Genomic DNA, 144179 nt, shown 5'->3' with positions numbered 1-144179 from the left:
CATCAGGGAATTGGAAAAAAAACTCTGCCCCTGCTTTTACCTGTACACAATAACAATTTTGTATTTTACCCTCTGTACAAGTAGTCCATGAAATAAATAAAAATTTAACGATAAAATATGTTTTATGATGCTCTAATCCGATATGGCATACTTGCATGTCCAGCGTACCGAGGATATATTGATGGTGTGTATGATCAAAATTTACTCGCGTTAAATATTTATATCAAACTATACTAAATTATCACGGCTAAGTGATAAATTATATATAGTACTGGTCTTGGTGGAATGCCCCATTTTTTACGATTTTAGCGAAATATCCCCATTTTTTTTACTTGAATACGATATTTCTTCAATATTTAAAATTTGAAGTTCTTGTTTGGCGGTAGAAAGTAGAAGGTTAATGATCCCTTTTTGTTAAAATCATTTGAATGTTGGTAATTTATGCTTAAATTTTTAGTTCTAACACTGATTTAGTGATTTACGATAAAAAGCTCAATACTCCATTGGACCTAAGAAAGTGTTAAAGAAGACAACATGAACCCTTTTGAATTGATGTTATTTGACTAAATTGATGATTGAGTATGGTTTGTGTTGGTATTTGGAAGCTTGTTTCAAATTCAAGATCATTTGGAGCAAATTTGGAGTTGTTTTAATCGAAATTGAAGTTGCAAATTCGAAGAACACCTTGTTAAAATACTATCGAAAAATTATGTCAATCGAGGAGACTTTAGTGAACAACTTAATAGATAGGTAGAGTAAATATAACATAAACTCTACCAATCCAGTAGAAAAATTTATGAAGAGCAAAATCACGAAACCTAGTAAACTTGATGAACAACTTAACATATAATAAATATAGCATAAACTCTACCAATCAAGCAAGGAAATGTCAAAAAGCAATAACTATATGCGGGCGGGAGCCATTTTTTAAATACCGCCAATTTTGGAGATATTCGACTAAGACCAACCCCTTTTGAGACCATTCCTGTCAGTCATTTGGGGATCTTTATACAATTAACCGGCCGAATTCACTATTTACTTTTTTAGCTAATATACATAAATTATATATAGATTATATACATAATATACATCTACTAATTATATTTAGTTTAAACGGTTGGGTGGACGACTATATAGGTTACTTCTTCAAAAGAATTAACCCAAATAGCCGCCCATCAAATCCCTTAAACTAAAAATAACCAGCAGATGTATAATATATATATAATAAATGTATAATCTGTACATACCAGCTAAAAGAGTAAACTCTAAACTGGGCTTTTTCGCAGAGTCATGACTACAAACTTTAGAGTTTGAGAAACTGAGGTCCATAACATACTTGCTGATTAAAAGTTGAGACCATAAACTATGCCCCCCTAGAATACTTGCTGATAAAAACCCAACTCCACGTTAGTCCAGCTTGTCCATTTATCCTTGTCACTTTTCGAGGTTCGATAGAAAGGAGAATTTATAAACTTTGCTTCTAGATATTAGGCTTTAATATGAAAAAGTATAGATATCTTCGTATTTTGAAACTAGCTGTTAATAATATCGTTAATTAATCATAAATCTTGGTTAGGACAAACAACAACAAAAGAACTGATACATCACAATTGACTTTCAATACTACGAGAGAGAGGATGTAGATCATACTCATTACTCATTAAATAATTCTATGTTAATTTTTGCAGTTCAACGATTTTAAAGCATTTGACAAGTGACGGGTACTATAGAGAGCTATCTATTAGCGGAGTGATTCCTCTATGTATTAGGCATATTCTGCCTTCACCTACGACACAAATGACTCACATTTATGACAGAACATTAATTCTTTAAAAGCATGTCTATTTACTGCGATTGTTTTCTTTGCAAACGACTTCAAAAGCTCGTCCAATTTAAAAGGAACTTTTCAATTTTAAAATTTTCACATAGTTCATAGGAAGTAAAGAATGCTTAACCAAACAGCACCGCCTAAGATATTAGTAAGCTTGGATATGTAATCCTATGCAATCTTTTCAAATAACAGAGAATACAAATACCACTACTAGAAAATGTCAAATTTACGATCAATAAATCAGTCGGAAATCACTTATTTCCGACAGAAATGAATTGGTTGAAACATAGATGGTCGCAATAAAAATTCGATCAAAACGGTCGGAAATTTGCGACCAAAACAGTCGCAAAGAGGAAAAATCTGGGTGACCGACTAAAATTATCTTTTGCGACTAAAATGGTCGGTAATTTTGCGACCAAAACAGTCGCATATTTAAAATTAATAATTATTTATTTTGTACGAGTTCCGACTGTTTTGGTCGGTGATGTTAATAATTAATTTAAATTAAATTCAAAATTTCCGACCAAATCGGTCTTGGAAAAAATTAAAATTAAATTAAAAAATAATTAATTTTTCAAACCACTTCAGTCGTAATCTGGAAATTCCCAGTTAAGTTTTCCGACCAAAGTAGTCGGAAATCAGTTGGAAATTCTAAATTTTTTCAATATAATTCTGCTACATTTTAAGCTACGTCACTTGCAATTCAAAACTAACCATTCAACCTAATATGTGTCACAATTACTCAAACAATTGAACACAACCCATCAAATATCAAACTACCAATCTATACAACACTTTCAAACAAGTCTAAACACATTTATTATAACACACTACAGTATAAAAACTTCAACCAAATGACATTCAAGTCTAAAACACATAATCCAAGTGTAAACCCAACCAAGCCGAAACTAATAAAGTCTAAATTCATATTACATTCAAAATTACTGCAGATCATCGTCGGTTTCAGTCTCCTCATTGATAGATTCTTCCATCCTAGGTTGTTTTCCATGATTTGCCATGAATGTCCGCATCATATTTATTGTTTCTCGGGCATTACCCCATTATTGAGACAATTTATTAATTTGCGTCCGCATTGTCTCAATTTCTCCGGGTGAAGCAGAAGCACCACTAAACAATGCAGCTGGACGACAGCTTCACTCCAAAGCCCGTAGACTCTACCTTTATTTATTTTCATGAGAAATAAAAATAATATATTTAAATGAGCAAGAGAAGAAACATACAACTTGTGCAAAATAATATTAAAACGAAGTCATATCTAAAAAATTACTAAAATATTTTTTACCTTTATTTACTTCATCGACTGCATGTGTCTATATCGAAGTCATATCTTCGGCCGTCGGCTGAGAATCGGGCTGCATTTGTTGCCACTCCTCCATTATTTTGTGATACCCTTCCTGAAATGTTGTTGACAAACATTATATAAATGAATTAATCTTAACCAAGAATAAAGGTAGTATTGTTAGAATCTTACATATGTCTCCGATGTACGCGGTTTGACCCATACTTCTCTTGTACCATCATTATTCTTTTTCTTCTTATGTGTCTCCTCAAAGACGGTAGCACGAGATGTTTCCCTCATGTACCTTTTCCTTTCAAAATAAAAAATATGAGTTTACTACTTGAATCTCATATAAGTAAATCTAAGTAAAATTTTATAAATAACTTATCAATCTCAATTGACGGGCCGCAAGACTGATTGAACCTCCGATGGGCAACGAGCCACCCTTATTGGAGGCTCTATTTGCCTTCGCCTTTTCACTCATATGCTTCCATTCTTCGGTATTCCACTTCGCCAATAGTTGATTCCATATATCTTGACGCAACCACAAAGGCCCGCTCTCACCTTTCCGAGCAATAACGTAGTATCTTTAATCTTGTTCTGAGCTCTCTTCTCGAAATTTTCATTCACAAAATTTTCATATTGAGTCTGCCATACACACTTAGTCTGCAATTAAAATAAATATTATTTAAATTATATTTATTTGTACCTTAAATTGAAACCACATATTCAATCTGATTTGGTATGGAATCTCTCTCCAGGAATTCCACGGCTCATGAAAAAATGGCTTCATATCTTTCACAACCATATGTGTGGCCTAAAAAGATGGCAAAACATACACTATATGTAAAATAAATATTCGTTAAATATATGTAGGTCTCTATTATAATAATTAAAATTCAAAGAATTACTTACCCATCCTCATGGGGTACGATAATCAATCGATGCATATGATCGTACTGTACAGTCCCACCAGTATACTGTCTCAGTGGAAATGAAAACAATGCTTAGTCTAATGTAAGGAAAGGAGACAATGCCTAGTCTCATGCAAGAAAATGAGACAATGCTTAGTCTCTAGCAAGGAAAGGCAATTCTTAGCCTTATACAATGTGAGGGTAGTGCCTAGCCCTATGCAAGGAGTGAAGACAATGCTTAGCCTCTGGCAGGAAAAGGAGACCGCACTTAGCCTCTGGCAAAGAAGGCGGTGCTTAGCCTTATGCAAGGCGAGGGCAGTGCATAGCCCTATGCAAGGAGTGGAGACAATGCTTAGTCTCATGCAATGAAAGGCAACAGTTAGCCTTATGCATTGGCGAGGGCAGTGTTTAGCCCTATACAAAGAGTGGAGACAATGCTTGGTCTAATGTAAGGAAAGGAGACAATGCCTAGTCTCATGCAAGAAAATGAGGCAATGCCTAGTATCTGACAAGGAAAGGCAATGCTTAGCCTTATACAAGGTGAGGGAGGTGCATAGCCCTATGCAAAGAGTGAAGACAATGCTTAGTCTCATGCAGGAAAAGGATACAACGCTTATCCTCTGGCAAAGAAGGTAGTGCTTAGCCTTACGCAAGGTGAGGGCAGTGCCTAACCCTATGTAAGGAATGGAGACAATGCTTATTCTCATGCAAAGAAAGGCAACGTTTAGCTTTATGCAATGGTGAGGGCAGTGTTTAGCCCTATGCAAAAAGTGGAGACAACGCTTAGTCTCATGCAAGGAAAGGAGACAATGTTTAGTCTCATGCAAAGAAATGAGACAATACTTAGTCTCTAGCAAGGAAAGGCAATGCTTAGCCTTATACAAGGTGAGGGCGGTGCCTAGCCCAATGCAAAGAGTGCAAACAATACTTAGTCTCATGCAGGGAAAAGAGACAGTGCTTAGCCTCTGGCAAAGAAGGCAATGCTTAGCCTTATGCAAGGTGAGGTAGTGCATAGCCCTATGCAAGGAGTGGAGACAATGCTTAGTCTCATGCAAAGAAAGGCAACGTTTAGCCTTATGCAATGGTGATGGTAGTGTTTAGCCTTATGCAAAGAGTGGAGACAATGCTTGGTCTAATGTAAGGAAAGGAGACAATGCCTAGTCTCGTGCAAGGAAAGGAGACAATGCTTAGTCTCTGGCAAGGAAAGACAATGCTTAGCCTTATACAAGGTGAGGGTGGTGCTGTGATGACCCAAAATGAGCAGCACTAGTAGATGGGGATGCAGCCGCCTGAGATCCCCCAATATCAAGTCTAGAAATACTAGAAGTAGATGATGATGAAGGCACAAAAGATGGACCATCATGCCCGCCCTAGGATGAAATCAATGGCGAGCCATCATGCTGACTAGCAAGGAAACGAGGAATCAAAGGTGGAAAATTAGGCGTGGGCATAAATTTTATAGTAGTGGAGGCCAAGGCTGAACCACCCTCGATTTGCATGAAATAATACTATAATGTGCTAGCCGGGGGGGGTCTGAAAAACTCAGGTGGCAATACATTTGTTGACTGAGAAGGGCAAGGAAAACTAGGAGGATGACTCATTCTAGGCATGTGTGGAGGAATGTGATCACTCGTGGATGGCAAAGTATTTTTCTTCTGATTTAATCAACTTTAATTTTACAATCATTTACTTCACTATTGTTAAAATCATACTAGCTACATCACATTTCATAAGTTTACTCACGAGCTTCATTGTTATCAAACAAAAGAAATAGTCGTAATTAACAGTTATTTAAACTATTTCAGCATATAAAAATTAAAGAATTCAAATAGAATATAAAGATTAAGGCATTTAATTTAAAGAGCATAATTGTTTAATATAATCTAAAAGAAATTCAAATATTTGAGATCTACAATAACAATTATACAAAAAAAACTTTGACTAATCTACAACAACAATTTAATAATTTAATGGATGAAAATGATAATAGATTTCAATTAAGCTTAATTCCATGAAAGTCAAAAGATAACTAAAAAGTTAGAAGCAGGACATATTGTCAAAAGTAGTCAACTAGCACTAAGAGTTTTAATAAATTCTTCATAGTTTCTCCTCTTAAACTTAGTACCCTCCCCGAATAATCAAATGAGATTAATTGCTATATATGTAACAACTCTAAAAATTAGTTAGCAAGATTATTTAGTAAAATTATCCCTAACTTGGTAATGTTATCCCCAAATTAGTAGGTAATATATCAACATATAACTTTAATTTAGCAACATATAACTCTAAATTACCAACATATAAGTTTAACATATAACCCTAAATTACCAACATATAACTCTAAATTACCAACACATAACTTTAATTTAGCTACTAACAATAGTTATAGATTTACTTTAGCTAATACCAATCAATTTTTACAACCAAACAAGGAGCAATTAAACAAAATTAGTGTATTTAAAAAAAAATAACAAAGGAGGGTGAGGGAAACCTACCTAGCAGCGGAGGGTTATCGACGGAGTTTTAGCGGGGGCGACGTCGCCGGTGATGGCAACGGAGGGATATAGGGGAGGTTTGAGTGTGTGAGAGAGAAGAGAGAAAAGAGGGAAAGAAAAAAGAAAGGGGTCGGGGGGGAGGTTAAAATTATATTCCGACCGAATCGGTTGGAAACAAGATCAAACAGTCAAACCGAATTGGTCGCTAATAGCTTCGCGTTATTTTCCACCAAATTTTGCTACGGACATGGACATAATATCTGTCGTAATTATTATTAAATATTGAAAAAATATATTTTATGCGATTTTCGACCAATTCCATCAGAAATTTTCGACTACTTTTTCTGGTCGAAATATTTCAGTCGGAAATTGGCCGTTTTTAGTAGTAATACAAAGAATTTAGTCACATATAACCAAGCAATTATATTCTTAATTGTTAAATATATAAGATAAGATATAATTAAATAATTATTACAATTTTAAAAAGAAGAAGACTGTTTTAACGTTATATAATTGACAAACTAAAGAATAAATTGTATAGCGTGAAGCATTCGTGAGAACTGGAATGTAAGAGACAAATAGTCATGCGAATAGAAGTGTACATTGGGAGAACGTCTCATCTATTGATATGTAAGCTATACAAGACTTCTATCACCTTATGATTGTTCTAAGAAGTGTAAAGGTTGTTCATTTTGAGGTTAATTTAAACGTCAAATGGCCAAATATACTCCTTTAATCGTTTGACACCTATTTGAGAGAATAGAACATTCACAAAGAGAATTGTATAAGTTTAGAATTGATATCACAAATTATTCAAATTAACAAGATAAAAACTAACTACTTCTAGTGTCTACAACAACAACAACAATCCAGTATAATCGTGGGATTAGGGGAGAGTAATATGTAAGAATACCTTACCCCTACTTTTAGGTAGAGAGACTATTTTCGATAGACCCTCGGCTCTCTCCCTTCAAGAACTCTCCAACTTGCTCTTTGGTGACTTGAACTCACAACCTCTTGGTTGGAAGTGGAGGCCAGCAGAGCAACCCGCTCTTGGGATTGATTATTAAATTGAGATATAATAACAATAACAACAACCCAGTATAATTCCACTAGTGAAGTCTGAGAAGGGTAGTGTGTACGCAGACCTTACCCCTATCTTGGGGTAGAGAGACTTTTTTCAGCACACCCTCGGCATCCTTATATATATATATTTTTATACCTTTAATTTAATGATAATAATATATACTATATTTATTGATATAAACATCAAAGTCGAATAACAATTAGCGAAAAAGGTGAGGAAAAAAATAAAGAAAAAGAAAGGAAGAGCGAGGGGGGTGGGTGTGAAGAGGGGCTATATTAGATCTTGTTGCCGCATTGTCTTCTCTGCGCCAGCCAAGACCTATAGTTCAGTATTATTTTTATTTTTCTTGTATTTTTTTCTTTTATATTTTCTTTCTAATTTTGCCCAATAATTCCGAGTTTTGATCTATCCTTAGGACCTTCTTTTTATATGAGTTAGTAGGGTTAGAAAAAGGTGTGGATCCATCCTAGAAACATCAAATCTCAAAAATTAGGGTTTCCCACCTTTGTTCATCGCGCCAGTTCCCCACCTATTATACATCTATACATACATATATTTCTCTATTTGTGATTTGTAGATCTTTTGATTTTTTGTTTTATCATTGTTTGATCCTTTTAATATCACAAATCGGTCAAGGCAATTGTGCGTAATTTTTTTGTAATCGGTCAATTGTCGGTTTGTTTAATTTGGGGACTTTTTGATCAATTTCGTTTTTATCATATTCGGCGCTGGGTTGGGTTTCTCCTTGATATTATAATATTGTTAGGGCTTTTATTTGATTTAATATGGATAAAAAGAAGGCAGTGGCACCGCTTGTATGCCATGGGCATTCTCGGCCCGTCGTTGATCTGTTCTACAGCCCAATCACTCCTGATGGATTCTTCCTAATCAGTGCCAGCAAGGGTAATTCTTTTGATAATTTTATGCCTTTTGGTAGTTGTGGTAACTGGTAACATATTGTAGCATTGAGTGAATTTGACATAAGTGCGTTACATTGTCTTGATCAAACATTTTCCGGACAATCATGAATGAGCCGTTTGATTCTAAAGTGTGGTTACATATACTAGTATATTATATAGTATGTTCGTTGCCTTTCGTGTGTGTGTGCGTGTATGTGGGGGTGTTTTGGACCTAATAGAGTAGTATCAAATTTAGGTGTTTTTGGTTAACTTTAATTCATGTGTTTGCTTAGAGATTAGGAGAAATACCAAGAAGCAGGAATCTAAGAAAAGCCTAAAAGAGATTATTATTCTATCTAAAGGAATTTCTATCGTCTTAGAATTCAGAAGGAAAATTTCGAAAATGTCTGTCTGTTATCAAGTCTAAGTGGTTGCTTTGAAATGCAAACTTGATTTACTTGCAGATGTTGTCAAACTCTCGAAATATAAACCTTAATGCTTTTATCGGCATTCAATTCTATAAAAAAATTACTCAGTGCGACGGTACTAAGGTAGGTGCGGGCATGGCATACATTATCATCTTAAGTATGTATGGCTAGTGTTTATACCAAATCTTCTAATTGTTGGTGAATCGAATGATGGGTATTCTGCAGCGCATGGTATTACATGTTGTCAATAGCCTTTGGATTTTATTCCTAGTAATTGTCAGTGATCAGGCAAACCATTTTGTGTATGCCTACTTTTTCCACTTTATTTGTGAGCAGAATGGTAGGTGAACCCGCATCTGATTTCTCAATAGCCTCAGATTTTTCACGACCAGTCTCAGGAGTTCAACCAAAAGAACCAAAAAAAAAATCAACTAAGATATTCTTGTTACAGTCTAACCGAAAAAGATTTTTTCCTGTTGCTCTTTTTCGTGATTTCGTCTAATATATGTTCATTCACTGCAATTATTATTCGTGCCGTGATTATTTGTTTTAACTTCTGAAATATTCCGGTCATGTAGATTCTACGCCAATGTTGAGAAATGGAGAAACTGGGGATTGGATTGGAACATTTGAAGGGCATAAAGGAGCTGTGTGGAGTTGTTGTCTGGATAAACATGCTCTCCGTGCTGCATCTGCATCTGCCGATTTCAGCGCGTATGTTATCTAGCGGCGTCATTTCATACTTTGGAATAACCATTTAAGCGACCATATTTATACGCTGACATCTGTCATTATAGAAGTGATGTAGAACAATAGAAGTGCTATTGTAGCATGTGTATTACTGGCCAACTTAGCATGTCATTAGTTAAAACAGGTTTAATAGCTAATCTAATAGCAGACACAGTAGAATCTTGCTCATCCTTTTTTAGAATTTTCCTTTGCTATATATATTATCCTTTTGTTTCTGTATGGTGTTTTATATTGGTTGTTTTCAGGAAATTGTGGGATGCATTGACTGGAGATGTTTTACATTCATTTGACCACAAGCACATAGTTCGAGCATGTGCCTTTTCAGAGGTACAATTACAATCATTTTTCCTTTATTGTATTATAGTTCCTTCAGGTTAGAGATTAGAACTTCACTTAAAGTCATAGTAACCAAGTTGTGACAATGGAAACTCTTCTTATTTATTAGTTTAGAATGTCTGTGTTTGGGAGGGAACTCACTGGCACTATGGGATTGCAGATGTAACGTCGCCTCAAAGGATTGAGCTATGAAGCCTGTGACTGTCTCCTGTATTAAGATATGGATTTTTAACAAAATACTGTGAATGTAACAGATATCCTTGTAGAAACCCAATTTTAGTTGAACGATTACATTAAATCCCATGTTCCAGTTGTAGTCCTATCCTTCTCAGGTTTTCTCATTTGTGGTAATGCTCGTAAACTCACAATTGACTCCAAAATCGTTGTTGATTGTTTCAACGAAAATAAAGAAGCCCCTAAAATTACCCGTACTAGATCAGCTTAGGGGTTTGATAGAACATCTCATTTTAAGATTAGTGTATGTGCTAACTTGCGCAGGGGCGGAGCTATGAAGCCTGTGACTGTCTCCTGTATTAAGATATGAATTTTTAACAAAATACTGTGAATGTAACAGATATCCTTATAGAAACCCAATTTTAGTTGAACAATTACATTAAATCCCATGTTCCAGTTGTAGTCCTATCCTTCTCAGTTTTTTTCATTTGTGGTAATTCTCGTAAACTCACAATTGACTCCAAAATCGTTGTTGATTGTTTCAACGAAAATAAAGAAGCCCCTAAAATTACCCGTACTAGATCAACTTGAGGGTTTGATAGAACATCTCATTTTAAAATTAGTGTCTGTTGTCACTGACCTATTAGTTTGGGAAGGGGTTTTGATTGATCAAAAGAAGAATCTACTTCAACCGATATGCCCTTAGGCACGGCCATACATAACATAGAAATCACACTTGGAAAGGGCGGAAACTGATTGCAAAAGAGGGGAAATCGGCCACATTAAAATTACCTTCTGGAGAGGTCCGTTTGATATCCAAAAACTGCTCAGCAACACTATTGTTTATTTTTCTTCTTCTCGAGCCGAGGGTCTTTCGAAAACAGCCTCTCTACCCCTCTGGGGTAGGGGTAAGGTCTGTGTACACTCTACCCTCCCCAGACCCCACTTGTGGATTATACTGTGTTGTTGTTGTTGTTGATGATGATGTTGTCTGTGCTAACTTGCGTAGGGGCGGATCTACCTTTCCCCAAGCAGTGTTACGTAACACCACTTGGTCGAATTATTTTTACTAAATAAGTATATATAATTAAAATCCAACAACGGACAATAGTATAATTTAATAAAGTGACACCACTTGACAAAAACAGTTGTGTAGCTCAACCGGTTAGGTGCTTCAATTTTCTTGAAGATGTCACTAGTTCGAATCCTGGTAGCTTCATTTTTGTTTTAAATTTTGTGTGCCTCATCTAGAGATAAAAAGTATGTCGAGGTTTAAACCATTGACCTTAAAGCATTAATATTACACTAAACCAATAGATCAAGAGTCACATTTGCATATTTTATGGAGCAATAATTATCTGACTTATATTATAAGTTGGGCTATTTTCCTCTTTCATCTTCTTTCTCAGCTTTGAAAAATTGATTAAGAACAATTTACAGAATCGAATGAATGGTAGGTTTTTGTGTGATTACTAATTACTTGGTGTTCTATATATAAAAAAGTATTTGGTATTATTTCTAATGAGGTTATGTTGGGTACATTCCAAAAAATAAAAATTCATATCTATTAATATAATTGAGTTGTGTTTAATAAAAATAATTTGAATTATATTTTTTAAGTATACTGTTATAGTGAATTATTATTTGTTTATTGTTTAAAATTGTGACGCAGTTTATGAAAAATCCTGCGTACGCCACTGAACTTGCGTGCACCTCGACTATTAAACCGGGAATATTTTACCTCCCACTAGTAATTCTTTCAACCAAGGCTTGGACATATTGCTAGAAATCACTTGTCATCTTTAGCCTCTGCTAGGATATAAATCTTGGTCTCCAATGGATTTCATTCCTCATTGATCGCTAGGCCACATCCTTGGGTGCTAATAGAAAACCTCCTTGTTTTAGCCTAAGAAAAATAAAAAGCAGTGAATGCCAAATTCAATTACTGTTGAGTCATGAGACGCTGCTTCCATTGGATTACAAAGTTTTTTTGCAGTGTTAAAAGAATATACATTGTCTAAGGTTCTGAGTATTCTTCTGTATTCAATCTCTTGTGTTTTGATAGTTTATTTGAACTACTATTGTGTCATGACTTTGTAGGATACACATCTGTTACTCACTGGTGGTTTTGAAAAAATTCTTCGGATATATGATCTAAACCGACTCGATGCACCTCCAAGGGAAATTGACAGCTCTCCTGGTTCAGTTAGGACAGTTGCTTGGTTACACAGTGATCAAACTTTATTGAGTTCCTCCGGTGATGCAGGTGGATTGAGGTAGACCTGCTGAGTTTGTTAACTCTGGTTGTACTGTTTTGTTCATTTCATTCTTCTTCTGGTTGTATTATTCACGTCGGTTACTTAAAGTTATCGAGTAACTCTTCATGCCTTGTTAAATCTAGCGTTGCATTGATCAAAGCTCAAATGCTTAATAGATTGGATGCCATTTTGTTAGCCTGTAGGTCTCTTGGATTTGTATCTTGGCTTATTGCAAAATTACCGGATAGCTATAAAGGCCCCACACATATGGTTCATATTTCTGTCATGAACTTTCTCTTTCCCTGTGTACGAGTCCCTGGGCTGCAAGGGAATGCTAATTTCTTTCCCAACTTTCCTGCATCACTCTGTTCGCTATCTTAATTTTGATTGAATTCATGTAACCTAGGTTATGGGATGTGAGGAGTGGCAAAGTTGTTCAAACCCTTGAAACCAAGTTTCCTGTAACGAGTGCTGAAGTAAGTCAGGATGGTCGATACATAACAACAGCTGATGGTTCCTCTGTCAAGTTTTGGGATGCTAACCAGTGAGTATTATCTTTCATTCTTACTGACAAAAAAAAAGATGTAAATACGGAATTTTTCCATGGCTTACATTGCTTTTTAATCTTTTTTTCTAAAACAGCTTTGGATTGGTGAAGAGCTATGACCTGCCCTGCAAAGTTGAATCTGCTTCATTGGAACCAAAGTTTGGTAATAGGTTCATTGCTGGAGGAGAAGATATGTGGGTTCATGTCTTTGATTTTCACACTGGAGAGGAAATTGGTAGGTGCTGTGGGTTCGTAAATGTTTAGAAATTTAGTTGCTTTGTAGTCCTGTTTATATATGCTCTGATCATTGTCTTTGTTTATGTGTTCCCTTTTACCAGTGATTTTTCCAGAATTTGCTTGTTCTTAACTTAACTAGGGTTTATGCTTTTTCTTATACGTAGTTGGTTCAAGCTTTAACCATATTCTATATCCTATTTTTCTACAACATAGGATGCAACAAGGGACACCATGGTCCTGTGCACTGTTTGCGGTTCTCTCCAGGAGGTGAATCCTATGCCTCAGGATCTGAAGATGGGACTATCAGAATATGGCAGCTTGGGCCACTTGGTCAGAATGAGGACAACTCCACAGCAAACGGGTCTATTGCAAATGCCAAGGATGACATGGGTGAGGTGACCCAAAAGATTGAGGAGTTGGATGTTTCAGAAACAAAGAAGACTGAAGAGACGCAGATTGATGGTGCGGTGGAGAAGGCTGCTGATGCCTGATTAGGAATTTAAGGGTTTTGTATGGTTTTGCCTCTTGGAAAGCTGTGACTGGCTTGACTTCTGAGGTTTTTGTTTATGAAATAAAATTAAGCTTTTAAAAAGTGCTACGTATTGTTTGCTTGGCTGTGTGTTCACCTATCATTGTTTATTATCTTTGGTGTGGTTCTCTCTGCAGTTCTCTTCTCAGGTTTCTGTCGTCCTTGGACTTGAAATTGCTTTTAGAAACGGGTAGGAGGTCCGAGCCAGAATATCCAGACCTAGTACATTAATAAGAAAAAGTAACACTGACAAGGCTATAACTCAAGGACACTATAAGCTTTAAATGCAGCGTTGTGCCTGTTTGTTTTAGTGAGCGACAGATTTGATACGTAATGATTTATCTTCGTGCATTGCTTGGATTTGAGATTCAACTATCTTTGGTAAAGAAACGTTCTCTGCTAAATAGTGTAATTATTATCTTACTGGCAACCCTCGTCTGTTTGTTTGGGGAAGAGTGGTTGGGAATCTGTAGTTTTGTAACCTAGGTTGGGGAGCTTTTAAGGGGGGTTGGTTTTTTCTAATGTCAATTGGGTTTGGTCAGGGTAATTTATTTGGGCAAAAATGATAATTTAGAAAATTAAGTGGAAGTTGAACGATTTTGTGGTTAGAAAAATAAGTTTGATCATTTTCCTCTAATTGTACTATAAGTTGAGCGATATTCTGTGTTGATGTAATTAACCCTGTTTAGGGGAATGAGGATAAACTTTCAAGTTTGATACACTGTCAAATAGTTAAAAATGTCTCTTTTACTTTAAAATGTCTAAATACAGTTATAAATATCTGCAATGCAGAATATGTCTAACTGTAGACGAAATCAAATTGCTAGAATGCACATCACAGAATAGTGCAAAGAGCTTCCTGCGAGATAAAAAAAGAAAGTATAAGCAATTTAGTAAAACATGAACAAGAAATAGAGATAGAGAGAAGGAAGATATTTTCTTTTTCAATTGTGTGTATTTTCCTAATGCCACTATATAGGTATGAAAAGTGAAGGAAAATATGTCATTGAATATGTCATTAAGCATTTAAGATGGAGATCATGGAAGAAGATAATGGAATAAGAGTAGACATCCACCATAATTTAATTTTCTTATAACACTCCCCCTTGGATGTCCATAGATAATGTACCTCGTTAAAACCTTATAAGGAAAAAACACTATGGGAAAAAAATCTCAGTGAAGGAAAAAAAGTACACATATTAAGAAATACGCATTTTGGTTGCCTCGTTAAAAACCTTGCAAGGAAAACCCTGTGGACAAAACCTTATAAGGGAAAAAGAGTACAACACGTATTAACTCCCCCTGATGAGAGCATCAATTCACATCCCTGAGCCTTCGCATCCCACACTTGTACACTAGTTTCTTGAAGGTTGACGGCGGTAGAGATTGGTGAACAAATAAGCCATATTATTATTTGAACGAATCTGTTGCACATTGATATCACCATTCTTTTGAAGATCATGTGTGAAAAATAACTTTGGTGAAATGTGCTTTGTCCTATCTCCTTTTATGAATCCTCTCTTCAATTGGGCTATGCATGCTGCATTGTCTTCATACAAAATTGTACGTAGTTTGTCATACTTCAAACCACATTTGTCTCTAATACGATGTATTATAGACCTCAATCATACACATTCTCGACTTGCTTCATGAATAACAATTATCTCAGCAATGATTAGATGAAGTAGCCATGATTGATTGCTTAGTCGATCGCCAAGATATGGCAGTGCCTCCACATATAAACATATAGCTTGTTTGAGATCAGCCTTGTGTGGATCAGATAAATACCCAGCATCGGCATAACCAACAAGATCGGGACTGCAATCATTGCCATAAAATAATCACATATCGGTAGTTTCTTTTACTGTCGTATGTGTTTGATTCCATTCCAATGTCTCCTTGTAGGAGCAAAGCTATATCTTGCTAAGACATTAACTGAAAAAGTTATGTCAGGCCTTGAAGTGTTAGCAAGATACATTAGTGCACCAATTGCACTAAGATATGGTACTTCAGGACCAAGAAACTCTTCATTATTTTCATAAGGTAGGAATGGATCTTATTTATATCGAGTGATCTCACAACCATCAGGGTACTCAATGGATGCGTTTTATCCATATAGAATCGCTTTAAAATCTTTTCAGTGTATGCTAATTGATGGACAAAAATTCCATTTTTCATATACTCAATTTGTAGACCAAGACAAAATTTTGTCTTTCCGAGATCTTTCATTTCAAATTCTTTCTTAAACAGTCTACTGCTTTAGGAAGCTCCCCAGGAGTTTCAATGATATTTAAATCATCAACATACACGACGATTATAACAAATTCAGATCCAGATTTTTTTTTATAAAGATATAAGGACAAATTGAATCATGCTTGTACCATTCTTTCAACAGGTACTCACTCAAGCGATTATACCACATGCGTCATGATTGTTTCAATCCGTATAAGGATTTTTGAAGCTTTATTTAATAAATTTCTTGGAAACCTTAATATGCTTCAGAGCAATTTAAATCCTTCAATGATTTCCATTATACGCATATCAAGTTTTTCATATATTGCCAGATTAAAACCTGAAATGACTACATCCACCACAAGAGAACATGTCTCTATATAATCAATGCCAGGATATTTATAAATCTTCTTGTGACACAAGTTGTCTTTATGTCCATCGACTTGATTTTTTTTTTTCCGTACAAGAACACATTTATACCTCCAATGGCTTTATACTTTCAGGTGTTGGGACTATCCATCCAACTTCACATTTTTCAGGTGAAGTTAATTTTCATTGCATATTTTTCATTTGGCCAATCATTTATCTGTCCAAATTTCATGACAGATTTGAGCTCAAGATCCTCATCAATATTAATAATATTAAGCGCTACATTATGTCACGACCCAAAATCCATTAAAGGTCGTGATGGCGCCGGACCCCGCTGTTAGGCAAGCCAAAAATAAATACTTAATTTGGTTCTCATTTTAATATTTTTAAAATCATATTTTCTTCAATTAAATAGTAAAAGATGAAATTTACAGTGTAAAAAAATAATATTTTTAACAATTTCAATACAGGATAACCCTTAATCACCCCAAAACCCGGTGTCACAAGTGCATGAGCATCAACTAGGAATGTAAAATAAAATATAACATCTATCCAGAATACAAATTGGACAGGAAAAAATATAAATACTCCGAAGGAGACTCTACTGGATGCGGATCATAGTATAGAGTGCAGCTCACCTAAGTCCCCGCTATAACCATGCCTCTGCGCCTACAAGGCCACTAGACATATATGTACCTGCACAACAATGTGCAGCAAGTGTAGTATGAGTACATAAATCAACGCGTACCCAGTGAGTATCCCGCCTAACGTCGAAAAAATAGTGACGAGGGGTCGGCTCAGACACTTACTATGGGCTATACATAAAATACCAATGATATAATTTAACATGGATTACGTAGAATGACTGTAAGCTCAATATCATGAAATATCTAAACAATTCTTTTGTTAATAAGAAATTTTTAAATTTACTTTTCATCGTTTATCATTTTGTATCTCGGGCCAATAAAGCAATATCAATTATCATAAGTTCCAAAGCAAACAATTCAATCATGCGCAAATCATGTCGAGGTCGTACGACCCGTTCCAACATAAATATTTAATTCCAACATAAATATTTAAACTGTGCATTGCCGAGGGTCGAACGACGGGAACCATAGATGCATCTATATGCTACCGAGGCGTTCGACCCGCTCCATAAAAAGAAAACACATTAAACAACCAATTCAAGATTTATTAAGGGGCGAATATTTAAAAAAAATTAATTTCCCATTTAATGGTCAAGTAAATGAAGTTTAACCTTTTTACAATTCCTTTATCGAGTTTCTAAATATTTTAAACAATTAATTTAACAAGTAGGGCACAACATCGCAAGTACAACATGATATGGATCCTAGACTACCCAGACATAAGCATAATAGTAGCTACGCACGGACTCTCATCACCTCGTGCATACGTAGCCCCCACAAATAGGAGCACATAATGATTTGATTCATCTATGGGGTTAATTCCCTCTTACAAGGTTAGAAAGGAGACTTACCTCACTGCGAAATTCCATAACTGTCTCCAAAGCCTCTCTAACAACTCAAACCGATGTCGTCGCTCCAAACTAGTCAATTAAGATGCAACCCAATCAATATGTACTCTAAAACTCATAATTAATCGATTTATAACAAATTTCCAAATTCGCTCGAAAAATCGATAAAGCAACCCTCAGGCCCATGTGCCCGGTTTTCGAAAAATTTCAAAGATAAACTTTAGCCATAACCTCACGAACTCAAATATATAATTTATTCTCAATTCAATCCCCAAATTCGCGGTCAAAATCCAAAAATACCAAATTCTAGGTTTTCTACCAAAACCCCAAATTTCTATAAATTTCCATGCTTGAATCTATGTATAAATCTTGTATTTAACTCACAATACGCGGGAATCATTTACCTTGATATAGATGATGAAATTCCCTCCTTGAAGCTCTCCAAAATCGCCCCAACCAAGTAAAAACGAGAGAAGAAGAGCCAAATCCCGCTCTTAAAACGATTCTGCCCATCGATTTTTCGCACCTGCGGAATAGTAGCCACACCTGCGGCGTCACTTCTGCGACCACGCCTCCGCTTTTGCGGAACTCACCCTAAACACAAGGCCTCGCACCTGCGGAAAGATCCCCCGCTTCTGCGACATCGCAGGTGCAAGCTTCATTCCGCTCATGCGCCTTCTTCCGCTTCTGCGCCCCACGCTTCGCTTCTGTACTTGCGCAGATGCGTCCAAAACTCCGCACCTGCGGTCCTTCCCATGGCTGGCTTGCTCTGCTTCTGCGAGCCCTAGTCCGCTTCTGCGGCCTCACACCTGCGGCTAAAACCTCGTAGGTGCGGTTACACCAAGTGACATTAGCTTCAGCATTTCATAAAGCCAAATTCGATCCGTTAACCTTCTAGAATCTACCCGAGGTCCCCGGGACCTTAACCAATTATACCAACACATTCCAAAATACATTACGAACTTAGTCGAGGCCTCAAATCATGCCAAACAACATTGAAAATACGAATCACTCTCCAATTCAAATCTAATGAACTTTGAAGCTTCAAACTTCTACCTTCGATGCCGAAACCTATCAAATCATGTCCGATTGACCTAAAATTATGCACACAAGTCATAATTGACATTACGGACCTACTCCAACTACTGGAATAGGATTCCGACCCTGATATCAAAAAGTCCACTCCCGGTCAAACTTCTCATAAACCTTCGTTTTGGGAGTTTTGTTCTGATAACCAATGTTTTAAGCTATAATTGGAGGCATACAATTTATGCTAAACCAACTTGGATTTAAACCAGTATTATCAAGATAAATTATCATAATTTATATTCTGGAACTATGCTCTAATTATTTGAGCAAGCAACCTTGCAAAAACCAAACTGCAAGTTGATAACAAATTCACATATGACCATAGAATTAATGCATCTATTAAAATCATATTATAGTAAGCGGTCCACATAGCAGGTGACTGAGCCCATATATTTATTACCTTTTATTCGTTCCAGAAATCAAGGGATTCAATCTCAACCTTATCTGGTATATCATGAGAATACACAACATAAGAGAATTCTTGAAGAATCTTCTATTTCATCAATATATGCCAAGTGAATTCTTAGTTAATCTTTTCATCATAATTGAACTGTGATGGCCAACCGGTCATGCCAACTAATATTTGTTTCAGTAAACCTCTAGTTTACTTGTGGCTTGTGATTGCATCATCATGCTTATATTTATGTAGTACAAATAGAAGAAAAGTCAGATAACCTTTCATATTTACCCGGTATGATTATAGTATATAAAGATATTCAATCTTCTTTTCATTTATAGTCTCAATATGCCAACAACTTTGGCTAATACATTTGAAACTCAAAATGTTTCTTTTGAGACTTACTACAATATCAATGTAGTACGAATTATACCAACACGTCCCAAAACACATTACGAACTTAGTCGAGGCCTCAAATCACGATAAACAATATCGAAACTACGAATCACCCTCCAATTTAAACCTAATGAACTTTGAAGCTTCAAACTTCTACCTTCGATGTCGAAACCTATCAAATCATATCCGATTGACCTCAAATTTTGCACACAAGTCATAATTGACATTACGGACCTACTACAACTTCCGGAATTAGATTCCGACCCCGATATCAAAAGATCCACTCCCGACCAAACTTCTCATAAACCTTTAGATTTCTAACTTCCGCCAACTGATCCCAAAATGACCTACGGACCTGCGAATCCACTTCCAGTCGCGCTCCCAATACTAGAATCACCATACATAGCTATTCCCAGACTCAGAATCCCAAATGGACATCAATAACGTTGAAATACACCTCAATCCAATTTTTATGAAGTTTCTTCCAAAATGCCAACTTCCACAATAGATGCTGAAATGCCCCCGGGTCATCCAAAACCCGATCCGAACATACGCCCAAAACCAAATCATCATACGAACATGTTGGAACTTCAAATCCAGATTCTGAGGTCGTTTACTCCAAAATCACGCTTTAGTCAATTCCTCCAACTTAAGGATTTGAAATGAGAGTTTTCTTTCCAAATTGACTCCGAACTTCCCGAAATTCAATTCCGGCCACACGTACAAGTCATAATACCTTAAGTGAAGCTACTCAAGGCCTCAAATCGTTGAACTATGCGCTAGGGCTCAAAATGATCGGTCGGGTCGTTACATTCTCTCCCACTTAAACATACGTTCGTCCTCGAACGTGCTAAGAACTGCTATGGAGTTGTCTGAAATCATTGTTTAACACCTCGTGTATCTACCCGTTCTACCACAACTCAGTTGAGCACATTAGATCGAGCAAATCTGAAGATCCTCCCCTTTAGGTAGGCAAATAAGCCTTAGAGCCAAATTCCAACATCCGAAATTCTCTACTAGGCCTCCTTCCAACATACGAACAACGTTTCAATCACTACATGATGTACCAATACATGATTGTATACTCTCACTGAATTCACACCATGCACCACATTATTCACATGACCATAATAACATCATCTGACAACAATAGCCGAAATATCACGAATCTGATGCTCACAACACACCTCATGACACATATAAGTCTTGTTCCAATTCTTGAAATGCCACGACCGAGAAGATGTGTAGGACTCATAGCCACCTGCCGAATTACAATTTATGGAGTCTCTCCTCCCGACAAGAACCATTACCTCATTCTAGACTGAATAACAATATTTACTCTTTAATATGCTTCATATAAACCTGATCGCACTGATCCCAGGTCCAATAATATCGTCTCACCCAGTACAAGGTGCTCAGGCAATAAGCCACCTCAGACACTACCAAAATTCTCATGTGATGCTAAAATGTGCCAACAAGCTACAACTCTGAATGTGATACATAAGGAAACGAACTCTGGAAAGAGCTACCCAACCCATGTAGCTAATTTAAACAACCGAAAAGATGTCATGAACCTTCCTAAAATAAATGAGAAGCAAAACACACAATAATATATATGGGAAACTGTACTCAATATCACGCAGTTGCGGCATGAAACCCGACCCGCACATGATACCGTTGCGACGTGCAACCCGATCCAAACAATATATCTGTGGTGGCGTGCCACCCGATCCAACCATATACCCGTGGCGGCGTGCCACCCGATCCACACATGACAATAAATAGGGAAGTACCAATCAAGCCAAAACGCTTATACCTACGAAATATCCAAAATGTCAACCACAAGCATGCCAAGTGCACAATACCATCCCTGGGGAGACAGATAGCTCCATAAGCTACAAAACTCAAGCACAACTAAGGTGCAATAAATGACCTGCATCTCGAGAACTATCCCGCTCATATAACATCACAAACTATGCGGGATCTCAATACGAGCGCGAATAATCAACCGCCTCACAACCCACATGGCACAATAGAGAGTACACGGAAGGGCCGACATCAGAAATGACATCCAAGGCCCGAAGAACCCTCCGAAAACAACGCTATGCTGAAATGAACATATCCGACCTGATATAGAGCCCACATTCACATTTAGAGCTATCCACGGACCTCAAGCCGATTCTGATCGTACCTCACTGGGATAATAACCTTTCAAGGATCCACAATAACCCCTTTCAATGTCCATGACACACAAGAACAACTGTCAAATCCGAAACAAACTTCCACAGTCCACAATCAAATGAACCAAGCGCCCTTCAAGCATAAATTTTCAAATTAGCGATAGTACCACAATCTCCATACTTGGTTTCAATCTTCAATCAAGCAAATGACTACATGTCACACTTATATAATCTTCACGTGGGACACGCTCCCACGACCTTCCGCACCAGACAACAAGTCTACACATCCATACCACCGTCCATACTAATATTGTAAAGCAAATCAAGAATCCGCAATCAGTATGCAAAGCCTCCTATATAGGACACCGATCTCAGGTGACGCTAAAGACAATACCAACTTACTCTAACCATCTAAATTCCTTTTCCTGTTCATCCAAGCTTGTGGCATTCTTGTCAATACCGAACCACAACCTTGATCCTCAACTTCCAATTCCCATGCTACTCACCACAATTAATTGTGCCAATACGCAATAGTACAAGAATTTCATCATAACTCCTGAACCACTAATAAAATATACACATCATCATATAGGAACCTCTCACTTAACTCATTTCAGGAGAACCATTGCAACACGCGACTGAATTCCCATGACCGCAGAAAATACAATCCTCAAGTAGTGGTCTAAACAACCATAACTATTCCGGGATCCATCTACACATAACATGCCATAATACTCGAATGCCTCCGAATAAAATCAATTACGACGATCGTCAAGCCTCTCACGTACCGCCACAAGTCACATGTATACTTAACACGATGAAGGAATTGATCATTGCCACCATCATACCGATTCAACCATTGCTAACTAATCCGACTTCTTATAATTTACCCTGGATTTGCCTTAGGAATAATAATAGCTCAATTTAAAACATAACGACCCCAAATTCGCACTCATCCTGAGTGACCTTGTTTCACGAAACCATGTTGTATCAAAATCCACGAACCATCACATACTTTCCTTCTGCGCATATTCGCATCTTCAACGGGTACACCCATTCTGAAAATTCTTTAATGAATCCGAAGTTATTTTCTCCCATTCCTCCAATGTCGCACTGCAGACCGAAGATAACGTAGAACACTCCAAGCCACTTTTCATAATCCACTGCAAAAGCTCGATACTTAACCAAACCACGAACTCGAAATCCTGAGGCACCACACTTTAACTTTTGAATCCACTAAGATCATTGTTGAGAGTCACCCACTCTCGCTTGGTCCCGAATATAATCAACTCCAAGGCCCTGCTAGCACATGAACACTCTCTCAAAGAAGCACCCGACTGGATCACTTTCCTTGTACTTCACATCTACATGAAGCATAAACTCTGAGTTTTACCCAAGCCTGAACATGAATCGATAAGGCCAATTACAGCACACATTCCTCAGATCCTTTGCTCAAATTACCATCGATGTTCTCTTTCTTTAGTCGTAATAACCCACCAATATGCTGATAACTAGATACCTCACAAGTAGATAACCATGCAATCAAATTATAGACGGTGGGGCTCTCCCACTTAGCTTGAAGCTACAATTACATGACCCTGGAACCTACCAAGATTCCTTCTTCCTTACTAACATGATCTCGCGCAATCGACCAGGCAAATTCCTCAAAATCCTTCTGTTAACACTTCATGAACATTTTGAAACACTAGCCATATTTACATATCCGACCTCTTGGCGGATAGCCAGTAGAAACCTTCGCAGAAGCTTTGTCAACACCACGCAACCGCTAACCTGCTCACAGGAGATAACCCACCTGTGGAAACTCCATGCCGACATCATCCAGTGCCGCTGCACTGGGTATAATTACTACGAAATCAGTAACCCATCCTGAGCCCGTGCTCACCCACTAGATGTACAAGTCTGTTCACTCCTCATAGACATCAATTAAAGGTGCAACAATACATCCCAATCCAAAGTCCTGTTGTATCCTTCTTCATATCAAGCAACTCATTTCTGTTGTATCCAATATTCCTCCGTATAGCAGCCAATATTCCAAATTAAGCTCGTAGACCGAGTCGCTGTCCACCATGAATCCCAAATCACTCTAAACTTTCTCAAGGCGTGTAGTCATCCTACCACATAACCCATATACTGCTCTGTCACTCTCCCACTTTGCTCAAACTCACTCCTTTAAGCAACTACTCTACTCATGTTTCTCACACTTGGCCTTCTAGAAGTTTATCCGCTGCCTGACACCTCCCTCATGTCCTTCCTCATCCTTCGCTGCCCAGTTGTTGCCTTAAGTCAAATTCATCTCTGCAGCACTTGAACCAATAGATCGCTATCAACTTTAAACAAATGTTTTAAAAGGCGTGGGCGTAAGGCGGGGCATTTTACATATGCCTCAGTGAGGGTAAGCCCCATAGGTATTTGATTTTTAATATTTTATAAAATAATATAATTACAGTAAATATTTATAAATAGGTAAAGTTGCATAAAATGAACAAATATATATATATATATATATATATATATATATATATATATATATATATATATATATATATATATATATAGAGAGAGAGAGAGAGAGAGAGAGATGTGTTTCATCCCCACAAAAAATTAGTTAAAACAATCTATTATACACTACTTAGAAGCTCAAGTAACTTAAGTCGAAAAAAATAAAATTTTCTACATGGAGGAACAAAAATGATGACTAACCTGTAATTTGAACTTTGAACTTGCTGCTATGAAGGAGAATGGAGTTCTCTTTTTATTTGTAAAATAAAAATTGATTATTTGTTGCTTTTGGGAGATATTAGCAGACTAACGGACAAGATAAAAAATTGGGAAAGATCATGAATTGGGGATTCAATCAATAAAAAAGGTCTTGACTTTTAAATTTAATACATTTCAGTTCCTTTTTAAAACTTTTGAGTAATTACCAAGCTGAATTTTGAAAATTTGGATATTAGATGAAGACTTATTCAACAAATTTTATTTTAATTTGAAAAAATCATTGGGGCTTACGCCTCACTAAAAAATCACGCCCCGAACGCCCGGGCGTACGCCTCTTGAGCCTTTTGCCCCACGACATCGCCCCACGGCCATTTTTGGTGTGCCTCCCCCCAGGGCTCGCCCCGAAAATACCTTTTAAAACACTGCTTTAAACCCCTCCGAAGATCATTTTCCTCGAGCCGTCAACATTATAAATACCCATTTAAATTCCAGAATTACTACACTCTGTTGTCTCTGACAACCGCTTCTCCGGCACCATCTCACACTACTCTGCCCCGAAGGAAAATTGATGAAGACCGTGACACCGGCGAACCTTAACGCGTTCAACAAGGACGATGACACCACATTATAGATGAAAATTCCACCACGCTCGAAAATACCAAGTCTCGTTACTCCATTGATCCAAACCTAAACATTTATAGTCTGATTGTCTTTCCTCCGCCTAAAATAATATACCGAATCTGTGAATCATGCACTGAGTAAACCTCCTTCCAAGTCATTCACTGCCTCGACGCATAGACAAGCATCCTACCATTACACAAACACTGTGCGATAGCAACGCAAGAATCGTCATAAACATCAATGCCAAATCTCACAAGGTAATACTGATACTGAGATGAAACGACAGAACGACATTCCACAAAGTGACGACAATAGCCCAAAGCAAATACGCTAGGAGAAACATCCTGCACCACATCTGTAGTATAATTTAAATTCCTCGATTCCCAATTTATAACAAGTGTTTCACGCCGTGTAAGATTGAATAGGAAGGAAATGAAGGCGCAAGCCTAACAGGAAATCAAATCACACGATGAGGAATCAAGAAGGGAAGTGCTCCTAACATCCCTGTAGCCTCTCGAAGATAAGTACAGACGTCTCCATACCGATGGCGCCGCAAGCCAAAATCCATTAAAGGTCGTGATGGCGCCGCAAGCCAAAAATAAATACTTAATTTGGTTCTTATTTTAATATTTTTGAAATCATATTTCCTTAAATTAAATAGTAAAAGGTGGAATTTACAGTGTAAAAAATAATATTTTTAACAATTTCAAAACAGGACAACCCCTAATCACCCCAAAACCCGGTGTCACAAGTGCATGAGCATCAACTAGGAATGTAAAATAAAATACAACATTTGTAGAACGGCTCTTAGGAGCACTTCCCTTCTTGATTTAGCATGGATTACGTAGAACGACTGTAAGCTCAATATCATGAAATAAGTAAACAATTCTTTTTTTAATAAGAAATTTCCAAATTTATTTTTCATCGTTTATCATTTTGTATCTCACACCAATGAAGCAATATTAATTGTCATAAATTCCAAAGCAAACAATTCAATCATGTGCAAATCCTGTTGAGGTCGTACGGCCTGTTCCAATATAAATATTTAAATTGTGCACTGTCGAGGGTCGAACGACGCGAACCATAGTTGCATCTATATGCTGCTGAGGCGTTCGACCCGCTCCACAAAGAGAAAACACATTAAACAACCAATTCAAGATTTATTAAGGGGAAAATATTCAAAAAATTTCAAATTCCCATTTAACGGTTAAGTAAATGAAGTTTAACGTTTTAACAATTCCTTTATCGAGTTTCTAAATGTTTTAAATAATTAAATTAATAAGTAGGGCACAACATCGCAAGTACAACATGATATGGGTCCTAGACTACCCGGACATAAGCATAATAGTAGCTACGCACGGACTCTCATCACCTCGTGCGTACGTAGCCCCCACAAATAGGAGCACATAATGATTTGATTCACCTTTGGGGTTAATTCTCTCTTACAAGGTTAGAAAGGAGACTTACCTCGCTGTGAAATTCCATAACCGGCTTCAAAGCCTCTCTAACAACTCAAACTGATGTCCGTCACTCTAAACTAGTCAATTAAGATGCAACCCAATCAATATGTACTCTAATACTCATAATTAATCAATTTATAACAAATTTCCAACTACGCTCGATTAATACGATAAAGCAACCCTCAGGCCCACGTGCCCGAATTTCGAAAATGTTCAAAGATAAACTTTACCCATAACCTCATGAACTCAAATATATAATTTATTCTCAATTCAATCCCCAAATTCGTGGTCAAAATCCAAAAATATCAAATTCTAGGTTTTATACCAAAACCCCAAATTTCTACAAATTTCCATGCTTGAATTTATGTATAAATCTTGTATTTAACTCACAATACGCGGGAATCACTTACCTTGACATAGATGATGAAAATCCCTCGTTGAAACTCTCCAAAATCGCCCCAACCAAGTGAAAAATGAGAGAAGAAGAGCCAAATCACGCGCTTAAAATGATTCTGCCCAGCGATTTTTCGCACCTGCGGAACAGTAGCCGCACCTGCGGCGTCACTTCTGTGACCACACTTCCGCTTCTGCGGAACTCACCCCAAACACAAGGCCTCGCACCTATGGAAAGATCCCCCATTTTTGCGACATCGAAGGTGCGAGCTTCCTAATGCTCTTGCACCTTCTTCCGCTTCTGCGCCCCATGCTTCGCTTCTGTACTTGCGCAGATGTGGCCAAAACTCCGCACCTGCGGTCCTTCCCATGGCTGACTTACTTCGCTTTTGCTACCCCTGGGCCACTTCAGCGTCCCCGCACCAGGGCCAAAGCCTCGCAGGTGCGGTTACACCAGGTGACAGCAGCTTCAGCATTTCATATGGCCAAATTTGATCAGTTAACCATCCGGAATCCACCCGAGGCCTCCTGGACCTTAATCAATTATACCAACACGTCCCAAAACACATTACGCAAAACAACATCTAAATTATGAATCACCCTCCAATTTAAAGCTAATGAACTTTGAAGTTTTAAACTTTTACCTTCGATGCTGAAACCTATCAAATCACGTTCGATTGACCTAAAATTTTGCACACAAGTCATAATTGACATTACAGACCTACTCCAACTCCCGGAATCGGATTCCGACCCCGATATCAAAAGGTCCACTCCCGGTCAAACTTCTCATAAACCTTTAGATTTCTAACTTCCTCCAAATGACTCCAAAATGACCTACGGACCTCCGAATCTACTCCCGGACGCGCTCCCAATACCTGAATCATCATATAGAGCTATTCCCAGACTTGGAATCCCAAACGGACATCGATAATGTTGAAATACTCCTCAACCCAATTTTTATGAAGTTTCTTCCAAAATGCCAACTTCCACAATTGGCGTCGAAATGCTCATGGGTCATCCAAAATCCGATCCGGATATACGCCCAAGTTCAAAATTATCATACGAACCTGTTGGAGCCTTCAAACCCTGATTCTGAGATCGTTTACTCCAAAATTATACTTTAGTCAATTCCTCCAACTTAAGGCTTTTGAAATGAGAATTGTCTTTCCAAATCGACTTTGAACATCTCGAAATTCAATTCCGACCACATATACAAGTCATAATATCTGAAGTGAAGCTACTCAAGGACTCAAACCACCGAACGACGTACTAGGGCTCAAAACGACCGGTCGGATCGTTACACATTATATTAACAACATCGTCGACAATCATTTTGCATTGGTTCCATTATCACTCAATAAAGACATAACTTACCGAGATCTCAATAGTTTCAGGTACCCGAGCCTCTCCCATGAGGTCTTATAAAGTGTTACACTGTGGTGCTCTTATAGAGCACTTGCCTCTTTAGTATGACCATCTTTATCATTTGCTCCTCTCCTTCTTCAAGGAGTTTTATCTTTGGACCGGTTGGTCTGTTATACTTCTTGCATGCCATAGACTCTGTCCCTCATGGACTTTATTCTATTTGGAGCATTAGTAGCTGAAATATAACATTTAGCTTTGGGTCAGCTAATGCGTCTCGCAATAATTTGCAAATGAATTATCACGTGAATTTCAAGTTCATATTTTCTTATACCAGGATCTATATGTATTCATAATAATTCATTCCACGTATCACTTTTTCAGCTGCCTATTTTCTCCCCCTAATGTTGGGATCACCAACACATATCTCCAACCTTCTTTGGAGACTCATCTTTGTATTGTGGTGGAACAATTAAATCAGATATCAAATTCATATTTCTAGATGGAAATTATTTGGTTCCTGACCCTGAACTAATTGTGATAGGGAGAACATATCATAACTTGGCTAGATGCGTACAAGTGTTGTTGTATATTAAATAATACATCGCATACCAAATTTCGTTTTGGGAGTTTTGTTCTGATAACCAATATTTTTAGCTATAATTGGAGGCATACAATTTCTGCTAAACGAACTTGGATTTAAACCAGCATTATCAAGATAAATTATCATAATTTATATTTTAGAACTGTGTTCTAATAATTTGAGCAAGCAACCTTGCATAAACCAAACTGCAAGTTGATAACAAATGCATATATGACCATAGAATAGATGCATCTATTAAAATCATATTATAGTAAACGGTCCACATGGCAGGTGACTGAGCCCATATATTTATCACCTTTTATTCGTTCCAGAAATCAAGGGATTCAATCTCAACCTTAACTGGTATATCATGAGAATACACAACACAAGAGAATTCTTGAAAAATCTTCTATTTCTTCAATATATGCCAAGTGAATTCTCAATTAATTTTCGCATCATAATTTAACCGTGGTGGTCAACCGGTCATGCCAACTAATATTTGTTTCAGCAAACCTCTAGTTTACTTGTGGCTTGTGGTTGCATCATCATGCTTATACTTGTGTAGTACAAATAAAAAAAAGTCAGGTAACCTTTCATATTTACCTGGTATGATTATAGTATATAAAGATATTCAATCTTATTTTCATTTATAGTCTCAATATGCCAACCATTTTGGCTAATACATTTGAAACTCAAAATATTTCTTTTGAGACTTACTACAATATCAATGTCATGAACAATTTCATTCATCCGGGTAGTAACAAATTAGTTCTTCCGGAGCTCTTAATTGATCTTCCACTGTAAGATCTTTTGTCACATCATCCATATAGTGAATGTCTCTTTCACGGATAAAATTATATAATAATAAATTCTCATGGTCAAAATCATCATAAGCAAAATTATTTCTTGCTTTAATTTTGCATTTAATAACTTTATAAGGCATGCCAAGATATTTTGGCGTATCACATGTACACGACCAATGACATATTCATGTAACCACACAATAATATTTATTCTCTTTATTTCACTCAAACCTTCCTTAGAGGTGAGTTGTGTGGTATTCATCCAATCATGCATTGAATGTCTTCATTCATTACTTTTATCACATATTGCCACATTCACCATTAGGAATGGGTCTGCATTCTCAATGCTAATCACAAGTCACATTTTCTTCATGGAATGGATCATAATCAGCGGCGTGCTTTATTATCTTTATACCAATTTGATGGTAAATATTACCTTCACACTTTGAAGGACTATTTTGAGAACCCTTATTGTTCACCTTTTTATAATCATAGTGATTGACTATTATTATTTTGATCTTTGAACGCCCACGTTAATTGGTCAACCACTTGTATTCATTTAGACTTATTATGCGCCGCTACCACATTCACTTCAAGAATGGAGCAAATCAAGTGGGACAATCTACGCGCCTTTTTCATGAAAAATATATTGTTTTTTATTTAATCATCATTACGTCATCAATATGTCATCAACTCTTACCCATATAAGGGTATGTTAGACCATAATGAGTTGGAGCTCAAACCCAACTCTTATAATCACGGTGCACCGGGACTCACACCCGACGCCTTACCCCCATGGTGCAATAAGACTTTAGCCCACCTTCTTATCCTTATATAACATTTATCACAAATTGTCTGATTCACTTCAGGGAATGTAACATAATTTTATATAGCTACAAATTCAAACTTTAGTAAGTTCAACATATTAAACACTATGATAAAAATAAGTGAATTAAAAATGATAAGGAATATTATCAACGATAATTTTGGTCTAGTAAATACTCTTGTACTAATATACTATATGTAAACTTATCAAAACATATTATTAAGATATAGTACTATATACCATAAAACAAGAAAGCTTAATCATTTTTACTAGCATATTCTGTACTTACACAAAATATGTCCCAATAGACCAGCTAGATATAAACCTTGGTGATATTACCTTATCTAAGTATTAGTTAATGCACACTGCATCTAGTAGTAGATTAAATAAATAATTTTTAAATTATTGGTTCATACATATGAAAAACAGTAATGACTATTGTAATCAATACATAGCATTTCGTGCAAATAAAAAGCCATAGAAACCAAATGACACATGGATATGACTAGTAATTTTGAACATAACTAAAAAGAATTAAAAATATCCAGCAAGCTAAGTCATCTCACTATTCTTGCAAAAGAGAAACCGTTCATATCTGGATTGGAAAGAAATTGACATACTCTTTTAGGAATGAGATAACACCTTATAGAAATATACAGCAGCACTTGTACGCATCTAGCCAAGTTATGAAAAATTTCTCTCTCACATTACCTTTTCAAAAGTCAGAATGGCGCATGATGGTCAAGCACATATTTTATAGGAAAACGTTCAGTTAAGGGAAACTTTACATAAGGTTCCTGCTTTCTGATAAACTAAGGAACCAAAGTTCCTCAAATGACTTTGCAAAAGTTGTAGTAGCTCCCCAATTTCATGTACTTCTTTTGATCTTTGGTTTAGTACGTAACTCTTGGCTGCATCATTATATACTTCTGATTCTTATAATAAGATCTATATAACCAGAATATGAGATGAAAGAGATCAGACCAAACTTACAACAAATATTAGAAACTCGTCAACAAAATAAAATAAGTAAAACATGGAGTAGTAATTAGTTTGCATTTAAGTATTTTCCTTTATAAAGTAAAGCACTTAAGAATATGAATGGATTTGTAAGAAGAAAAAACTTAGCATTGAAAACTTTCGTAACAAATAAAGAACATATGAGAAAAACGAATAAGAAAATGAATTAATTAAAAAGGATTAGAAAACATATCTTAGCATTAGCATTATATGCCTTATCACAGTGTACTAGTCTCCTCAACCTTATTGTTACTTCAGTTATGTTTGATACCATTCTTTGAAATTGCTAAATGAGAAAGAAAAGCTTATCTCTTCAAGAGGAATATTAGGTATGGCATGATCATGCCTTTTATGATGTAGGACAACTTTATAGATGTAAGTAACTCAATTGATTAGGGTATCGTGCTGATAACTGTTATGAAATAAAAGCAATTTAGTAAAACATGAACAAGAAATAGAAATAGAGAAAAGGAAAAGATTTTCTTCTTCAATTGTGTATATTTTTCTATCTATTACAAGGCATTTATATAGGCATGAAAAGTGAAGGAAAATATGTCATTAAGCATTTAAGATAGAGATCATGAAGGAAGATAACGGAGGAAGAGTAGGCATCCACCATAATTTAATTTTCTTATAACAACGCTCAATTAAGTTTTCATCTATATATCCCTATGGTCAACAGTGGAATAGTCCAATAATTAGTCAGATTCTCTTGAACAGTAGACCCTATATTCCGCACGCTGAGAGACTACAATACATTCCTTGTGAATGGAATTAAGAGAAATTATCCAACCAGAAAAACTTGACAAATACTCAAGGTTTCATCTTAAGAGACCAAGTACATGTACTACTTCTTGACACGTCTAATGATGGAACGCATGATCTGAAAACACCAAATGATCTTCCAGTTAATCATAGTTTCTCAGGAAAAAGAACACAAATGAGAAAGAGATGGAAAGAAATCCACCTTGGGGAAACTACTCTGCACGTTTCTGCTGAAAAGATGTACATAGAAAAGTTATCTCCACTCCTTATGTGAAGGATAACAGCAACTGGTAAAACAAGCTTAAGAATCTGTGAAACTAAAACTAAAAGCTCTAAAGCAGAGCTCCAAACTATCAGCAAGACTACCTAAAGATGAGCTACCTTTCAAGTAACTCTAAAAAGAAAAATACAAAATGATATAAATAAATATACAGGACGCCGCTTGACTTAACAGAGAGCACCCTATTGGTGTTGCAGTTGATCAACTAAAATTCTATTGATGAACGGTGACATAGCAGCTAACAATGCCTTTGGACACTCCTCATGCGGAAGATGACCACACCCCGATATTGCAACCAGTCTCTGTAAGTTAAATAGATTTTACAAGTTAATAGCCTGAGCATCTTAAAAAATTATGCTTTTATCTGAAGCAAGTTCACAAAATGTCGTTTCAATTTCATCCCCAGGAGGTATTAGTATCTTATTCGCTATACACATTCATTATGTGCATACAAGTCTACACCCAACGACACAGGATTTTCAACAAAATAAAGACATCATGCAACAATTAGCAGCCAGAAAAGAAAATTAATACTACGCAGTGATCTATATGTGCTTTCGTGCTGGGAGCTGAATTCTCTATTCTTGGGACATGATGGACTTTTTCAGTTTAACTTTTCTCTTTCTAAATCAATGTTCAGGAATTGTAGTGGCTAAATGGTAGCGGTAGTCCCATTTCTTCATTAGTTTCTTGTTGAATCAGATCCATTCAATTTAGTCACAAACACAGGAACTTCTAAAAATTTCTCTGTAAGAGGTATATTACAGATCGGTTCCCATGGGAGTAAAATCATACATGAGGCAAGAATAATCATACTAGGTGGTGTTTGGTTTTGATATGTTCCGGACTGTGTAAAGAAAACAACTAAGTTATTAACTAAGGGCATAATCACTTGCACTGATCTAGATCAAGTAATTCAGCTTCTATTATGAAAACCAATCCATATGACACAGAGTTAGATAATGACATACAATAGACTACAGCTGCAGAGATAGATATAGAGAACGCGATAACTCACAGAATTCACAAGTTTTGAAGCCATAGCTTGAACAGACTTTAAAGGTACAAGTGCATCTTCAGCTCCCCCAATCACCAAAACTGGCAAGCTTTCAACTGCTTTCAGCAGTGCTGCGGCTTTTTCTAGGGAGAGGACTGTCTCATATGACTGCTTCCCTATCTCATGGAGTGCTTCATCCCAACCTTCCACACATAACGGTGCCTGATTATATACACAAGCAGAAAGGCTTAAGATTGGAATCTGATATATATAAAGAATGTAAATATGTCGAAAGAAGGGACCTGAAAATTTCGCAAAAGAAGAAAACAGGGAAACTGATAAAGCCCATAATATCTAATCCAATTGTAGGCGTCTTGTAACTTATGAAGAAAACTATAGGCATCTTACATGCCCAGAAGTGGCAAGAACTGTTTAGGGAGCAGTCTTCTAAAACTTTTCCACAATGGTTTCAGTTCATTCATAGCACAAGTTGAACCCTCATAAACACTAGCTTTTCTGTGATATGAACCTATTAAGTTTTTCTTTCACATAAATAAACATGTACTGGAACCTCTCCAAACAGGTACTTCTACAGTTAATCAATCTTTTCTTTGATAATTTTTCATCCCCGGGTACATATTAAATGATCCAGTTCATTATATGTATTCATGCTAAAAGGAGCTTCTACAAGGTGTGATTATCTTCATTTTGCGTCTTATACTTGTGGCGATCCAAGGCACATTACAAGATTTTGCCCTCGGGCACCGGGCAGCTCACAACAATAGGGTTCTCGTACCATGGTCCAGACATCGGTTGCTTCACCGCCCATTCAGCCAGCTAGAGGTAGGGGTCAGGTAGCTAGAGGTGGAGGTCAGGCCATTAGAGGTGGAGTCCAGCCAGTTAGAGGCCGTCCCAGAGATATAGCTCCGAGTGGTGGGGCCCAACCCCGATTTTATGCTTTTCCAGCTAGGCGTGAGGCCGTGTCATCCGATGCCATGATCACAGGTATTGTTCCAGTTTGCCATAGAGATGTTTCAGTTCTATTTGATCCAGGATCTACTTATTTCTATGTGTCTTCCTATTGTGCTTCATATCTAGTTGTGCCTCGTGATTCACTGAGTGCTTCTATGTGTTTTTTTTCTTCCTAACTTCCACTCAAAAATTAATTATCATAAGTAGCACACTCAAAAGTCTACATTGAGGAGGACTATGGTATCATCCGTCCCAGAATACAGAAAAGCAGAACAAAATTTGCTTGAATTTGTAGACAGCAAAATTAGATGTTTATTGACAATTAAACAAAAAAAGTCTTTAGCACAATCAGCATTTCAATCACAAGCAAGCATACCTTGTATAAGCTCAAAACGTCAGTTGTCAACTTGGTTGAATCATACCATGCTCGTCTATTAACAACTTGAGTAATTTCCGCTCGCAAAAGAGGACGCACCAAGTGCTTTTTTCCGAGCGAAGTGCGTAATAATATTCTTGCTAAGGCAGGAACCAGTTCTCTTGACAGGCTAACACCCAATAATACAATTCCCTTGATCTTAACCTAATATAGAAGACAAAAGTAGTTAAACAGTCAAAGCATGAACAACTATGCAATAAATTGGAGTGCATAGGTTTAAAACTGAGGGTACACAAGATTCCACATCATCCTTTTCAACGAGGACACTAAATGTATGTTTGTAAGAAAAGATGTGGGCTACTGACATCTTTTCTCAAATTTGAATTGCAATTTTACCAGGTTTACAATTCATCCAAAGACGATAAGACTTATGCTAACTATACTTGTTAAAGCACACACCGTTATCACTCACATTAATAAAATTTGTGGATGACTGCATTCTTTGTGCAGCCTTTAGTGCAAGCAATCCACCATCGTCATGGCCAACAAGTACCACTGAAGTGAAACCCATCTCTGAGCAAAAAGACAGAAGCAGGTCAACCTGAAAAGTGAAAAATTAACTGTCAAAGAGAAAAGCGAAGAAATTTAAAAGGAAAACAACATCCCCGGTTGTCATCATTACTAGTATCTGTTTGAATGAAGGACAAATATATCCCAACAATCAGACTCTCCAAGACTAATTGAAAAGGATCTTTTCAGATGCCATCTCTTTTCAAAGTCAAAGAAACTCCCTACATGTATACAATACATCATATGCATACACATATATACATAATATCCTAGAAATCAGAGCCTTGAATACTCTGTTAGTCTGTATAACATTTGTGCTAAAGTTTACAGACTCACTTTTCTGGTACTGCACTTAAATTGATAACTCGCTGTTTATTTTCAATTCATTACTGTCACCTCTCTTGTTTGGTTTCGTGCTGAATTTAACTAAATGGTAATTGAAACATACGATTGAAAAGTGGGATATTACCTGAGCATCAAGTGTATAAGGATTAGGCAATTGATTCTCCTCCCAGTCTGGTCGGAAAGGCCTAGATGTCAATCCCCATCCTGGCCTGTCAAAAGCAGTGACTGCACAACCTACCTGCTGAGCTAGTACTCCCATCACATTTCTCCAAGAGAAGACACCGCCGCCAAAACCATGCACCAGAACAATTCCAAACTGATCATTACCTTCCAGATCTGGTATAGACAGAGGAGACCCCGACCCATGAACTGCATCTCCATCACCGACTTCATCAAGGTTGAGATTAGACATTTCTTCAGACAGGATGGAGGGGGTTTGAAAACCATTTAATAAAGGTGTGGATAGACAGTTCGCAAGAAATTGACTACTGTAGTTCCTCCGGATACAATAATCCGAATTTGATAAAAGATTTAATGGCCTGTCAACACGGGGTGTGGAGGACAAGGAACGGCAAGGTGATCCAGGCAACCTAAGTTTGTAATGAAGAGTAACCCCTAAGCAAGAGAAGAATAAGCTGTCAACATCAGCAAGCAGTTTGGCAGGAATTTCTCCTTCCTCACGAGCAGAGACAGCAAGTTTCCTCCTCATTTCACTATCACATTTTGATGCTTTCCCAGCGGAAGGAGTTGGAGACCGTGGAACCTTATGGTATGCAGAGAAGACAACTTTACAAGGAAGCACCTGTTATTTCAGATAAAAGAGCTGTTACAAACTTATAGGTTCCACTAAATTGCATCTTCTGAAGAGCAATGAGAAATCAAGAAAACCCAACAGCACCGATTACCTTCACAATTTAACATTATCATTGATAAATCACAAGAATTGCACTTAGACAGATAAACTTAGTCAGAAGTCAATCTATAAAAAAAAAAAGCTTGTTTATGTCAAAATATGCAATGAACCATTGGCACCGTGTTATCAATGAATTCAGGGGTGGAGCTAGGTAGGAATAAGGGGTTTCAATTGAATCCCCTCCATCAAAAAGTTATATTGCGTAAATAGAGAAAAGCGAGTTTTTTTTATTTGTTATATATGAACTGTTGAATCCCTCAATATAAGAAAAAATTCTAGTCTAGTGGCAAAGATGGCTTCAAAAATTTATTTTGGTGACAGTTTCAAATCCGAAGTGCGACATTTTAATGTCTTTTGTAATCCCCTCGTATAAATATCTGGCTCCGCCAGTGAATGAATTAAATGTATCCAAGATATTAAGGAAACCAGAAGGGGAAAAACATAACAACTTACAGCTTCGGGGTCAACTCGGTGAAACAAGAGCTTCCTCCTAGCTCGACAGCTTGTTCTATAGGCAACAACAGTATGTCCAATAGCAAACACTACAGATGATAGAAACAACACATGCATCCCCCATGACTTTTTCAAATGAAGCTTTTGCTTTGAGATAGCAGATGAAGCTTCAGCTTCAGCCTCGAGGTATGAATTGACAGAGAAAACACAAGCCTTTACGGAAAGAAGAACAATGGATATAAATGAACAGAATGTAACAGTCCCGAGATATGGTCCATGTGAGAGACCAGGTCCATCACACAGAGAATAAACACCTATCATCACAGAACAATAACAAGTTAGAACGAATTCCAATTTGAATCTCAACATCAAGACATTTGGAACTAATACTTAAAGACAGTAAAGAAAAATATTCCATCAATTGCTTATTATCAGTTTCGGCGCTTCTATTCAATTGCTGCTTATTTTATATAATCAGTTTCTTTCAGCAATTAAGTATCAACTACTTGCGCTCAGCTAACTCGGGCGGGCTCAAAAATTGAAAGGGAAGTAGTAACTAAGCACGTACATGTGATGATAAGAGATCTCAGAATGGAAACGAGAGGAATATCGGTCAAGGAAGATTTGAAGGCATATCGTTGCAAATGCTCCTTGAAACTGTAACACCTTACGCACGTGAAGCTTGAAATCAATATGCTCGGTACCAGTACATCCCCTAGTATCACCATCACCGGCGCCGATAGCATCAACAGCGACGCTAACATCGCCGCCATGAAATATATAGTCCTCAAACATCTCCTTACTTTCTCCAGCACCTTCCCCATTGAGGCCATCCGTAATTCCAATTACCAATGCTAATTACAAAACAAGTTCAGGTCCGATTTGGTGAATAATAGATTGTAGAGGAAATGAAAGTGTAGAGAATAAAACCGGAGGAGACGGCGTCTCAAGGGCCATCTCACGGCGGCGAATAAAGCCGTTTTCCGGCTAGGTTTTCAGTTAATGGAAGGTTAAGGAAAATGCAGTTTACTTTGCTTTCTATAAGAGCAGAATAATTTAAAAAGAGGCCGAGGCGGACTGGAGTTGTCGCCGGAGTTTTTGTGCTCTCTCACTCTCTTTCTTTTTTTCCTTTTGTCGAGTTTTATTTCTTTCTTATTTCCCCTTTACCCCCTTTTATTTAAGGGAAATGAAATAACGACATGCTTTATTTGTATCGGTTGCTTGTATTTTTCTTTTCTTTTACACCATTAACAGGGAAATTAGACAAATCTAATTAGACAATGGCAACCAAATGTCAAGGAATGTTAGAATTATTTGGGCAAAGATCGGGATAGAAACTATTTATATTCGGTAACCACAAAAATATATAAAATTCGTATATGTTTTTATTGTGTAACATACATAAGTATATATATAAAAAAAACATACAAAAAAATTATATATTTTTTACTTTTATTCTAAGAGCGTTTGTATAATATTATTTTTCTATTTTTTTTAATGGCGATTCAATCAGCTCGATGTGCACCTTTCTATCAATTTTTTTTTTATCTATAAACTACATATATAAAGTTAGTTTTGTTTGTGGCATCTCCATTATTGAAGGATTATACATTTACTTATATGGACTTCTTTGTTATTATTATACGCTTTTAATAATGGGGGAGCTTGTGGATAACGAAAGTAAGGAAGATGGAAGATAAAAAAAAGTTTATCTTAATTTAAAAAATCTTTTCATTGACAATGCTAGGTTGGAAAAACAAAAAATTAAAGAAAAAGTTGGCAGTGCTGGAATTCGTTAAAAGTGGGCCATTTACCTACCTGGCAGCTTTTTTCTATACACTGGCGTTGCCATTATCTCTCGTACTCGTATCTTTTGTGCATCCCAAAGATTGTGATTTGTGCGTGCATATTTTTTCCTTCACATCCTCCCCTTTTTTACTTTCTTCTTTCTTCGACCAGAATTTTTGAATTTTCTAGCAATTTAGTACTATGCATTTAATATCATGAATCGTGAAAAACATAAAAGAGGAACGTATCTTCGAGTGAAAATTGCTTGCATACTGTATAGTCGTATACCTACAACCGAGTAGAATTTTAACTTTAACATGATTCTGTCTAAATAAAAACAATAAAATAAAATACTAGAATGAGAAATAATAAAGATTGTACTATGTTACTCTCTCCGTTCTAATTTACGTGAACTTGTTTGACTGTACACGAAGTTTAAGAAAAAATGAAGACTTCTGAAATTTGTAATCCTAAACAAATCAAAAAGGCCCCAGAGTATTTGTGTGGTTATAAAAGTTTCTCATTAAGGATAGAATTGTAAGTTTAAGTAAAATTGTTTCTAAATTTAGAAAGGAATATTCTTTTTTTAACGAACAAAAAAGAAAATAGATTCACTAAAATCGAGAGATTACTATTTTTAGGGACAAAAAGAGAGCAAGAAAAGGATCGGCAACGTAACCCACTCCAAACACATATTGGAGTGTAACGTTTTGGTAATTAATTGGATGATCATAACATCCTACACGTTCCCACTGTATATCTGAAACTAAAAAGGGAAACGGTAAGGTGGCTTATACCATCCATAATCCAGAAAGGGAATTAAAACCTCTAAGATTTCAATATTGTTCTGTTTAGTTACAAATTTTTAGTAAGGGTTGAAAATGAAAGAAAAAAGAAAGAGAAGAAAAGTAAAAAATCGTATCAGCTACAATAGAGAAACGACAAAAGGGACACAGAAGCAATCCGTTCCTTACAACGAAATTCTAGCTGTTAAAGACCAAGCATCTTGTTAGGTGATGCATTTAATTATAATTAAAACATTAAGTCAAACTTCTTTTAGTATGTTAAAGTGTTTTTGTCTTTTATGAGTTTGAATTACGATATATTAGATGTTTCAATAACTTTGGAAGAGACACCAGTTGTTTGAGAACGATTAATACAAAAATGTTTGTTAGTGGGCAGAAACTATATCCTATGGTTTTCTAAAAGCGAAAATAGAGGATAAAATAGACTGCCTAGTTACGTGGGGCTTGGCATTTGCCATTCTCGCCTGGATAACATAACCAACGGTCTTTAGACTTTAGTTGGAAGAGGATAGAGGGAGTAGTAATAGAAAAATAGTTTATCTACAGTTATGTATGTAGATCAATTAGATTATATTTTGAAAGTAATAAATTGAGATATTGTAATGATTTGATCGATCGTTTTGAGCCCTAACGCATCGTTCGGCAATTTGAGGCCATGAATAGTTTCACTTCAGGTATTATGACTTGTACATGTGGTCGAAATTGAATTTTGGAAAGTCCAGAGTTGATTTAGAAAGAAAATTCTCATTTCGGAAGCTCTAAGTTGGAAGAATTTACTAAGATCTGATTTCGAGTAAACAACCTCAAAATCGGGATTTTAAGGTTCCAACAAATTCGTATGATGATTTTAGACTTGGGCGTACGTCCGGATCGGTTTTTGGATGACCCGGGAGCATTTCGGACGCCTATTGTGGAAAGTTGATATTTTGGAAGGATTTCATAAATTTGGGTTGAAATGCATTTCAATGTTATCGATATCCGTTTAGGATTTCGAGTCTGGAAATAGCCTCGTATGGTAATTCTGGACTTAGGGGCACGTTCAGAAGTGGTTTTGGAAGTCTGTAGGTCGCTTCGGGGTCATTTGGCGAAAAGAGAAATTTGAAGTTTTTGGAAAGTTTAATCGAGGGTGGACTTTTTGATATTGGGTTTGGATTCCGGTTCCAGAAGTTGGAGTAGGTCCGTAATATCATTTAAGACTTGCACGCAAACTTTGGCGTCATTCCGAGTTGATTTGATAGGAATCAGACGCACTGGAATATTTTCAGAAGTTTTTGAGTTCATGAGTTAATCCATGCGTTTTGGCGTCCGATTCGTGGGTTTTGATGTTATTTCAGTGTTTCGATCGCTCGAGAGAGTTCATATGATGTTGTTAGACTTGTGTGTGTGTTTGGTGTGGAATCCCGAGGGCTCGGGTAAGTTTCGGACGTTCGGGAGGATGAGAAAAACTTCAGTTTTTCTGGTGTTTCTTGGCAAATGTTGCAAGTCTCGCAAATATGAGAAATGTTCGCATTCGTGAAGAAGCCTGATCTAGGCATAACTCGCATTTGCGAGAAATCATTTGCATTTGTGACCTTTACAGGGTTGGCATTTGCGAGTCCTTGGTTGCATTTGTGACTTTGGCAGTGGGAGCCCAGTTCGCATTTTGCGACCTTCGCATTTGCGAATCAGGTGTCGCAAATGCAACATCTCAGACTTGTGCACAACTTTATTAAATGTGGGACTTAGGCCATTTAGCTCATTTCTTTCATCTCTTGGGCGATTTTTGGAAGTCTTGAAAAAGAGGTTTTACCTAACACTTAGAGGTAAGTAATTTCTACACAACATGAGTTAAATACATAAATTAAGGGTAGATTAACGTGTAAAAATTGGTGAAATCAAGGGTTTAGATGAAAAAACCTAGAGTTTTGATAAAAATGGGATTAACCAACGAAAATGATTATGGAATTAGATAAGAATCATATATTTGAGTCATGAGGTAATGGGTAACAATTTTCTTCAAAAAATTTCGAAATTCGGGCACGTGGACCCGGAGGTGAATTTTAGGAATTCTTCAATTTGGGTTGGAAAATCACTTTAATAGTTGGGATATGAACTCTTAAGCATGTAATGACTATTTTATATAATATTTGACTAGTTTCGGGTCGTTTGGCACCGAGTTGAGGATTTAAAGCACAATTTTGGACGAGAAAGTAAGCTTTGAGACGAGGTAAGTCTCATATCTAACTCTGTGAGGGCGAAACTACTCCTAGGTAATATATTTAATATGTGAAACTTGTTGTGGGGACTACGTACGCACGAGGTGACAAGAATCTGTACGTAGTTAGAATTATGTTATTGTCCGGGTAGATTTAGGTTCACACCATGCTATACTTGCACTAAAGTGATTATCTTTGCTCGTTTAATTCTTGTATCTCACATTATGACTTGAGACTAGACATGTGTACAGTGATAGACTCGTTATTGTAGAGACTTCACGAGTTTCGTGATTAGTCACGAAACAATTGTACTCCTCTTACGAAATTATGTCCGCGATATATATATATATATATATATATATATATATATATATATATGTATGTTTCATTGAAAGTCTTTTCGTTAAAGAAACTATAACTCACACGTTTATTCGTGAGTGGGGTCAAAGACCCGTTAAAGCTTCTTACTCTAATGGGATCAGGTCGTTCGCCTCGGCAGGATTTATGTACCACACTCTCATGGGAGCGGGTCGTTCACCTCGACAGGTTAATAGATACATTTATGGTTAGTGCAGTTTGACCCTCAGCAGTGCACATATTATGTTGGGATCGGGTCGTACGCCTCGGTATTTCTATAAAATATCCTCATAAAATCGTGCGTAACATTTGGCAAGAAGGCAGTGTATCTGTGAGTTCTTCCTGTTTTGAAGTATAACGACCCGTTTTGGTGAGGTCCAATATATATTTATATATATGCTCCGGTTGAGAAGGAAATGTGCTAATTTAGAGCTTGAGCCTACTGTAAAGAGGAGAATTTTACCACGTATTTATACTTGTTTATTTTATTTATTTACTTTGCCTCATATTTGTTCACCTCTTTATTGTATATGATATTATTGGACCACTAGTTAGTGTCGATGCCAACCCCTCGTCACTACTTTTTCGGGGTTAAGCTAGATACTTACTGGGTACATGTTGATTTAGGTACTCATATTACACTTGCTGCACATTTTTGTGCAAGTACTTTTATGTCTAGTGGTCCTTTGGCCACGGAGGCGCGCATGATGCGGGGACTTACCGTGAGCTGCATTTCATGTTACGATCTGCAGCCAACAGAGTCTCCTGCAGAGTTATTTGTATTTATCATGTCTAATTTGTATTCCGGACAGATGTTGAATTTTATTTTACTTCCTAGTTGATGCTCATGCAATTATATCCTCCGTTTTGTGTTTGGTACCTTGATGTTTAAAATTGGACCATTACTGCCCTAAAAACTAACGACTGTCACATGAGCTCATGTGAACAACAAAAGTATATCTACAACAGACGGTCCTCCATCTTGACAAAAGCCTCCACGGATAATATTTCCTTCTCCATTTTCATTTGTTTACACATCTAAGTGTTGCTCCTTCACTACTAGAAATTCGGTAAAAACCAACCAAAAATACCAACCAACGTTGGTCGGTAATGGCCAAAACGCGACCAAAACGCGACCATTTACGTGTGGACGGTATTTTTGTGGTCGGAAAGAAATACCGACCAAAGTTGGTCGGAAATTACCGACCAACTTTGGTCGGTCAATTAAATTCAAAAAAAAAAATTGCAAAAAAAACCGACCAAAGTTGGTCGGTATTTAATTATGTATTAAAAAAATTCACCATCTGGGAATCGAACCGGGGTCTGTACTGTGGCAGGATACTATTCTACCACTAGACCATTGGTACATTTTATTTTAAGATTGTCTTTTATTTGATTTATACTCTTTAATTGTATTTTCGCACGAAAATAACCGACCAAAGCTGGTCGGTTTTATTAAAAAGTAAAATTACCGACCAAAGTTGGTCGGTTTTTTTAAATGACCCGTCGAATTAACCGACCAATTTTGGTCGGTTTTTTTAATATTAATTTTTATTTATTTTAATTAAAAAACTGACCAAAGTTGGTCGGTTTCTTGAAACATAAATTTTGCGGGACTCAAAAATAGTTTCCCGCATTTTTGCGCCAAAGAAAACTGACCAAAGTTGGTCGGTTTCGTAAAAAAAAAATAAAAAAAAAATTGAAAAACCGACCAACTTTGGTCGGTTTTTTGACCGACCAAAGTTGGTCGGTCGATCTTGGTCGGTTTTTGCCGAATTTTTAGTAGTGCTTCAAAATAATTAAAGTCACACAAATTTTATTATGAGAAATTTAGTTGGGCTATTTTTAAGATTCACAAATCTGTAAAAAATTCAATATACTATACAAGAAATAAAATACCGACTTTTATCACTTAAAATCAGAATTCTTATCACAAAAATGGTGGAGAACAACAAAAGCTGCATATTGGAGTACTCCCATGGCTAGCTATCAAAGCTCATAGCTCAAAAAGGTCACAAATTAGTTGCAGAAATATATCCTTTGAAAAACAACTCTCATAAAAAACTCGAAAATCATTAGAATGAAACCATCCTCTAAAATGCTATACCCTTCCACTTCCGGGCTTCAGCAACAGAAAAGAAAAGAAGACCGACAATAAATAAGACCTAGACCCAAAACCTCATAAAAAGATACACTTTTTAGACACCACCTAATCCTTCTCCTCCTCGCTGGTTTAGCTAGCAGGCCACCTAAAGTGCGTCACTGTGCCTTCACGGAAAATGCAGCAAACCTTCGCAGAAAATGGGTTCTTGCGGGTAGAGAAGATTTTTTTTGGTCATGTTGTAGTGGCATGTCAACATGATTATAATATTTAAATAGGTCCAAAAGCTGATGTGGCAGCCGTTAGATTTTAGGGTAAGGACATATTTGGTACCAAACACAAATGAAGGATATAATTGAGCTATTTTTGATAGTTTGAGGGCAATTTTGACCCTCTTTTCGTAATATTTAAGTATGTCCAAAAGCTGATATGACAGTCGTTAGTTTTTAGGGTAATAATGGTCCAATTTTTAGACGGCGAGGATAAATTTGGTACCAAAAATAAACTAAGGGTATATTTGAGTTATTTTCGATAGTTGAGAGATAATTTTGATCATTTTCCGTGTTAAAAACCCTTATAATAGGTTTTCTACCTGCCGAATTCAAATATGGGCAAATGAGTTAGTACTCAAAGGTTACGGCGCTGTAGAACGTGACCGTTGAATTCGCAGTTTTAGCAGAAGATGGTGGTCGGGACCAGAAATGTATAAACATTTTGATCACGTCTCTATCATGTCCCACCTCTCTGTGCCACGTTTTAATCTGTACAATCTGTCCCGTAATAAGACCAAATGTTTCTGCATTTTTCTTACCATTTCAACCCACAACGGCCATATAACCTAACTTGAACTTTGACTTCTTCTCGTTTTCGTTTCCTTTTTGTTTTTGATTTCTACAACCTTTTAAAAGAATGATTATAAAAAGACGTACTAGTTTGTTCAAATAACGTTTATTTCCTCGTGGAAGATTAAATAATGATTTTAGCATTAAAAAACAGAAGACGGAGTTACACATTAATGTATGATCAAATTTTAAAGTAATTTAAAATAAAATTTCATAGATTTCCTCCACTCTAGTAACTTGAATCTTCTCTGTCCCAAAAGATTTCCTTTCTCATTAAATTCCAATTTTTCCTTTCTCCAACAATTCAAACAAATATAAATTATTACATTAGTTTATTATTTTAGACTTGACTTGACATCTTTTTCAACTAACTACCAAATATTTGTTGGGGTTAGAGCATTTACAGTGAGATTTAAATAATAACCACTAATGGAATGGTTGTGGCGGGTGAGATGGATATGATTCATACATAATCAAAGGTTTCAGGTTCGGATATAAATAATGAAAAACATTACTGATATGAAACTTTTTTCCCTTTATAAAGAAAAACTTTTTACCCGAAGCGGGTATCCTGGATGGAGAAAAAGAAGAGAGATTGAACCACTTGCAACTTGTAACCGGAAGTGATCATATTGTAGACAGATGGTGATAGAGCTAGGACCAAATGCCAGCTGCAGGGACGGAGCCATTATTGTGGCTACGGATTCGGCGAACCCAGTAATTTTGGTTCAACACCTGTATTTGTCCTAAAAAATTTATTAATTAATTATAAATTAATAACTTAGAATTCAATAACTTAAAATACTGAACCCACAAGTTTAAAATTCTAGCACCGCCTATAACCCTTATAAATCCATTGGTATAGTTGAGATGACCCATCCTTTTAACTAAGAATCTGAGATTGCTGATGCTGGAAATGGGTCCTCTTTAGTCTTTGTATTGCCTCACAAAAGAGAGACCACCAACTCCACAGTGACTCTCAGTTTTTCCATTTTGAAATATCAGTTAAGGTATTTTATTTATATACAATTATTTAGATTCAAAAGCTCCAATTCTTTGAATAATTCAAAATTGTACGATTGCAAAAATATATGTTTCATTAGCAAAAAAAAAAAAAAAAATGTTTCTGCAAATAAAAGAATTTTTTCCCTAAACCTGTTTATTTCTCAAGAAATTACTAAATAAACACTATAGTGTCACAAGTTTCAATCTCATTGCTTACTTAGACCTTAAATGTTTCTTTTTTATCTTTTACAATATTAGGAAAGCTATGATCGTGACACATTTATAAACCATATTAAAATATACATCAATGTATACCCTGAGAAAGAAATTGAATTCCTTTAGTGCACTTATTAGTCTATAAAATAAAAATTCTCGGTGTGTTTGGTACGACGGAAAATATTTTTTGAAAAATATTTTCCTATTTTTCACTGTTTGGTTCCACAAAATAGTTTAGAAAATATTTTTCTAGATATTTTCCTAAAACTGAAGGAAAATGACTTCCATAGAAAAAGTTAGAAAAACATTTTTCAAAAACTTCACCTATTCTCACATCTAACCCCAACCCCTCCAACTTCAATTTTATGTTTTTTTCCGCTTTTCTGTGCCACTCACCCATCCCCTCAATTTGTTTTTATATGCTTTTTTTTTTGTATTTTTAATTTTCTGTTTTCTGTTTTTTCGTTTGTCTGCACCCCACTCCCGCAACCCATTCCCCATGCAATTTTTTATTTATTTATATTTTTAGTTCTAATTTTTTTATTTTTCAGTTTACAGGTTCAAAATTTTACGAATTCCAAAATTATGAGTTCGGAGATTTATGTGTTTTGAAGTTTGCGGGTTTAGAAATTATAGAGTTTTCGGGTTCGAAAGTTTATGAAATTTATGGGTTCGGAAGGTTGTTGGTTCGAAAGTTTATGGCTTCATGTTTATTGTATCTAAATTATTTATGAATACTCTTGAAAAGTTATTTTCCTTAATTTACGTACCAAACATCGAAAAATGAGTAAGATTACTATTTATTTTTCAAAAAAATATTTTATTGAAAAACTTTTTAGTTATACCAAACACACCCTCTATAGCCATTTAGAATTTTAAAGTTTGACTTTTAAAATGGTTAAACATTCTGAAATTTGTTTCTGCATTGCTTGGCGTATGCTGAGAGTGTACAGTGTTCAGTTCCTTTCATCATCTAAAAGGTTCAAAAATTTAAACTCTGATCAGATTTGTGACTGCATTTTGGACTTTTTCCTCACAGTTTCTTCTTGGTTTCTTCTGGGACGTTTCTATCGTTGTTTTTCCCCCTTTTACTTTTAGATTTATTTAGCTTAATAAAATAAAAATAACAATAATTAAAGCGTATCAATTCGACGGTATATAACGGCTAACAATATACATATAGCTAGCTAGGACCTAGTCATTAGAATTCAAATGTAAGATTGTTTGTTTAATATCTTGACTTAATTTATTTAACCCATTCACAGCTTGTTTTTAAATGATGATTATTATTAAAAAATAAAGTAAAGTAAGATCAATGAATCCTATCTACTGCGCATGACACCTTCTTTTCACAAATTTTGTTGTCTCGAAGATAAAAGGTACTACCACTTTAAAAGACTGCTGATAAAGATATACAGTGAATGAAGAACCTATAAATGTGCTAAGCGTATCTTAATAAAAAATTAATATGTTCAAAAAGAGCCGAAAGTTTTATTTCAGTTCTTTATTTCTTTTTCAAATCATTTCTTTCATTTATTGTAGCTACTGGAAATGTGATTTATTGCATTTCAGACTATTGCAAAATCAAGAGGGGGGGGGGGGGGGAGTTACAAATAAATTCGAACCGTTACTACATTGAAATTCTCAAAAATGGGCAATTAATACCGCCCGGTCCATAATAAGTGACTTTTTGGCCTTTGCCACATTCCTTAAGAAAATACTAACTTTTAGACAAAAAAATTTTTTTTGACTAAATTATCCGTAATTAAAATTTGCTTGACACATTGAGATATGTAAATAAAGGCAAATTTTAGAAAAATAAAATTAATTCCTTCTTGATTATATAAAAGGACACTTACATCTTGTTTAGATGGTTGTTATATGTTGTATTGTATCGTACTGTTACTTTACATGCTTTTGATTGTTACTTAAATTTTATTGTATCGTTTCGTTTTTTTTATCGTTACGTAATGATGGAAAGTGTCAATTTATGGAACGACCGAATTGGTGTGGTTGCGTCATTTCCTTATTTCCCCCCTCTCATCTTGCCCTTTTTTATTATTAAATAATCATATTTTATCCTTTACCCTACCTTTCTAAATAATAATATTACCTCTCCCTTACTTTTTTCTTTATAATATTGCAAGTTTATTCTTCGTATTGTTGATGCATGACATCATAAAACGACGACTAACAATACAATCTACCCAAACATTGTATATATCAAAACGATACAGTACAATACAATATAATATTATACAATACATAACAACCATCCAAACAAGTTGTTATTTTGGACAAAAAAAAAAGGTTAAAGAGTCACTTATTATGGATAGGACAGAGTATATAATAGAACAACAACAACAACATCGAGTATAATCTCACTAGTGAGGTCTGAGGAGTGTAGTGTGTACGCAGACTTTACCTCTACCCTGAGGTAGAAAGACTGTTTCGGATAGAAACTCGGCTCTATCCCTCAAAGAACTCCCCACCTTGCTATTGGGATAACTCGAACTCACAACTTCTTGTTTGAAAGTGGAGGGTGCTTACCACTAGAACAACTCACTCTTGTGAATGATAAGTAGGGATTATATAATAATAAGAGTTAATGATAAGTAGCCGAAAGGTAGATAACAAAAAGTAATTATTTTCCTGAGTGCATTAGATGTTTGGTATCTTAATTGGCATTGGCAAAAGCTGGCTAAGAGGAAAACAAGGAAGAAATTGTTATTACTCCAATGCACTTGTTTTCTTCTTCTCGTGAACTTTTAAGCAGCGAATATTGGGAACGAAATATATCCTTTTCAGAATTTTCACTGCCGTTTTCATTCCCATATTTGTCATTGCTTGTTTTTAACTATATTGGCCCGGCAGTAGGACTATTATTACCACAAGATCAAATGTGGTTTTGATCCAAAATTAGAAGGACTGGATTTCATAGTTCTTGATCAAGAATACCATTTATTATCTAAATAGATTGGGTCCAACGACCAACATTCCTTAATGACTAACCTGTTGCGGAAAACAGTTCAAAAAGACCTCTTTAATTAAGTGAAACACAATAATTTGCTGAGTTATGATTAGCAGTGTTTCACCTACTACTGATAAAATTTGAAGCACATTATTCAAAAATTTCTAAGCCTAATCTCACCGATTTACCTAGTGTTTCTCCTTTTTAGACAACTACCTAGTGTTAATCATAGACATCTCTGTTTTTAGTTTCCAACTTCACTGAATTCAAAAGTATAACTTGATTAAGATTTTAATGGTTGGTCTAGATAGGCCCAATTATCACGGAAAGAAAATTAAGACTCGTCCCAAATGGTCGAGTTAGGGACTGGATTTTCGATGCAGTTATAAATTGGGCAAGTTACAATTTGGCCGGTCAGCCAAGATAATAATTATATTCGCTAGCTAAATATGCAAAATATATATTTTTATTATATATAAAATATGTATATTATATATTAATATGCAAAAATAATATATTTTGCCGCTATTATTTTTGGCAGTGGCTATACAATGTAATTTTTCCTTATAAATTCTAAATGGGCTGCATGCTCTCCTATAAATCTGTCAACTTTTGGGGCCTGTTAGCTTGGCCTGGACGGAAAGGGGAGCTGTGAAAGAGTCTTTTGGGTCTCACCCGTGTAGTTAGAGCAATACCAAACAAGGGCGAGATTGTTGCACAATTAGCCGGCCAGATTTAATATTTACTTTTTATGTCTGGAATATATAAATTATATATATATATATATATATAATACGACCTCTGACTATTCTTAATTTAAGAGATTAGGTAGACGGCTATTTAGGTTAATAAGGGCAAAGCGAGTTCATCCTTGGACACATTATCATAGAACCCAACTTCGATAAATTTGTATAAACTTCTGTTCAACCTCGCGTTCATTTGTGAAAATAGTTGATACTGATAGGAAGCGCTTTACTCCCCTAGTAGGTCTACCTAGGGAGCATTCAAATTAGTCAAATCAATAAGTTATATAATATTGTATTGGTAGGAAAGAAACTAGTTGATACTAAGGTTTTCTCCGAGCTCATTTAAGCTCTATTTTAATTTATTTGAAATACAAACTTTAGGTGCTAAATCTAAAAATAATAGCTTTACTAATTGCATCACTTAGGCTTAATGAAATTGAAAACTCTAAGTGGAGAGTTAGAACTTTTTGCAATTATTTGGCTAAAAAAGGAACAGTAGAAGGCTTCTTTGTTAACACTAGACGAACCAGAGCAAGCCTTTACAATCCAGGCTTGAGCCCGATCCATTTACAGTAGTAAATAAAATAGGAACATGATGCTCTCTATGGAGTCAAACAAATAATTCCTAGTATTTTTTTTTTTCACAATGGCAAAATTTTATTTCAATACTTAGTTGTGTAAATATTGTAAAATACAATATCACCACTTGACCAAAAAATACACTAAAAGGAGAAGATTACTAAAAGTTCAATAAATTATTTATCTGACAATAAATCTTTGTTTAAAGTAAAAGAGATATCTATTTGAATATTCAAACAAATTACTTTTTCCTAAATAAGCAAACTTCTAAATTTTTCAAGAGCATTCAGGCATCAAGTCAAAAGAGAAAACTATTTAAATGGTTGCATTCCGACCGTGCAGAATTGAAGCATTGGGGTGAATGATCACCGATATTAAATTATGAATCTTTTATTTTCCCCAAAACTTTCGGTCTTTGTGTTCCCTTAGATCACTTTGGGTGAGAATTTGCTAGCTTAGCTCCAACTCCTGAGTGTGATTGTGAAAAAGTCTAGGGATTTTGTTGATTCATGAGGCGTCAAAAGCTCAAGGGGCCAAATTTTGATGATGGATCCAATTCGTTCGGTTAATAAGGCATACTTTATGCTAATCGAGAGGGAAAGCCAAAGAACTATGTCTAACATCTCTGTTGCTAATGAAAATTTGGAAGTCACTGCGCTAATGACCACAAGAGATGGTAGTGAAGGAAATGCCAACACTCAGAGGTTCAAGAAATATTATAATGTTACATGTGACTACTGCAAACTCAAGGGACACATCGAGAATGATGCTTCAAGTTTAGGAATGGCAATGGGGTGGGGTGGGGGCGGGGCGGGTTTAAACCTATGTGGGTGCGGTGCGGGTTGAAGCTATGCGGGTGTGGGGCGGGGCAGGGCGAGTTTTAATATAAAAAATAAATTCAATGCGGGGCGGGCGGGTTGCGGGTTCTTTTACCCTCCAGTGCCTTTATAGGGTTTTGGGCCTTTAGGCTAAAAGTGAAAGTCAATTCCTTTGTTTAATAAAAATCTTCAACTACGTATTGAACCATCTTTTATAGGAAAATTATATAGTTGTTTTTTCTGTTTTTTTTTTTGCCAAAACACATTACCTGATTATGTGTCTGATTCTAGTAATATTTTATATTAATTCATAATTTATCAAAACAAAACGTAATAATTTATTGAAATCATAATGAAATTTCAATAATATAATACCTTATTTATAACTACACGTTTATCTATTTGGGATGTTGTATATTTTTTCCATTCGCATGTGCTAATATTTTGTAAATCATTAAGTTTAGTCATCAAATTTTCAAAGTTTTTACCTTATAGATTAATCGATAAGTGAAATTTTATAGATGTCATAAAATTTTTAGTCCTAAAACTGTTTTATAAATAGCATAATTTTTGTTGCAACATGTTACAAGAAAAATAGATAAGCGAGTCACTAAAATATGTTACTAATCAATAGAAATGAAAAATAAATAGAAAAAAAAAATTAAAAAGACTTATGCAGGGCGGGTTGGGGCGGGTTAAAAATAAAAAAATTCACTATGCGGGGCGGGGCGAGTTGAGTCATTGCGGGTTTAGGCTGAACCCGCCCCGCCCCATTGCCATTCCTATTCAAGTTGATTGGTTATCCGGTAGACTTCAAGTACAAGAAGAGGTTTGGGGGTAACATGGCTAACAATGCCATTATTGAAGAACACAAGTCACAAGAAGCGGGAACAAACAAGAACATAGTTGCTAAATATAAAAAACATATAATGCACCACACTTCACTTAAGAACAATTCAATCAGATCTTGAAGTTGCTCAACAAGGAGAACATGTATGAAACCTCAGCAAACATGGGAAGTAGTTCAGGTAGTATTAATGCTTTTTTAGTAGGTGACAGAGAAAAAGATTGGATAGTTGATAGTGGTGCAACAACTCATATGGTCTCAAATTTTAATATGTTGGATAAGAAACAAGAAGTAAACAAAAATAAGACCAGAAAAGTTCATTTACCTAATGAAGGTGTTGCAAAGGTAACACATATAGGATCGTGTAGAGTGGGACAAGCATGGACAATAGACAATGTCCTATATATCCCTACTTTAAGTACAATTTGCTATATGTAGCAAAAATTACAAGAGCATTGAATTGCTCAGTTTGCTTCTTCCATGATTTCTTTGTGTGCCAGGACCTCTGCAATGGGGATGTGAAAGCAATTGGTAGGGAGGATGATGGTCTCTACCCACTACCTCAAACTCCTGGAGAAAGAATGAAGAATAAAACATCTGGATTGTCTGCTAGAACAGAAAAATTAGATATAAAGTTGTTGCACAAAAGACCTAGGCATGCCTCAATAGAAGCAATAAAACAAACAGTTTCCTTAGGATATGATGATTGTAAGAGAGAATTAGAAGATTGTTCTATATGTCTCTTAGCTAGGCATACTAGACTGACATTTAATTATAGCACTAGTAGAGCAGAAGCAATCTTTCATTTGATACATGTTCATGTATGTGGACCATATGGTGTACAAATATATGATGGCAAATTTTTTTTGTTACTATTGTGGATGATCATTCCCGGATATATTGGTTGTATTTGTTGAAGCTGAAAAGTGATGTAGTTGTGGTTTTGAGAAGTTTTATTCAACTTGTAAAAACACAGTTTGACAGATGCATCAATATAATAAGAACTGATAATGGGACATAATTTGTTAATAATGAATACAACTCACTGTTTCAATATTTTGAAATTATTCACCAAAGAACATATGTAGATACACCTCAGCAAAATGGGATTACTAAAAGGAAACATAGGTATGTCCTTGAAATTGCTAGATCATTAAGGTTTCAAGGATCAATTCCAATCAAGTTTTGGGTTCACTACAATCTAACAACTGTGTTTATCATTAACAGATTACCTTCTAGTGTATTGGGAGGTAAAAGCCCATTTGAAGTATTTCACATGAAGAGACCTTCTCTTGACCATATGAGGACACTGGGATACCTTTGCTATGCCAAGAGGATGAATGTACACAACAAATTTAAAGCTAGAGTAATTGCAACAACTTTCATAGGATACTCAACTATTATAAAGGATTACATCCTATATGATTTGTCCATGCACAGTTTCTTTACCAATAGAGATGTCACCTTCAGAGATAATACATTCCCATTCAGACTTGAGGAGCCACACATATATAACATGTTTTTAGATGCCGGGAGTTTAGAGCAACCTAAACTTGTACAAGAGGCAGAAATGGACCTTATGGATTCAATAGTAGACAATGATGTAGCACAAGAGGGAGTACCACCAGTGAAAATGGATATTCCATACACAACATACCCAGATATGGTCCATGAAGATCCAACACTTGCAACACCAGTTCAGCCACCTGATACTTCTGAAGCTGTTCCAAATAGTGCTGACACAACTAGTCCATTACAGATGAATCCACCACATTTACAAGAGGTCAGGAAATCCAACAGAGACAAGAGAGTACCAATTTGGATGAAAGACTATATCACTACCTCAAATCAGCAACCTCATTCCGTTAGCAATTCAGTGTATTATTCCAACTGAAGCCAGATTATAAGACTTACTTGCAGGCTTTCTCTACAGTAACTGAACCAAGATCATTCCATGAAGCATCATAAGACAAGAGATGAATTGAAACTACGAGAGCTGAGATCTAAGCTCTTGAAGACAATAAAACCTGGGAAATGGTACAACTACCAATAGGAAAGAAGCCAATAGGCTGCAAATGGGTGTACAAAACAAAGTAAAAAGCAGATGGTAATGTTGAATGGTACAAGGCTAGGCTTGTGGCAAAGGTTACAACCAAAGGTAGGGGCTCGACTATCATGAAACCTTCTCCCCAGTGGTAAAGATAATGACTGTTAGAGTTATTATCTCTGTTGTTGCAGCTGAAGGTCCATCAAATGGATGTCTATAATGTCTTTCTTCAAGGAGACTTGTATGATGAAGTGTATATGGATATACCTGAGGGCTTTGCCAGCTAGGGGGAGACTAAAGTGATGGTCTGCAGGCTAGTCAAATACCTGTGTGGACTAAAGCAGGCAAGTGAACAATGGAATGTGAAGCTAACTGAAGCATTCATCCAATAAGGGTTCACTCAAAGTTGTTTGGACTACTCATTGTTTACAAGGAAGTAGGGAAACGACATTATATGTAGATGACATGCTGGTTACAGGCAATGACCTGCACATGATTCAAGATACAAAGATGAAGCTGCATAAGTCATTCAAAATTAAAGACCTAGGGGAACTAAGGTATTTCCGAGGGATTGAATTCTCTAGATCACTCAAGGGAATACTGATGAACCAAAGAAAATATGCACTAGAGCTTGAGTGCTGGAAAACTAAGATGGAATCCTCTTAGCAGTAATCAGAAGTTCACTACTAGACAGTTGGATACATTAACATGATTTCAAGCTGATGAGCCATTGACGGACAAAGAAAAATACCAAAGACTCATATGGTAGTTGTTGTATTTGACTTTGACCAGACTGGACATTGCATTCTCAGTTCAGACACTTAGTCAATTTTTGCAAGAGCCAAAGCAATCACATTAGGAAGCAACATTAAGGATAGTAAGATACGTGAAGAGAGAACTAGGACTTGGAGTTTTGATGAACAACAAGAGAGGAGATAAGTTGACTGCTTTCTGTTATGCTGATTAGGCTTCATGCCCAAATACTAGAAGGTCAGTGACATGATTCATTTTGCAATATGGGGAGTCACTAATATCATAGAAATCCAATAAGCAAAACACTGTATCAAAGAGCTTTGCAGAAGCAGAGTACAATGAGTTGTATCAGAATTAGTATGCTGATAAGTTTGTTTAAGGAGCTTGGAGGAGAAGTGGAATTACCAATAAATGTACATAGTGATAGCAAGGCAGCTTTGCAAATAACAATCAATCATGTGTATCACGAGAAAACCAATCATATCGAGATTGATTGTCACTTTATTAGAGAGAACATATAGTTGGGAGTAATCAAGACTGTGCATGTGTTTTCAAGGGATCAACTAGCATGTGTTAACCAAGGCATTACCAAGGCAACAACATGAATACCTAATATGCAAGCCGGGGATGCTAAATGCTAAATGTATTTGCACCTCCAGCTTGAGGGGAGTATTGAGAGTGAGGGTGTCACATGACACGTGTAGCTCGTGTGAGGAAGTTAGCTGGGTTAGTTGGTTAGGTAGTTAGTGGTGTAAATAGTGTAATTAATTACAAGGGGGGTTTGATTCCATTATTTGCTTCAACGAAACAGGGACATTTCTATTTAAAATTTTTAGAAAATTTTTTTTGAAAGAGCTCTCCCCCCCCCCCCCCCCACGAGCATGAATATGTTTAAACAGAATTTGGGATCCCTTTCCTTATATGTGTTTCACCAACCTTTCGTATGTATAAAAAACATATTAATGTTCTAACTTCTAACTGCGGGCTGTTGACTTGCTGGATCTGCATTCACACATTACCATCTCTAGTAAATAATTTGTAGGTTGCACGCTCCAGTTTTTCGTGTGTTACATGATTCCAGTAGTTCTATAAAATTCCCAGTGTTACAGATCATTCAATCTGATCTTTCAAATTGCCACAATATATAATATATTGATTTATACTCCTCACCTACTAACTTTCCATAATTTCGTGCTAGAAACGTGTTTATGATTCCATTGCATATAGTTAGGTAATAGGTAACGTTCATTATTCAATGTTGTTTTTCATTGTTGATTATCTTACTATCTTATTGTTTTTATTTTGCTTTTATATGACTTTTTGGTACTGTCTCTTCTTATCTATATTTTCATTAATGTGGTGCTTATGCTTTCCTGAGTCCAAGGTCTATTGGAAATAACCTCTCTATTCTCACAAGTTAAGTGTAAGGTCTGCGTACACACTATCCTCTTAGATCTCACGGTATAAGATAATATTGGGTATGTTGCCGTTGTTGTTGTTCTTGTTTAAGAAAATTTGTTTCGAAGAGGAATGTGAAACTCTCCTCTTATTTCAACAGCCAAAACCAAAAAAGTAAAATGAGAGAGAGGACCAAGTTAAGAGGACTCCACTATGCTTAATCCCAAAGGTACCTTTAGGACAAGAGACAAAAAATGCAAGAGACAAAATTCAGGTTAAAAAATAACTCCCCTTATTGTCAAGAGACAAATGTATTTTTTTTAATCTTGTACACAGTTCGTTGATATCATTTTTAAATATGTTCGAGACACATTTAGTACTTGAAAACTTTATGTAAACTTGAACATTATATTTTACTCTGTATAATATTGACCTGTTGAAACTTCATTTAGTATAGAAGCTTCTATTCTAATTAAGAAATAATAAAACGAAAGTACATATAAAGCTACTAACATATTGATAGTATAAGTAATTTTACTACTTTATAATTTCTATAATAAAAAATCTTTGGGTGAAAATCCTTTACATCCCTCAAGTTTATTCTAAAAATTAAACTCATCCTTCAACTTTAAACAATTGTCATTTTCATTCTTTTATCCTACACAATGTCTATTTTATCCTTGACATTTTCAACTCTTCATATATGTAATATCTTTTTATTTTATTTTATATTATTTAGATATTTTTAATGCATGTATTTATTCATAAGTTAAAATATTATATCTATTATATAATTTAATCTAAGTTCACTAACATTATAAATAAAATAATTATATTATGAATTTATTACAAAATATATTGCTACTTTATTATTAGTATTATTATTATTATTTTAATATTATGTATATTTAAATACATATAATGTATGTCGGTGTGTGTGTGAGATTTTAAGTTCAACTATTTTTATTATTCTCTATGTATATATAAATTTTTGAGTTTTGATTATTATTACTAGATATTTTTCTAATTATAATTAAAGTTCATGTAAAGTGTAAATAGATAATTTTTGCAAATTTATTATAAAACTTACCTCTATTTTTTGTCCTTTATTTTTATTTCCTGCATTGTATAATTTATAAACTTTTCACTCTCTTTTATTCTCAATTTTGTAAATAGATTGAGTTTTAATTGCTATTAGAAAAAATTACGGATACAAGTAAATTATTTATTATAATTTTTCTCATTTACTTCACTATTGAATATTATTAATTTATTTGCTTGACTACTACTTCTCACTTTTTTTAGTTTCAAAAGAGTTTTTTTAATTTGTCTATAGGTAAGTCGATAACATAAATTAAAATAAAAAAATCATTAGATTAAAGATTAAAAATAAGAGATAAAAGTTGTAGAGGGTAAAATAGGTATTTTAAGAAGTCACCTTTGATATGAGGAATAAAATGATAATTGTTTAAAGTTGGAAGATGTGTTTGATTTTTAAAACAAACTTGGGGATGTAAATGATTTTCATCAAAACCTTTTCCTAAGTCTTTGCTCGAAAAATCGAATTTATCCCAACTAATTTAGGAAAAGAATATCTAATCTATTTGAAAGAGAGATTGATTTTAATTAAATATATCTCACATTAACTGAGTTAGAAGAAGATTAGTTTGCTCACCTACTCCCTTCACCAACCCCCTAAGCTGGGCCCACAAACTCAATTTTCTGTTGAAACTAACCGAAAAGAAAAGAAAAATAGATGGTTGGTGAAACAGCTTCCTATATAATTGAGACGCCAACTTCATGTGTAAAATTATTTAAAATACCATTTTAGTTGAAAAACGAATTTATACATAACTACAATTATATAAAAACCCCAATCACTACATAAATTTCATACCAAATCCGATTACCCGCCCAACAACTCCACGTCCGCCGTTCAAAGCCAACGGAAAATGGCGTCAGACGTGCCCGCAACCACAGCTAACTTTTGGGGCGACATGCCGGAGGAAGAGTACTATGCCTCTGAAGGCGTACGCAACTCAAAATCTTACTTCGAAACACCCAACGGCAAGCTCTTCACTCAATCATTTCTCCCACTTGACCCAAATATATCTCCTAAGGGTACTGTTTACATGACCCATGGCTACGGTTCCGATACCGGTTGGCTTTTTCAGAAAATATGTATTAATTACGCTAATTGGGGTTATGCTGTTTTTGCTGCTGATCTGCTCGGACATGGCCGGTCCGATGGGATCCGATGTTACATGGGAGATTTGGAGAAGACTGCTGCTGCTTCCTTGTACTTTTTTAAGAGCGTGAGGAATAGTGATGAGTATAAGCATTTGCCGGCGTTTTTGTTCGGAGAATCTATGGGTGGGTTAGCTACTTTGCTTATGTACTTCCAGTCGGAGCCGGATACTTGGACCGGGTTGATCTTCTCTGCCCCGCTTTTTGTCATTCCTGAGCCTATGAAACCTTCTAAGGTTAGTTTTGATTACTCTTTCTGTTTAATTGTTTGTCAGTAGTTTTGGGTTGATTTGCTTAGAGGGATGTGTATTTTGCCGTGTTGCTGCATATTTTTGATGCTATATAATCAGTACGAGTAAACAAAGTAATTCTTGTCTGCTCCTACTTTGATGATTTATTCTACATAGTAATCCAGAAAATTTTCGATTCGATTTTAGATTTTAATGAGCTTTGCGCGTAGACCCAAAATTGCTTCTCCCTTAGGTTAGGGTCAATTTGTTCAATATAACAAACTTCATGACGGAGGATCACGTAGCTCAGCTAGTTAGAGCATCGGACCAAAATTTTGTTGTGACTGGTTAGAATCCACTTCAAAGAGGATAAAGCATTTTGAAATTGTTTCTTTTTTTTGAAATTGTTTTTTTTCAAAATGCTTTATCCGCTTTGAAATGGATAAAGCATTTTGAAATTCAAGTGAGTGATAGAGTAATAAAAGAACATGAGCTTCTCTAGAAATACTGATCTAAGAGAGACTAATTTATGAAGTAGTTTATAAAGGAAATTTTTTTTTCGGGAGAGACTAATCTAAGAGCAACTAACCTTCGGGAGTTTATAAAGGAAAAAAAATTGACACAGATACTAAAGTAGTTATTTTTGTATTTAGTAAAACTTCTGATGAGATCATGTGTTAATTCTCATGAGAACATGTTGGTAACAAATTCTGTTTTTTATTAATCCCCCCCCCCACCCCCCCCCCCCCCCCCCCCCGGAAAAAAAAAATTTTCACTCTTAAGCAAAACCATCATCTATGTCTCTTTAGAAATAGAAAGAAGAACTTATTTCCATATTTCCTTTTGTTTTTTAGAAGGTATTCCTGGGCCTGCCGTTGTGAGGCTCCCATATTTCTCGCAAAATGTTTCAGATTAGACGACTTGATCCTCTTTAGAGTTCTCATTTCTCTCTTTTCATGGTGTGTACCTACCACCATCATGTTACATTATACCTGCTTTTCGCTTTGGCCACTTTGATCAATTTGTCAGTCTTGAATTATACATATTAAACATTTTGAGAATAGAATTTGGATTCTAGAAAGTTCTTATGTTAAATGATAACATGTGATATTTGAAAATCATGACTAAAATTTCTTCATTTAACTCTTCGGATATGAAGGGGATTATAGTTTTTGGAGGAGGGAGTACCAATCACCTTTACTGTTTAACATGTAGGTACACTTATTCATGTATGGACTGCTATTTGGATTCGCTGATACATGGGCGGCAATGCCAGACAACAAAATGGTGGGCAAGGCTATAAGAGACACTGAGAAACTGAAAATAATCGCAAGCAATCCACGGAGATATACCGGGAAGCCAAGAGTGGGAACTATGAGGGAGATAGCCAGGCAGTGTGAATACGTCCAGAACAATTTCCATAAGGTCACTGCTCCATTTTTGACAGTGCATGGGACTTCTGATGGTGTTACTTGCCCTACAGGCTCGGAATTGTTGTACGAGAAGGCAAGCAGCACGGACAAATCCCTCAAGCTTTACGATGGAATGTATCATTCTTTGATTCAAGGTGAGCCTGATGATGCAGCCAATCTTGTTTTAGCTGATATGAGAGCTTGGATTGATGAGAGGGTTGAGAGGTATGGTCCAAAGTGCAATGGCTCTGCATAATTCTCTTCCACTTGAACTCTGCTTAATCAATGTATTCTTTGGTGCTTGACCCCAAATTTGGTGGATCAGTGGACACACATTTAGCGAACTATATCATTTTAAGCCAAGATATATTCAGAAAAAGAAATGAAATGAAACTTAATTTTATAATGATATTGCGCCAGGTCTTATAATAATTCAATTGTTGGAAATGTGATTGGGGCGGAGGGATAATGGTAGATATTGGAAGGAAGGTATTGTTCCAGGTTAAACGTCCTAATAGACATACCCCATAAGACCTATGTCGTTTTCAGTTACCTACTACTAAGATAGTATTGATCAAGAAGGAATCTTTGTACATTTCAATAACAGTTGGCACCAGGGGTGTCAAATGGCAGGTTAGGCGAATTTTGGGAAATGGTTTGACTCAACAAATAGGCGTACAAAAGTAACTTGGGCCGATATGAACTGAGTCAAGTTGAGCTAAAATTTGGGTCATAGCCCAACCCGCCCAACTCTTAACAATCTTTAATTAATGTGTATTATTTTCTTATCTATTGTTTAATTATCAAATGAGACTTTTTTTCTTTTGTTATGGTCATGTATAACATATCAAATAAAAAAATATTTAAAGATATTTTAGCAAAGTTACTCATGAATCAATTTCGGCTTAAAATCAGTCGAACTTTAGATGAACTGAAATGAGTTTGGGTCAAGATGGGCTGAGTTCGGGTCAATGAACAACCCAACCTTGGGCGGGTCGAATGGGTTTGGGCTCAAATTGCTATGCTTAGTTGCACCTTATGGATTTTCTTCTCTTTCCTTTCTGATGAAATAGGAAATAGAATTGCTAATTGGTAGGTAGAAGCAGGAAGGGATCATATATGGTGCGAAATTTTGACTTATTCCGAATTACTATTGTAAAGGTTCTTCATCGGTTGTGCCACTGGAGCCTATTAGACTGGAAATTCGGAATGACAATGGGGCAGGAGTAAACGAATCTTAAATTGTAGTCTCAAATTCGACGCCTTGAAATGGAAAAACCTTTATGGAAATTGCTTATACTTGAACTGAATTTGCAGTTTGCAAATGATAACCAGAATTCTAAATCAGTTTAAGATCCGATTAATGAGATGAAGTTAGATCCTCGTATGTTATAAGTAGCAATATGCACGAAGCTGTTGCTTTAGTGGAAGCTGCATATGGCCATATGCTGTAACTACAAGAATTGCCTAGGTAGATGTTTCAAGGTCCCCAATCAAGAATAAAAAATTGAGAAGTTTGACTCCTTTTTGAAAGATAAGGAATTTCCTGTTAGTTCTCCCTTTGAGACCCAGGCTGAAGTGCGTATATAATTTGCTCAAGAATAGACAGCAGAGTGTTATTTAGCGGTGCGAAGTTGTTTGTCTAGTTAGCCGCCTAAAACAGGGGTGGCGATTAAAATTAGGGAGGCAATTAACTATGTAATGAAAAATTACAACAACAAATAGAAAAACCAAAGAGCTAGACATAGTAATTGCACAACTAAAAACCTATGATGAAAATAATATGTGTATACGGTCAAAATCGATTTCGACCTTCATATGATTAGTCAAGATTGGAACATGATGGAGCGAAGGTCATCCTCGTAATATCAGGTATGAGATCCGAAGCCAGGTTACCGAGCTCAAATTTCTAAGACCGATCAAATACCGAACTCGAAGTCATTACCGAGCCCGAATCCAAATCGAACTATGATGCGAAGCGGCGTTATCGAGCTTTAGAGCCAGAGACCGACCAATACCGAGCCCAAGTCAATATCGAGCCCGAGTCAATATCGGGCTCTAAATCTGGAAACCAACCAATACCAAGTCCGATCAAGATCGAGCCATGGGACAAGACTGGTTACAGACGTACTCAGGAGAGAGAATCTCGACGGGAATTTGGGAAAAGCTATTCCATCATAGGTCCCCACTATGTATTTTTAATTATATCCAAAGTAGAATCCCACCACTATAAGAGGGATGGCTATTATTTCTATAAGGATCCAACATTCAGGCATACATACACTCTTATATTCAGATATTACTATTGATAGAGAAATACAGTAGTGATTATCCTCTTGTGAGCTTTATACATGGATTTAGCTTGTTAGTTCATAAAATCGCTTTCTAATTCAATATTGGTTCGTATTTCATTCTTTACAAGTCAATATTCGATATGTTTCTACTTACTTTCCGATTTGTACCAAGTTGTACCACGTATCCTTAGAACTGCGTATAAATTCAACTCTATCCATTTTTTGGGTAAAGAGTTTGGCGCCCACCGTGGGGCTAAGGCTAACAGTGGTTGTTTGGTACGAATCTCTACATAACACACTATTTTACACTTGCTCTTGGAAGTATCTTTGATTTCATATTGGATTCGATATATTTCTACTTACTTTCCGATTTGTACCAAGTTGTACCACATATCCTTATAACTCCGTATAAATTCAACTCTATCCGTTTTTCGGGTAAACAGTTTGGCGCCCACCGTGGGGCTAAGGCTAACAGTGATTGTTTGGTATGAATCTCTACATAACACACCATTTTACACTTGCTCTTGGAAGTATCTTTGATTTCAGATTGGAAACGACGAATTCTCAATTAATGGCCCTACCTATCGACAATGAAACTCGCCTTCAAGATGAGAACAACAACTTAACCTCCGGGGGCGGAAGGCCACTCGTCGATCCAGTTGGAACTCGGGTCGAATAGCCAATAGACATCAATTCATATGCGGCCATTGAGGCGAACCAACGTTCCGACCCTAAAAATAACATTCATGGTGGAACTCAGTATGTAGCTTAAAATACCCAAAACACTGAGGAAAAAAGAATCAGTTTGCGTATAATCTTTGAGATGTTGCAAGCTCAACAAGTAGCATATCCCAGTTGTAGAGCCAAACCTAGGCACCGACCAGACTCGAGCCCAGTCCACCACCAAGAAATCACTCACAAAACGGGGCCATCTATAGTTAGGTCAAATGAGCAAGAATGGGGGACTAATCCCGAAATTATTAAGATGCTCGAAGAACTAACAAAACGAATAGAGTTTTAAGAAAGGAGAATCGAGGCAAACGACAAAAAAGTGAAAACATATAACTCCAGGGTAGATCAGATCCTGAGGGCACCACCGATATTGAAGGGCTTAGATTCCAAAAAATTCATACAAAAGCCTTTCCCCCCGAGCGCGGCTCCTAAACCGATCCCAAAGAAGTTTCGCATGCCCGAGATTTCTAAATTTAATGGACATACCGACCCCAACGAACATGTCACCTCTTACACATGTGCCATCAAAGGGAACGATCTAGAGGAAAATGAGATCGAATCTGTATTATTGAAAATATTCGGTGAAACCCTGTCAAAGGGAGCAATGATATGGTATCATAATTTACCATCTAGCTCTATTGATTCTTTTGCTATGCTTGCATATTATTTCGTAAAAGCACATGCTGGGGCCATAAAAGTCGAGACCAGGAAGTCGGACCTATTCAAGGCAAGACAAAGGGATAATAAGATGCTAAGAGAATTCGTTTCTCGTTTCCAAATGGAACGAATGGATCTACCACCAGTCATAGACGATTGGGTTGTTCAAGCTTTCACTCAAGGTTTAAACTAACGAAGCTCGATGGCTTCATGGCGGCTGAAGCATAACCTGATCGAGTACCCAACTATTACTTAGACTGATGTGCACAATCGGTATCAATCCAAGATAAGAGTCGAAGACGACCAGTTGGGTTCTGGGTCCGGTTTTAAAATGGATATCGACCGAGAACCAAGGTCAAACAAGGATCTATACCGATCGTATAACGGAGATCATAGGGGTAGCGACTTCACGCAACCCAATACTAGGCGAAAAGAGAAATGATCGAGGCTAAGGGTCTCGGGGGCTGATGAACAGGAATGGGTTCGACAGGAATACCCGACCTAAGAAAGCACCTCGGTTATCGGAGTATAACTTCAGCATCGATGCATCTGCTATCGTTTCGGCTATCGAACACATCAAAGACACTAATTGGTCTCGACTTATACTAATCGATCCTGATCATAGGAATCCCAATAAAATGTGCGAATATCATGGCACTCATGGACATATAACGAAAGATTGCAGGTAACTAAGAGAGGAAGTAGCTCGATTATTTAACAAAGGGCATCTTCGAGAATTTTTAAGTGACAGGGCTAAAAACCATTTCAAAAATAGGAATTTCAATAGAAAAAATGAACAAGAAGAGCCACAACACATTATCCACATGATCATTGGTGGGATCGATACCCCCCAGGGGCCGGTGCTTAAACGCACTAAGATGACGGTTGTAAGAGAAAAATGATCTTGGACTCAAGATTACACCCTTGAAGGAACTTTGTCCTTTAATAACGAAGACGCAGAAGGAATCATGTAATCACATAACGATGCACTGGTAATATCTGTACTTATGAATAAAACTTAAGTTAAACGTGTGTTAATTGATCCAGGTAGGGGTGGGGATAAAATCCGAAAAATCGAATTCCAAGCCGCACCGAATTAATTCGGTATTTCAGTTTCGGTTTTTTCGGTATTTCGGTATAATTCGGTATTATATTTTCGATATTTCGGTATAACGGTTCGGTCCTCGGTATTAGGATCTTGAAATTTCGGTATACTGAAATACCGAATTTTAAAGAATTTTATGTTGGACCTATACTGCCCAACCCAACCCAATATGTTGTATCTCTAATTCTCTACACTGCCATAGTGCCCAGACCAACCCAATATGTTGTATCTCTAATTCTCTACACTGCCCTAGTGCCCAGCCCAACCCAATAAGGCCCAACTCTTACCCTATTTACTTTTAGTCTTTCTCTAGTTTCACTTCACTATAGGAAATTAGAAAGGGAGAAACAGAAACCTAGCCAAAGAGGCAAAGAGCTGTGACTGTGAGAGAGAACTCAGAAAAATGAGAACCTCGGCGCGATAGAGACGAATCAGACGACGTCACAACGACTTCACGACCTCGGCGCCGACGACTCTCAAGTGTGACTGCTGGTTTCCTTATTTTTTACCTTCATTCTTCAATCTTCAACTCTTCAAAAGGTTCATAACTTTTCATTCTTCAATCTTCAGTTTTTTATAATAATTTATGGTAGATTAATTGGTAGTTCTTGGAATAAGGAAAACTCTTTGTTTTGCCACTTGTTTTTTTTTAATGGCTAATCTCTTCATAAACAAGTTCTGGAAAATTCCACTTTGAACCTAAAGTCCTAAAGATTTCAGTGACATGTGAAGAGTGGGATTAATTGTTTAGTAGAGTTATTAAACTACAAGATTTGAATGAGTGGAAACTAGGGGTGGGCAAGCAAAAAGAATTTATGTGATTATCTTTCACTAGGTGGCGTGCAAAGAGGCATTTTCTTGTTAGGTGGCCTACTTTATTTTGATTATCTTCATTTGATATAATAATGAAATCAGCTAACAAATTCTATATTTGTAAAAGAAAAAAGGAAACTGAACGTCTACATTAATTGTTTTATAGAAGGTTACTAACTTTGACATGAAGACTCACTTCTAGATTCCACTCTTTGCATAATATTATTTTTTCTTGCTCTCAATTACTAGTATTTCTAGTGAAAGATAATCACATAAATATATCTCTAATGAGATTACAAAATTATGTTAGGGAAACAGTAGCCCAAAAACTCGTAGATATCCTTGTCAAATACTTGTCAACCTCCATTTTAGACTTTGATTATCTAAACTCAACTCTAGTCTCAATTTGTGTTTATATTTGTTTTAATTTTGTATAGATGGCGGATGAAAGTAGAGTAAGTGATGCCGGTTCAACTGAAAGTTTACCTATTACTGAAGATAGCAACACCAACACAATTGATACTCAAGATTCTAAGAAAAGAAAAGCCATGCAACCTCGATCCGAAGTTTAGCAACATTTTGATAAATTTGAGGTAAATGGGGTCGGTAAAGCAAAGTGTAGATATTGTAAGCAAGCTTATGCTGCTAATATGTCTAGGAATGGAACAACAGGATTGAAAAATCATTTGGCTAGATGCAAAGAATACCCACCTTATATTGATAAAGATAATAGTCAAACAAAGATAAATTTTTAATCTTGCCAAAATGATGGAGGATCGCTTTGGAAATTTGATCAAGAAGTGGTTAGGAGGGCCTTAATTGAGATGATAGTTATTGATGAACTACCATTTAGCTTTGTAGAAAAGGAAGGCTTTATGAAATTTATGAGAATAACTCAACCATTATTTCGTCTTCCTTATCTTAGAACAATAATAAGGGATTGTTATGAAATTTACGGTGAATTGAAGCAAAATCTAAGAAGGTCTTTTAGAGAAGCACAACCAAAAATTTGCCTCACAATAGACACATGGACTTCATTGCAAAGAATAAATTATATGTGTTTGACAACCCACTTCATTGATAGGGATTGGAAGTTGCATAAAAGAATACTAAATTTTTGCCCTATCACAAGTCATAAGGGTGAAGAGATGGCTAAATCTATTTCTAATTGTTTGCTTGAATGGAAATTAGACAAGGTGTTCACTATTACCGTGGACAATGCTTCTTCAAATGATGTCACAGTCAAAGAATTGTCTAAAAAATTAGTTATGTGAAAAACTAATATGATGAGTGGTAAACATCTTCATGTGAGATGCATGGCTCATATACTAAATCTAATTGTGCAAGATGGTTTGAAAGAAATTGATGCTTCTATCACACGTCTTAGAAATATTGTGAGGTATGTGAGATCTTCGCTTGCAAGGACCTTAAAGTTTAAACAGTGTTGTGCACATGTAAATGTAGAATGCACCAAAACATTATGTTTGGATGTTCCTAATAGGTGAAATTCCACCTATTTTATGTTGGATACGGCACAAAACTTTGAAAAGGCCTTTGACAAGTTTCATCTTTTTGATGATGGATTTTCTGCTTATCTATGTTCTCATCTTTGTGAAGATGGTAGTAGTGCAGGTCCTCTTGAATCTGATGATTGGGTGAATGTGAGGAATGTGATAGCGTTTCTTGCAAGATTTCACGAGCTCACCAAAAAAGTTTCAGGTTCACGTTATGTCACTTGTAATTCTCATTTTGAGGATGTATCTGAACTGTATTGTCATTTGAAAATGTGTTTAATTAGTGAGGATGAGCATTTGAGAAAAATGGCTGAGCGGATGCAAGAAAAGTTCAAGAAGTATTGGGGTGAACCTGAAAAGATGAATAAAATAATTTTTATTGCTTCCGTCTTGGATCCACGTAACAAATTTGAATATGTTAGCCTTGCACTTGAAGAACTTTTTGGGGAGGAAAAAGGAAAGAAAATAAATGTTGAGGTGTATGCTTATAGGAATTCTTTGTTTGAAGAGTATCTAAAAAGGTATTCAACTGGATCTTGTCCTCAATGTTCATCTAGTTCTACTTCATCTAATAACACATCTAATACATCTAGTGGGAGTATTTTAACTGCATCATTAGTAAGGACGAAGCTTCACTTGAAGAAATAAAAGGAAGACAATGGAAGTGGGGGTGCTAAATCGGAGTTGGATAAATACATTAGTGAAGAACAAGAGACTTTTAGTGAAGAATTTGATATTTTAAGTTGGTGGAAAACACATGCTCCTAGATTTCTTATTCTTTCAGAGTTGGCTCATGATGTGTTGGCCATTCCAATTTCTAGTGTGGCGTCAGAATGTGCGTTTAGCACCGGTGGCCGTATTCTTGATTCATTTAGGAGTTCAATGACTCCTAAATGTGTGCAAGCTCTTGTTTGTGTTCAAGATTGGCTTAGAGAAGAGAAGCTTAAATATGTGTGCTCTTACACGCCTTTTGTTATTTAGTGTTTCTGGCTTGCTTATTTTATTATTTAGTGTTGCTGCCTTGCTGCCTTTTATTAAGCAGAATAGCAGTTGGTAGATTATTTAGTGTTGCGGTGTTGTCTTACTTACACACCTTTTGTTAGGCAGAATGGCGGATTTGATTATGTAGTGTTGTTGCCTTTTGCTTAATACTTAGGCTCTTAGCACTTGGTAGTATGACACATGAATATGTATTAAACCGAAACCGTACCAAACCAAAATAAAAAATACCGAACCGTACCGAAATATTTTGGTACGGTATTTGGTATACACAATTGATAAACCGAATACCGAACCAAAACTCTTAAATACCGAACCGAAATACCGAATGCCCACCCCTAGATCCAGGTAGTTCGGCCAACATCATTAGATCGAGGGTTGTAGAACAATTCGGTCTACAGAACCAGATCGTGCCCACAACCTTGGTACTAAACGGATTCAACATGGCATGTGAAATATGAAGGGCGAAATAATCTTGCCAGTTAACATGGCCGAAACCATCCAAGAAATGAAGTTCCACGTAATCAAAGGCAATATGAGATACAACACCCTGTTCGTAGGCAATGGATCCACAATATGAGGTATGTACCCTCGACCCTCCACCGGGTTTTGAAGTTCCCAATATCGGAGGAAATAAAAACGGTCTATGGGGAGCAACCGACCGCAAAAAAAATATTTGATGTCATCATTATCATCAGCAATGATAATGATGAAGTGATTCTGATGTCATCATTATCATTAGCAAAAGTATCGAATTCGAAGGAGGAATGGAATACCAAATAGCAATTACAAACGTCGGCTTCGACCCAATTAGAGAATCAAAAGACTAATTAAGATGATGAACATATGATCCCTCGATCTTTCGTGGTTCCCGATGATTCCGACGCCACCCGATCAACAATCGAAGAACTGGAGCAAGTCATACTAATCGAATATCTTCCCGAACGAAAGGTATACCTGGGCACGGGATTAGATCCCGAGCTCAGGAGAAAGCTCAATTTCTTATAGCTAACGTAGACTGTTTTGCTTGGTCCCATCTTGACATGACAGGGATTTCACCGGGCATCACCGCTCATAAGCTAATCTTGGACCCAAAATTTCACCCCGGTAAAACAAAAAAGGAAGCCCAGTCTAAGGTCAAACACGTCTTCATAAAAGACGAGGTAACCAAAATTCTTAAAATAGGGTCCATTCGGGAAGTAAAGTACCCCGAATGGCTAGCAAATGTGGTGGTAGTTCCTAAAAAGGGGAACAAACTTAGAATGTGTATAGATTATAAAGGCCTGAATAAAGCATGCCCTAAGGACTCTTTTTCTTTGCCTAATATCGATCGTATGATCGATGCCACGGCCGGCCACGAGACTCTCAGTTTTCTCGATGCCTATTCCGGGTACAACTAAATACAGATGAACCCGGAGGATCGGGAAAAGACCTCATTTATCACCAAGTACGGGACCTACTGTTATAATGTAATGCCATTTGGCCTAAAAACTGCTGGTGCAACTTACCAACGCCTAGTAAACAGAATGTGGGAAAAACAAATAGGAAAATCAATGGAAGTTTATATTGATGACATGTTGGTTAGATCCATGCAAGCAGAGGACCATTTAAAGCATTTGCAGGAAAATTTTGACATACTAAGGGAGTACAATATGAAGCTCAATCCCGAAAAATGTGCTTTCGAGGTTGGCTCGGGCAAGTTTCTCGGTTTTATAGTGTCCAATCGAGGAATCGAGATTAACCCCGATAAAATCAAAGCAATCGAAGAAATCACAGTGGTAGATAATGTAAAGGTCGTGCAAAGGCTAACAGGATGGATAGCCTCCCTGAGACGATTCATTTCGAGATCCTCGGATATGAGCCACCGATTTTTCTCTTTGCTTAAAAAGAAAATCATTTTTTCATGGACTACGGGATGTCAGCATGCTTTGAAAGAGCTAAAACGGTATCTATTGAGCCCTCTGTTGCTTCATACCCCGAAAGTAGACGAACAACTTTACCTGTATCTAGTTGTCTCAGAGGTAGCAGTAAGTGGAGTCCTAATTCGAGAAGAGCGAGTTATGCAATTTCCTATTTATTATGTCAGTCGAACTCTAGGCAAAGCCGAAACTAGATATCCATACTTAAAAAAATTGGTGCTTGCTTTAATAAGTGCCTCTAGGAAGTTAAAATCATATTTCCAGTGCCATCCGATACATGTTGTAACAACTTATCATCTAAGAAATATTTTACACAAAGCTTAGCTTTGAGGTCGATTGGCCAAATGGGCCATAGAGATCGGCGAGTTCAACATCGAGTATCGAACTCAAACCGCTATCAAATCCCAAATCTTAGCGGACTTCTTGGCTGACTTTATGTCGGCCTTCGTACCCGAGATCGAAAAGGAATTACTGATAAAATCGGGTACCTCTTCGGGAATCTGCACCCTCTTTACAGACGGTGCCTCGAATGCAAAGGCATCCAGACTGGGCATCGTACTAAAATCACCCACGGGTAATATAGTTAGACAATCTATTAAAACTATAAAATTGACTAACAATGAGGCCGAGTAAGAGGCCATGATTGCAGGTCTCGAACTAGCTAGAAGCTTGGGAATCGAGGTCGTGGAGGCTAAATGTGATTCACTCCTCGTGATAAATCAAGTCAATGGGACTTTTGAAGTCCGGGAAGATCGAATGCAGAGGTACTTGGATAAATTGCAAGTGACCCTACATCAATTTAAGGAATGGACTTTGCAATATGTACGTCGAGAAAAGAATAGTGAGGTTGATGCTTTTGCAAACTTAGGGTCGTCGGTCGAGGATGACAAACTCAACTCGGGGACTATCGTGCAACTCATGAAATCGGTAATTGAGGAAGGTCATGCTGAGATAAACTCCACTAGTCTAACTTGGGATTAGAGAAACAAATATATAGAGTACTTCAAGAACGGAAAACTTCCATCGGATCCAAAGGAAGCGAGAACTCTACGCACAAAAGCTGCACGGTTCACCTTATCCAATGATGGAACGCTGTTTAGAAGGACGTTCGATGGTCAATTGGCAATATGTTTGGGACCAGGAGATACTGACTACATCCTACGTGAGATTTACTAGGGCACTTGCGGGAATCATTCTGGTGCCGATTCATTAGTCCACAAGATAATCAAAGCAGGATATTATTGGATCGATATAGATAAAGATGCAAGGGAGTTCGTTCAAAAATGTGACAAATATCAAAGACATGCACCCATGATTCATTAACCCCGGGAACTTATCCACTCGGTCCTAGCTCCTTGGCCTTTCATGAAATGGGGAATGGACATCGTCGGCCCCCTCTCATCAGCCCCAAGTAAGGCTCAGTTTATTTTGTTTATGACTGATTATTTCTCTAAATGGGTTGAAGTACATGCTTTCGAGAAAGTCAAAGAAAAGGAGGTGGTAGACTTCATTTGGGACCACATCATATGTCGGTTTGGGATGCCATCCGAGATTGTACCGGAGCGATACCATTCTCGTTCGTTTATGGCATCGAAACTCTTATCTCGATCGAGGTCGGAGAACCTAGCATAAGGTTTCGATATGCAACAAATGAGTCGAATAACGAGACGATGAACACGAGCCTTGAATTATTGGACGAAAAATGAGAATCGGCCATCGTCCGATTAGCCGCTCAAAAACAGTGGATCGAAAGGTATTATAATCGAAGAACCAATCTTTGATATTTTAAAATCGGAGACTTAGTGTTAAGGAAAGTTACCCTCAACACCCGAAATCCAAATGAAGGAAAACTGGGTCCTTACTGAGAAGGACTGTATCAGTTTCTCGAAATCGTCAGTAAAGGATCCTACAAGCTCGGCGTGATAAACGGCAAACAACTACCAAGCAATTGGAATGTGTCACACCTAAAACGATACTACTGCTAAGGTACGACCCCCCCCCCTCCCCAAAGTTCATTTATATTTTGAAACTAACCCTTGCAGGAGTTCGACCGAGAACAGGGATGGATTAGTCAATCCGAAGCCTTCAGGCCCGAAAGCACGCGTTGCACTCTTTTTCCCTTAGACCGATTTTATCCCAAATAAGTTTTTCGGCAAGGTTTTTAATGAGGCAACCATTGATCGTCCTAAATTAGAATAATTTGACAGTATCCAAGGCCTCTTTATAATCAACCTCGAATCCTGGGGGGGGAAATTACCGTCGAATATATCAAGTTATATCAAGTTCGATGCAAAGAAGTTACTTCACAACAATAGGGTTTCGATAGGAAAAATTGTAATAGTCAAATGGTCAAAACGAACCATGCTCGTGTAGTTAGCTTGATCCCTGGTACAAAAGCGTGAATGCATGTATAATGGCAAAGAAAAAATTCTCCTTTACCGATATCTCGTATCTCAGAATCCATCCCCTATTTCGTGATCTATTATGCAAACAGGCTCAACGACCGACCATTAGCCCATAAATTGGGACCGAAAAATCAACGAGAACAAGCCCTACATAAAGCCCACAGGCTATATCACTTCGAGTTCGAGCAACATTCACTCGACTATAAAGCCTAAGGGCTACCCCAACTCGAGTTCAAGCAACCATTCTCACTGGGGGACAATCTACGTAACCCAAGGGCTACCTTATTTCCAGTTCGAGTAAACACTCACTTGACGACTAAGTCTAAGGGCTAATCTTATTTCGGGTTCGAGCAATCACTCACTCGACCATAAAGCCTACGGGCTACGTCACTTCGAGTTCGAGCAATCACTCACTCGGCCATAAAGCCCACGGGCTACATCACTTCGAGTTCGAGTAACACTCAATCGACTATAAAGCCTAAGGGCTATCCCAACTCGAGTTCGAGCAACCATTCTCACTCGTGGACTATCTACAAAGCCCAAGGGCTACCTTATTTCGAGTTCGAGTAAACACTCACTCGACTACTAAGCCTACGGGCTACATCACTTCGAGTTCAAGCAATCACTCATTCTGCTACTAAGCCTACATGCTACATTACTTCGAGTTCGAATAAGTAATCACTCGACTACTAAGCCTAAGGGCTAAACTTATTTCGAGTTTGAGCAATCACTCACTCGACCATAATGCCTACGGGCTACATCACTTCGAGTTCGAGCAATCACTCACTCGACCATAAAGCCCACGGGCTACATTACTTCGAGTTCGAGCAATCACCCACTCGACTACTAAGCCTAAGGGCTAATATTATTTCGAGTTCGAGCAATCACTCACTCGACCATAAAGACTACGGGCTATGTCACTTCGAGCTCGAGCAATCACTCACTCAACTATAAAGCCTAAGGGCTAATCTTATTTCTAGTTCGAGCAATCACTCACTCGACCCTAAAGCCTATGGGCCACGTCACTTCGAGTTCGAGCAATCACTCACTCGACCATAAAGCCCACGAGCTACATCACTTCGAGTTCGAGCAACACTCACTCGACTATAAAGCCTAAGGGCTATCCCAACTCGAGTTCGAGCAACCATTCTCACTCGGGGACTATCTACGAAGCCCAAGGGCTACCTTATTTCAAGTTCGAGTAAATACTCACTCTACTACTAAGCCTACGGGCTACATCACTTCGAGTTCAAGCAATCATTCATTCTGCTACTAAGCCTACATACTACATTACTTCGAGTTTGAATAAGCAATCACTCGACTACTAAGCCTAAGGGCTAAACTTATTTCGAGTTTGAGCAATCACTCACTCGACAATAATGCCTACGGGCTACATCACTTCGAGTTCGAGCAATCACTCACTCGACCATAAAGCCCACGGGCTACATTACTTCGAGTTCGAATAAGCGATCGCTCGACTATAAGCCTAAGGACTACTCTTACCTCGAGCTCGAGCTCGAGCTTGAGCTAACACTCACTCGGTTATAAAGACTACAAGGTCCGACTTCGATCAAATTGCCTAAGGCCTCAAACTTATGAAAATTTTCATAAGGCAAGAATGAAACAAAATCTTCACAGGGCAGAGAATAAAATAGAGACAAGTCAGGAAAGGATAAAGATCTTTATATATACATAAGAAGTATTTACAACGTCCCATCAGTACCCTACACAAAAACTCAAAATGGAAAAAACCCTAAGTTTCCTGGTTATCTCCGGGGGCCGTCTCTTCTCCATCGGCTTCAAGCTCTTTAGCCTTTTTTTCTCCTCGGTAAGATTAAAGCCTCGAGCAAGGATCTCCTCAAGGGTTTCCCTCTGAGATTGGCTCTTGGCAAGTTCAGCAACCCAATATGCTCGAGTTTGAGCGGTCTCGGCTGCCTTTTTTTCTTGAACTTGAGCGACTTCAGCATCAGCCCGATAGACGGCCACGAATGCATCCGCCTCGGCCTTAGCTTTTTCGGCTTCAGATTTGGCCTGGGCAAGTACGGAAGCCAACCGATCCTCGATATCCTCTATTTTTCTTCCTTGACCCGAGCTCTTCTCCTTCATGACTTGAAGTTGACTTTCGCCGGATGATAATTGGGCCCGAGCAGTTCTTTTTCTGTAGCAAGGCGGTCCTTACCTTATTTCCGCCCCAAAGTCTCTGCCCTTATCATATCGACCTCCTCACGAAGCAGCCCGATCACCTCAAGTTTTAGCTACAGCTGTGAGATCGAAATATGAACCATCGTTCCCGAATCGAGTCTATGAATTTTTAAGATTATCATTACCTGCTCGGTCAGGTCGGTCTGATCTTGGTATGCCTTGGCCAACTCGACTCGTAGATCTTTGATCTCTTCCTCTTTCTGCCCATTATGAAGTTTGAGGGCATTTCTCTCTTCTAAAAGCCCTCGGAAGTCGGCCTCACGTCGTCTCAGTTCCATTCGAGACTTAGAAAATTCTTCTTGATGAAGAGCTAAAGCCTATACAAAAAAGGAAAAATTTAGGCAGAAAATGGAAAGATATGACATCGACAAAGGGAATCGAGGCTTACCCCGATCGTTGAACCTCGAAGAAAAGACCCGACGCGTCACTCGGGCTGGCAGCATCCTCAATACCGGTAAACAAATCACAAAAGGGAGCATCCTCATGGGCCCCGTCTATCTCGAGGGTGCCCAAAGCTCAGGCTTCCCGAATCGCCCCTTCGGAGATATCAGGGAGAGTAGGCGAGTCACCGATTACTATTGCCCCAAGCAAGTCTCTTGGGGAGTTCACCTCAGTTCGAAGATGTCACGACCCCAAATTTCCCTCTATAGGATGTCGTGATGGCGCCTAGTCTCTAAGACTAGGTAAGCTTATCAATGCGGAATAACAATAGAAATATGAAATAAATAAATTTGCAAACTCACATAACAATAACTCCCAAAATCCGGTAGAAATAAGTCACAAAATTCTAAAAATTTATCCTCAATGTCTCTATATATCAGAGTCTAAAGAAAATAAGTAAACAACATAACAAGGATAGAAGGGGACTCCGGAATCGGCGAACGTTGGCAGATATACCTCGAAGTCTCCGTACACGGATAGTTCACTGATGTCTGGACTGGTAGGATGTACCTGGATCTGCACAAAAAGATGTGCAGAAGCGTAGTATGAGTACACCACAACGATACCCAGTAAGTGCCAAGCCTAACCTCGGTAGAGTACTGACGAGGTCAGGTCAAACCCTACTGGAATAATAAAAGCCAAGGTGAAATATTTAACAATATAATAAAAATGAAATGACAATGGAAATGAATCAAGTAAGTAGTATGTCACCAATTAACTACGCAAAATAATGGTAAATAATACCTCTTGGAAACAAAACAGAATTATTTTCAACTTTAAGAAAATCACAGCAATAATCAAAGGCAACTGCGGCCATAAATCAATATCAACAAGGACATTCCCGAGGTACCGCCTCGTAGTCCCAAATCATAAATAAATTCACAATATCTTATTTCCTTATATCACCGCGGGAACCTTCACATTTAATTTTAAAGAAAAATATTTTTTCCGAAATAGCATCTTGCGTTTTAGCCACCCTTATCACACCGCATGACTTCTAGTAGTTTCCCTACTAGCCACGTGTATCAAGCCACCCTTATCTCACTGCATGCGTTTAAACACCCAGACCTTATACCACCGCATGCGTATCAATATCACAATTTGTACCTCAAGTACCCAAATATTTCAATTTGCCAACATAAACAACATCAATAATATTTTCCACAACAGGGAGCTTCACTGCTCAATCACAATGAGTACAAAAATCTCACAAAATATTCAGGCATAAATAACTCAACAAAAATAATATTTCAAAATTTTTAATATGTTGCCTCCATACCAAATTTAGAATATCAAATACATCATGTTAATAATATTTAAATTAAATAAATTCCACCTTCAAATAATGCACAGAATAAAAGAAACCAAGTTTCAGCTAAACAAGTAAAAACAATTAGAAGGATGTTAAGCAAATTAAAGTATATAAATCAGATCAATGATGGAGAATATAACAAGATTTAATAATTTAATTAATATGCAACAATGATCTACACAATTTTAAAATATAATCTTTCATATTTAGCGCGTGTACACACTCGTCACCTCGTATACACGACTTTCATCACATTACAATTATCACATCAATACCAATCCTAAGGAAATTTTTCCAAACAAGGTTAGACAAGTCACTTACATCGACTTGCTCCAATTTAATCAAATGGTATGCCTTTTCCTCGATTTTCCGACTCCAATCGACTCGAATCTAGTCATAATAATTTGATACAGTCAACAAAAATTATAGAAATCAATTTTATAAGAAAATACTACATTTTCAATAAATTCGAAATTAGCTCAAAAATCGACCGCGGAGCCCACGTCTCGGAATCTGAGGAAAGTTAGGAAATCCGATAACCCATTCAATTATGAGTCCAACCATACCAGTTTCACTCAAATCCAACTCCGAATCGACACCGAAATCTCAAAAATTCATTTATATGAGAATTCTAAAAAAATTCCAAACTTCAATCTCAATACAGTAATTAAATGGTGAAAACAATGATATATTCGTGTATATTAACCAAATCTGAGTTAGAATCACTTACCCCAATATATTTCCTTGAAAATCTATCAAATATCGCCTATGCTCAAGCTCCAGTTTGTCAAAAATGGCGAATGAGATGAAGTCCCATTCTTTATAATTCTGCCAAGGTAGCCCTCGGTCCTGGGCCTCGATCGTGGCTTCGATCATGGCCCTCGAGCCTGGGCCTTCGATCATATCACTCGATCCTTGCCTTCGATCATGGCTCTCGAGCCTGCCTTCGATTATGGCCCTCGAGCCTGCCTTCGATCATGGCCCTCTAGCCTTCTTCGATCATGGCCCTCGAGATTTGCCTTCGATCCTCGGCTCTATTTTTGGTCTTCGTTTTGTTTTTTGGGCTCGACTTCTGGGCTCGATTTCTCACCAAAAGAAAATTTGCAGCAGCTGTTTAAGTCAAATTTTTGATCCGTTAACCATCTGCAACTCACCCGAGGCCCTTGGGACCTCAACCAAAAACATCAACAAGTCCTAAAACATCATACGAACTTATTTGCAACCTCAAATCACATCAAACAACGCTAAAATCACACCCCAATTCAAGCTTAATGAAACTTTAAAAATTTCAACTTCTACATTCGATGTCGAAACCTATCGAATCAAGTTCGATTGACCTCAAATTTTGCACACAAGTCATAAATGACATAACAGAGTTATGAAAATTTTCGGAACTGTATTCCGATCTCGATATCAAAAAGTCAACTCCCCGGTCAAACTTTCAAACTTAAATTCCTACTTTAGCCATTTCAAGCCTAATTTCGCTACGGACTTCCAAATAAAATTACGATCATGCTCCTAAGTCCAAAATCACCTTATAGAGCTATTGGAATTATCAAAATGCTATACTGGGGTCGTTTACACATAGGTTGACATCCAGTCAACCTTTTCAACTTAAGTTTTAAACTTTGGAACTAAGTGTTCCAATTCATTCTAAAAATCTCATCGGACCCAAACCAATTTTCCCAGCAAGTCATATAACAGTTATAAAGTACAGAATGAGCATTAAATAGAGGAATGAGGCTACAGCTTTTAAAACGACTGGCTGGGTCATTACATAAGAGCTTTAGGGCTGGCCCCTTCAGATATACCCACAGTTTGTTGACTTCGGTGGGAGGCATCCTCGATCTCCGATGACTCGGGGACTTTGCCCGAGTCCTTCTCCGATATCCCCTCAGTTTGAGATGGAGCCTCATGAACCGCCATCGACCCAGTTGCCTTTGGGGCATCAATGGTTTTCTTCACTCGGGCCACCAGTATGGACCCGTCATTTTCTTCTTCTTCTTCTTCGTCTCCATCCCTTAGACGCCGAACAGATTCTTAGGTAAAAAGGATGATGTTCTTCCTCGTCTTATGAGCTGCCCTCGTCTTAAGCTTTGGATCCTCGACAGTAGAGGCCATTTTTCTCTTGTTATCCTTCGCCGGTTTTGGAACCAGGGCTGAAGTCTCTTCCTCACCAGACAAGGGCCTCATGACAGCATCTTTGCCCAGGCCTACACACAAGAAAATTAGTTAAGTATAGTAAAGATATTTTGTTCGAATCATCGAAGGCATGGGAAAGTGGCTTACCATGATTTTTAGTCTCTATCGGTCCTTTGATAAGGCGCGCCACAAGCGCTCGGCATATGTAGAGATCGAAGCCAGGTCCCGTACCAAACTCTTAAGGTTAGGAATAGCACCGGGCATCCAAGCAACCGCTATATCACACAAAAGGATACCGGTGAGAAAGAAACAAAGGAGTAAAACAATAGGAGCTAATAGTAGAAATTATACTTACGCTCCATGTTCCACTCATCGGGAAACGACATCTTCTCGGCAGGGATTAAGTCAAAGGTCTTCACTCGAATGAACCTGCCCATCCAACCTCGATCCTTGTCCTTGTATATGCTCGAGAACAACACTTTGGTAGTCCGGCACTGTAGTATTATTAACCCACCTCGATAGAGGCAGGGGTTGTACAATCTAATGAGGTGGTCGAGGGTGAAAGGCATCCCCTCGACTTTATTCACGAAGAAGCGAATCAGAATAACGATCCTCCAAAAAGAAGGACGGATTTGGCCTAGGGTTACACTATATGGCGGTAAAACTCGATGACAACAGGGTCGAGAGGGATCAACGTGAAAGGGTAAGTATACACACTTTAAAACCATTTCACATGGGTAGTAATATCTTATTCGGGAGCCGGGATTATTTTATGTCCTCCCATTGAAATCTTTCCTTAACTGCTTAAGATGGCCCAAGGCTATCGAGCACATATATCTCGATACTGGCTCGCATCGACCAGGGACCGGCGAAGCTTTGTCGATCTTAAAATCGGAGGTAAGAACACACCCCCTGGGAACATACTCCTCAGGTCATAGCTCCACCGGTGTTTTGTCGCCGGCAGGCCGCGAAGAAGAAACTTTTTGTTTTTGAGAAACGGTTTTTGACGTTTTCGCTATTAGGATTTGAAGATTGAAGATAGAGTAAGATGACAAGATTTGGTGTTCTAAAGAGGGATTTTGCAGTAAAAACACAAATTTACAGATGAAGAACTTAGAAGATACGAAACGGAACTTAGAGAATTTGGAGATGTAAAAGTAAAAAATGGTAAAACTAGGGGCTATTTATAGGGTTGGCAATGTCGGTTCAGTGTCGACAATGGCCAACCATTGCCTGACATGCAATTAATGCCTTGGTAAACTAAAACGACGGGACAACTATCACGTACATCACGGTCAGGCTCGATGCAAACGTCAGTTTGTATCGAGTCATATCGCTTGAAAATCACGTCGTTTCTCGCCACATTCTTCCCGAGAAACGAGGAGACAATCTGTATACGGTCAAAATCGATTTCGACCTTCATATGATTAGTTAAGATTGGAACATGATGGACCGAAGGTTATCCTCGTAATATTAGGTATGAGATCCGAAGCCAGGTTACCGAGCTCAAATTTCTGAGACCGATCAAATACCGAACTCGAAGTCATTACCGAGCTCGAATCCAAATAGAACTATGATGTGAAGTGGCATTATCGAGCTTTAGAGCCAGAGACCTACCAATACCGAGCCCAAGTCAATACCAGGTCCCAAGTCAATATCGAGTCCGAGTTAATATCGGGCTCTTAATCTGGAAACCAACCAATACCAAGTCCGATCAAGATCGATTTATGGGACAAGAGCCATTACAGACGCACTCAGGAGAGAGAATCTCGGCTGGAATTTGGGAAAAGCTATTCTATCATAGGTTCCCCACTATATATTTTTAATTATATCCAAAGTAGAATCCCTCCACTATAAGAGAGATGACTATTATTTATGTAAGGATCCAACATTCAGGCATACATACACTCTTATATTCTGATATTACTATTGACAGAGAAATACAGTAGAGATTATCATCTTATGAGCTCTATACATTGATTCATCTTGCTAGTTCATAAAATCACTTTCTAATTCATTATTGGTTCGTATTTCTTTCTTTACAAGTCAATATTCGATATATTTCTACTTACTTTCCGATTTGCTCTAAGTTGTACCACGTATCCTTAGAACTACATATAAATTCAACTCTATCTGTTTTTCGGGTAAAAACAATTTGATTCACTCTTTGACTATCAGATTACCTGGATAGAAGGTTCCACACCATCGGGAAAGTAATTCCTCCCTGATTTCCTTTTGTACAGAGGTAAAATCGAGCCCACTGAATGACTCAATTTCCCGGTGAGTCAAACAGAGCAGGAACGTGACCGTAATGAATCGGAGTCAGCGAGGAACACCTCATATTGGGACTCGGGCAAAACACCTTCCCTCGGGGATATCGGAGCCATATCCTCCGGGTTTGGTTCGAGGATTGAGACTTCAAAGAGCATTACCAAACAGCTACACACGACTAATAAAGGGTCTCTTTGTCCGTGACCAACCGGATATTACGGCATGAAGCTCGGCCCTTATCGGTAGAATATCAATGATTAGCAAAACATGAGATTTTTACCTTTCTTGGAATTGTACTTAGGGTAAAACTCCCCTACTATATAAAGGGGAAAGCTTATTATTCATGTGACATATTGTGACACGCATATCAAGGCAATTTATTTCAATCCTCTTGGTTGTTCAAAGTTCTTATTTTTTTTTCTAAGTTCTTCATAAGTACAAGCTTGGAACCAAGGGTAGGTTCCTCATCAAGCCACCAACGGAGCTCGGAATCACCTTTATCGTTGGTTTCGTCCTTTATTACATCTTTCATTTGCTTAGTCTAACATCATTAATCACATGTTATCTATTTTAGGGTAAGCAGTTTGGCGCCCACCGTGGGGATAAGGATAATAGTGGCAATTTGATACAAATTTCCATAACACACTCTATTTTACACTTATTCTTTGAGATTTTTCATTTCACGTCAAATTAAAAATGTCAAACTGTCAATCTGCTCATTTGAACGTTGATGCTGAGTCTGGCCACCATGGCGAGAACTACAATGTGTTGCCCATTATTGACCTCAACGGAGTTCCAGTCGCGGACCCGATCGTTGCTAACTCACATGTGGCTATCGACACAAACTTGCCTACCGACCACGAAAATAGCATTCGCGGTGGAGCCCGATCGATAGCCCAGAATAAACACGACGGCGAAGGTGATGGGATCAATTTAAGGGTGATATTTGAAATATTGTAGGCTCAACATGCAGCCCAGTTGCAGAACCAAAGTTTCTCCCCCAACAGAGTTGAGCCCAAACCACCCCGGGAAAACACCCGTAGAAATAAACCAGTCACGGAAAGGCCGTGTGAAGAAGTTGAACCCGGGACCAACCCTGAGATAATAAAGATGCTAGAGGAATTGAAAAAGCGGGTGGAATCAGGAGAAAACAAAATCGAAGCCAACGACTAAAATGTGGAGACCTATAACTCCAAGGTTTATCAAATCCCAGGAGCGCCCTCGATATTGAAATGCATGGATTCCAAGAAATTTGTTCAAAAACCTTTCCCTTCGAGTGCAGCTCCGAAATCGATCCCAAAGAAGTTATGTATGCCCTAAATTCCAAAGTATAATGGGACCACAGATCCAAATGAATACATGGCCTCCTACACGTGTGCCATCAAAGGGAATGACTTAGAAGATGACGAAATCGAGTCGGTTCTGCTGAGAAAGTTCGGAGAAACCATGTCTAAAGGAGCAATGATATGGTATCACAACTTGCCCCATAATTCCATTGATTCGTTTGCTATGCTTGCAGATGCCTTCGTGAAAGCTCATGCCGGGGCCATCAAAGTTGAGACCAGAAAATCGGACCTCTTTAAAGTGAAACAAAGAGATAACAAAATGCTTAGGAATTCTTATCGAGGTTTCAAATGGAAAGAATGGACCCGCCCTCGGTTGCGAACGATTGGGTCGTTCAAGCATTCACTCAAGGACTCAACCCCTAAAGCTCCTTGGTTTCACAGCAGCTGAAACAGAATTTGATATAGTACCCGGTGGTAACTTGGGCTGACGTCCATAACAGGTACCAATCGAAAATTAGAGTCGAGGATGATCAGCTCGGGGCCCCCTCTAGGTCCATGTATCCCATCAGAACTAATGACAGGTCTAGAAGAGTCGTCAACCATGAACCAAGACCAAGCAGAGATCGGTATCAACCGTATAGCGGAGATCGAAGGGGCAGTGGATCCGGACGTAACCCTACGAGGAATGAAAAAAGAAGCAATCGAGGTCATAATAGCTAGGGGCTCATGAAATAAACGATTTCAACAGGACAATCGGGCCAGGGAGGCACCAAGACTATCGGAGTACAACTTCAGCGTCGATGATGCCGGTATCATGTCAGCCATCGGACACATCAAAGCTACCAAGTTTGCCCTCATATTTTTATAAATATCATATATGCTTTTAAAATATCATTCCGGCATCATCACCAATTTACAAGAGTCATACAAGTATTTTCTATTAACTTTCATAATTTTTAAAGCTTTAAAATTAATTTTCTTGTATTTAAATTATTTGAATATGTACTAATTACCCCTTTAAATTATTTTATGATGACTTAATCATCCAAATTTATTAATTGCATCCACATATATGTTTCATAATATCTTACCTCATTTTCATATAATTATACTTAAATTTTAAAGTTATTTACCCAATTTTGCAATAATAGTTTATATGATATGAATAATTACATTTTATTACATTATTTGTGACAAAATAGCATTTTTATATTTTATAATGACAAATTATTATTTTTAAGCATCTTACTACACAAATAAATATTTTTATTTGTTAATTACTTCTTAAAACTTATTTTTATAATTTTCGTGTATTTAAAAACTTCGGCCCAATGTTTGAGTTAATTTCGGACACAAAACCTAGCCCAATAAACCCAAGACCAAACGAGACAACCCTTTTAATGAACCTAGTCGCAACCCACTTCAAACGACCCGCCCCACCGGTTTAAAAATCTTGGCCGTTGATCTCCCAAAATCAACGGCCTATGATCACCCCTTCATTTTTATTTACTCGCCCCAACCCTAATCCTCACATTTCACTCTGCCCAGCCGCCCCCAAACGCTCTCCTCTCCTCTCACACCAAACCCTAACTATTATATCTCTAAACCTCTCCAAATCCGGCTCTAAAATGGAACCAATCACTTATTCACTTACCTATTTTGTGGTACTTCACTATTGTGCATACATCTGTGGTGTTACTTAGTTCTTGCCCTATTTTTGGCAAGCACTGCCTTTGAAATCAAGCCGGGTTGGCTTTGATCTTCAAGGATTCAGACTGTATTTCGTCTACATACACTCGTAAGGAGGCGATTCTCGCACTCCTGGTTTGATTTTCAATTGGTTGAATCCAACTAGGGTTTAATACCTCCATCTCCTTTACCGATTCTGATTGCATGAGATCTTTTTTAGAGCCCTCGGATCCCTCTTCACCTCGGGGATCAGCTATCCTCTTGGCCTCGACCTCGAGCCTCTTTGACTCTACGGCCTCGAAACATAGGTCGAAGCCTCGGGCATGTATTTCTTCGAGGGTCTCCCTCCGATAAAGCCGCCTCACATACTCAGCAATAGTCTTTAGGCAGGCCTCAACTGCTTCAATATCGGCCTTATATTGGGCCACCATCTCATCAGCATCAGCCGAGGTTTCTTCCAACTTGGACCTCGTTATTTCTAGCTCCTTTCCAAGGACATCCCGTTCAGCGATGGTCGAGCCCAGTTGAGCTTGGAGGTCCTCATTTTGTCGAGCCCGTACATCGGCCTTATTTTACCCGGAGTTGAACTTCCACCGAAGTCAGCCTGGCCTAGGCAGTCTCCTTCTCCGAGGCCAACAAGTCCATCTTGTTTTTCCACCCATCGGCCATCACGTGGATCTCATCCATCTCCTTGTGGAGTTGGTCGATCTGGTTGATCTTCTACTGGACCTGCGAAGTATTATTGTTAACCTCTGCAACGGGGCCTTCATTTCTAACTTCGAAAACCTTTACCTTTTCCACCAAGTGTGAATGCTCCTACCTTAAGGTCGATGCCTCTTTCTGAGCCACATCCAGCTCGGCATGGAGGTTCTTGCTGACCCCCTCTTACTTCTTACTAAGAAGCTTGTACATTTCCCTTTTATGGGCAAGCTCCTTGATCTCGAGCTCGACTTGATTGACTTCAACCCGATATTGGAGGAAACTCTCATGATGAAGTACCGGGGACTACAAAAAGACAAAGAAAATGTGAGAAACATCAAACATAGATAACTATATATAAAAGAAAGGAAACGATGCCTTACCCGGTTCAGCGCCTGCTGCGCCTCATTGAAAAGGCATGGATCGTTCACCACATTCATTTTTGTATGGTCCTACTCGGTCACTAGGCATCGGAGGTAGCTAGCTACCCCCACGGGAGCGGACAAAATGCGGGCATTTTCCGGGACGGTCAGTATAATCGACCTCTTACGGTTAGGGTCCACACTCGGAGCTGGGAACTGATTGACTAATTTCGGACTCGGGCTCGACCCACCAGCTTCCGAGGAAGTGTCTTTCTTCAGAACATCCAAGTCATTCAGACCGGAGAAGTCTTCCAAAGCAGATGAGTCCACTCCATCGGAAAAGGAGTGAATGGTATTCCCCCCCCCCGGTTGGATTTCTCCTTTATCGCTTTATAGGAGAGCGTCCCCGAGATCTTGATTACGCCGGGCGCTTCCTTTGGAGCAGAGCCGACATTCTGGGAAGTTTCACCCCAGATATCTGTGTCGGTCTTTTGAGCTTGAGGGGGGTCGATCTCGCGAGTCTTTCCCTCAGATGCATCCCAGTCCTCGGGATAGGTTGTCTCGTGCGTTACAAAAATAGATTCATCCTCCGGCTCGTCCCTAAGCCAAAGAAGGGAGTCAAAGTCAAACTCCCGGTAACTGGAGCCCCTCCTCGGCTTACGGAGCACCCGCTTCTTTGGTTTCTTTACGTCGAAACCTGGGGAGACCGAGGGTTTTATCTTCCTCTTATTTTTCCCCTCCGTGGTAACAAACTTAGGAAAACCTACAACAACAACAACAACAACAACAACAACAACAACAATAATAAAAGAAGAGGAGTTAGTAAAATAAAAGGTGAAGACATAGTGTTGGCTACTCGGAAAAAGGACATACCATGAGAACGGGTCTCCCATCGGTCCTTCGAAAGTCCGCGCCATGTGCGCTAGAAGTACGACATCTGAGTACAGATGCCCTTGATCCACTCCTTTAATGGGGGGACCGCATTCAGAACCCGGACAACAGCTGCACAACCACAAGCATGAATGAGAAGGCAAAAATGAAAGAAGAAGAATTTTTGATATTGAAAGAGGGAGTTGCACTTACGAGACGCATTCCACTTCTCAGGGAATGGAATGTATTCCGGGGGGATCAAATCCTCGGTCTTCACTCGGACAAAGCGTCCCTGCCAGCCCTAGTCTCAGTCTTCGTCTATACTGTAGAAGGGGGCCTTGCTGGCCCGACGAGTAAGCTTGATCACTGCCCCTCGAAACATCCGGGAACTATATAATCGAAGTAGGTGGTTGACCGTGAACCGACGAAATTAGGTCTTTTTCACGAAGTAGCCGAGGAGGGTCACAATCCTCCACAATGATGGGTGGATTTTCCAGATCCACACCTCGTACCTCTTACAAAAGTCTAGGATGATCGTCTCTATTAGGCCCAGTGTGAAGGGATAAATGTAAATACATAAGTACCCCTCCATGTGGGTAGTGATGGCGTACTCGATCCCAGGGACTACTACTTTATTGCCTTCCCAATTGCAATCCTTCCGAACTATGGGAAGAACATCCTTAGTCACGGAACATATGTACCTCGAGACTCCCTCACCTCGGTCCTGTTTGCGCGAGGGCTTCTCGACTATTAAGTCATCTGCAATTGAGCAGCCCCCGGGAATGAACGACTACAAGGGAGGCTCGGGGGGAGGTTCGTTAGCAGCCACAATGGGGGAGGCCATTTTGAGGAGGTAGACTTCCCCCCTCGTAGTCAAAGTGAGGAGCACCTCATATCGGGTCTCGAGCAAAACACCTGCCCTCGGGGATATCGGGGCCATATCCGCCGGGTCCGGTTCGAGGAGGTAGACTTGGGAGAGCATTACCAAATAGTTGCACACGACTAACAAAGGGTCGCGATGTTCGTGCTCAACCGGATATTACGGCGTGAATCTCGCCCCGTATCGGCAGAAAATCAGTAATTAGCGAAACATAAGATTTTTACCTTTCTTAGAATTGTACTTAGGGTAAAACTCCCCCTGCTATATAAAAGGGGAAAGCTTATTATTCATGTGACACATTGTAACACGCATATCAAGACAATTTATTTCAATCATCTTAGTTGTTCAAAGTTCTTATTTTTGTTCTTAAGTTCTTCATAAGTACAAGCTTGGAATCGAGGGCAAGTTCCTCACCAAGCCACCAACCGAGCTCGGAATCACCTTTATCATTGGTTTGGTCCTTTATTACGTCTTTCATTTTCTTAATCTAACATCATTAATCACTTGTATTGAATTAATCCATTTATCCTTAAAATCACAAATAAATTCAATTGTTATCCATTTTTTTTAGGGTAAACGCCTTTCTCTACAGGGATATAGAGGTATATGTCCATCAAAAGAGAATAAGTGTCACAAAAAATAGAGGAGAACTCGCTCCATGTAACAATTTATACAAGAACTGGGTTAGTGGAAGGAGGGGGTTTGTGTGTGTGTGTGTGTGTCGGAGACAGATTCGATAAGGAATAGGCCGAATTTTTTCTTTTATGGGCCAGATGGTGAGCCTGCTTATCAAAGTCCAAAGATCAATTTTTGGGTTGTAAAAGAATCATTTTTTCCTAGTTCATACTAGAGCAACCCAATGGGGAGGGAATAATATGCATCCTAAAATAATGTTCTTATGCTAGACTCATATCATAACTAGAGTAAAATTAGTTTGAAGAAAGTTGTGACTATATTACTAAATTTATGTTAATGACACAGTTACCCACAAAAATAAAACTATTTACCTTTACCTACCCATTTATTTTTCTACCCATCAAACTAATTACATTTCCTACCCATAGTAGTTTTGTGGGGAACTTTCTCTTTTTTCTCCAATACTTTTTTTTATTTCTATGCTTCTTTTCTTTTTTCCTTTTTTTCTTTATTTTCTCCTTTTATTTTTTCTCGTTTTCTTCTTATTCTTTTCTTTTTTTTCTTTTTCTATTCATTTATTTTTTCCCAAATCGTATTATTGTTATTTTTATCATAACTTATTTCACACTCAATCATGACTCCTTTATTTTTTTCCTTTTTTTTTAATTTTCCTTTATTTCTTGTTCCTTTTCTAATTCCATTTAACTCCCTTATTTTTTTTATTTCTTGTTCCTTTTCTAATTTCATTTAACTTCTTTAGTACACACTCGACCATTAGCAATAACACAATCAGTTATGGAGCAATAAAACATAATCTATGGCCACCAAATCTCTATATATACTAGTTAGAATAGAAATGATAATAAAATATTGAAAAATACAATAAAAGTATAAGTAGCAAAAAAGACTTGTAGTACCATACGATACTAATATGGTATACATTTGTACCAACAAAGTATATGATTACTCTAGAATATTGTTACAACTATCTACGACTATACTACTGTACCAAAATATTAAAGGATGTAATAAAAGTATGAGAAAATTACATACTCGCATTGCAAGCTAAATATTCGCAAAGCAACTTGCTCTTTCCATATACTAACAGGGTATATAGTTGTATGTGGTCGTTCCAACAATTGCTTATAACTATAAAAACTATTACATAATACACATAATTTATGTCCATCGGCACAAAAAAATTACAACACTTCAAATCATGTTCATATAAATAATTTCATAATAGAATTCTCTTAAAAATGCACCTAAAACAACCGAAAAAATATTCAAACTACCATATGATACCAATATGGCATATAACTATACCAACACGGTATACAATTTTACTTGTTAATTCCCGGCAACTATATGACTATACTACTATTACATAACACACATGCATAAAGAGAAAAATAAAAAAAAGTGTACCACATATTAATATAATAAAGTATTTCAAGATATTGTACTGTATTACTATTATTTTAAAAAAATCAAATAGTGTACTAATTATATGCAGCTAATACAACCAAAAAATGATTCAACTAGCATATGATACCAATATAGTATATATCTATACTAATAGGGTATATAGTTGTACGGGGTCGTTCCAACAACTACATATAACTATAAAAACTATTACATAATACACAAAATCTATGTCCATAGGTACAAGAAAATTCAACACAGCAAAATATGATCATATAAATCATTTCAGAATAGAATTCACTAAAAAATGCAGCTAAAACAACCAAAAAATATTTCAACTACCATATGATAAATATGACATATAATTATAACAATAGGGTATACATTTCTACTAATTAATTCTGGGAAACTATAGATGACTATACTATTATTACATAATACACATGCATAAAGAGAAAAATAAAAAAATAGTGTATCACATATTAATATAATAATATATTTTAAGATATTATACTATAATACTATTATATAAAACAAACGCATAAAGAAAAAATTAAAATGACTACATAATACACATGCATAAAGGAAAATTAAAAAAATTCAAGATATTGTATTATTCTACTATTACTAAAGAAAAATCAATTAGTGTATCAATTAAATATAATTAATACAACCAAAAAATATTCCAACTAGCATATGATACCGGTATAGTATATAGCTAAACCAACAGGGTATCCAATTGTACGCAAAGAGTTTAAAAATAATTTTTTTAATTCAATTATTAAACTGAAATAATATCAATTGTCAATAAGAATTTCAACAAATTCTAAAAGGACATAATTGTAAGAGTATACCGTTACATTATATAGTACACTATAATAGTATATAATTGGAATGAACTGTATACCAGAATGATATATAGTATATTATTTTGGTATACAGTACAAATTCTTCTTCTCCACTTCAACGCAATAAATTATACACTATTGAATTAACCAAAATAATTTATAATATGTTATTTTGGTATATAGAGGATTAGTTCATTCCTTCAAAAAAAATATTAGTAGTATACTATTGTAGTAAATTATATACTCTTGAATTAATTATTTTATATATATACAGTATATCATTTTGGTATACAATACAAATCTGTGAGTTGAACCCAAAATTTAAAAATTTACTCTAAAATCTCCACCAAATTGACTCGGAATATAGCCACATCCTCCAATTAACATTTCAAACATACCCGATCAGAATCGGATCAAAATAACTACAAACTTAGCAAACCCAATTTATGAGTTTCAAGTTCCAAGATCCTCCAATGACAGATTAATGTTTTGTAGAAGTCAGAAGTCTTGGAATTCAAGTCATAAAATAAAACAGAACGAAAAAAAGATTTGCATGCATTTTCAATTTGCCCCTCATGTTGGGTAAAAGCGTAAAGCAAATTAAAAGGGAAAAGGCAAGTGAATTTACGGGTAATAAGTTTAGATTGCCTAGGTAAGAGTTGTAATTAATTTCCAAATAGGCAAATCCGAGTAAATATTTTGGGAGTGATAGGCATTCAGTGTTATTTCCTCATTTAATTTAACTATGGATCCATGGAATTTAATAACAAACAAGCGGATAAGAGAATTAAATAACTCATTAAATATCTGTAAATGGATCTCGTGATTTAAGGGATGGGTTGTGGGTAGGCGGGTAATTTGTTTTGATCATTTAGGCAACTTATGTAATTATTTTAAAAATGGATAGAAACGATGAATATAAATTACCAACGTAGTCATCTTGTGTAGTTTCCTCAATATGATCACCCTCATTATATAGTAGTATGATCAATACGTAACACAATCCACTTTTATTCTTAGAATGTAAATGTCTTTGTCTGTAAGCTCTATCTCCTGTAGTGAACAAAAGAAAGAAAGAAAAAAAAAGGCAAAATATAAAATTGATTGCGTGAAAATTAATTGTATTCGTTAGTAAAAAATATATTATATATAAAGTATATAAATGTATAAAATATATATATAAATTATCGACTATTATTTTTGAAAGTAACTAAAAATTTACCTTAACTAAGCCGTAAATTTTGCCAAAAGTAATACTCCTAATAAGAGTTTGAAAAAGCGTCAACAGCAAACTAGTTTTTGCTAGTATAGAAAAGGCACGTGGAGAGCAAGGCAAGGGCCAAGGAGACAGGGGTGGCTGGGCAGCGCCGACGTAACAGAGGACATACGCAAAGCATTGGGAGTGAATCCTGCTAGTATTTGGTCGCAGCTGTTAATCTAAGATAGGTGCGCAGTACCAGAAGTTCGCATTTCTCAGTCTTCAAGGTAAAAGCATGTGCTTCACATAATTCACAACCACCCTAACTTTCATGTACCTATAGTAGTAAATTCAATATCTGAAATTTATGAATTTTTATAATATTTTAAATTATACAATATAATTAAGTTTATAGTCAAATATTTTCAAGTATATTGCTATAATATTTTTTAAGGAATCGAGAGTCTTTCGAAACAACCTCTCTACCTTCATAAGGTAGGGTTAAGGTCTACGTACACACTATCCTTTTCAAATCTGATTTATAAAATTACACTGAGTTTGTTATTGTTGTTGTCGTTCCTATAATATTCTTTAACAATCATGTTAGCACAATCGTCATGTTATTCATAAAAACAAAATCGTCATTAGGAAAGCAATAAAGATTAAGCCGCGACTTGGGTCAAGCAATAAAGATTAAGCTTCGTACGTGTATATGGGTAAAACTGAGCCCGCTGCATGACTCGACTTTCTGGTGAGCCAAGCGGAGCAGGAACATGACTGTAATCAATCGGAGTCGGAACGAAGAACCCCTTGCATCAGGGCTCGGGTAAACACCTGCCCCCGGGGATATCAGGGTCATATCCTTGAGGTCTGATTTAAGGGTTGAGACCTCGGAGAGCATTAATCAGCAGTTGCACACGATTAACAAAGGGCTGTGATATTCGTACCTAACCGGATTTTACGACGTGAATCTCAGCTCGTATCGACGGAAAATCAGTGATCGTCGAAACAGAAGATTTTTACCTTTTTTAGAATTGTACTTAGGGTAAAACTCTCTTACTGTATACAGGGGAAAGTTTATTTTTCATAAAATACATTGTAACACGCATATCAAGATAATATACTCTTATTTTCTCTGTTATTCAAAGTTCTTATTTTTATTCATCAGTTCTTCATTAGTGTGAGACCGAGATCAAAGACAAGTATTTCATTAAGTTGTTACTGAGTACGGGATCACTCCCCTTAATTGGTTTGACAATTTATTACGTCTTTTATTTGTTTAATCTTATATTTTTTATCATTTGTATTGAATTAATCAGCATATCCTTAAAATCACATATAAATTCAATTGTTATAATTTTTTTTTTAGAGCAGACAATGAATTTTAAAAAAAAATTCAACTGTATAAGAGTTATTCTAACCTACAAAATTTCCTAGCCATATAGGGAGTCAAACAGTCGAGGAAAATGCCATGAGATGACTTTCTTGGAAGCAAAAGGAATTGCAAACAAAAATGGAGAGTACTTTATACAAAATGTGACGTGTACAATCCAACCGTAAATTTTGTCCGGAGCTCCGAAATGGTTCACGTGTTGGGCTCTTCTTTGAAAGTCTCGAGGAGGGCGTGAGGGTGACTGATTTGATATTTTGTCCAATTGCCATACTTTCATTCACAAGCATCAGCTATTGCTCGTGACAACCACAATTTTGAAAAAAAAACGAATATGTCGTGAGAATATGTGATCAACTTTTGGAGTCCGTGGCCCAGCTTCTCCTGCACCTCTTTTTTAGGTATCTTATTATTTTTTTAATTTGTATTTATGGTGGATCTCGATTAATTTAAATTTACGTTGCATAATACTCAAACATTCTTTATCAGTTCTTTTTATTTATAAATATTCTGGCTCAAATTTAAAACCTCAATTTAAGGAATTCATCCCACTGTAACCATCGTCACATGATAGTGTCTTACTCCTTAAAGCAACCTATCTAATCCTTCATCTTAAATATCTGATGGAACTTTCCTAATAGCACCCAAAAACAAAACCTTTTTCTGGTTTTATATTAGTTTAGTTTACTTTAAGAAAATTACATCTAAAATTATATTGTGACATATTGATTCCTTTGTTTATTTTGTTTTGTTTGCTTAAAAAATGACGTTTTCCTTATTAAAAATGTTTTGATATTTTAAACACAGTGGTTTATAACGTGGATGGAATGAGCAAGAGGGAATCGACAATATGTTTATGAGTTTTAGTAAGAAGGTTACAAGTGTCCTACCAGTTGGATTAGTGTCTTTCGACGATATCATATTATACACCAATTCCCAAGAGAAGGGTGACTGAAAGTACAGTAAACAGTAGTAACATCTCTTCGATTGAATTGATGCCCATTCTTTATTAGGATTTCATATGCCTAATGTCATGTTACCTATTGAAATATATTATGCCTTTGATAATTATTTTATTTGGAAATCGATAAGATATTAGTTACTCCTACTTTGTATTTTTGTCCACGGTCCTGAAGTGGCTGTTTTTTGTTGGTTAGTGACAATTACAAACTTGTCAAAGGTAATAAATTTAGCTATTACTCATGCCTCCTGCTCAATTTAAGTTCACGTTGTGGAGATTTGCTGACAGATATTTTTGCTTTTTCCCCATGCGTGTTAAACGATGATTTGTATTGCTATGCTCTGCTTACTCAAACTAGGTTGGTCTAAATTAACACTGGAATTTGTCTTTTTGGTTACTAACTTTTTCTATTGTTAACCATTCGGTATTCAAAACTCTCATGCCAAACTAATTTGGATTTATGTTGAATAGGCGCACTAAAGAGATAAACTCATTTCTACCAAAAAGTTTTAAATTTTAGAGCTTGAAATTATAGGGTGAAAGAATTCCGACCCCTAGAGTTTGGTGGTGTTACCTAACTTATGCCTCTTCTCCCTTTGACCCTATTCCTCTATCTTGATTAGCCTCAAATTGGACTGAGTTGTACCATCTCATATACTGACAATCCACAGTAACAGTCTGGTGTAACCCCACAATATAATGCCCATATGCTAACAACAACCAATTTGTTCAGTCTCTTTAATAAAAAAATTAGTTCAGTCTCCTCATTCCTGACTATAAAGAATGACTTTAACGACTCTTAGAAAAGGCTTCGATAATGCAGGGAATCAACTTGAGAAATAAGCATGAAAAAATGACGACAAGTCATTAGTCATAAACACATGAGTTGGTAGCCGTATTAAGAGGTGCTCTAAATAGTAGTTAGCATGCTATAATGCAGGCACGATATATAATGCCCTATTAAACATATCTGACCAATATCTGTTCAAAGTACAGCCAATACTTTATTCAAAATACAGCCAATTAATAAACGTGTTTATATTTCGTTCAAATTCTACCGCTGATTACAGTCTCTTTCCAAGATAGCCTGTCTTAGCTTGTCCCCATTACTTAAAGAAAAAGAAAAAGTAGTATTCCTTTCTATTTTGGGGTCCCAAAGTCCCCAATTTATATTACCAAGCATATACTCTATAGTTGGTGCATTGGTAGTACTCCCTATATCTCAACCGTTATAGTGTCTCGGATAGACAACCTTGTTTTCAATCGATTATATTGTCGCGTCGTTTAAATATTCTTAGACATTAAGGAAATAATTTTTTTTAAAAGTAAATCTGTTAAAAGTAACTATGGTGATAACTAAAAAGAGAAAGCTGAATGATTACCTATAAAATTTATTCCTTATTTTATTTTAGACGACGTACTGCATGAAGCGATGGAAGAATAATAAATATTTATCTGTACCGGTTGTCTATACCAACCCACCAAATACATATCACATGTCTTCACAATCATAATTATTTCTAAATCATAGTTAATTAATATACATTTTTATTTTTATTTCACTTTATCATAGTAAATTAGTACAATTTAATATAAATATTTGATGCGAGTAAATTTTCAACGGGAGTAACTATGACAAGAGAATGAGCCACGAAGCTTGTGTGAAACGTGAATTAGAAGTGAAGCTTGGTTTTTGATTTTTCGATTGTAAGAAGAGACTGAAATTGAGTTTTTGACTATTTCTGGAAACTATTACTCCTATGAATCAAATTAGAATAACAATTTAGGCGTTGATTAATCCCTGGTCTGTCGGAATGGTCAACCTGATTATATTGCTTCTTTCTCGGTAAATTCAAGTTCCATGGATCAGCAGACAGTTCAACCAATACAGTTAGCTCAACCTTTTTAATCTCTTCTATCATTGACTGACAAATTCATTGGTTAGCCGGTTTGACTCGTAAACCCATTGGACCAAGGAAAGAATTATACGCCTTTTTTTTTGTCGTTTGAGAAAAGTAAATAAAACAAAAATTATTGTTGGCAATCGTACAATAGAATGAAAATTTAGTGTAAAAATCTTCCATTTTCAATCATAAATTGAGAATTTGGGTAACTAAATGGAAAAATAGTGTAGACATCTAGTGTTGATCATCTCAGGGTTGGCTAGGGAGAAAACAAAATTAAATAAAACATTTAACGAAAAGCTGGAGGTTTCAGTGTCTGCCCTCAATGAGTAAGTTTAGAAGGGTGCGGTTATGACTTATGACCAGAAAAAGGGAAATTAAAAGACAAAAACGGATTTGTTTCGTCTTCACCTAACAACTGCGAATGGGACATTTTTGCTTACCAAAGCTGGATTGCAGTGCACAAAAAGCGCACAATATCTCTGAAAGGGCTATTTTGATAATTGTGACACTTGAGGGGGTACCATTGGAAGAGCAAATAGTTTCCATTGACGTGATTCTCTACACTTCGATTAATGGATTCCCTTTTAAATCCTTTAAAGATCCTTCTCTCTTTTTTACCAGCCCCACGCCCCCCCCTCCCCCTCTACCCCCGCCGCAACCAAGTTTAATTTTACGGTAATGGCTAAATATATTTTTTTACTTTCAAAAATAGTCTAAAAATACTTACTCATTATATTATTGGGTTATTTATATCTCTGCAGTCATACTTTGGGTTCAAATATACCCTCATTTAAACGGAGGACACGTGTCATCGTCCTATTGGTCAATTCTAAATATCTGCTAATTAATTAAAAAGACTCATTATCCACATACATTTTTTTTTTTTGTAAAAACTAAAAAAAAACAGAAATTATTTTTACTAAAAACTAAAAAAAACGAAAATATTTTTTTTCCAAGTTTTTACAAAAAACCTTCCTTAGAAAAAACTGAAAAATATTTTCTAAAACAATATTTTTGTAAAAATTAAAAATAAAAAGCTGAAAATCAATTTTCTAACGCAATTTTTTTTTATAAAAATTGAAATATTTTTTACTAAAAACTGAAAAAAATAATTATTTTCCTTCCAGTTTTTACAAAAAAAATGCTTTAAAAAAAGCTGAAAATATTTTCTAAAATAATATTTTTGTAAAAACTGAAAAAAAGCAAATTTCTAAAGCAATGTTTTTGTAAAAACTGAAAAAACAAATATTTTTTTTCTTTCAGTTTTTCCAGTTTTACAAAAAAAAAATGCTTTAAAAATTGATTTTCAGTTTTTTTGTTTTTTTTTTGTTTTCAGTTTTTACAAAAATATTATTTTAGAAAATATTTTTCAGTTTTTTCTTAAGGCAAGTTTTTTTAAAAAAAACTGGAAAAAAAATATTTTCGTTTTTTTTTCAGTTTTTAGTAAAAATAATTTTAGTTTTTTCGAGATTTTACAAAAAAAAAAAAATATTTTTCGTGTATGGGTAATATGTCTTTTTAATTAATTAAGAGATATTTAGAATTGACCAACATGACGATGACACGTGTCCCTCCGTTTAAATGAGGGGTATATTTGAACCCAAAGTATGACTGCAGGGGTATAGATAACACAATAGTATAACGAGGGGTATTCTTAGACTATTTTTGAAAGTAGAGAAATATATTTGGCCATTTGCCGTTAATTTTAATCCGCTGTATTAATATTAAGAACTAGAGTAATTTTTAACATTAATTGGCTAATTGCAAGTTGAATAACTCTTGAATGCACCTTGTCAAAGTGTGAAAAAGTTTAAGGTGGTTTGGTTTGAGAGATAAGTAATTAATCCCTCTTGTCCATAATAAGTGATTTTTTAATTCTTTTTTTGTGGTCCAAAATAAGTAATTTTTTCAGATTTTAAGAATAAATTAATTATTTTTTCCCTACACTGCCCTTGGAGTAAATAGTGTTGGAGTATGTGTTAGGAGTGTTTATGTGAAGAGATAATAAATGTTAATATGACCAATTTTATTGCTAATTAATGTTTAAAAGTGAATTTTTTAATTTGTGTGAAAACAATTAAAAAATCACTTATTGTGGACCGGATGGAGTATAATTATGGGAAAAATTGTGAGATCATTTATTCCATGTTTGGTGCAATATTGGATTCCGATATTAGTGATATTATTTTTATTTATTTGTGGGATAACAATCCAGAGATTTGCCCTTTTTCAAAACTTTTTCTCGCAAAGATTTTTAAGAAATATAAGGTTAAAATTGAAATAAAAGTTAAAAACAAATATTTGGTTAAACCTTATTCTCAATTTTTACCTTATATTTCTTAAAATACTTGGGAGAAAAAGCTTTGGTGAAGGGTAAATGTATAATTTGATTGTCCTATCCCTAAATTAGTACTACCCAATATCAACTAATATTGTTATTGTTTTGCTTATTCTATTTTTTTGTTGTCTTTTTCAGTGTATTTCAAGGGTTTTGGTTCTTGAGTGCCATATTTATATACAGTAGATTTTTGTATCTCTTCCTCGGAACCTTTCTCCCAATATCACAATCTTCTTCTTCGCCAACCTTATCTCTCTCTCTTTCTCTTTCTCTTTTTCTTGTTATTAACCTGTTAAAGGCTCAAATATTTAGATTATTTCTCGGACTTGTAGAGATAGAGAGAAAGAGAGAGTGTGTCTAACAAAAATGGAAGCTGTTTTACAAACAAAAGGGCTTCTTTCTCTGCCTTCAAAACCCAAAACCAGAGCATTTTACCCATTACCTCAAGGGGGTTTAAGGCACCGATTCAATTCTTTTAATTCTCTTAAACCTAAACCCCTTGAAGGATTATCTCTATCTTTATCTTCTGATGGTTTCCAAAAATTTCAAGGCTTTGCTAAAAAGCCACAATTGATTAGTCAAAAGAACAGATTTTTTCCAGTTTGTAAAGCAGAGGCTGCAGCTGCAGCTGATGGGGTACCACTTTTGGGAGAAGATGAGTCACCTAAATTCATGGGAATTGAGCTTGTGACACTCAAGAAAATTATTCCACTTGGGCTTATGTTCTTTTGTATTTTGTTTAATTACACAATCTTGAGAGACACTAAGGATGTTTTGGTTGTAACAGCTAAAGGGTCAAGTGCTGAGATTATACCTTTCTTGAAAACATGGGTGAATTTGCCTATGGCTGTAGGCTTCATGCTTTTGTACACAAAGTTGGCTAATGTGTTGTCAAAGCAGGCTCTTTTCTATACTGTGATTCTTCCCTTTATTGCTTTCTTTGGGGCATTTGGGTTTGTTTTGTATCCCCTTAGCAATTACTTTCACCCCACAGCTCTTGCTGATCAACTTTTGAACATTCTGGGTCCAAGGTTTCTTGGACCAATTGCTATATTGAGGATCTGGAGTTTCTGTTTGTTCTATGTCATGGCTGAGCTTTGGGGAAGTGTGGTGGTTTCAGTTCTTTTTTGGGGGTTTGCTAATCAGGTAAATATATGTTCATCATCATCCTTTCATGGATCCTTTTTAGAATTAATTACTATTCCAGTTTGGGTGTCATAACTTGGTATATTCCATTTATATGTTGTTTGCCTGAATTTTGAGACTCCCAATGTCTTTTTTAGTCTAGGATAGTAAATAGATTTCATGCAAATTGCACACTGAGCTTTAGGTATAGGTGTCCCGGGACTAATAATCTATGAAGAAAGGAGGGGAAAGGGCAGATCAACCAAAGATCCTACTCCTCTTAGAAAGGGGAATGAATCATTTTTCCGCTTTTTCATTTTGTTTCAAGGCCCCATTGACAAAAGAACAAATCAGGAAATAGTCAATTTGATGAATATTCATTTTATACTGTCACACTTCATTTGTGCATTAGTAATCATTTCCAAAGTTATATGATCTTAGATTCTTATATTTGTTTATCTGATGAGTTCCTGAAACTGCTGCACTTTAGGGTGATATGAACTCTCTTTGAACTGATATGCCGGGAACAGGTTAATGTTAGGGATTGGATGGTACAACATTTTTTCTTCATTATTCTCTTTTGGCAATGGGTGTTGGCTCCAGGAGTGGGGTTAGGAAGGGTGCTAGGTTATGATAGTATTTACTGTTTTAAGATTTGTTTACTATGGAGTTCACGGTTTAACTAGCTTTAAGGCTGGTGACTGGTCCAGTTATGTTGCAATTCTGCTCATAAATTGCTAATGTCTCGGCTGCACTTTTTTCGTCATTGTTTACATCTTGTCTAAGTTCTGTCTTTTTTGTCGTAACCAGTTATAAAAATTTGCTAAGGTTTCAGTTTGTCACCTGCTCTTTCTGTTTCCATCTGTTTGAAAGGCCAGTTATCAGCTGGTGAAGTCATCCGCGCATCTTGATTATCAGTGCCTTGAGCTTTATTTGGGGAAAATAGCTTTTTGTGCTGCCATTGAATATTTTGGGATGCTTTTATTTTTGCAGATTACAACAGTTGATGAGGCTAAAAGATTCTATCCATTATTTGGACTTGGAGCAAATGTTGCTCTTATTTTCTCTGGTCGTACAGTGAAGTACTTCTCTAATCTGAGAAAATCGTTGGGTCCTGGAGTTGATGGTTGGGCCGTCTCTTTGAAAGCAATGATGAGCATTGTAGTGCTGATGGGGCTTGCGATCTGTGGCATTTACTGGTGGGTGAATCACAATGTTGCGCTACCGAACCGTAGCAAGAAGAAGAAGGTAACCAGCCACAATTTGGTATTGATTCCCTTCAAGTGGCTACAATACACAAAAGAAAATAGTAGTCAGCAAAAGGACCTATAAGTTTTGCCTATCTAATAAACTTAGCAGAGAAATTACCCCATTTATAGTTCCAGAGAGATGCTTGACCTCTTTGTTTACTTGATCGCGGCTCATTGATAATCTAATAAATTTCTACCTCTCAGATTAAATTATACAAAATCACTTTCACATTGAAGGATCATGTTTATGGTATTAACATTTTCTAAATAAAATATATTTTTGCAGGAGAAGCCTAACATGACCACGATGGAGAGCTTGAAATTTTTGGTCTCCTCAAAGTATATCAGGGATCTTGCAACATTGGTCGTAGCATACGGCATAAGTATCAACCTTGTTGAGGTTACTTGGAAATCAAAGCTCAAAGCTCAGGTAGATAATTACTAGGTGTTATGCGTGGTTATATATGAACTCCAGTTTGTTTCTCATTTTAACATGCAGCATCTTTTTCACTCTCTGCCCTTTTTAACTAAATCTGCAGTTCCCAAGCCCAAACGAATACTCTTCTTTCATGGGTGACTTCTCTACTGCTACTGGGATAGCAACTTTCACGATGATGTTGTTAAGCCAGTGGATATTTGACAAATATGGTTGGGGAACAGCAGCTAAGATAACACCCACGGTCTTGCTTCTTACTGGAGTTGGATTCTTCTCCCTGATTTTGTTTGGTGATCCCCTTGCCCCTGCTCTTGCCAAGTTTGGGATCACTCCTCTTTTAGCGGCTGTCTATGTGGGTGCTATGCAGAACATTTTCAGTAAGAGTGCAAAGTACAGTTTGTTCGATCCTTGCAAAGAAATGGCCTATATTCCTCTGGATGAGGACACCAAGGTATATACTAATTTACTGTGTCTAAAATTGTAGTGAATCAATGCTCTATGGTGCTGTCAAAAGTGCTGAATTGGAATAGTTGTGCCTACATCTAGGAATTGAATGCATTAAGCATGTATATATCTGTAGCCTTTAAGAAGGGGGAGCCTTGGAGCAACGGTAAAGTTGTCTCCATGTGACCTAGGTCACGAGTTCGAACTGTGGTATCAGCTACTGATGCAAGCATCAGGGTAGGCTGCCTACATCATCACACCCTTTGGGTGCGGCCCGTCCCTGCACCCTGCGTGAATGCGGGATGCTTCATGCACCGGGCTACCCTTTTATATTTGTAGCCTTTAAACCTCTGATGAGTGCATATATTTATGATTGTATTTGTGACTGACAAATACCTCGGTCCGGACTTCTATAACTGGAAAATCGTGATGTTATTTGGCAGCCAGTTGTTTTGTGAAAATTAAGCTCAAGCATTTTTCTTATAACAGGTTAAAGGGAAGGCAGCAATTGATGTTGTCTGCAATCCACTGGGAAAATCTGGAGGAGCCTTGATACAACAATTCATGATTTTGACTTTTGGTTCGCTTGCCAACTCAACTCCCTACCTTGGAGGTGTGCTACTAGTAATTGTAGTTGGATGGTTAGGAGCAGCCAGGTCTTTAGACGGCCAATTCACTGCATTGCGTCGTGAGGAAGAGCTCGAGAAGGAAATGGAGCGAGTAGCAGTGAAGATCCCTGTTGTGTCACAAGATGAAAGTGGAAATGGTTCTCTTACAAGTGATTCGTCGTCACTGAATCCCACGGGAGGTGACTCAGCTGGTGCATCAACTGAACCTTCGTCCCCAAGGAATGTGTAATTTTGCTGTTATATCACCTCCAAAGCAGGAGGAATATGAAAACAAAATAGGAGATACAAGTCGGTTGCAGGTTCAACTATTCAATGAAGTTCCCAAAATTTTCTTGGTTGTAGGAATTTGTTCTTACTCGATAGAAATAAATACGAATAGAAGGACAAGAATGTCACTGACTTGGCTGCCCTTAGATGTTGTAAGCTTATTGGAGTAGTTCCAATCATTCAGCTTTATAGCTCTCATGATATGAAAATGCTATTTGCTGCTAACTTGCTGTGTAGTGAACACTTAGAGAAGAACCTTCGACTGATGTGTGGAAAGCAGAGCAGAATAATTCTGTGCATACGCTTCTACATGTTCATTCTTAGTCTGAAACGTTTAGTGCTGGTTTCGCTTTTGGTTAGCCTTCATTTTGACTTTGCATGTTCTGATTAAGCCTCTTGACCAGTAGGCTTTAGCATAACTGGTAAAGTTGTTGCCATGTGACCTCCTGAGTTCGAGCCGTAGAAACAGCCTATTGCAGAAAAAGGTTGTGTACACATTTGTGATCCGGTTCTTCTTCGGATCCCGTGCATAATGGGATTTTAGTGCACCGAGCTGCCCTTTTATGTTCTTATTAAGCAACGGTCTGACAAAATTAAAGATTTTTTCAAGAAATTGTATAGGAGGACTACCATCCAATTTTACTGCTGCTCTTATAAATTTAGTCACATCGGTAAATTTGTGAGAAGATATCAAGTGAACTAACTTAGAAACTTCCTTTCCCTTTATAAACTAGAACTAAAACCAGAATACTTGTGAGAAGATAACAACTTAAAAATTTGATGAATTATGGTCCCAAAAAAAAAAACAACACTAAAACCCAATATTTCAGTCACATGTTCAAAACTGGTCGTTCAAAATACAGATTGGAACTATCGTATAATCCTAAATGAGGCAGACTGTAGATACCTCCCCTAGTACTGTTTAATCATTGTCCATTCGTTCCTCATCGCTCTCAATTTTCTCACATCATATTAATTATCAACTGCATCCCCACTTATATCGCCGCAGTACTCTTCCCATCACTATAATCTTTGTTTTGCACATTATATCCAATTTCCAGCGAGCAAAAGAAGAAATAAACAAAAGAAGCCAAGGGTGTGGGGATAGCTAGGGAAGGCAAGTAAATTTAATGCAAATATTCCGTTGGGTAGTGACATATCATGGTTTCTTCTCTGCTGCATAGAGAACAAAATTCATAAAACTCTCACATGAGAAAGGAAAATGACATGAACCTATGTATATTTCTTTTCAATAACCATCCCCCTCTCTCTCTTGGTTTCATTATACATGACATATTTTATTGGATATGGAATTTAAGAAACAATAGAGTTTTGGTACTTATAATTTTAACATGCTATGATATTTATGCGACCAAAAAAATATACTCCATCTGTTTCAATTTAGATGAGGTAGTTTGACTCGACATGGAGTTTAAGAAAAGGAAGAAGACTTTTAAAACTTGTGGTCTTAAAAACTTAAGAAGTAAAAGATTTGTGGAGCCATGTCATTTGTGTGGTTATAAAAATTTTTCATTAAAGTTAAAATGGATAAAATAAAAAATTTAAAGTTAAATTATTTCCAAGTTTAAAAATATGTCATTTATTTTGAAACAAACTAAAAAGTAAAGTACCTCATTTAATTCAAAACGGAAGGAGTATTATATATTAAGGTTAAAACTACGTAGAAAGTACTGTAAATCACAATTATTAACAATTCAAAATATCTAAAAAGCATATGAAAAAATCACGAGAAAAATAACTCGTTTAACTCTTGAAATTCGAACTCCACCATATAAATGGGGACGAAGAGAATATATTTTTGTAAAACTAACTAAAAAAGAGAGCATATCACATTAAAAAAAAACAGATGAAGTAATTCTTATCCCTCCTTTTCTACCTCTCACTCGTCACCCATGTTCAAGGCACTAACGGTAAAGAACAATTCTGCACAAATCTCTATCAAACAAACCATCATCCAAGGGTATTCTTGTCAAAAACTAATAAAAACAACCTTGTCAACATTATGTGGTGGTGTCACCCCTAACAAATTTTTATCTACTAGAGGTAATAACCTCATGTAACAACAAGAAAAAAAAATCCCTGGTCAGAAATTTTCTTCATCTATATGAATTACTAGCTAGTATTACTCCATTGTCCACATAAACTCTAAAAATGAAGAAGCTAGCATTGCCGGAACCCATAAATTTTCCGGGCAAATCTACTCATTTCTCGGCCGAATGTTGGTTCGACGACACGTGTATCCTCGACATGGACTACTTTGTCAAAACACTTTCCGGCATTAAAGCCAAAGGTGTTCGTCCTGAACTTATTGGCTCAATTATTACTCATTATGCTTCTAAATGGCTTCCTGACCTTTCTACTGGAGAAGGTACGTCGTACTTATAAAAATTCTTCTAACATGTATTCTATGCTAAAAATTATACTGTTTATATTTGTCAAATAAGTATTACTACTTTTTATATATGTATATTAACGTAGAACGCCGTTCCCTCGGAGGAATTCCTGATTTCGCCGGTTAGTACATGTAGCTCAATTTAATTCTAGTCTTGTAAGGTACTAGGGATGAATGTAGTTTATTTTTGCGACAGGTTCAGAAGTGTTAAGCCCAAAAAATTTCGAAGACTCACCGGAAAGTGTCACGGCGTTATGGATGAAAAAGAGGTTCTTTGTAGAAACTTTGGTCGGAATTCTGCCGCCGGAGAAAGATTCAATCCCTTGCAATTTCCTCTTACGTTTGCTACGAATCGCAAATATGGTTTCAGTCGAGCCCAGTTACAGAGCCGAGCTGGAGAAAAGGATATCGTGGCAACTGGACCAGGCTACTTTGAAAGAGCTAATGATTCCGTCTTTTAGTCACACGTGTGGGACATTGCTAGATGTTGAGCTTGTTCTTAGGTTGGTTAAGAGGTTCGTGAATTTTGATGAAGCTGTAAGAAGTGGAACAGCTTTAATTAAGGTAGCGAAACTTGTGGATAATTACTTAGCTGAAGCTGCTGTTGATGCAAACTTCACATTGTCGGAGTTCATTGCTCTTGCTGGTGCATTTCCTGAACATGCTCGGGCTACAGATGATGGCTTGTACAGAGCTATTGACACATATCTCAAAGTAAGTACCAAATCTTCTTCCGCTTAGCCCTTAATTGATGACCATTAATTCTTTAATGACAACATATTTTGGCTTTTTGGTACAACAACAAAAAAATCCAGATCATGTTCAGAGAGAATAGTATGTACGCAGACGTTGACCCAATGTATAGAGAATATTTTGGCCTTTTGGTGACTCAATTATAGCTGCATCACAAAAATTTCTGTTATTAGTCGTTAGCGCGGAAAGTGTAAGTCGCTATTTCTTGCTACGACATACTATGCAGAAAGTTATGTGGCTAAAGTGTCGGGTCACTATTTTCTTTTCATATTTAGGTAAGTGCATTTCGTATAGCTGTATATGCAAGAGCTGTAGTGACTTACTTCTATATTTGTATAAATTGGTCACGAGAATTTTTCTTCCCAACCAAAAGAGCATGGTGGGGGAGGTGGGTTATTAGTTGTAAAAAAGGAAAATGACCGATCGAGTTGCTATTTGGTTAGATTAGGTTACGAGTTTTGGCATTGTCCATACTATGAGATTCCCAATGCCAAAAAATCCAAGTAGAGAAGGTACAACAGTGCAAGTATTGTTGAAATTTCTCCAGACAAAACAGAAACCACTGCTATTCTAAATTTGGCTTTTCTTGTGTCCGCTCATACCTCTTTGGGAAAAGTATTGCCTGGAGTTTGAGGAGAAAAATGAAGCAATAATCTTCACTGGATTTAGTAATTCTAATTTTAGAACTTCCCTTTTAGCTTCAGCCTATGTCATCAATCATGGAAGAAAATGTTTTCCTTCAAACTGTACAAGACAAGTCGCGGAGATTAATTAGTGTTAATGTTTGTTAGCGCCTAATTACACATTGTTAGGTAGCTAAGTGATTTAGTATTGAAAATAGAAAGCTAATGTTTTGTGCACGGATGATGTGTAAATAATTTTTACACTATCTTTAGGTTAAGTTGATTTATAGTAACATGTACTAACTTCTATATATATCAAGCCTGATATGATAATCTAAAAGCAATAAAGTAATAACGTATTATAACCGATTAATACTGCAAACTATTTCCATTTACAGGCGCATCCCGGGGTGACAAAACAAGAAAGAAAAAGTCTATGCAGATTGATAGATAGCAGAAAGCTATCGCCAGAGGCATCCTTGCATGCAGCACAAAACGAACGTTTGCCCGTGCGAGCAGTAATTCAAGTATTATTATCCGAACAAACCAAGCTCAACAATAACAAGCAGCAAATTGATTGGAGTGGTTCCTTTATAAGTGGCACCAGAAGCCCCAACGCGGGGATAATAAATGATCAGCCTCCAGCTCGGTGTATGTCAAAGCGCGAAATGAACGTTCAGCAGATGGAGATAAAGAGGCTGAAAGAAGATGTTCTTAGACTACAGAGTCAATGTATGACAATGCAAGCACAGATTGAGAAGTTGCTGGAAAAGAAAAGAGGCAGCAGCTTCTTTAGTTGGAAGAAGATTATTGTACCTTCTTTAGTTAAGCATGATAAAATTGGAGAGGTTGATAGAGAAACTGATGTGGGATTTATTGGAAGACAAACTCCTGTGGATATGAAGACCAGGCTTGTTCGAGGCAGAACACCTAACAAGTGGAGGAAATCTTTGTCCTGAGACAAAATTTTAGTGTTGAATTTGGAATAGGTGCAGGTTATCAATCAATGAAAAACTAAAACTAATTATTAAAATTCATAAGCTGAGTTGTTGTTCTCTCTTCCTACTTCGTATCCTAGTAAAAGAGGGGAAAAATTAACGTGTACTTTATATTTATATTAAAGATATGTGTATCTGAATTTGCTCTTCTATCAAAGGGATAATAATTCCACTCTTGATCACATTATTATTGCACTTTCGCTTATCCAATGTATTAATCACTAATTCTTGTACGTAGCAGAAATTTAATAGATTACATTGCGTCAAATGTGCAGTACTGTCTAGCTAAGAATAATTTATGATGTTACTCAGTGAGACATCGAGCTATTTCGGTCTTCAAGAACATGCCATAACCCAATTGTTCGCAACTTCCACGCTAGACCAAAAATAAGAGGCTAAATCTCTAATCGATTTTTTATGCTTCAAAAATAGGGAGCTTTACACAAGTAGCCGACATGATTCATTATTTATTTTTTCTAGCGGGTATACATTGATTATAACTGATTATATGCATTTATATACATATTATACATGAATTGTACATATATTATAATTTCGTCGACTACTTTTAGTTTAAACAATTGGATAAACGGTGATTTAGATGATTTTTCTTAAGAAATTATCATAGAAGACAATGCTTTTAAAATGATATAATTTAAAGCGCGTACTATAATACGACCCTCCTTACTATCAGCATTGGATAATCAATTTTTCTATCCTACAATTATATATGTGCAGATTTTCTGTTGACATGATAGAGTATTTAGCTTCTAGTCCCAAACACAAACTTAGTGGCTAGTCATATAATGGACCATTGTATTTATTTTGGCTATCTTTGTAAATGTTGTTTCAACTTGTTTTAGTTAATGTAATAGTTAGGAGGCAGATTTCGTTATATTGGGCACTTGATTGAGGCCCACTATATAAATATACTACAGTGTTGGATCTAGAAGGATCCATCGAGCATTTTTCTATCATTCGTTTTTCTCAGATGAAATTATCCTCTCTCTGTGTTGAAAACCCGCATAACCAAATTTCCCAAATTGCTCGATCTAGAATGTTATCATGGTATCAGAGCGGGTGTGACTTGATTCATGGCTCATCATCATCCGATCTTACCCCACATTCATTTCGTTGACGTTTAAAAGTTTTTCGGTCATCGTTGTTTTCTTTGAGATTCAAGTTGACTGTTTTTTTTTTGCTGTTTTTCATCAATTTGTGAACTTTCATCTTATCGTTTGAGTCATTTTCCGACGTATGCTCTCCGATTTGGTCCTAATTTGCACGGTGAAGGTGGTAGGGTTTTTTACTCGACCTTAAATGGGTGATAGTATCTTCTCTGAAGGTCGTTCTTCTCCGGTAGTGAAGAAGGATGGTAAACTCGTTCCTCTCTTCCTAAACTTGTTTGAGTAGAGTTCTTTTTACTTTTGTTGTAATATTTTATGATTTCACTAGTTTTGTATTAGTTGAGCTTTTCAATAGGAACACCTGATATCTTTTCCCCCAATCCTTCCTGTCACGACCCAATTCCATCATAGGTCGTGATGGCGCCCAACACCATTGTTAGGCAAGCCAACACTGATCAAACTAATGGTTTTCCGTTTAAATAAATTACTAAGTGGGTTTCCTCATTTGTTAAAAAGATTTTGAAATTTGCAAATGTGACATAATTAAACGGAAGCAAACGAGTACAAATCATAATCATGTAAACAAATCCATAATCATAAGTCTACTAGTGTGTGTGCCAAGACCTGGTGTCACAAGTATGTGGGCAATCTAGTAGAATATACAAAAGAACACTAGACTACTGTCTGAAAGGAAATAGACAGAAAATAAAATATATAGCATCGCCTGAATAGGTAGATGTACTGACAGACGAACCCTTCCACACAGGAGTACCCAAGGACTCACAAGGAATATCCAAGAAATGAGCAAACAGAGATGATACATATGAATAGGTAGATCCTGGATCAAATAACACTGAAGCATCCCTACCGCAGACAGAAATAATACCTGTGATCACGGCATATGAGGCCACTGCATCTGGTCTGGCCGTAAAAGCATAGAATCTAGATGGAGCGCCGGTTGACTGGCCTTCACCTGACTGAACAATAGCTGGCTGACCTCCCTCTGCCTGACCTCCACCTCTAGGACGACCCATACCTGTTTGTCCCCCACCTCTAGGCGGTCGGACGGCTGGTGCTGCAATTATGGGCTAATGACCCTGTTGTACCGCCTTGCCCCGAAGTCTGGGACAAAACCTCTTCATGTGACCCAGATCTCCACACTCGTAACAACCTCTCGATACCTTAGACTGTTGCCCCGAAGTCTGACCCTGATGGCCTGAATACCCACTAGAAGAACCCTAGATGGCTAGTGGGCAATATGAACTCTCTGGCATGGCACTGAAATAGGCACTGGAAGAACCCTGATGAGCTGGTAGGCGATAAGAATTCTCTGGCATAACACTAAAATAGGGTCACGCTAGAGCAACCCGATGAGGTGGTGGTGCTGGATATGTGAGCATGCTAGGCTGACCCCTCTCAAACTTACCTTTGTCCCTAACCGGGGCACCTCTAAACTCTCCAGAGAAATGGGTCCTCTTGTCCTGCTGCATCTGCTCTCTACCTCTCTAGCGGTAGCCCTCAATATTCCGAGTAATCTCTACTACTAACTGATAATCAGTACCCATCTCAACTTCTCGGGCCATACTAGCCCGAATATTGGGGTGCAATCACGCAACAAATCTCCGCACTCTCTCTGCGTCGGTAGGAAGTATCATAAGTGTGTGGCGATACAACTCAGAGAATCTCGCCTCATAATCGGTCACTGACATCTGACCTTGCTCGAGCTGCTCGAATTGACCTCGCAACTCTTCCCTCTGAGAGGGTGGAATATACCTGTCCAAGAAAAGCTATGTAAACTGGTCCCAAGTCATGGGAGGAGAACCCGCTGGTCTGCCAAGAAGATAAGACTGCCACCATCTACGGGCCCTTCCCTTTAGCTGGAAGGTAGTGAAATCCACCCCATGGGACTCCAATATCCTCATGTTATGCAGTCTATCCCTACACTGATCAATGAAGTCCTGGAGATCCTCATGTCGCTCACCCCCCGAAGATATGAGGGTATAGCCTAGTCCATATGTCCAATAGCTTCTGCATATCGCCGTCCGTAGCTGGTCTAGGCTCAGGTGCAGCCGCTACAACTAGCTGGGCTCCGCCCACGGGTAGTATACCCGGAGTCTGATATACTGCAGTTGCATGCACCGGAGCCTGGGTAGTAGGGTTCTGTGCTCTCCCTCCCGCCTGAGACGTGGCTGGGTCTACTAGAAATAAACCAGCCTAAGTCATAGTGTCCATGAACCGCAGCATACGGCCCATAACCTCCTGAAATCCCGGTGCTGACATGAAATCTACCGGGGCTGGCACTGCGGCGGGCACCTCGCCCTGCTGCTCAATGATGGGATCCTCCGCTGGATACGCCGGTGGTGCTACTGAGGCAGCTCTGGGATGCCTTCATCCCCTACCTCGGGTCGGTGCCCTTCCTCGGCCTCGGCCTCTAGTAATGGGGGGAACAGTTCCTCCCGGGTCTAGAACGTCCCGTACGCGTCCTCACCATCTGTGAGAGAATAAGAGAAAGGATTTTCGCATACCATCAACTGCACGATAGGATATGAATAAAGAGTAGTTTCCTAAAACTCTATAGCTTCTCGAAGATAAGTACAGATGTCACCGCACCGATCCGCAAGACACTACTAGGTATGCCCATAACTTGTGAGACCTACGTGAACCTAGTGCTTTTATACCATCTTGTCACGACCCAAATCTATCATAGGTCGTGATGGCGCCCAACACTATTGTTAGGCAAGCCAACACTGATCAAACTAATGGTTTCCCATTTAAATAAATTACTATGTGGATAACATTTTCTCATTTGTTAAAAAGATTTTAAAATTTGCAAATGTGACATAATTAAACGGAAGCAAACGAGTACAAATCGTAATCATGTAAACAAATCCAAAATCATATGTTTACTGGTGTGTGTGCCAAGACCTAATGTCACAAGTATGTGGGCAATCCAGTAGAATATATAAAAGAACACTAGTCTAACGTCTGAAAGGAAATAGATAGAAAATAAAATATAAGGGAGACTTCAGCTGTTGCATAATGGCTCGGAAGGCAGCTCACCGTGAAGTCTCGAGATGGGGATCAAATCTGCGCACCAGACTGGTAACCATATGCACCTGCCTCAGATCCTGTACAATTAAGTACATAAGTGTAGCGTGAGTATATGAATAATATGTACCCAGTAAGTATCTAGTCTAACCTCGAAGAAGTAGTGACGAGGGGTCGACTCCGACATTTACTAAGGGCCAACAATATGATAATATGAAATTCTAATTAAGCATGATATATATAACAATAAAACTCAAAACAAGAAATAACTGAACAATTCATCACCATATTTAAGAACCCAAATCACTTCCTTCATTTAAAACAAATAATCTTTCAAATAATGAATTTATACCAATTATAAAAGGGACTTCCAGTTCTATTATCACGCACAAAATTCTGCCGAGGACATTCGGCCCGATCCAACATAAATGTAAACTGTGCACTACCGAGGGTCGAACGGCACAAACCATATATGCATCTATGAACTTGCCGAGGCGAATGGCTCGCTCCCATGAGAGTAGTAGAAAGAATTACCCCGCTCGCGGAATATACTTGCGACGCGGTCAAATATAAATTATCAATAAATCATAACCCTTTCTTGATTCTTTTCAAAATAAAGACAATTCAACTTGAAGCTTTTAAATCCTTCAAATCCTCGACTTAGTTCCATTTGATACAATTAATAAATATAATCAAATAACAGTGTCCACAAAGCATGGTGTAAACCTAAAACTACCCGGACATAAACAAGAATAGTAGCTACGTACGGACTCTCATCACTTTGTGCGTATGTAGCCCCCACAAATAACAACGCATATTAATTAAGTTCACCTATGGGGTAAATTCCCTCTTACAAGGTTAGAAAAGAGAATTACCTCGTCTCAAGCCTACTTCCCAATTCAAGAATGCGCTCATACCTCCAAATTTGATGTCAAATGACTCGAAACTAGTCAAACATTACATAAATCAATCAATATATACTCAAAATTTTATATCTCCACTATTAGAGTGATTACTCAAACCAAATTGTAAGATTCCTAAAATTCACCCCCTAACCCACATACCCGGATTCCGTAAATCTTTGAAGAAAGTTATTACCCATAACCTTAGGAATATAAATATATGGTTTTCACTAAGTTTCATAATCATTTTCGTGGCAAAATCTCATTTTTTTTTATTAAACCCTAGTTTTTTCATCTAAACCCATGATTTCTACTAATTTTTATGTTAAAATATACCCATAATCTATGTATTAAAATCACATTAAGGTAGGAATTACTTTCCCTCAATAGCTAGGTTGAAGTCTCCATTTTTTAAACTCTAAAATCGCCCAAATGTGTGAAGAATGGGAGAAAAATGCCTAAGTCCCGTATTAAATGAAGTTCACTGCCTCCAGCGATTTCCGTACCTGTGGTCATAGGGCCATACCTGCACCCTCGCTTCTGCGGATAAAAGTCCGCTTCTGCGGATAAAAGTCCGCTTCTGCGGATAAAAGTGTGCTTCTCCGAAACTCCCCTGGACCGGCTGGCGTCGCTTCTGTGGACGGGTTTTCGCTTCTGCGGTCCCGCTTCTGTGGAGAATGGGCCGCACCTGTAGAACCTGGGATGCCCTTCCTTGGCCGCTTCTGTGAGGCTTGGCTCACACCTGCGAGCTCGCACATGCAGCTGGCCAAGCACAGGTGCGATTATGACAGACCTGATGCTTCAGTTGTTGCTCCAAATTCTCATCTTCGTCTGAGCCTCGTCCGATTGACACTCAGGTCCTCATCCGAACATACCAATAAGTTTGGAATCATAAAACAGACTCGCTCGAACTCTCGGAACGCCTGAAACAACATCAAAACTAAGAATCGCACCCCAAAACCAATTGAATCAAACTTAAGAACTTCAAGTTCTTCAATTTACTTCCAATGCGTCGAAACGTACTTAAACTACTTGGAATGACACCAAATTTTGCGTGCAAGTTTTAAATGACATTACGAAACTATTTTCGATCTCAGAATTCTGTTTGGACCTTGATATCACCAAAATCCGCTCCCAACCAAATTTAAAGAACTTCTAAAACCTTCAAGAATCAACTTTCACTATTAGGCGCCAAAATGCTCCCAGGTCATCCAAAACCCAATCCAAATATACGTCTAAGTCCGAAATCATCATACGCATCTATTGGAACCGTCAAATTCCGAGGTCGTCTACTCAAAATGTTGACCGGAGTCAAACTTGGCCTTTTAATCCCACCTTAAGGAACCAAGTGTTCTGATTTCTACCCGAACCTTTCCAAATCCCGAACTAACCATCCCCGCAAGTCATAAATAGTAAAAGCATGTACGAGAAGTCTTATTTAGGGGAACATGGTTCTAGAAATTAGAACGACTGGTCAGGTCGTTACGCTTCCAGTCCTTTGTTTGTCCATTCCTCTCACATTCCCGGGATCTCTTTAGTTCTTTTTCCCTTTTCAGGGAATGTCTTTGGGAGGTGGAAGAGTAAGATGATAGTTGCCTTGTTCGCAAAGAATAAGATAGCCTTTGTTGATGGTACATGCACTAGGCCAAGTACCAGTTGACCTCAAAAGAAAATTTGGGATAGGTGCAATAATATGGTAATTTTCTAGCTGACTAGTTACCTTTCCCTGGAAATAGCAGAAAGTGTGCAGTACTCTGAAACTGCTCAAAGTATTTGAACTCAGCTCCAAGCTAGAAATGTGACTGAAAATAGGGCAAAGATTTCTGAACTTAAACGAGAATTAGCCTATAATTCCCGGGGAACACTGGACATATCTTCTTATTTTAATAAATTGAAGAAATTATGGGATGAACTAGGGGTCATTTGCATTGATCATGCACAAAGGTGCACTTGTGCTGCTAAGCCTGGTATTCAACATGAGGATGAAGAGAACAAACTTTTCCAATTCCTAATGGGTTTAAATAAGATATATATGGGTGTCAGGAGCAATTTACTTATGATGAAACCTCCACCAAGTCTTGACAACGCTTATAATATACCGCTTAATGATGAAAAGTAAAGACAAGTTCAATTTAATTCCCAGTTCAACTCTGATTCAATGTCTTTCAATGTAAACATTAATGCAAAGGTGGGTCCTAATCCTGATGTCAATCATGTCACAACCTTCAATCTTAATCCCACTCTTCCGAGGCAGTATCCACAAAGGGGAAATTTTGACCAGAACAAGGTGAACCTGTTCTGTAAATACTGCAAGAAATCTGGACATTTAATTGATACTTCAAACTTCATAGGTTTCCACAAAAATCTAAGGTCTTCAAGGGAAAGAGAATTGTTGCTTCTAGTGTTGATGGTTCAGAACATGGTAATCCTAAGTTCAATGGTCATGAGTCAGCCCCTAATTTCACTTAGGGTATCCACCCAACTCCTACTGCTCATTTTGGCGAGACTCAGAATTCAGTCATTCCAGGGTTTACGAGACAATAGTATGCTCAATTGATAAGTCTGTTGCAACATTCAACTTTGGGAGAGTCTACCAATCCTTCATCCAATCTTATGTGTTCTGCTAACTTTGCTGGTAGTATGCTAACTGAGAGTCCTATTTCTGGTTCTAAACTTTGCATGCTTACACACATTGATTCTGTCACATGGATAATAGATTCAGGGGCAACTGATCATATGACTTCTAATAAGGACTTACTTACTAATATTGTTCCTGTACCTATACCCTATCTTGTCACCCTTCCAATGGGTACAAAGTAAAAGTGACTTTAATATGATCTTTTGCTTTGACTCCTTCTATTACATTACACAATATTTTGTTCATTCCTTCTTTTCAACACAAGTTAATTTCAGTTCATAAGTTGATAAAATAATTGCACTGTATAGTACCATTCACTTTTACTTCCTGTCTATTACATATGCTACAAACCCTTTCTCCGAAGATGTCTCTGGAACTTGGTAAAGAGAAAGCTAGTTTATACAAGCAATCTTGGAAGAGACCAACAAACTTAGTACCATTTTCTGTGCATTTTGTTCCTATTTCATGTAGTAATGTTTCTTCCTGTAATTCTAGCAATATTTCTCATTGTGGACCTGTAGTATTATTTTCTATTTCACTGATGAACCTTTGTCATGTAATAATATTGTTCATAATAATATGAATCATGTTTGGCATCAAAGGCTAGCACATATTCCTTTTACTGCTATAAAACATATATCTGTTTTGTCTACGTCTCTGCCATCTAGACAATCTTTTTCTTGTTTTATTTGTCCTATGGCTAGACAGACTAGGCTTCATTTTCTTGACAGCTCCATTAAAACCACTAGACCTTTTCAACTGATACACATTGATACATGAGGTCCTTATCACATACCTACATCTTCTGGTTCCAAATATTTTCTTGCAATTGTTGATGACTTCTCAAGAGCAACTTGGACTCATTTATTAGGGTCCAAAAGTAATGCTTTCTCTTTAATCAAAGCCTTCTTAGCTATGGTTCACACCCAATTTAATGTGTCAGTCCAAACTATTAGGAGTGACAATGCTTTGGAGTTGGGGTCTAGCCATGCTACTTCTTCTTTTCTTACTAAGCATGGGATCATTCATCAAACTACTTGTCCTCACACACCCTAACAAAATGGTGTGGTTGAAAGAAAACACATGACCCTCTTGAAGCATTTAGAGCCTTACTCTTTCAGTCTAAACTTCCAGTTAATTTTTTGGGGGATTGTCTTTTAACTGCTACTTACATGATTAATAGGATCCCATTTAGACTTCTTTAGAATAGATCTCCCTATGAAGTTCTGTATGGGAAGCCTTATAACTATTCTCATTTAAGGGTCTTTGGGTGTTTGGCTTATTCTACTATTCTAATTTTCCAAAGGGATAAGCTCTAGCCCAGAGCTATTCCCTGTGTCTTTCTAGGTTATTCTTTTGCCAAGAAAGGTTACAAGCTCTACAATTTGACTACTAGGTAATGTTTTGTTTTCAGGGATGTTATTTTTCATGAGCATTGTTTTCCTTTTACCACTCTCCCTCCTTTCTTTGTACCCTTTATGCCTACTGTCATGCCTGCTCCTCTTAATGATATATCTTTTCCTACTTCTCCTCTACATCCCTCTGATTCTTCTCCTTCTCCTTCTCCTTCTCCTTTTCCTTTTCCTTCTTCTTCGTCTTCTTCTTCTTCTTCTTTCCCTTCTTTTACTTCCTCCTCTACTAGCTCTACTTTTTCTCATGGTGCTCCATCTACTATACTTTTCAATCATGATATACATTCCCCTCCTTCCTCTTCTCCTTCTTTTGTTTTTAGGAAGTCTTCTAGACAACATGCTACTCCTTCATATTTGCAGGATTATGTATGCAAACTTCCTTCGTTCTCTGCAGCCCATTCTTCCTCACAACTTTTAGAGTCTGAACCTACTAATTACTCTCAGGCCGCTTTAGTTCCAGCATGGCAGGATGCCATGAGAAAGGAATTTGAAACTTTAGACTCCAATCAGACTTGGGATGTTATTCCTCTACTTGCTGGGAAGAAGCCTATAGGGTGTAAATATATGTATAAAATCAAATATAAGGCTGATGGTAGTGTTGAGATATACAAAGCTAGGCTTGTCATGATGGGTGATACTCAAGTTGAAGGTTTTGATTTTACTGAAACCTTCTCCCATGTAGTTAATGTCTAATGTCAAATATTTAATGGTTGTGGCTGTTAAGGAACATTAGTCTCTTTCTCAATTAGATGCCAGCAGTGCTTTCCTCCATGGAGATCAAGATGAGGAGGTTTATATAAAATTACCCCAAGGGTTGTTTGTGTCTACTCCTTCTACTTCTGTGCCCCTTGTTTGCAAACTAAAGAATTTTCTCTATGGTCTTAGGTAGGCTTCTAGGCAATAGTATGCCAAGTTATCCCAGGCTTTGTATTCTAGGGGTTATACGCATTCCCTCAATGACTATTCCCTGTTTGTCAAAGGTAATCTTGGGCATTTGGTCCTTTTGGTTGTCTACTTGAGATTTCTTCTCTAAAGTAGTTCCTAGACTCTGAGTTTAAGATCATAGATCTGGGATCTTTGCACTATTTCCTAGGCATTGAGGTGTGTCATGTTTCTAGTGAGGTTGTTCTCAATCAAAAAAAAATTGTCTCAGATTTGCTTCAGCAGTTTGGCTGCACTTCTGTTACTCCTGCGATCTGTCCTTTGGAGTTGCACACTAAATTGCATGTTGATTTTGGTGATTTTCTCCTTACACCTAAGTCCTATAGAAGTCTGGTGCGAAAGTTGCTCTTTCTCACCCATACTAGACCTAGTATTTGTTTTGTTGTTCAACACTTGAACTAATTTCTGAAATCTCCTAGGGTCCCTCATATGTATGATACTCTCTATGTTCTGAGATATTTCAAGGGCACTATGGATCTGGGTTTGTATTATTCTGATTCTCTTGACTTATCTATCACTGCATATTCAGATAGTGACTAGGCTGCTTGTCGTGACACTAGGAGGTCTATCATTGGATTATGTATTTTTTTGGGTGGTATCCTCATTAGTTGGAAGTCCAAAAACAACATGTTGTTTTCACTATCTTCTACTGAGGCTGAATACATGGCTTTGAGCAAGGTGGTTGCTGAGTTGACTTGGTTTCCAGGCTCTTGAATGATTTTGTTGTTCCTGTTATGCTTTATTTTTATGTCTTTTGTGATAATCGGGATGCCCTGCATATAGCCAAATATCATGTTTTTCATAAACAGACCAAATATATTGAGGTTGATTGCCATTTCATTAGGAACAAGCTTGGTGATTGGCTAATTCAATTATTTCATGTTTCTACCACCAAGCAGTTGGCTGATCTACTCACCAAACCTTTTGCCTCGCAATCTTCATCACCATTTCTTATCCAAGTTGCAGATGGTTTTCCCTCCAACTTGAGAGGGGTGTTGACATGATGGAGTATTTAGCTTCTAGTCCCAACCACAAACTTAGTGGCTAGTCATATAATGTGCCATTGTATTTATTTTGGATATCTTTGTAAACATTGTTTCAACTTGTTTTAGTTAGTGTATTAGTTAGGAGGCAAATTTAATTGTATTGGGCACCCGACTGAAGCCCACTATATAAATATACAATGTTGGATCTAGAAGGATCCATCGGCATTTTTCTCTCATTTCGTTTTTCTCATATGAAAGTATCCTCTTTCTGCGTTGAAAACCCTAACCAAATTTTCCCAAATTGCTCGATCTAGAAGGTTATCATTTTCCATTAGCAAGAAACTAATTCTAATTTCTACATGTTAAAATAAATATGCTTGTTGAATTAATTTAATTAAAAGAAGAAGGAGAGGAGGAGGAGGAGATGATTTATATTAAGAACAAACTAATTTCAATTTCTATCAGTTAAAATTTATATCACGACACCCCAGAAAAATGGTTAGCCAAAATATAAAATACTCTCTACGACGCCGAATAGGGAATTTCGAAGTATCTCTTATCGGCTAAACTGCTATTGGCGTTTGATAGCCGTTTAAACCATCTCCTTAAACCCCGGCTGATAAAAATATCCTACATGCTCCTTCGTTACACCTCCCGATATGGCAGTCTCTGCTAAAACCCCAACTACTTCCCTCCCTTCCTTAGACCCCCCAAACCCTCAATTCTCTAAACTCCATTCTTCTAAATCTCTAAACTTTTCTCACATCTTCCAAAAATCCCACCTTTTATTCTTAAAAAAAACCCAGCAAAATTTCCTCCTCAGCTCCTCCTCCACCTCAACTCCCACCACTGACCCCAATTCCCATCTTATCCAGCTATGTTCCCACAACCAGCTAGAACAAGCCATAATATTCTTAAAGTCAGTAAAAGAACTTCATGGGACTATAGAAGAAGAAACATTTGTTTTATTAGCTAGGCTTTGTGAATTTAAGAGGGCATCTAACGAAGCATGTGAAGTTTTTTCATGTATACTTAACTGTATGTCCCAGTTAAGCTTGAGACTAGGAAATGCATTGTTGAGCATGTTTGTTAGGCTGGGGAATTTGGGTGATGCTTGGTATGTTTTTGGGAAAATGGAGGAAAGAGATGTGTTTTCTTGGAATGTTTTGATTGGTGGGTATGCAAAAAATGGTTACTTTGATGAGGCTTTGGATTTGTATCAAAGGATGTTGTGGGTTGGTGTTAGACCTGATGTGTATACGTTTCCTTGTGTTTTGAGGACTTGTGGTGGCTTGCCTGACTGGAAAATGGGTAGGGAGATACATGCTCATGTTTTTAGATTTGGGTATGAGTCGGAAATTGATGTGGTTAATGCTTTGGTTACTATGTATGTGAAATGTGGTGATGTGTTCATTGCGAGGATGGTGTTTGATGGAATGCCTAGGAGAGATAGAATTTCTTGGAATGCTATGATTGCAGGTTACTTTGAGAACGTTGAGTTTTCGGAAGGGTTGAAGTTGTTTTCGTCGATGAGGGAATTTGGATTTTTTCCGGATTTGATGACCATGACAAGTGTGATTTCAGCTTGTGAGGCTCTTGGGGATGAGAGTTTAGGGAAGGCGCTTCATGGGTACGTGTCAAGAATGGATTTTTATAGTGATGTTTCGGTGCACAACTCTCTCATTCAACTTTATTCGGCTATTGGGAGTTGGGAGGAAGCAGAGAAGATCTTTGATAGGATCCAGTGTAAAGATGTAGTTTCATGGACTGCAATGATTTCGGGTTATGAGAGTAATGGGTTTCCTGAGAAGGCTGTGGAGACGTACAAAATGATGGAGCTAGAAGGTGTCATGCCGGATGAGATTACTATTGCTTCTGTTCTATCTGCCTGTACTTCATTGGGCCTTCTAGAAATGGGTGTTAAGCTTCATCAACTAGCCGAAAGGAGAGGACTTACAGCATACGTGATTGTTTCAAACACTCTGATCGACTTTTATTCGAAGTGCAACTGTATTGACAAGGCATTGGAAATTTTCCACAGGATACCAGATAAAAATGTCATATCTTGGACATCTATCATTCTTGGTCTTCGGATTAATAATCACAGTTTGGAAGCTTTGATTTTGTTTAGTCAAATGAAACGCTATCAGGATCCCAATACTGTTACCTTAGTGTCTGTCCTCTCTGCATGTTCTAGAATCGGTGCACTGATGTGTGGTAAAGAAATACATGCATATGTATTGAGGAACGGCATGGCATTTCATGGTTTTTTACCCAATGCACTCCTTGACTTCTATGTGAGGTGTGGAAGGATTGGCCCTGCACTGAATCTGTTTAATATGCAGAAAAAGGATGTTACTGCTTGGAATATTTTGCTGACTGGCTATGCTCAGCGAGGGCAAGGTGCACTCGCGGTTGAGCTTTTTGATGGAATGCTTACTTCAAAAGTAAAGCCTGACGAGATTACTTTCATTTCTCTGTTACGTGCTTGTAGTAGATCCGGGTTGGTGACTAAAGGCCTTGACTATTTAAATAGCATGGAGAGTAAATATTGCATTGTTCCAAATCTGAAGCATTATGCTTGTGTGGTTGATCTGCTAGGCCGTGCAGGTCTAGTGGAGGATGCTTATGATTTTATTATAACATTGCCTGTGAAACCTGATTCTGCTATCTGGGGGGCTTTATTGAATGCGTGTAGGATCCACAGGCAGGTTGAACTTGGAGAACTAGCTGCTAGACATATTCTTGAAACTGATGAGAGAAGTGTTGGGTATTATGTTCTCCTATGTAACTTCTATTCCGACAGTGGCAGATGGGATGAAGTTGCAACGTTAAGGAAGATTATGATAGAAAGAGGACTGACTGTTGATCCTGGTTGCAGCTGGATAGAAGTAAAGGGAAATGTACATGCATTCCTTAGTGGTGATAATTTCCACCCCCAAATTAAGGAAATCAATGCGGTTTTGGAAGGATTTTATGAAAAAATGAAAACAGCACGTCGTAGTGAATCAGAAAGATATATAGTAAATGAGGTTGAAGATTCAAAAGCCGAGATCTTTTGTGGACACAGCGAGAGACTGGCTATTGCATTTGGGCTTATAAATACTGCTCCAGGGACACCAATTTGGGTCACAAAGAATCTCTATATGTGCAAGAGCTGTCATGACACAATCAAGTTTATCTCTGAGGTTGTCCGGAGGGAGATTTCAGTTAGAGACACTGAGCATTTCCACCATTTTAAGGATGGAAGATGCACATGTGGGGATGAAAATTATTTGGGAGAAACTTGAAATTCATAATCAAAGAGAACCGAATCACAGTAAGAAAAACAGAAACTGTTCCTTGTGAGCGAACAGAGCCAGGTATACATAGAATGGAAGCTGAATTAGCTCCTGGCTAGAGAACTCAATACACCCCCGAAGGTGCTATTGCTGATATTTAATGATGTGGTAGACTGCTAAATCTCATCCACAGTCCAGCACTGCATGTCTGTTGCTTCCGCAGATAGCATCAAGTGCCCTTCTGCAGGAATGATCTTGAAAGCTAGAACATTGTGAAATGTTTGCAATCTCAAAAGACAATTTGGTGACACTCAACATAGAGATGCCTGATGCACTGTATATAGCACATACCTTTCTATCATACTTGAAGATAGACGCTAGTCCTTTGTTACTTTAGCGAAGTGGATATAGAAACTTGTATATCTTGGTGGTGGTATGACTTTGTGCTCAAAGAGCGGGGAAGCTTGTCTAGATTATAGTACATGTTGTTGCGTGTAGAACTGCATGAACATGGAGGGTCATGAAAACAAACAAACTTGTCTTTTCAAAATTGTTGACTGAAAGAATTGTGCCAGAAACCTTTCCTCTTATCTTTCTGCACGATCTAGACATAACCGGACATGTTATCCTTTTCAAACTCCAAAGGATATTCATATTAGCCATTTTATAGAGATCTTTACGTCAAACAACAAGCTGTTATTACAAATCCTTCAAAAAGAATAATAGTACACTATTTTACACAGAAATAAAGCGCGCACCATTCACACACTCATTTTGGTAGCCAACACTCACTAGCAATAACAACCAAACTATATGAACTTAGTTCTATGTATCAGGGCCTACATCTTCACTGCTTTCTTGATTGTTTTGATGGATGATCTTATGAAGCCATTACCTCCTACCCGACCTTCATCGCTATCATCACCAACAACTGAGGGCTTCTTCCTTATGCAATCCACTCTCTTTTTCATGCCACTCAAGAGGAGAGATGGGGAAGACGGGATACGCCTAAACAACCTGGCACTGTCAGACCTCAAGAGTTCCCTTTCCTTTTCCTTTTCGCTCTTCCTTTCAGTTCTTTCACAGCTGCTAGATCTCCCAACTACTCCCTTAGAAGCAGAACCTACATCACTGGCTCTCCTTTCTGGAAGTAATCTGTAGGGAGGAGGATTCCTGGATGGTGTTTTTTGACCTTTAAGCTCAGTTCTTTCTTCTTTTTTTCCAATTTCTCTGTTTGAAAATGATGATTTCCTGGCTGCCATTTCAACAATTTCCTCTCTTTTTGTTTCTTCTAGCTGTTTGGCCGCTTTCTGTGGCTGTTTCACATCCTCAGCTACTTCTGACTCCTCTGATCTGGATTTCTTTATCTCGTTCTGTGGATGTCTGATCTGGATTTCTTTATCTAGCTGTTTGGCCGCTTTCTGCGGCTGTTTCTCAGCTACTTCTGACTCCTCTGATCTGGATTTCTTTATCTCGTTCTGTGGATGTCTGATGTTCTGCTTTCTTATCGTGCCATCAATCTCATTAGTTTCATCTTCTCCTGCATTAAGTGTTTTCTTACCATTATTGTTCTCCTCAGCAGTCTGAACACTAAAGTTGGTAGGTTCTTGGGAGTTATCCAAAAGCAACTGAAGCCATTTTTCAACATTTCCTTTCCCACGTTGCTTTCTGCTCTCGTCGTCCTCCTCCTCTCTTTCAGCTTCATGAAAAGTGGGAAACCCGGCATTGTATGTTATCCCTTCTTCTTGTATTTCTGTATTTTGAATCTTCTTCTCTGTTGGATCCTCGTCCTTTGCCTGCACAATAGCCTTGTCGCTTTGTCTTTCTTTCTCTTGTCCTCCATTTAGAGAGAGTCTTGCCTCATATGCTTTCTGCTCCTCGTCCAGAAATACTCTTAGTTCCTTATGCATACTGTCATTGGACTTCATCCCTGGCAAGCATAGAACTCTCTGATCATCTTTCTCTAATTCTGCCCTTGAGCTGCTGCCAGGAAGACAGAGGAGAGTCTTCTCATCTCCCTCTTCATCTGGAAATTCATCCATTCTTGATCTTTTTCTTGTTTGGTCCCACTCAGGTCTTATCTGTTGCTCGAGTTCATCTCTATATTTGAATCTCTTGTGTAGCTCTCTCTCTGCAGAATCACAAATTGCTCTTTGAGCTTCAAGTCTTGCCATAAGAGCATTAGCTGCTGCCTGATTCAACCTCACTTGTTCTTTATACACAACACTCCTACAAGTAACATAAACCAATAGAGTAAGAGCATATAATAAAAATAATATGTATATTTATATATTTTCCGGCTATTATTTTTTAGGTGGCCCAAGAATGTAATTATCTCTATTATCAAATACTCGTGAATTTTTATTTTTCTAGTGGACATGTTTTTCAGTGATCTTACTGGTGCATGGCATCTCGAATCATCTTCTCTAGCATAGCTCTATAGGAAGATTGTGCCTCAGCTAGTCGTCGACATTTCTCTGCTCTCCTCCTTTTCTTTATTAGGACTAGCTCCAGTTCTTCTACGGCTGCTTTCTCCTCCTCAGTCTTTTGCTTTAATTCACCCACTTCATCGTCTAATTTCTGAATTTCTGCCTGCATCTTTGAAGTCTCTTCTCTGTGTCTCAAAGAATCTCTAGCCATCACAATAGCTTGGTATGGATTGGTCACCATGCCTGGATCTTCATTTTCTTTCAAATCCGCCTTTGATCTTTTGTAAGCTATCACAAAAGAAAAACTTTAAAAAGCAAAACCAAAGAAACAAAGAGTAGTCTCACCACTGCCCCAAGCCTTTGGTAATTAAGTGGAGAAGGGATAGAGGGACGGGCCCCACTGGCCCTCGAGGATTTCTCAGTCACTTGAAAAAATAGAACTATACACTTGTCTTTTAAAATCAAGAAGCAGATGATGGTGTTTATTATTTGGAGACTAACCTACAATAGGAGTGTTTGATCTTGGTCTTCTATTTATATCCAAGGATTTCAGAGTAGAGGAAGAATCAAAAGACTCTCTTCGACTTAGAACAACAGCAGCTGGAGCCAGGCCAATCTTTTCTTGCGATTCAACAAAATGATGAGGAAAAACATGGGAATCAACAGTTTGTGAGGCATTCAGTTCTTCATTTTCACCTTCAGAAAACAACCATGAAAATGCTCTGCGCCTGAAAATAATGACAGTAAGCATCTAGCAGTTGCAAAATATCACTTTTAAACTGCAAAAACATTCAACAAACATACAGCAACCAACCTGAAATCTGAATTTGATATAGCAAAGATGGACAGGAACTGGTTTATGGATATACCAACTTGCAGATCCCACCAGGGTATAAGGAATTCCAGCTTATTATTCTTTTTCTTACATGCTTGCCACTGCATTATCCTCAGATTGCTTGGAACAGTTAGTCCTCCTCCTGCAATTTCACCAAATGTCACAAATTCAGAACTCATAAAATGCAGAAAAAAATTACTAATGCAGAAGAGTTTAACTTATATACACAGATGGTGTAAGCTTTTACAACAGGTAAAGGTGACCTTATAGTGTAAAAGTTTCTTTACACTGTCCAGGTACATAAGTCAAACTTTGCGCGGAAAAACAGAAGGATGCAGAAAGATGATGAGTAATTACTGGAGCAAGGAAACCAATGATCAATTTTCCAAGCCAGAGGTGAAGCTGAATCAGCATGATAATACAGAACATTGCCATATGAGTCTACTCGAAATACTTCAGGATCAAACCCTGCATTCCTGGAGTTCAAAAATTATAATCAAGAATGAGAAACCTCTTATTAAGCATGTCCTAATTATTCATATTGGATAAGTTGAATTGCATGAACAATCCATTTTTACCCGAGATGGTTGAGTTGCTTCCACAAAAGAGACAGGAAAATCTTCGGCTTTGTACTGGGTTGTGCATTTGGATCAATGATAGGGAACATGTCATCCAATTCCTTGGCTCTCAAAACCTATTATCAATCAATATAACAATGATCAAAATTTGAGGCAGCACATAATTCCTCCAGAAAATTAAGTACAAATATTGTCTTTTCTAAGATTCAGGGGTCGTTTGGTAGGATGCATTAGAGAAAATAATGCATGCATTAGCTTTTGGTAATACTAATCCCTTGTTTGGTACACTTTTTCAACCTATGTATTATTAATGCAAGTATTAGTTATACAACCTATTTGGTATTATCCTTTGTATAACTAATACATAACAAACCATAGTATAACTAATGCATGCATTAGCACGGTTAAAGACAAAATTGTCCTTAAAGTCCCTTATAAAGCTAAAGAATACGAAGGACATTTTTAAAAACTAATTTTCTTAAAAGCTATGCAGGGCATTTTAATTTTTATTGCACCACACCAAACAGTGGATAAAAAATAATCTCCGCATAACTAATGCTTGCATTACTAACTCATACATTACTAATCTCGGCATTACTAATACACCTTATTCAGCGTTATTCTTATACACCCTACCAAGCGACCCCTAAGTGTTTTAAAGGAAACTATAATCTGGGACTCTTGTTTTCCAAAATCGGGTAAGTGATTTTTAGAACACTGGCTACTTGAAAATCACTGATTTAATTGGAGTTAGAAATTGAATAACTTTCACAAGGTTTAACTCAACTATGAGGCGGATGCAATGTATAATCCACCGAGTTCAACTGAACTATATTTGCACAAAACATAGATATCTATGTACAAAAGTCACTAAAATATTAAAATTCGATATCTATGTACAAAAGTCACTAAAATATTAAAATTCGAACCGTAATTGTAAATGTTCATTTAGTGTAATTGTGAGAAGATAAAGATTAAAACCATCAAGTTTAAATCCTAAATTCATCCGTAATATCCACTTAGGGAAATAACTATACTACCAATTAAGGTCCCTTTAAGCTTTATAATGGATGAAGAAGGCGAATTTAACTTGCATTTAGAAGCTAGAAATCATATGCACCATAAACACAACGAAAATTCAACATAAAATTGGGGGAATTTTTTTTCCCGAGGGAACAGATTAATCCACTCTTTATGGTGAAAGAGAAAAAGCCAGATTAAGTACTCCATACAGTAATTTAATCAGATTTGGTGAATTAGATATAATTCGGAACACCAAGTTCCTCCTTCTGAAAGTTGACTGATTAATCTTGAAATAAAGAGATTGAATTGATTCTTTATGTTACCTCATGATGTGGTAGAGAATAGGGAGTGAAAGCGAAAGGAGGGCCGCGGCTGAAGGGGCCAAAGCTTCTGTCTTTACAGATCTTGGCATAGGCCTTTGGGTATCCTAGTCCCTTGTCAATCACCATTTCTTCAGGGGTAAAAACAAGATCTCCAGCCATTGATGCCTCTATTTTTTCTTGAAGAGAAATGAAGGAGGAAAAACCAGCGCTGAACAGAGCTAAGTGTCAGAGATTTATGTGATTTTGATGAAGAGAGGAAGAGAACCAACGGTCATGTCATTTTTAAAAAGTAGAACAATTGTGTTTTTTCCCTTTTTCAATTGGTTGAGAGGTGTAACGGCTAGATATGCTGGCCTACTGCCTTAACAGCTATCTCGTATGTAATTCGGTTGTTCCTCGTTAAAGTCTTACCGTATTTGAAAAGACCATATTAGCCTTGTCGAATAAGCTATCAGCTGACCTGGATGTATGAAAACTATGGGGTGATTCGGTCAAAGAAATGGAAAGTTGTAGAACACAGGTCATCATTGAAGTTTGAACGAGTTTAAGAAAACCAATGAGTGGAACAAATCTATTACTCCTTAGTAAAAGGTCAGGTGAAAAGTTCCTTTTAGTATGACAAACCAAGTGAGTACATGTCAACACACATCTAGGCTCTAACTAAATTCTACCCACGTAGTCAATACTTTTTTCTTTTTCTTTCTATTTTAGGAGAGTTTAGTTGGTGAGGAAATGGATAAAATAAATGGCAGGGGGGGGGGGGAGAAAGAACCAACACGACATGATAAAATAAAAATGGTTATTTGCTGTTAACATGGATTCTTTATTATTTTATTTTTTTGCTTGAAAGAAAATAAGCAAACATGTTTATTCCAAAGATATAATCATTAATTTTTGTGTGGTTTACACACATTGACATAAGAGTTACATTACGACAAGAGACGAATCCAAAATTTGAATTTGATGGGTTCAAAGTTTTTAGTATTAAACTCCTTGTACATTTCAAATTATGGGTTCAAATTTAGTTTATATTAAATACATCGGGAACTTTACATAACTGTCACTGTTTAAAAGAAATATAACAAATTCTCAGCAGAAAATCCAATATTACATTTGTGATATGAAAATATTTATATTTGTAGCACACGGTTTCATTAAAATAGGAATATTAATTATTAATCCCTAAACATAAGCAATTTGAATGGAAAATTAATAATTCTTTGTACAAAATTATATTATTTTTTTCTCTTTATCTATTAGCTTTCCATCTTTTTCTTCATCTTGTTAATTTTATTTTCTGCCGAAGCCAATATATTTTCTAAATTTGTTCAATTTGTTTTTTTTAAATTATCTTTCTTAAATTTTTCTCTTCCTTCTTTCTTCCTTTCTTAACATAAAGATCTTACTTCGATAATAATATATGTTAACATATACAAATCGTATATATAAAAAATATACATTGAATTAAAACATATAAAATATATTAAAAATATACATAAAAAATACATCTTCAATTAAGATGACACTTAGACATGTGAAATATACATAAAAATATATCTTAAATTTAATTAAGATGGCATATAAATATACAAAAAAAAAATTACATAAAAAATATATATCCTGAATTAAAAAAGCACTTGACATATAAAAATATATTTAAAATATACATTAAAATACATCTTAAAATAAGACGGCACGTCAAAAATAAATATACAATAATTATATACATAAAAATATATTTTGAATTAAAGTTATACTTGATATACAAAGTATAAAAGACGTATAAATCAATACATCTTGAATTTAGGTGGCATTCACATATACATCAGATTTTTAAAATGGAGTGAAGAAGATGAATGTTGGAAAGGGAGAATAGAGATGGACAAAAAAAATACTTCTTATGATTAGTAAGTCAGTTAACTAATTAAATGTTGAGCTTAATTTTTATAATATGCTAATAATGAAAAAAAAGTGCTCTTTATGGAATAAACAATAAATGATGCTATTTTTTAAAATAATAGTTAAAAATGATCAAGCGTGTAAAAAAAACCAAATACGATATGTGTGTGGGAATAAGATCCCCTCCAGTGAAAATTGGTCCAGTATTGTTCCATACATAGATCGATTTAGGAAATTTTACCCTATTTATTATAAACTAAAATTATTTTAAATTATTATTTTCTATAGCTACCTTTTATATTTTATGGTATATACTACCATTGAGGCATGAAATACGCTATTTACGTTTTTCCTCTCTCTTAGTGTCACGACCCAAATCGATAGGCCATGACGAGTGTCCGAGTTCTACCTATCGAACACTCATAAACATTCATCTAAGATATAAACATGAAATAAGTGTAGGTCATGCATAACGTCTGAAAATAAACTATTAATTCATATGAAGAACCTACGTGGGAAAACAGGCCCAATAGACATATATACATACATATATATACTGTAGGGCGGGCCGACAAGGCCACATACTATATAACTATACATGACTGTCTACAGACCTCTAATAGAGTGTACAACTGTATAAAGGAAGAGACTGGGCCCCGTTGTACCCATATATATATATATATATATATATATATATATATATATATATATACCGTACCAAAACTCAAAACTGCTCCGGATCAAATAGAGCACACCAACTCTCGTTGATCAAGGATCCTAAGAAGGGGGACCGTCAGCCTGTCTACCTGCACCTGCGGGCATGAAACGCAGCGTCCACAGGCAAAAAGGGACTTCAGTACGAATAATGTACTGAGTATATAAAGCATGAAAATCAGTACATAAAAGACATAGATGAGACATGGGGTAAAGAATTCCACACGTGAGTCTAAATAACTTTGTGAATCCTGAAACATTTATAATATCATACACGTGCGTGTAAATGTCGTATCATGCATAGGTATAGGTGTACACAACATCATCAAGCCTCTGAGGGCATCCCATCATATTATCTCGGCCACTGTTGGAAAAATCATCAACATATACCAGTTGATCAGGTAGTGGTGCGTATATAACGCCTTAACCTTTTTCCATATCCCATATACATATAATATACACGTATATAACGCCTTCTGGTCATGGGTCAATGTACATGTATAAATGCATGAAATGCAATAGAAATATGTTAATAAGATTTCTCGAATATTATAAAATTAATATGCCTTTCGGACAAACTTTATCAAATACGTATTTTTCTGAGACCCATGAATAGAGGATATAATAATAATTTACATAGGGAATCAAGAATATAGACACCTCTAGTATTTCTATAAATAGAGTCATTTATGAACGTTGCGTATTTTGCTCGTTTCGTTTGTATCATTTGGATCATACCAGAAAAAGAAAAAAAAGGGATAGCCTTAACATACCTCAAGTCGTCAATGCAACTCAACAACAACCTTATGACAACTAGAGCGCCAACCCTATAGCAAAGAAATACGTGTACAATTTAGATGGCGGTAGTATATTACGTATCTCAAACGATAACTCGATTCTAAAATAAAACGGGCAGCATTTCCCCTGATTTTACTGCTCCCTCAAGCCTACTATAGGCGAGATACAAACATAATATAATCAGCAACTCAAAACCAACCTAATTACAATCCGGGACCTTCAATACAACAAACTCCCCAAATATACCATAATACACCCGATCAACAAATTATCAATTAGCCTGCAACTACAACGACGAGCGACCAACCTACTACCCTACCACATGTGGCGTTTCTCCACGCTATTTTTATCCTTAAAAACTCCATAAATCAGCAGCACAATAGACATCCCAAAATCAACATAAAACAGCCCACAAAACAATCCACTACAATTTAAATAACTCGAACTCACACCTTCAGATCACCGTCCCGTGAGGTCTAACTATTACGAAACAAATTTATCAACTTTTTTAATATTTTAAAGCTTAAATATAGAAATTAAATTTTTTATTAACTACTAAATACATTCCAAAGCAAAAACTACAAAGAAAAAAGAGAGGTGATATAGTGATACTTACGTCGTAGGGATCGTTCTGATGTTATCGCTTCTCGATTTCGTACTCGGGATGTTATTATTATTTGAAGCTATTAGAGAGCTCAAGGACCATTCTTTTTATGGTGTCTCTGGTCATATTCTATATAAAATGAAGAGAGAGAGAGAGAGAGACAAGTTAAAACATATTTATCAAACTTTTGAAAAGTCAAAAGGTGCTAGCTTGGCACCCTCTGATTCGTCCATTTTCCAACGCTTATATCTTTTTATCCGGATATTGTATGAATAAACGGTTAAGAGATTTAGAAACTACATTCCAAGATCTTCAATTTTGTATATAATATGTCCCAAAAAGACCTCATATAGAATACGAAATATATTTCTCAAAAAGCTCTGTTATAGAGCAAATTCTTAGTCGGTTTTTCCGCAACTTTAATCCGATTTTCCCCAAACTTTATGTGTTTTGTCCAACCATCAAATATAGTCATATTATGACTTTAAACTCATTTAAATCACAATTAACAGGTCTCATATTCATTATACGTCACGTTTGGACGTACATGGTGTAACAATCTTCCCCCCTTAGAAATATTTGTCCTCGAATGTTAAACTCCTAGAGATTTATAGAAATTTTGGCAGAGTCTCCTATGTAATGGTATCACTACCAACCTGTCAGACAGAAACCCAACAATACAAATACACACAGGTCCACAATCATCAATAACACCAATGGTCTCACACAACCAATGACAATAACTAACATAAGAATCAAATACCATATACGTACCTAAGGTTGTGATGTCTCAGTCCGATCCTCCTTAGGAAGCGGAAACAAGTGAGAATACCTAGAATTCATGTCTTCTTCATCTTCCCAAGTCATCTTCTCCACATTATTGTTCCTCCAAAGTACTTTAACCGAAGATATGTCTTTAGTTCTCAATCTCCGAACTTGTCTATCTAGTATAGCAATGGGAGCTTCCTCATATGATAGATGCTCTGTGACCTGAATATCGTCAACTAGAACGACTCTAGAAATATCTCCAATACACGTGTAGAGCATAGACACGTGAAAAAACTGGATGTACTGACTCCAAGTTGGAAGGCAAGCCTAACTCATATGCTACATGGCCTACTCTGCTTATGATCTTATAAGGTCCAATGTACCAAGGGATAAGCTTTCCTTTCTTACCAAATCTCATAACGCGGTGATACCTTTAGGAATACCCAGTCATCTACCTAAAACTCCAAGTCTCGTCGTCGATTATCTGCATATGACTTCTGATGACTCTAAGATGATAATAGCCTTTCCCATATAAGCTTAATCTTCTCAACTGCATTTTGTACTAACTCTGGTCCTACTAACTTAGTTTCCCCAACATCGAACCATCCGATAGGTGACCTACACTTTCGTCTGTAAAGAGCTTCGTATGGAGCCATCTGAATGCCGGAATGATAACTATTATTATATGCGAACTCAATAAGTAGAAGATGATCATCCTAGTTACCCCTGAAGTCTATCACACAAGCCCGTAGCATATCCTCCAGTGTCTGAATAGTATGCTCAGCCTGACCGTCTGTTTGGGGATGAAATGTTATTCTAAGATTTATTTGAGTCCCCAATCCTTTTTGGAAGGACCTCCATAAATTAGCTGTAAATTGAGCACCTCTATCTGATATAATAGATATAGGGACACCATGAAGTCGTACTATCTCCATAATGTAAATTCTTGCATAATCCTCTGCTGAATACGTAGTCTTGATAAGCAGAAAATGGGCTGATTTTATAAGTCTATCAATAATAACCCATATAGAATTGAACTTACACTGGGTACGAGGTAATCCTATGATGAAATCCATGTTAATCACTTCCCTTTTCCAAGTTGGAATCTCTATAGCCTGCAATAATCCACCGGGTTTCTGATGCTCAATCTTAACTTGCTGACAATTTGGGCACTGAGCAACAAACTCTGCTATATCCTTTTTCATTTTGTACCACCAGTATATTCCCATGATATCATGATACATATTCGTCGCTCCTGGATAAATGAAATAACGAGAATAGTGAGCTTCTCCCATAACCTGCTGGTACAACCCTGCTACATTAGGAACACATAATCGACCTTGCATAATCCTCTGCTGAATACGTAGTCTTGATAAGCAGAAAATGGGCTGATTTTATAAGTCTATCAATAATAACCCATATAGAATTGAACTTACACTGGGTACGAGGTAATCCTATGATGAAATCCATGTTAATCACTTCCCATTTCCAAGTTGGAATCTCTATAGCCTGCAATAATCCACCGGGTTTCTGATGCTCAATCTTAACCTGCTGACAATTTGGGCACTGAGCAACAAACTCTGCTATATCCTTTTTCATTTCGTACCACCAGTATATTCCCATGATATCATGATACATATTCGTCGCTCCTGGATAAATGAAATAACGAGAATAGTGAGCTTCTCCCATAACCTGCTGGTACAACCCTGCTACATTAGGAACACATAATCGACCTGGATATCTGAGGACTCCATCTCATGTAATCTCCAATGGTGTCTTCTCCTTTTGAGGGGTTGTATCTCTGTAGTGAGATAGCACATGATCGTCATATTGGCATTCCTTCACTTCAGTTACCAGAGAGGATGTTGTCGTGTCCTGAATAGTAACTCCGGTACTACCTAAATCTAATAATCGAACTCCAAGATTAGCTAGTTGATGAATCTCATAAGTTATCTCACTCTTCTCTGGCTGTAAATATAATAAGCTACCCATAGATCTACGACTAAGGGCGTCGGCTACTACATTCGCCTTTCTTGGATGGTATAAAATATCAACATCATAGTCTTTTAGTAGCTCCAACCATCGCCTCTGACGTAAATTCAATTCATTTTGCTTGAATATATACTGAAAGCTCTTATGGTCCGTATAGATATCAACATGAATGCCATACAAATAGTGCCTCCACATCTTTAGTGCATGAATCACCGCGGCTAACTCTAAATCATGGGTGGGATAATTCTTCTCGTGGTTTCTTAGTTGTCTAGAAGCATAAGCGATAACCTTACCATATTGCATCAATACACAACCCAATCCAACGCCCGAAGCATCACAATAAATAGCATAACCATCGGTCCCTTCTGGAAGTGTCAGAACCGGTGCTGAAGTCAATCTGTACTTCAATGCCTGGAAACTCCGCTCACAAGCATCAGTCCACTGAAACTTGGTTGCCTTCTGAGTCAACTTTGTCAATGGTGCTGAAAGGGAAGAAAACCCCTCTACAAATCTCTTGTAATAACCTGGCAACCCCAGGAAGCTACGAATCTCTGTCGGTGTCGTGGGTCTAGGCCAAGTCTTCACTGCCTCAATCTTCTGTGTATCGACCTGGATATCCTCACCCGAAATAATATGACCAAGGAAGGCTACAGAATTCAACCAGAATTCACATTTAGAGAACTTTGCATACAACTTCCTTTCTTGTAGACCTCTAAGCACAGTACGCAAATGATCTGCATGCTCAACCTCTGAACGAGGATAACCCAAAATATAATCTATAAATACAATCACGAACAGATCTAGAAAGGGTCTGAACACACAGTTCATCAAGTCCATGAATACTGCTGGGGCATTAGTCAAACCGAATGGCATAACACGAAACTCAAAGTGTCCGTATCGGGTCCTGAATGTTGCCTTCGGAATATCATTCTCTATAACCCTTACCTGATGGTACCCCGACCTCAAGTCTATCTTTGAGAAACACTTGGCACCCTGCAACTGATCAAATAAATCATCAATCCTCGGGAGTGGGTACTTATTCTTGATCGTCGCCTTATTCAACTGTCTGTAATCAATACACATCCGCAAGGAACCATCTTTCTTTCTCACAAATAACACAGGTGCTCCCCACGGTGATGTACTGGGTCTGATAAAGCCTTTTTCAAGCAAATCCCTCAGTTGTTCTTTCAACTCTCTCAGCTCTGCAAGTGCCATTCTATAAGGAGGAATAGATATCGGCTGAGTATATGGTAATGTGTCAATAGTAAACTCAATCTCCCGCTCTGGCGGAAGGCCTGGAAGCTCATCGGGAAACTCATTAACCACCGGAATAGATTGAAGGGTCGCTGACTCTGCTTTCACATCTTGTACCTGAACTAAGTGATAAATATAGCCCTTTCTGATCATCTTCCTTGCCTTGACGTAGGAAATAAACCTACCTCTCGGCGATGCAGTATTACTTTTCCACTCTAGAACTGGCTCCCCTGGAAACTTGAACTGAACCATCTTTGATCTACAACCAACGTTAGCATAACAAGAAGCCAACCAATCCATACCCATTATAACACCAAATTCTACCATATCTAGCTCAATCAGGTCCGCTACTGTAGAACGACTAAGAACTCCTACTATATAATCTCTATATACCCGTCTAGCTATTACTGGATCCCCAACAGGTGTAGACACCTCAAAAGGTTTAATCAACTCAGGTTCTATCCCAAACTTGCTGGCAACCAACGAAGTGACTTACGATAAAGTGGAACCTGGATCAATCAATGCATATACATCATATGAAGAGACTGATAATATACATGTAACAACATCATGTGACGACTCCTGATCCTGTCGAACCGCTAATGCATAAATGCGGTTCTGAGGACCGCTCGAGCTAGATGCTCCATTTCTGCCTCTACCACGACCGACTGGTGCCTGTGATCCTTGCACATGGGGGCGTACTGATGATGACGAACCAACTATAGATCCCGTTGACTAAACTATACCTGCACCACCTCTCGTCGAACAATCTCTCATAATGTGGCTTGGATAACCACAAGTATAACAAACACCCAACCCCCAAAACACTGCCCGATATGATTTTTACCACACTGAGCACATCGTGGAAAGGGTGGCCTCATCTGACTTAACTCACCCCTATACTGAGAACAAGAGGCCCTGGAACTCTGATTGGGCCCAGAATATATGGAATGATCAAATCTCTTACCGGAAAACTGAGGGGGTGCACTAGCTGATGGCTGAGCTGGATACCTTGGTTACTGCTATCTCTGACCACCTCGAAACTCACCAGAAGGACCTGAATATCTCGCTCTCTTATTTTGGCCCCTATCATGCTCACGATCGGCCCTCTGCTTATGCTTACGCTCCTCTACACCCTGAGCGTATGCCTGAATACAAGAAATATCAATGCCTGGATGAAGTGAGACCGACATACAGTCATTGAGCAGGTGTGGCTCTAACCCCATCACGAACCGGTGAACCCGATCCTCCATCTTAGCTACAATAGTAGGAGCATACCTCGCCAAAGAATCAAACTGAAGGTTGTACTCCCGAACACTCATATTACCCTGTTGAAGGGTCAAGAACCTATAAACTCTGGCCCGTCTAAGCTCTGGTGGCAAATAATGATGAACAAATGCCTCTGTAAAATCCTGGCATACTGCTGGAAGGACATCCTCGCCTCTGGACAACTCCCAAGACTCGTACCAATTAATTGCAACATCCCGAAGTCTATAGAAAGCTAGCTCAACTGACTCGGTCGCATTGGTCTTCATTACCCTCAAAGTTCTCTGCATCCTATCGATAAATATCTGAGGGTCCTCGTTTGGATCTGCTCCAGTGAATATCGGAGGGTCCAAATTAATGAAATCACGAACCCTCGCGCTAATCCTCCTGACGTCGAGCTTGTGCGTCCACTAAGCGAGTCAATAACTGAATAGCATCTCTCATCTCCTAACCCGGTACATCTGGATGGGGAGCTGGGGGTACTAGAGCGAGTGCTGGAGCTGGTGCCCTTCGGATCTCCTCTGGAAAGGGCAGGGTATGTGAAGTCTGAGATGGAGTCTCACTATGCGACTCTCCCCGAGACCTGGTAACTCGTGGCGCTCTACTTGTAGTATCATCATCCATGGACTTGCCCTTCTGAGCGGCCGTAGCCTTCTTGGGCATCGCTGAAAACATAACATGTCGTTAGGAAAATGAATTCTTATATCGCACGATCTAAGATAAGAAAGAAGAGTAACCATCCTAAATATCTTGTAGCCTCCTGTCTATAAGTGTGGTGCACAACACACCCATAAACAAGACTCTACTAGACACGGTCTATAGACAACCCTAGGACAGAACTGCTCTGATACCACTTTTGTCACGACCCAAACCGATAGACGGTGACGAGTGGCCGAGTTCTACCTATCGAACACTCATAAGCATTCGTCTAACATATAATCATGAAATAAGTGTAGGTCATGCATAACGTCTGGAAATAAACTATTAATTCATATGAAGAACCTACGTGGGAAAACAGGCCCAAAAGACATATATATACTCTAGGGCGAGCCGACAAGGCCACATACTATATAACTATACATGACTGTCTACAGACCTCTAATAGAGTATACAATTGTATAAAGGAAGAGACTGGGCCCTGTCGTACCCATATATATATATATATATATATATATATATATGTAAACACACCGTACCAAAACTCATAATAGCTTCGAATCAAAATGGAGCACACCAACTCTCGCTGATCAAAGATCCTAAGATGGGGGACCGTCAGCCTGTCTACCTGCACATGCGGGTATGAAACGCAGCGTCCCTAGGCAAAAAGGGACGTCAGTACGAATAATGTACTGAGTATGTAAAACATGAAAATCAATACATAAAAGACATAGATGGAACATGGGGTAAAGAATTCCACATGTGAGTCTAAATAACTTTGTGAATCCTGAAACATTTATAATATCATACACGTGCGTGTAAATGTCATATCATGTATATGTATAGGTGTACATAACATCATCAAGCCTCTGAGGGCATCCCATCATATTATCTCGGCCACTGTGGGAAAAATCATTAACATATATCAGCTGATCAGGTGGTGGTGCGTATATAATGCCTTAACCTTTTCCTATATCCCATATACATATAATATACGCGTATATAACGCCTTCTGGTCATGGGTCAATGTACATGTATAAATGCATGAAATGCAATAGAAATACGTTAATAAGATTTCTCGAATATCATAAAATCAATATGCCTTTCGGACAAACTTTATCAAATACGTATTTTTCGGAGATCCATGAACAAAGGATATAATAATAATAATTCACATAGGGAATCAAGAATATAAATACCTCTAGTATTTCTATGAATAGAGTAATTTATGAACGTTGCGTATTTTGCTCGTTTCGTTTGTATCATTTGGATCATGCCAGAAAGAAAAAAAGGGATAGCCTTAACATACCTCAAGTCGTCAATGCAACTCAACAACAAGCTTATGACAACTAGAGCGCCAACCCTATAGCAAATAAATACGTGTACAATTTAGATGGCGGTAGTATATTACGTATCTCAAACGATAACTTGATTCTAAAATAAAAAGGCAATATTTCCCCTGATTTTACTGCTCCCTCAAGCCTACTATAGGCGAGATACAAACATAATATAATCAGCAACTCAAAACCAACCCAATTACAATCCTGGACCTTCAATACAACAAAACCCCCAAATATACCATAATACACCCAATCAACAAATTATCAATTAGCATGCAACTACAACGACGAGCGACCAACCTACTACCCTACCACATGTGGCGTTTATCCACGCTACTTTTATCCTTCCAAACTCCATAAATCAGCAGCACAATAGACAGCCCAAAAGCAATACAAAACAGCCCACAAAACAGTCCACTACAATTCAAATAACTCGAACTCACGCCTTCCGATCACCGTCCCGTGAGGTCTAACTATTAGAAAACAAACTTATCAACTTTTCTTGATATTTTAAAGCTTAAATACAGAAATTAAATTTTTTTTATTAACTAATAAATACATTTCAAAACTCAAACTACAAAGAAAAAGAGAGGTGATATAGTGATACTTACGTCGTAGGGATCGTTCTGATGTTATTTGAGGCTATTAGAGAGCTCAATGACCGTTCTTTTATGGTGTCTCTGGTCAGATTCTATGTAAAATGAAGAGAGAGATGAGTTAAAACATATTTATCAAACTTTTGAAAAGTCAAAAGGTGCTAGCTTGGCACCCTCTGATTCGTCCATTTTCCAACACTTATATCTTTTTATCCGGATATCGTATGAACAAACGGTTAAAAGCGTTAGAAACGACATTCCAAGACCTTCAATTTGGTATATAATATGTCCCAAAAAGACCTCATATATCATACGAAATATATTTCTCAAAAAGCTCTGTTATATGGCAAATTCTTAGTCGGTTTTTCCGCAACTTTAATCCGATTTTCCCCAAACTTTATGTGTTTTGTCCAACCATCAAATATAGTCATATTATGACTTTAAATTTATTTAAATCATGATTAATAAGTCTCATATTCATTATACGTCACCTTCGGACGTATAGGGTGTAACACTTAGACAACTGAACATACCTATTTTTAAGGGATTGCCATTACTGTATTCATGAATACGTGACGCGAATACATGTGAATACAACTGTATGTGAATACATGCGCGCATAGCTGGACTGTCCTGATTTTAGGCATTTTTTGCTGATGTATTTATGAATACATAGCGCGAATATATGTGAATATATGCACGTACAACTGGACTGGCCTGATTTTAGGCGTTTTTATTGCTGTATTCATGAATACAGCAGCACAAATACATGTGAATACATCCGCGTACAGCTGGACTGCCATGATTTCATGCGTTTTTTTTAATGTTGTATTCATGAATACATGGCGCGAATACATGCGCGTATAAGTGGACTGCCCTGATTTTAGACGCTTTTTGCTGTTTTATTCAACTGTATTCATGAATACAGCAACGCGAATACATGTGAATACACTACCGTAATAACTGAATAGTAGATATAAGAAGTAATTATGTATATGATAACTATAGTAAGTTAATAACCACTAAACAATAGTGTTTTCTGAAAATTACTCACCGATTTATGCCATGTGTCCACCCACCTATATTATGGCTTAGATTCATTTTGCTATAAACAATTAAAAAGATAAGGTAATTTTGAATTAAAAATAATAAGAAAATACAAAAAAACTAAGGCAACCATTTATATTAACGTGGCTACCATTTTATCTCATTCTATATATATAATATTTATTTTTATTTTAACTACATAATAAGTGAAGGTTTGTAGTACTACGATAACTATATAATAAGTGAAGGTTTGTAGTACTACGAAGGGTAACATCGTAAATACACACATCCTTCATTTTCAGATGTAACCCACGTGTCCCATTCTTTTCCACTTTAATACCTAAAGCAACACAAATCATGCCTTTTCCTTTTCTTCCCAAGGTTCCACGTGCTAATGGAAGAAATAGCAAAAACACTAAAAATCAAATACCCTTTCATTCTCTCCGTCTCCTGCTTCCGGAATCTGTTCTGGTGAGTTATTAGTCACTGCTATCATTTCTTCTCAGCGTTTATTTTAAATCTGCAGGTTTCTCTGCTTAGTATTTCTACGTTTTTTCTGTTTAATTTAATTATTATTTGTTTGCTTGTTATCTGCTTTTTGTTTTCCTTTTCGATTTCTCTGCTTTTCTGGTGAAATTTTTAGTTTTAGTGCTTCAATCATGTATGTTTGTTCGGATATAATCTTTAATTAACACCTGCATTTTGCTTTTCTTCTGTTCTTCCAGACATGCTCAACAATTATCTAATCTGTCGGAGGTGAAAGGAGAAGAAAACAGTCGTGTAGAAGTCTATTCATTTTGGTGAGTTTTTTTCTGTAATTTTCCTTTGTTTGTTGGTAGTCACAATTTGATGGGTATACGTTAGTTTCCTGTTCTTTTGGTTGACATATGTTTTTTCTTCAGACGTTTTATTTGTTGGATTTCTACATGCATGCCAAAGATTTAGTTGGATTTTCTCATCATTCGTGATATGTATTTGATCCTTAGTGCATCGGCTATTTAGGATTCTTTACCCGGGTACATTTTGGGTCCCTTACCTTTTATAGTGTGCAGGTGATTCCATCCTTAAAGATGAGTGGTATTCAATAGAGGTCTAATATACTGGTGGTATCTTCACATCTTTAATAACAATATTAGACATGTGCGGATATGGGAGAAACGAATATGGGTGAATGTGTATTATAAAACTGAGATTTTTATAGTTACTTAGATCTTGCGTATGAAAGTCTTACATTGACTAGATAAGAGGGCAAGAATATATTTCTCTGACAATCAAAAGACCTATTCCTTCTGTCCGATTTAGCATAGTGTACGAAAGCGAACATGGTGCTGGTTTCAATTGCTGGGTTACAAATGCACATGAATGTGTGCTGTTTCTCTTAGGTTTTCTTGAGCAATTTTCCATGGTATCACGATTCCTTTCCTTCCATCTTTCTTTCATGCATTTACATTAAGGTGATGCCCAGTAGATTCAAATTTGATGCATCTGGTTTGAAGCCTTTTTGATAGAGGTCTTAGCATAGTTAGTGAGCAAATCTTGTTGTGATTGAAATTTGAATTTTCAAGTGAGCTGGTCAATTTTTTGATGGACACAAGGCCTTCACATGTTAATTTTTCTACTTTGCATTCCTTTTTTTAAATTAAAAGTTGTAAAGATGAATTACAATTTTTTCGGAAATAAATTTTGAAAGATTGCAATTGACTTATGAAATATACTAAAATTATATATGGACCATAGTACTCAAGATTTCTTTCACGAACCTTGTGGACCATAAGTGCTTAAATGCATATGACAGCAAACGTCTAAAGATGAACCATATTCAATATCTGTGAGCACCTAATGTGAATACCTAATTTTTGACTATATTTGAATTTTTATCACCCTCTACTATGTAAATATTTTTAGAAATTTAATATATATATTTTTAGCTTTGTTACACTATATATATATATATATATATATATATATATATATAGGGTAAAAATTAATAATAATTTAAAAGGTCAATTATTACTATTACTATTATTTTTATTTTTATTTTTATCTTTATTTTTAAATAAAATGAATTAAAAAACCCAAAAATAAATAAAAATTAATTTTTTTTAAAAATAATTTTTGGATGGGAATTAAAAAATAGGAAAAGTAGAAATATAAAATTAAACAGTAAAAGTAAAGGTAGGTGAAAATTATTTAATAAAAAAGTAAAAGAAAGTGGAAAATTAAAAAAAAGAAAAAGTAAAAGAATGTGAAAATTTAAAAAATGAAAAGTAAAAGAAAGTTGGAATTAAAAAATAAAAGTAAGGGTAGCTGAAAATTAAAAAAAGAAAGTAAAATTAAGTGGAAATTAAAAAAAAGAAAGTAAAATAAGTGAAAAATAAAAAAAGAAAAGTATAAAAGTGGGAATTTAAATATAATAAACGTAAAAAAAGTAAGAAATTAAAAAATAAAAGTAAAGCAAAGTGGGGAATTATTTTTTATTTTAAAAAAAAAATGAGAAGTGAGAATTCTTTTTAATTAAAAAATAAAATAAAAATAAAAAAATAAAAAAAAACTGTTTCGAAAGTTTTTCTATAAATAGAAGAGAAAAAAGAGAGGAGAAAAAAATAGGGAGGAAGGAATTGAGAGAAATGTTTTTGCTTATTCTACGTTAAGGAAATTTCTATTCGTGTCATTCTTTCTTCGGCTTTCTTTTGAAAAAATATAGCAATAAATCACCAAACTCTAACCCCGAAACCAACTGGAAACCAAGCTGAAAAGCACGACAAAAACGAGCCGAAAACCCAACAAAACACTCCCCTTTTGTATAGAAAACAACAGCTCCAAAGTTGAGTCGTCGAGTTCGAGCTCCGTTTGTCGATTTTGGTCGAGGCTCCATTTGCATCCTTGTCCATTATCCGAGCTTCAAAACATTCTTGTAAAGGTCCATTTCTCCCATCATTGTTTTGTTAAGATATTATGCTTGAATATATAATTTGATCTTATTTAGCTTCATGAAGATTAAAATATTTTTTTTTCTGTATTAATTGTTAGGTCTCATTAGCTTTGTTAAATTTTGTTACTTTTTTGTTTGATTAACATGAAGATTGATGAAAACATGGTTTTTGGGTACGTAGTGAATGTTTGAACTTTGGGGATAAAATCCATGTCTGCTAGTTGAAATTGAAAAATAAGGTTTGGATTTTTAAAAAGAAAGATGATTGGGCCCAGTGGTTGAGCTTTGGTTAATGAAACATGTACTACTGCAATTGACTAATGGATAGTGGAGTACCTTGATGAACTAGTAACTGGGCATACTCATTAATTGGCTTTAAAAAGTCAATTATGCTATGATCAATTTTAAGTTATCTGGGCCAGAATAATTAAGAGAAAAAGATGATTCTTTTCCATAATTGATTTCATAATTCATGGCCTCACTAATCTCAAATTTTAAGAGAATAAATAATATCCGAACCTCGTAGCTTGCTTTAGGCGCGATTAATAATAAATCATCGTGACTATGGGTACGGTTCCCGTAGCATAGTCATGATACATAATTCTAAACTCAAGTGCGCGTTTCACGCGACTTGATCCCAACTTCAAATAATAAAAATCAACATGTTGTAGATTGCGGGTGCGTTTCACGTGACGCGGTTCGCAATATGTACAAAAACAAGCGAGTGCGCGACATCACGACTTGTTTAAATAAATTTCATAATTGTTTAAAATAATTAAAAGTGGTATAAAAGCATTAACACATAAAGGGTTCTAAAACATGTAATAAACTAGAAAATTGGGCCAATTATTAATAGTTGAGAGACCGTGCTAAAACCACGGAATCCGGGAGTGCCTCACACCTTCTCCCGGGTTAACAGAATTCCTTACCCGGTCTTCTATGTTCGCGGACCATAAAAAGAGTCAATTTCCTCGATTTGGGATTCTAAAATAAACTGGTGACTTGGGACACCATAATAATTATCCCAAGTGGCGACTCTGAATTAAATAAATAATCCCATTTCGAATAATGTCACTTAAATTTAAATTGGAAAAACTCCCCTACCCCTACCCCTCGGGAAAAAGGAGGTGTGACAGCTCTGGCGACTCTACTGGGGAAACGAACCCAGAATCTCTGGTTCAGGGTTCAGAATTCGAGCTTAGATGACTTTTATACTTGGTTTTTGTTTATTATCTGATTTTTTTACGTGTTTGAGCCTAATGTGCTAATTGCTGCTCTTTACCGCTTTGATATTGTCGTGAACCGTATATAAACTGTTACGAAAACCCTTATTCTCTCTGAGTCTTCTAAATCTTCTGGGAAGCGTGCGCTCCGCGTGGCTTCTTTTCTGTTAGAGTCATATCCTAATTTTAGAACGAGGATCGGACAAGTTGCAAAGCCGGTGAAGTTTCTCTATTCTCGATACGTTGCCCTACTTCGGCTCGAGTTGTCCGCTCGGGTAAGCCAGGTCTAGAACAGTACACCCAGGATTTAAACTTAGAATGACATAACCTCATGCCGGATCCCTAGCAGATACGTTTGTTTGCATTTTTAATCGAATATAATGTATATATTGTATATAAATCGAATATAGCTTATATATATATATATATATACACATACTATATATACTATACTATAGTCTATACTAGATATACTAAGATATACTATATATACATCTTAAGATATACTAAGTATACTAGATATACATGTATATATAGTATATCTTAAGATGTA

General features: G+C 37.1%; 8 protein-coding genes across 8 annotated transcripts; 5 read left to right on the top strand and 3 right to left on the bottom strand.

Moving 5' to 3' along the window:
* The first annotated feature begins 7886 nt into the window (after positions 1-7886).
* Positions 7887-13867, top strand: LOC104097621 (uncharacterized). The gene is made up of 7 exons (XM_009604217.4): positions 7887-8530; positions 9533-9668; positions 9950-10031; positions 12315-12490; positions 12879-13016; positions 13115-13254; positions 13470-13867. The coding sequence occupies exons 1-7, from the start codon at positions 8413-8415 to the stop codon at positions 13745-13747; spliced, it is 1068 nt and encodes a 355-aa protein (XP_009602512.1). The 5' UTR covers positions 7887-8412; the 3' UTR covers positions 13748-13867.
* An 18851-nt stretch (positions 13868-32718) lies between these two features.
* On the bottom strand, positions 32719-38564 carry LOC104093123 (uncharacterized). Its single transcript, XM_009598833.4, has 7 exons — positions 37990-38564; positions 37422-37735; positions 36180-36857; positions 35613-35741; positions 35141-35344; positions 33814-34014; positions 32719-33097 (listed from the first exon to the last, which is right to left on the bottom strand). The coding sequence occupies exons 1-7, from the start codon at positions 38252-38254 to the stop codon at positions 32978-32980; spliced, it is 1911 nt and encodes a 636-aa protein (XP_009597128.1). The 5' UTR covers positions 38255-38564; the 3' UTR covers positions 32719-32977.
* A 20134-nt stretch (positions 38565-58698) lies between these two features.
* On the top strand, positions 58699-61185 carry LOC104090174 (caffeoylshikimate esterase). The gene is made up of 2 exons (XM_009595229.4): positions 58699-59373; positions 60583-61185. Exons 1-2 carry the CDS (start codon positions 58843-58845, stop codon positions 61033-61035), a joined length of 984 nt encoding a protein of 327 aa, XP_009593524.1. The 5' UTR covers positions 58699-58842; the 3' UTR covers positions 61036-61185.
* Positions 61186-74933: 13748 nt separating this feature from the next.
* On the bottom strand, positions 74934-79098 carry LOC138908598 (uncharacterized). The gene is made up of 4 exons (XM_070199275.1): positions 78988-79098; positions 76317-76376; positions 75545-75736; positions 74934-75248 (listed from the first exon to the last, which is right to left on the bottom strand). The coding sequence occupies exons 1-4, from the start codon at positions 79096-79098 to the stop codon at positions 74934-74936; spliced, it is 678 nt and encodes a 225-aa protein (XP_070055376.1).
* Positions 79099-98285: 19187 nt separating this feature from the next.
* On the top strand, positions 98286-102450 carry LOC104115364 (plastidic ATP/ADP-transporter). Its single transcript, XM_009625976.4, has 5 exons — positions 98286-99220; positions 100193-100447; positions 100736-100879; positions 100989-101336; positions 101819-102450. The coding sequence occupies exons 1-5, from the start codon at positions 98441-98443 to the stop codon at positions 102185-102187; spliced, it is 1896 nt and encodes a 631-aa protein (XP_009624271.1). The 5' UTR covers positions 98286-98440; the 3' UTR covers positions 102188-102450.
* A 1924-nt stretch (positions 102451-104374) lies between these two features.
* LOC104115363 (root phototropism protein 3-like) lies at positions 104375-107194 on the top strand. The gene is made up of 3 exons (XM_009625975.4): positions 104375-104614; positions 104835-105352; positions 106413-107194. Exons 1-3 carry the CDS (start codon positions 104398-104400, stop codon positions 106971-106973), a joined length of 1296 nt encoding a protein of 431 aa, XP_009624270.1. The 5' UTR covers positions 104375-104397; the 3' UTR covers positions 106974-107194.
* Positions 107195-118555: 11361 nt separating this feature from the next.
* Positions 118556-121938, top strand: LOC104103684 (pentatricopeptide repeat-containing protein At1g15510, chloroplastic). The gene has a single exon (XM_070197743.1). It carries the CDS (start codon positions 118727-118729, stop codon positions 121355-121357), a length of 2631 nt encoding a protein of 876 aa, XP_070053844.1. The 5' UTR covers positions 118556-118726; the 3' UTR covers positions 121358-121938.
* Positions 121939-122023: 85 nt separating this feature from the next.
* LOC104104451 (uncharacterized) lies at positions 122024-126828 on the bottom strand. The gene is made up of 7 exons (XM_009612846.4): positions 126537-126828; positions 125191-125306; positions 124970-125088; positions 124592-124754; positions 124279-124505; positions 123747-124065; positions 122024-123577 (listed from the first exon to the last, which is right to left on the bottom strand). Exons 1-7 carry the CDS (start codon positions 126693-126695, stop codon positions 122188-122190), a joined length of 2493 nt encoding a protein of 830 aa, XP_009611141.1. The 5' UTR covers positions 126696-126828; the 3' UTR covers positions 122024-122187.
* Positions 126829-144179: the final 17351 nt, after the last annotated feature.

The sequence above is a fragment of the Nicotiana tomentosiformis genome, chromosome 3 (genome assembly GCF_000390325.3).
Source record: "Nicotiana tomentosiformis chromosome 3, ASM39032v3, whole genome shotgun sequence".
Lineage (NCBI taxonomy): Eukaryota > Viridiplantae > Streptophyta > Magnoliopsida > Solanales > Solanaceae > Nicotiana > Nicotiana tomentosiformis.
This window is presented reverse-complemented; position numbering and strand designations above follow the sequence as displayed.

What these genes read in the sequence shown, in the direction of transcription:
- LOC104097621 (XM_009604217.4), top strand. Translation starts at nt 8,413, where the DNA reads ATGGATAAAAAGAAGGCAGTGGCACCGCTTGTATGCCATGGGCATTCT. An exon ending in GAGCATGTGCCTTTTCAGAG is followed by an intron (nt 10,032 to 12,314) that starts GTACAATTACAA and finishes ATGACTTTGTAG; the next exon opens with GATACACATCTGTTACTCAC. An exon ending in GGTGATGCAGGTGGATTGAG is followed by an intron (nt 12,491 to 12,878) that starts GTAGACCTGCTG and finishes CATGTAACCTAG; the next exon opens with GTTATGGGATGTGAGGAGTG.
- LOC104093123 (XM_009598833.4), bottom strand. Translation starts at nt 38,254, where the DNA reads ATGGCCTCAATGGGGAAGGTGCTGGAGAAAGTAAGGAGATGTTTGAGG. An exon ending in ACCGAGTTGACCCCGAAGCT is followed by an intron (nt 36,858 to 37,421) that starts GTAAGTTGTTAT and finishes CTGAAATAACAG; the next exon opens with GTGCTTCCTTGTAAAGTTGT. An exon ending in CATCCACAAATTTTATTAAT is followed by an intron (nt 35,345 to 35,612) that starts GTGAGTGATAAC and finishes CTTCTATATTAG; the next exon opens with GTTAAGATCAAGGGAATTGT.
- LOC104090174 (XM_009595229.4), top strand. Translation starts at nt 58,843, where the DNA reads ATGGCGTCAGACGTGCCCGCAACCACAGCTAACTTTTGGGGCGACATG. An exon ending in AGCCTATGAAACCTTCTAAG is followed by an intron (nt 59,374 to 60,582) that starts GTTAGTTTTGAT and finishes TTTAACATGTAG; the next exon opens with GTACACTTATTCATGTATGG.
- LOC138908598 (XM_070199275.1), bottom strand. Translation starts at nt 79,098, where the DNA reads ATGGCGGTTCATGAGGCTCCATCTCAAACTGAGGGGATATCGGAGAAG. An exon ending in CCCACCGAAGTCAACAAACT is followed by an intron (nt 76,377 to 78,987) that starts GTGGGTATATCT and finishes CTTTTTGTGCAG; the next exon opens with ATCCAGGTACATCCTACCAG. An exon ending in AGACCGACCTGACCGAGCAG is followed by an intron (nt 75,249 to 75,544) that starts GTAATGATAATC and finishes GTACTTGCCCAG; the next exon opens with GCCAAATCTGAAGCCGAAAA.
- LOC104115364 (XM_009625976.4), top strand. Translation starts at nt 98,441, where the DNA reads ATGGAAGCTGTTTTACAAACAAAAGGGCTTCTTTCTCTGCCTTCAAAA. An exon ending in TTTGGGGGTTTGCTAATCAG is followed by an intron (nt 99,221 to 100,192) that starts GTAAATATATGT and finishes TTATTTTTGCAG; the next exon opens with ATTACAACAGTTGATGAGGC. An exon ending in AATCAAAGCTCAAAGCTCAG is followed by an intron (nt 100,880 to 100,988) that starts GTAGATAATTAC and finishes CTAAATCTGCAG; the next exon opens with TTCCCAAGCCCAAACGAATA.
- LOC104115363 (XM_009625975.4), top strand. Translation starts at nt 104,398, where the DNA reads ATGAAGAAGCTAGCATTGCCGGAACCCATAAATTTTCCGGGCAAATCT. An exon ending in TGACCTTTCTACTGGAGAAG is followed by an intron (nt 104,615 to 104,834) that starts GTACGTCGTACT and finishes TTTTTGCGACAG; the next exon opens with GTTCAGAAGTGTTAAGCCCA. An exon ending in CTATTGACACATATCTCAAA is followed by an intron (nt 105,353 to 106,412) that starts GTAAGTACCAAA and finishes TTCCATTTACAG; the next exon opens with GCGCATCCCGGGGTGACAAA.
- LOC104103684 (XM_070197743.1), top strand. Translation starts at nt 118,727, where the DNA reads ATGGCAGTCTCTGCTAAAACCCCAACTACTTCCCTCCCTTCCTTAGAC.
- LOC104104451 (XM_009612846.4), bottom strand. Translation starts at nt 126,695, where the DNA reads ATGGCTGGAGATCTTGTTTTTACCCCTGAAGAAATGGTGATTGACAAG. An exon ending in ATCAAACACTCCTATTGTAG is followed by an intron (nt 124,066 to 124,278) that starts GTTAGTCTCCAA and finishes CTTTTGTGATAG; the next exon opens with CTTACAAAAGATCAAAGGCG. An exon ending in ATTCGAGATGCCATGCACCA is followed by an intron (nt 123,578 to 123,746) that starts GTAAGATCACTG and finishes TGTTACTTGTAG; the next exon opens with GAGTGTTGTGTATAAAGAAC.